Source organism: Eurosta solidaginis, chromosome 2, assembly GCF_040869045.1.
Source record: "Eurosta solidaginis isolate ZX-2024a chromosome 2, ASM4086904v1, whole genome shotgun sequence".
NCBI classification, from domain to species: Eukaryota; Metazoa; Arthropoda; class Insecta; order Diptera; family Tephritidae; genus Eurosta; species Eurosta solidaginis.
The window spans coordinates 194,782,356-194,926,534 of record NC_090320.1 but is presented as its reverse complement, the minus strand read 5'-3'; the positions used below and the strand labels follow the sequence as shown (position 1 = coordinate 194,926,534).

The 144,179-nt window shown below is 39.1% G+C and overlaps 2 protein-coding genes across 5 annotated transcripts; both read right to left on the bottom strand.

The window, feature by feature from the left end:
- Positions 1-6,688: 6,688 nt before the first annotated feature.
- LOC137242527 (protein FAM98B) lies at positions 6,689-8,603 on the bottom strand. The gene is made up of 2 exons (XM_067769808.1): positions 7,272-8,603; positions 6,689-7,195 (listed from the first exon to the last, which is right to left on the bottom strand). The coding sequence occupies exons 1-2, from the start codon at positions 8,514-8,516 to the stop codon at positions 7,013-7,015; spliced, it is 1,428 nt and encodes a 475-aa protein (XP_067625909.1). The 5' UTR covers positions 8,517-8,603; the 3' UTR covers positions 6,689-7,012.
- A 29,323-nt stretch (positions 8,604-37,926) lies between these two features.
- Positions 37,927-107,354, bottom strand: LOC137242526 (lipase member H-A). 4 transcript variants are annotated; one of them, XM_067769803.1, is made up of 8 exons: positions 107,202-107,354; positions 106,990-107,128; positions 44,484-44,632; positions 44,302-44,417; positions 38,757-38,883; positions 38,486-38,677; positions 38,225-38,426; positions 37,927-38,141 (listed from the first exon to the last, which is right to left on the bottom strand). In XM_067769803.1, the coding sequence occupies exons 1-8, from the start codon at positions 107,263-107,265 to the stop codon at positions 38,075-38,077; spliced, it is 1,056 nt and encodes a 351-aa protein (XP_067625904.1). In that variant the 5' UTR covers positions 107,266-107,354; the 3' UTR covers positions 37,927-38,074. The 4 variants fall into 4 exon arrangements, with proteins under 4 accessions (XP_067625904.1, XP_067625906.1, XP_067625905.1 ...); XM_067769805.1 differs by lacking the exon at positions 107,202-107,354 and adding an exon at positions 100,031-100,172 and having other exon boundaries at positions 106,990-107,124; XM_067769804.1 differs by lacking the exons at positions 106,990-107,128; positions 107,202-107,354 and adding exons at positions 100,031-100,172; positions 100,258-100,600.
- Between the last annotated feature and the right edge of the window lie 36,825 nt (positions 107,355-144,179).

Genomic DNA, 144,179 nt, shown 5'->3' with positions numbered 1-144,179 from the left:
TCCAATGGAGTTCACCTTGTGGCCCGTATAGCTTGTAAACCGTCGATCTGTCTTTAACAACCTAAAATTTGGTTTAATCGAACGCAACATTTTGCAATTCATTACTGCACATGGTGCACCCGTATCTAATTCCATCTGAATTTGTTTCCCATCTATATAGTTTTTGAACTGATTCACATTCATCCTCTGAAATCTTATCTAATTTGGTCTTACACACTTTGGCGATGTGGCCCACTCTTCCACATGCAAAGCATTTGTAATTGTTAAATTTGCAGTCTTTTCTAAGGTGCTGCCCCCCACATCCGTAACAATTGGACCCCTTCTCTTTTGCCCTTTGCATCGGTTCTTCGCCGCTCGGGTTTTTCGAATTTGTGTTTCTTTATGTTTTAACTGGTGCGTATCCCAGTTTATATGTTGGCTCGCTTGTTTGTATCACTTCTGTGCACTTTAGGTCTGTTGTGGCGTTTTGTGTTAATTCGATTGTATGCGCAATTTCGTATGCTTCAGCAAAATTTTTTGGTTTCTTTGCAATAACTTCATTACACATTACTCGTGATTCTACGCCATACAACAATTGCTCTAGTAGCATTCAATCTAAGAATTCTCCATACTCACAGTGTACAGCCGCTTGTCTTAACCGAAGTGCGAACTTGCAAATCGGCTCTCCCTTTTCTTGTTTGTTTTGCCGGAACTTGATACTTTCTGCATACTTGTTCCTACAGCCATCAAAATGGCGAATCAAGATATTTTTTATTTCGCTGTAGTTGAGCGAGTCTGGTGTTTTTGGGCTAACAAGAATTTTTAGCGCTGTATTAAGCTCTGTCTCCATGTGCACACGTACGAACTTGTGCTGTTCCGCTTCTGAAACCTTGCTCAACTGTAATGCCCAATCTACACGTGTGAAATAATCCTGTACTGGGGATTTATCTTCCGATTTGTATTCCGTAATACTAAACGGTGGTGGTTTGGGTGACAACGAACGATTTACATTTGTATTTGCTGCAGAATTCTGTGCAGCCTCCTCCACAGCTCCTCGGATTGCTCCTGCTACGCATGCAACACTGTTTTTAAATCCTCCGGTGTAAGGCTCATTTTTAAATACACTTCTGACACCACTTTTGTATATGAGTTAATTGTTACATTTTAAAATTAATGCGTAAAAGTATATCAATTGAAAGATAAAAAAGTAATAAAGAAGAAGATAAAGAATATTCTGGCAACACAGTTGCCAGATGTATATATAAACAATTTATTGTCGTGGCGCTGCCATCTCGTTTCATACATAACACAGATACGATAAAGCAATTAATTCGAAAGGGTTTCAGGAAAGAGATTTGGTGCTGTTTTACAACCCACAACGAAAAAAGGTTTGTCCCCGAAATTGCAGTGTAATTGGGAAGGCCCATACAAAGTTATAAAACGGATCAACGATGTAGCTTACCGCATACAAACCATTGGCAAACCACGAACCAAAATGAAAGTGGTTCACTTGGAGAGGCTAGCAGCGTTTGGATCGAGAGATTTGTCTGATCGGGACGATCAGACTTAAGTAGAGGGCAGTGTGACGAATATTAGCAACACTAAGGTATACTATCATCTCTAAGCCGATGCTAAGCAGTGACTTGTATGCACATCAATAGATCAATCATTATGTCTACACATATGTACGTACACGCAGTGGAGAAGAGACGCACATTAAAAAAAAAAATACTTAGGAAAGGTTTTGTTTGTATGTATTTAAGGAAATTAACATTTTGGAAAGATCCTAGGTTTTTGCCCCAAAATCGCGCAGATCGTTCAAAAATTTTCAGGAGTAGCTCTTTGCGGAGGGATTGTCCCTCGTTCACCTACTCCAGAGACGCTTCGAACCTAACCCCGGTCTTTGGAATTGGTACTGCTGCGTCTGCTGAAGAGAAATGGAGATACATAAAATGGTCACACTTTTGTCTGTATATCTGGTGCAAAGCGTAGTTTCACCTGGGGTTAACTCCTAATAATCGTCGCAAACACAATTTCTTCAAATCATTTGTGGCTCCTTGGCGGTCACGCACAAAGGCGACTTACGGTTGCTATTAATGGTCTATTAATACTCAGGACTCTCGTGGCACATTGCGCCTCCAGTTTTTCGGCTGTTTTTAAGAGCTACAATTCCCGATGTGCGAACAGTAGCAATCACGACCCCACCATATGCCAGCACAGAAGCTATAGGACTGCGACTTCGAACTCATACCTTCGTCGACGTCACTTTCCTAGAAGCTCTAGGTGTAGCTCCGAAGACTTTATAACGAATGTTTTTGTCCCGCTATGCTGCCTAGCTACAACAGAGAAACACCTTGAAACGTTAGGGAGTGACTTCGGCCATGGATGCCGCCCTCGAAATCATAAGCAGTCTAAGTGGATGTCATTGTGTAACTCATGGGTGAAAATCGTATAATCCTCGGCGAATCTATATAATTAAAATTTTACAAGGACCCTGGATAAAATTTTTAAAATGTAGACCAAAGTTTGCAGACGTTTGTGTCCACACCATTAATTTCGATAGTCTTCGTTAAATCAAAACGATATTTAAGAATGAAAGTCGACCGATTTTAAGTTGAAAGATGTTAACTGCTGTTTTCGGGCCTTATGATATAAAAGCTCATTATGGATGACTTGTTCGACTGTCCACTTCGTTAGGGTAGTAGCACACACGGTCATTAGTTCGACTGTCTTGGGAAAGCTTTTGTTTCACCCCTTTGAGTGTTCTTGCGAAGAACAAAGCCTCACCTGGTAAATATATGTATGTGCCTACGTATTCACATTTGTAAAAGAAGCCGTAACGTGTAGGTCATATTTAAACTTGGTTGATAGGCCATAATCAATGTGATTCACTCCAAGAGACTAGTTTTGGATAGGGATTTTGCCTCACTGATTTAGCTTATTCTTTCAGCCAATCGCAATATAAAATTCTTTAAAAATCGGCACCTTTTTTGGGTAATTTGGTTTTTTTAACAACCTGAGAACAATTTGAACACATGTTCGCCTTACGTCATTTTATTTGAATTCATTATTCATTATTAATTTTTTGAAAAAAAAATATGCAAACTGAGCATATAAATTCATTATATAACTTTTCTTTTGGTGTTTTGTTTTAATAACTTGGTGAATTGGGTGATGCAAAGGCGGTGTTAAGCTGACATCGAAAGCGCCTGAGCACTGTGCACGCAAGGGGCAGCAGGTGGCAGGAGGGATGTAGATGTTGATGATTTTAAGGTTTAAATCGCCTAACCGGACAGATAAGCCATGACGTTCCAGGACATTGTCCCTGCGGCCGATGTCGGGATCAAATATATGATATGTCAGTTCGTCGTTGAGCTTACTTCTGGTAACACTCTAGTCGATGTGAGGTCATCACCGACCGGCCAATTCAACACAACCTAACCTGGCATTTTTTTTGTGCATGGGTAATAGTTTACGAGAGGGGTTGACTGCTAGCTAACGTCCAAAATCGTTGGGTGTCATATTGGACATATGTTAGCAGTCTTTTCCTTCTTCTAACGTTGGGTCATCCCATCTAATAATTGGACCAATATATCAATTCTCTGAGAGTACTTTTCCTATATGTCTATATGATAGGCATCATATACCGATAGTTATTCATCTACATAACTTTGATGCTATCCCTACGTCACCTGCTTTAGATAATTACTTTTTCAACTTTCGATCTACTGCTTTCGGCGAGCTGAACAATGTATTATTTGAAATTAACTGGGAAAACATATTTCCTTCTAATGACGTCAGTGTTTGTTATGATATTTCCTTATCGAATTGGACTGAAACATTTCAAAGTATAGTGCCTCGTTTTGGGCCCAGGTTTCATAAATGACCATGGTATAATAAAACTCTTAAGAGGTTAAAAAATAAGCGCAACAAACTCAATAACTTATTTAAGGCAGATTCAGATAATATCCTTCTCAGAGAACAGTTCACTACCAGTGTGCGTCAATTTAATGTCCTTGACAAATTCCTTTATAATCGCTGTATGGATAGGCTCGAAAATAAGCTTAAAGAAAATCCTAAAGCCTTTCGGAACTTTATTCGCTCCAAACGTGGTTCGACGAATATCCCGATCTGCATGAGCTTTAATGGAGTAAGCTCCCAGTCCCTACCTGAAACAGTTGAGCTGTTTGCTGATTTTTTGAAATCAAACTTTGATGATGCTACTGTAGGTCTGAATGACTCTTTTTCGCGATCCGGGCTCTATGATCGTCTAGATTCTGGCTCCCTCGTGATCTCCGGCGATGACGTCAGCAATGCTATGTACTCCCTTAAACCCTAATTAAAATGTGACAGTGACGGCCTCTGTGCCTTTGTCCTGAAGTTCTGTAGTTTATCTTTGTGCGTACCTCTTCGGCATATATTCAATTTACCCCTGTCTTCTGGAACTTTTATCGATAGGTGGAAGAAATTTCCATTTGTCCAATCTTTAAAGCTGACAATAAAAATGTTGCTCCCTGAAGGCTTTGGGGAGTGTTATCGATGTGATGGTCCTTTGCAGGCTACAAATTCGGTACGCTCCGGTACCATAGCACCATTAGTGTGCTATCCCGACCATCTCGGGAACGATTTATGTGGCCACATTAAACCTTCAGGCCATTCCCTCCCTCCCTACCCCCAAGTTCCATGAGGAGCTCGGGGTCGCCAGAGCCTCGTCTGTTAGTGAAACAGGATTCGCCGCGGATAGGTGAGGTTGAACATTGGGTTTGGAGAAGCTATATATTGCGCTGGCAACCTGAAGGGTTGCGCTACACAGCCCCTTGAATCTGGTATTTTAGTCGCCTCTTAAGACAGGCGTACCTACCGCGGGTATATTCTGATCCCCTAACCCGCTGGGGGTATACAACAACAACATGTCTTTAATTATAGGCCTATCGGCAAACTAACAGTTTACTCGAAGCTTTTTGGAAAAATTATAAAAGAGAAGCTAACTTTTGCCGTCAAAAGCGTCATTGAGCCGTGCCAACATGGGTTTGTAGCTGGCCGCTAGACTGTTACGAACCTAGTGTCGTTTTCTGATTTCTGCATCTGCATTTCAGGACGGTTGCCATGTAGATACTGTATACACTGATTTCACAAAGGCGTTCGATAAAGTTTCTCATAAAATCTTATTATTTAAACTGGAATGCATTGGATTTCATTCTGTTTTCCTATCATGGTTAAAATCTTATTTGTCGATTAGGTCTTTGTGCGTTGAAAATGAAGACTGAAGTCCCAACCTTTCTTGGCAACGTCCGGGGTACCTCAGAGTAGCATTCTTCGTCCTCTTCTATTTGTGCTCTTTATTAATGACATTGGTTCCTGCTTTAATTCGTCTGATTTCCTTTTATATGCAGACGATCTTAAGATTTTTCGTAGAATTAATGGTCCGTCAGATGCAGTGCTCCTACAAAATGATCTAAATAACCTTGTTGCCAATAATCTCTACTTAAATGGCAAAATATGCTTTCAAATGTCTTTTTCTAAGTCGTCTACCCTACATACCACGCCCTATGGTATTTCACTGGCTTCTGTCAAAGAATTTATTGATCTAGGTGTTGTCTTCGACACCTCTTTCTCCTTCGTTAGTCATATCTGTTATGTCCTTCCGAAGGCTTACAGAAACCTTGACTTCCTTCGCAGATATGCAAAAGACTTTAAGGATTCCTTTACCAGGAAGGCACTTTTTATCTCTTTAGTACGCTTAAAATTAGAATACGCCTCAGTTGTCTGGAATCCTATCTAAAGTGGCCACTCTGCCAGAATAGATAGGGTTCAAAGAAAATTCATTAGATTTTGCTTATTTTCTATTAACTTTGACGATCCAAACCCATCCTATTAGTTGCGCTGCATACTTATCAATCTCCAGTCTCTTGAAACCCGGAGAGCTGTGCATCTACTAATGTTTGTTTATGATCTCATTACTGGCTCCCCTAGCTCAAGTTAATTTTAATGTACCTAATAGGTGCCTTCGTACTTTCTTGCCATTTTACTTGCGTGTCGGTAGAGCTAACTATTGCATGTTCGACCCGATTTTCCGCACACTTACTGAATTTAATACTCTCAGGGAGTTTCTTTCTTGATTTCCCTTTGTCGAGAAGTACGTTCAAGTCTTCTCTGGAATTGTGCCTATAATTTATTTTTACATATTTATTTAACTTAATGTTTTTTTTTTTATTTATTATTTGCACGTTAATTACATTTATAAGTTTGACTATTTAGTTTTAATATCTTCTAATTCATTTGTACCTAGTCTGTAACATTCTTTTTGATCATAACTTAATAAACTAAAAACTGTCATCAATACCCTCTAACGAAAGTTCAAGTCAACTGCCTTGTTGTTGTTTTAGCGTTGGTTTCACATTGCAATTTAAAAGATGATTGGTGTCATATGGAAACACATTACGCGAGGGACAAGCATTGCGGATGTCGGGGCTGATTCTGGATAAGTTACACATATTAGCCTATCCATATTAGTGTGGTAGATTGAAGCACGTCTCCTTGGAGAGTTTCTTTTCCTCAACTGTGATTTGCAGGTATTGGATTCTGAGAACGGGGTTCGCCGGGCTTATATAAGGCTGACATTTTTTTATAGGAGGCTTTCAACATCAGAAAATTCTGTGAATCGGTTTGGCACGAAATCGCAGTTCATTAAGAGAAAACATACTTTGGCTTTGCAATTTTAATAATTATTTATTATTAATTAATACATCTCAGATTTTATTGTAAACAGATGCAATTTAGAATTTAATTAATTGGAAAACACAAATTTTATTTTGTCTTAACCTCTTGTCCATTGGAATATTTAATTTATGTCAGCATAATCTCACAAGACAGATATTTTAGAGTATGATGATCAGATCAGGAAACCAGACAATTTGGATTTACATTTGTTTACAATAAAAAAAGAGAAATTAGTGAGTTATATTTTTTTGTGTTTTAATAACTATGTATAATTAAATTGTGTATTTGGATTCAGACTGTGAGCGGTTCAATTTTAACGACGATTTCCACCTCCACCGCCACCACGATTATAATTAGAGCGGCCACGATAAGAGTTATCGCCTCCGCCACCACCACGTCCACCACTACCCTGATAGCTACCACCATTGCTACTGGACTGTGTCCAGCCGCTTCCTTGCACACGCCCACTACCGCTTACCCAATTCTGGTTCCGATTCTGCAAAAAAAAAGTTTAAAAATATTACAAAAAGAACAAGACCTTTCATAGCTTTTAAATACTACAATGTACATACCTGATCCGATGATTGGCGTTGTTGTTGAGGAGAGGTTGAATACTGCTGCCAGTGGCCGTTTCCACCTCCACCACCGCCTCCGCGCCCTCCTCCTCCCCCACTGCCACCACCACCATAACCACCGCCCCCACCTCCATAACCACCACTGCCACCTCCAAAGCCCCCGCCACTACCACCACCAAAACTACCGCCGCCCCCTCCAAATCCTCCACCACCACCACCTCTACCTCCGCGGAAATTACCACCGCCAGGTCCAGAAGAGCGCTGCTGTTGCCAAGAAGGCATTTCTGGAGGTGGTGGCGCATGTTCGTGAGCTCGGCCACCACGGTCTGGTACACTTCCAATAACATGTTTTTGTATTTTGCAATTTGTATTTTTACGAACATTTGCTGAACTGGTTTTCTCTATTATAGCTAAATCAGCACGTGCTGCTAATAGCGCTACAATAGTGGTATCTTGAGTTCCGTATCGTAGTGGATCAAGCTCATGCAACTTCTTTTGATATCGATTCACAATTTCATTTTCACGCTTTCTCATTTTATCAGACCATTGAAAACTTTGTATGGTAACTTCAAGTCGGGTTAACAACATTTGTCGTCGCATATTATATTCGGCATCCAACCCAGCCTGTATCGCATCTAATTTTTTCCACTGCGCGTCCGTTAAAGGCTTCTTCAATCGTAACAATGGTTCACTCAATACACCAGGTTTAGATTGTCTTGCTAGTTCCTCCACTTTAAAATTGAGTTTATCGAAAAAAGCTTTGGACGATACGTTCTCTGGGGGTTTACCTAAACCAACTTCACGTGATATTTGCTCCATTATACGCGCTGTACTTGACTCAGTTTTTGGAATAATTAGGTCCTTTTGCACAGGTCGTAGTTTATATACCATCTTTATAGCCATTAATTCAGTTATGAGGTAATCAAGTAGCTGAGCACATATCTCGCGAGTCTGAAACCGCTCCGAAAGTGGTCCAGTCACAAAACTGTCATATGGGCAACCTAATTCTTTCAGCATTGCTGACAGTTCCATTGCAAATTCACTTGGGTCTGTAGTCTCGGCCACATGTTCATCGGTTTTCCGCAAAACATGCAGTTCCTCTGTCAACCAACCAACAAGATCACGAAAATCTTCATCTTTTGGGCCACCTTCTAGCACTTTTATCAGTCCTTCAGTTTTTAGACAGGGCCCCTCGTATGCCAGCGCCGTTAAAGAGTCAATCAATTCTATTTCTGAATCCATGTTTTCTTGTTAAATAAATAATTTGCTATTTTAGTACCGGCCCTAAGAACGCTTCCAGGTTGCGAATACATACACAAAAAAAGAATGTCAAAATGAGACACCGAGAATTAACGAAGATGTGTTTAATATACAAAAGCTTTGTTTCAATTGTGCTTCATGGGTCATACTAGCACAGCGTTTAAGACCGCGGCACAATGAAATTTTTCATAGTTGCTATCATCCGGTGGCAAAAGCCTGAGCCAGATAAATAATTTTGCTTGTAAATGCAACAACAACGATTTGAGCCAGATAAATCCAGATGGAAGTCTGGTTCAATTTGTGAGCCAGATAAAATGTTAATTACTTGTCTTTAGTTTGGCAACGCTGCCTTTAATAAACCTACTTTTTCAAAAATAGATGTCGCTGCTTAGCTTTTTGCCGCATGAGTTAAATGAAAAACAGCGGCGACATCTGTCTATCATTATTCACGTGTCACATTTCACGTGTGCGAAAATATCACGACATCTGCTTCTCAAGTCTCTCAATGATCCAGAGCATTCCCGTGGGAATTGAGCGTGAGCCGGAGCTGTAAAACTCACTGGAAGTCGGCAATTAATGCGTTTAACACAAGCTTATGCATTTCAATAACATTGCTGCGATAATCAAGCAAGATGTTGCGATTGTAAATATGAAGGAACTTCAGACTTGGCAATTGAAGTTTAATACGCCTTGCCCATTCACATACAAAATTTCGCCAAGAACTGTTATAAACATTCTCCCTATACAAAAAAAAACTTGCTAACATATTTTATGTCGTATTCGATTGTTAAGCTGGAGACATTGGTGCTTTATCGGTAACCGTATCGGTAACCTTATAACAGCTGATTCGACCAACCTTATGAGAATCAATGCAATCATTTATTGGTGCCGCTAAGGTCGTAACCGTATCGTAGCCAACCAATTGGGTTTTGGTTTACCGTCGTAACGATAAACAGCTGATTACGTTAGGGATACGGATACAGCGATACGACATACGGCACCAAGGACTACGGCTTTATATTGCAGTTTTTAGGCTGGGTGCGAGTTCGTCTAACTTTTGGGTACCTAAACTAATATTCCACTGGCACTTTCCAGCAACGCAATAATTTAGGAAAAAGCTGTCAAAACTGTGCGAGTTGATTTGAAAACCTAAATTGTTTATTTCATTCCGTTTTCGTCATTGTGGATATTGTACACAATGGTTTTCTTCTTTTCGGCTGTGTGGACATGCAGTGTCATCCTCGGTTCAACTGCAATAATTTTGGACTTTTTCGGTTGAGCTGAAAATTAAAATAGGCCTAAAGGTTGGCTTATATGCTCCATGCTGGCGTTTTGGCGGAGTTGGAAGATGCAAGGCTTCCCTGACCTGGAGTTGGGTGGTTTTTTCCACTCCTAACAGGAATCAGTGAAAATTAAAATCTGGCGAGGTGCCAAATAAAGACCGAGCGTTTCTTATATACGTAACGTAAAAGTTCTAAACAAGTGGAATTAACCCATTTTGGTGCAATCCATACTCATGTTGAAATATAATAAAAAAAAAAATAAATGTAAGGCGCGATAACCTCCGAAGAGATCTAAGGCCGAGCTTCTCTTCCAATTTGCGTCGTGCTCCTCTTAATTTTTCCCTACAAATTGGCCGGACGGGACCTATATGTTTTATGCCGACTCCGAACGGCATCTGCAAGGCAGATGAGTTTTCACTGAGAGCTTTTCATGGCAGAAATACAATCGGAGCGCTTGCCAGACACTGCCGAGGGGCGACCCCGCTTAGAAAAATTTTCTTCTAATTGAAAAATCTTATTTCTAAAATGTTGATGTTGCTTTGCCCGGGAGTTGAACCCAGGGCATACGGTGTGATAGGCGGAGCACGCTACCATCACACCACGGTGGCCGCCTGTTTAAATATAACTTTCATGAAAATTTAATGATATATTAAGTCTGTCACGAATTTCAAAATTACAAGTCATGAAAGGAGAATAGATAGACCCACCAATAAGTATACCTAATTTATTAGTTTGACACCTTGGTTATATTACGCCATATCCGTCTGTCTCTTTGAACGCAAACTTGTCCCTGAATTTTGGAGATATCTTGATAAAATTGTTGAGTGGGTATATATTTTGGTGGCCGATTAGACACTTGTCGGAACCAGCTGAATAGGACCACTATAGCATATCGTTAGCTTAATGTGAAATTGTGCTAAGTCGCTTTTTTTTGAAAAATTGTATTTTAATGCAGTTTTAAAACTTAATTCAAAATACAACGATCACAAAAAAAAATTTTAATTTTTACATGCTGTGGGCAATGATATGTAAATGTGCTCAGTCGTCAGCTGTTCAAGAAAAATGTGCTAAGTCAACCAGTCAATAATATCAATCTGAATTACCAGTCATTTCTTTGTGCGCGCATTTTTTTTACTTATTTAATTCATTCAGTCTAAAAGTACATGCTTTGTTGTTGTTGTTGTATTAACGATAGAAACAATCCCCGAAGGCTTTTGGCCGATGTTGATGGTCTTTTGCCGGATATGATCCGGTACGTTCCGGTAACAAAGCACTATTAAGGTACTAGCCCGACCATCTCGGGAACGATTTATATGACCACATTAAACCTTCCAGGCCATCCCGTCCTCCTCACCCCCTGGCTCCATGAGGAACTTGGGGTCGCCAGAGCCAATGAAGCATGATTCGCCACAGGTAGGTGAGGTTGACAATTGGGTTGGAGAAGCTATATATTGCGCTAGCAACCCCTTGAAATTGGATTCACCCAATTGAGAAATGCCTTTGGTGTTTGATAAATGCTTTGCGCTGACTTTTATCTACTTCAATTTTTACATGTCGATAACTACATGCTTTCTTACATACTAGTTAAAAATAGAAAACAATTCAAGCTTAAACTTATACAAGCTGTTATTAAAATTAATAGCACTACTGAATCTATTTGCTATGTAGATGTATAGTCCTAGTTAAAGGTTCTTTCATAGCATAATTCGTTTTATGAGTTATTTCGATAAATAACACAGGTCGACAAAATTCAGCCATTATTCAGACCCAGAAACCAGACTGTATATTTCCGAAGGTTTATGATGCGCTGAATCCAAATCTGGCCTTGCTCTATCAGCTCTGGTTTTTGGGATATCCTAAACTAAAAGTGCAAAAAACACCGTTTTTGTCTATATTTGAGGTTATGTAGCCTTGTAGACGTTTTCTTTCACCAAAATTAAAGGATGGCATCTTTGAATACAAGTCTTATTCTTTCAAATGGCGTTGAGTTTGCTCGAATGCCATTTTCTTTCGCTGAGAAACCAGAGCTGATAAAGCAATTTTGTGGCCAGATTTCGATTCATCGCATCAAAATCCTTCGAAAATATATAGTCCGATTCCTGGGTCTGAGATGCTGTCGGCCTGTGTAATCTATTATGCCGAAGATCACGCAGTGGAATATATGGAACGAACAAATTAGATAAATCAGAGCAATTCGTGCTAAAGTTTATTACATTATAGGCAAGCATGAGTGAGATAAAAGTTCTTCTGCCATGCAAAGCCTGAATCCCGAGCAATTTGCGCCTGCTAGTATGTGATGGGAGGCCGTCTGGCCAGTGAAGCATACGTAAAGCAATATTTGTAAAAAAAATTTTGAACTCCCTCAATTTTATAGGAGTTAGATTCATAGAAAGGATTCCATATTATTGAGCAATATTCAAGACCACTTCTGACAAAGGATATATAAAGTGCCTTCAACGTCATAGGGTCCTTAAAGTCACTGGTGTTACGTCTACTGAACCCAACCATTGCAACAAATTTTGAAACAACGAAGTCAATGTGACTAGAAAAAGAGAGTTTGGAGTCAGAAATTACAACCAAGGTTTACTCTCTTGATAACGATTAAGAGATTAAGCATTTAGTTTGTAGATAAAGTATGTGGCAGCTTTTTTTTTGAATTTAAAAATAAATTGTCTGCGCACCATCCGCCAAAAGAGTCCAAATCAGAACCGTTAGAAGTAGTTTGTCAAATAAATAGTATTTTTTTGTGAAATATATAGTTTTAGTGTTATATTTCAATCATTAAAGGGAAGGAGTGATGGGAAAAAATATTGAGTAAAAGGTGCTAAGTCAGGAGAAAAAATTTGTTTTTAGTGCGGAAATTGTGCTAAGTCATTAAATAGCTGCTGGGTTGGCATACATGATTTTTATTTATCTTTTTTAAAGCTTCTACACTCAAAAGCATTGCAATTAAGGTATCCTCATTCACAGCTTTGAAAAAAGAAAGGTATTTAAAAAATTATACAGTTTTTTTCATCTCCTGTAAAATTCGTAAAAGTTGACTCAGCACATTTTTACACTAAGCTAACGATATATCTCCCATACAGCCATCAGGTACATAACTCTCTTGTTTTTGACTATAAATACGTTCTATAATTAATATTGTAACGAATTTTGGGGAATTCCGCTTATTCCAAACCTTCTGCTAACGTTCGAATCGCTAAACTGTTGAATAAATAAGTCTAATATTCAATAATGCAAAATGGTCTTTATTAGACTTCTTTGAGAGTAATAACACTTATACTTCACAACCAATAGCGTGCTTAAATCAAAACTGATTATTGACTCCTCAGCTTGCGCTGCTTTTATAGTCTCAGCTTTCTCGTTCATCCATTTCTCCTAAGGTTTAGTCATTTACCGAAACTGTATTCCAATTGTAACCCTTGCTTGGTTATTAGCTATATATATACATGTATACCTATTTGTAGTTTATGTTTCTCTTATAGCCATATTCGTGCGTATGGGTGGGTAACTATTTCTGCTGATGACTACATGTGTGTGCGTGAGTAATCTCTTCGTCGACTTCTATATATGTGTGTAAATGACGATTAATGTGTTTATGTAGCTTGCTTTAATGTTTTTGTTGTTGTGCATTTACTTAATCCTCGTGTTCCAATGGTACAATGTGAACCATATGGATCACATTGTTGTTCATTTGCATGTTAAATCTTTATCCGTATCTGGTCCATGTTCCATTGGAACACGAGGAATAACTGCTTAGTGATGTTAAAATTCGCCACACTGCCCTCCACCTAAGTCGGATCGTCCCGATCGGACAAATTTCCTGATCTAAACGCTGCCAGCCTTTCCAAATGAACCAATTTCATTTTGGTTCGTGGTTTGCCAATGGTTTGTATTCGGTAAACTACATCGTTGATCCGTTTTACAACTTTGTATGGGCCTTCCCAACTACACTGCAATTTCGGGGACAAAACTTTTTTTCGTTGTGGGTTGTATAACAGTACCAAATCTCCTTTCTGAAAACCTTCCGAATTAATTGCTTTATCGTACCTGGTTTTCATCTTGTCACTCATAATCTTTAGTTATCATCAGGTGGCAAAATCCTGAGCCAGATAAATAATTTTGCATGTAAATGCAACAACAACGATTTGAGCCAGATAAATCCAGATAGAAATCTGGTTCAATTTGTGAGTCATATAATTTGTTAATTTCTTCTTTTTAGTTTGGCAACGCTGCCTTTAATAAACCTACTTTTTCAAAAATAGATGTCGCTGCTTAGCCTTGCGCCGTATGAGTTAAATGAAAAACAGCGGCGACATCTGCCTATCACATTTCATGTGTGCGAAAATTACACGACATCTGCTTCTCAAGTCTCTCAATGATCCAGAGCTTTCCCTTGAGAATTGAGCGTGAGCCGGAGTAAAACTCACTGGATGACTGCATTTGTTCGTTGCTGTTATGTATTCATGTAGGGTTAAGTAATTATAACATTTCGGTAAAGCGCCAAATACACGACACGAACATTTCCGCGAACATTCCGCAATCTTGTTCGCAGCTTTGGCCATACACCATACGAACTTTTGGCCGAATATTAGTTCTCTTTCAGACAGCGATGAATACGGACAACAATTGTGCTGCAGCAATGTTGCTCGCTGTATTGCGGTATTGCGCCCGCAAACTACTTATTTTTTTTATAACTGTATCCTTTGTGGCATCAGGATCTACTTCTTTTAATTTTTCGATTAAAGTCGCATAATCATTATTCTTTTTAATTCTATTACAATAATCTTTGCTCTTTACTTGCCACAATGATGGCAAAATTTATACATTTCAATAAATTCACTCAGAAATTTTTTATTGTCAATTTTACTTTTCCGCGCACGTCTGTTCCGTTCAGAAATTACAACGATTATGAGCTATTTCGCCATACACGCACGAACAGTTCGCGCAAATGTTCGCCAAAAATTAAAATATTTTGATTTTTGGCGAACATTTGCGCGAACTGGCAAACACCACCATACACGACAGAAAAGGTCGCAGAAACATGACATAACGGGAATGTTCGCGGAAATGTTCGTGTCGTGTATTTGGCGCTTAACTTTGTTACCCAACTTTATTATCGATAAATCTATATCATATCTTGTAGTCACATTATATAATTCTTACATTAAAGAATTATAGAACATAACAGTGGTGTCAGAAGTGGGCATTATGAGCGTCGACAACCAGCAACTAACCACAATTATGAATGCGCTGACGGCAGCCATTAGTCGAGCGGTGGAACAAGCTTCCCAACAGACTGGAGCAGCTGCTGCAACAAATTCTTCATCCCCACGAGTACCGCCATTTGCAATGACTGGCTTCAAAAGCGGCGAAGGGGCAACAGTACACGAGTATTTCACTCGTTTTGAGTGGGAACTGCAATTAAGTAAAATTCCAACTACGGAGTAACCAAACTATGCCCGAGTACACATGGGCACGGAACTGAATACAGCACTTCGCATTTTAATAAGCCCAAAGCAACCTGAAGAATTACAATACAACGAAATTGAAGAGGTGCTAATTAAACATTTCGACGGCAAAATAAATATATACGCTGAAAGCTTCAAATTCCGCAAATTAAAGCAGGAAGCAGGAGAATCGATATCCACGTATGCACTACGATTGAAGCAAGCAGCAAACTTTTGCGATTATGGCGCGTTCCTAGATAGGATGCTTACAGAGCAAATGCTTTTCGTATGGAGTCACGCAGTATCTGTGATGAAATTATCACAAAACAACCGAAAAATTTCTCAGAGGCGTATGACATTGCATATTCAAAAGAACTGACCCAACTAGCCACGGATATGGTAAACGCGACTGAAGGACTGGAAACAGAACCGACACACAAAGCGGGACTGACGTCTATTAAAAAGAAGTCTAACAAGAATACAAGCTCGTCATTAACCGGGACTTGCTTTGGATGTGGAGATCAACACTTACGCAAAGAATGCAAATTCAAAAATGCCAAATGTTTTACATGCGGAAAAACGGGCCATATAAGCAAAGTATGCCGGTCGAGTGGTAAACAGATATCTGAACTCGAAGAGACAAATGAATGTGAACCAGTACAAATTTTACGTGAAGAGGGTAGCGTCAATGCTATGAATACTTTCGGTAGAAAAATTATTACAATGCTAATTGACGGAAAGCAAATATAGTTGGAGTTAGATACGGGTGCTCCATGCAGCATAATAAACACGAAATTATTCCGCAAGTTGAAGCTGACAGCAAGGTTGAAGCCAACGGTCCGCCAGATTTCAAGTTACACGGGACATACAGTTAATTGCATTGCACGTGCAGTTGTCAACGTAACATACGGGAAAACCACACGCAAACTAAATATATATGTTGTTGAGGGTAATTTCGAGACGTTGTGTGGACGAGAGTGGATTTCACATTTCATGCATGAAATCAATTTCACTGAAATGTTCGCATCAGATACAACAACAAACCCTACAGGCACACCTTTTCAAAAAAAAAAAGTTCAATGAAAACAATTTCAGTGCAAACAACTAACCTCGCTGGAAATGAAAGACTACGCTTGCAACAGTTGGTTCGGTAGCAGGAACTTTTGAGGGCCCTGCAGCAAAGGAGTACCTTAAACCAGATGCTATACCCGTATTTGCACGAGCGAGAGAAGTTCCATTCGCATTACGAGATGCATATGCTAAGGAAATTGACGCAAAAATCGCTGCAGGTTTCTACGAACGGGTCGAGTATTCTGAGTGGGCATCTACTACACATGTAGTTACAAAGAAAAATGGTGGAATACGTATAGCTGAGAATTACAAGCCAACTGTCAATCCGCAGATGATATTTTTAACCAAATGAAGGCGCCAACACGTGCAGTTTATGGTGCTGCTAACATACCTGCAATTTGACAGCGCACGATGGAAACGACATTACAAGATATACCAATCGTTAGTAGTTTTTTCGACGATATCATCATATACGCCAAAAATATCGTAACGAATTTACTTGCAAATCCTCTTATTTGCAACCCTCGGCTAAGTTCGAATCACTAAACCAGAGCCGGTCAAAAGGTGCACATCGTGCAATTTGAGTTCGTATTTTCACACAGACACTAACGATGTGCGATCACGATCGTTTGCTTTCGCTTGTCACTCACTAAAATCAACAGTGAATGCAAAAGGAAAAGTCCATGCTACTTTTTGGCACATAATAAAAACAATATGCTGCAAGGTTAAAGTGACTTTTAATACGTTGTAGTTAGTATTATTAAGTTCCTTTGAACACACATATTAATATTGACAACTTAGATATTAATAATTAATTAATTATTAATAAATATTGACAATTTTATATAAGTAACTTTTTATACGTTCTACTTAGTTTTATTAATTTGTATAAATTTTTTTTTTATTGAATAACTTTATGGTTAGAAAATATATAATTCTATTTTTACATTTACTTTCTTTTATAATTCTTTCTTAATGAAAAAGTGATTTTTTAAGTAAACTTTGTATTGAAGAAACACCATAAAAAGTTTTATCTGGTTAGCTCGACCTCCGTGTTCTTAGTTATATGAATATAAGAAAATATTGTTAGGATTAGCTTGAAATCAAATAACCAGAGTCCTTTTTAATTTCGAACTTCACAGTCCACATTTTCTTTTAGCACACTGTGGGGAGTTGTCACTCAATTTTTACACACACTTTTGCAATTATTTTAGTATTTGTGTGGCCGGCTCTGCACTAAACTGTTGAATAAATAACTCCAATATTTAATAATGCAAAATGGCCTTTATTAAAGTACTTCACAATAACTTTGCTACGAATAGCTTGCTTAATAACCAAACTGATTGATAGCTCAAATGAAACTCTCTTCGCCGCTACTGTCGCGCCTTTTATACTTTTTGATTTCTCATTGCTTACAAGCCAACCTAATATAAACGCACGCAAAAACCTAACTCGATTTCCAATTTTTGTTCTGCGTGACATTTAGATTTGACGTTTGCACACATGCTTTACATTGTCGCAACGCATGCTTAGTTAGGGCAAAAAACGCCGGTTGTTTGCGTGCGCTAAAAAAACGCAGTGCGGTTTTATTAGGTTGGCTTGTTACTTCCATGCTTTTCCATTCCAGAACTTACTAGTTAGTTTCAGCTACAAAATCGCCAGCCACAACTACGTTTATAACTTCTCATTTGAATAATACTTTCACAAATTATTGCCCTCTCTTGTGAGCAATTCAGATAAGATATATGCATGTGTTTGTGCATTGACTCTCCGCTGCTTGTATTCGTACATGGTACATATGTGTAGACGCAATTATTGTTTCGTTTATGAAGATACATAATGATTGAATTATTGATGTGAATTCACGTCACTGTTTAGCATCGGCTTAGAGATAACAGCACACCTTAGTTTTGCTAATATTCGCAACACTGCCCTCCACCTAAGTCTGATCGTCCCGATCAGACAAATCTCCCGATCTAAACGCCGCTAGCATCTCCAGATGTACCACTCTTCTACTCCGTGGTTTCCCAGTGGTTTGTATGCGGTAGATAGTATCACTGATCTTCTTCACAACTTTGTACGGGCCTTCCCAACTGCACCGAAATTTGGCTGGAACACCTTTCCGCCGGTGAGGGTTGTATAGCAGTACCAAATCTCCCTCCAAGAAACCTTTCGAATTAAAGTTCTTGTCATGCCATTGTCTGATCTTACTACTCATTACCCTGGGCCGTTCCCTCACACCTTGTTGTTTGTCCAATGAACTACTTCGTAGAGCTTGCGCTTGACGGATTGGCTTCGCATAATCAGTATCGTTCCCACGTTTCACAACAGTAGTGCGCTCTGGCTTGAAACTACACACGCATTTTTTCTGGGAAATTCGTTGCTTCGTTTTCCTGCGTCTCGTATGCCATTTATAAAACTCTGGATTTTTATCCTCTCGGTGTATTCCACGGGTGCGTCCGCATTTGCAAATGTGCCAACCTTTCAACATCCGAGGCAAACTCCTGCAAAGTCTCATTCGCTCTTTGGTGGCGGTTTTGCAACTCAATTTGGAATATTTGTTTTCTATGCTCGCTTCCATAACGTCTCTCGACAGCGGCCATCAATGCTTCATAGCTGTTCCGTTCGTACTCTGGAATAGTCTGTAAGTTTTCGGCAGATGGTCCTTTCAATGCTGCGAAGAGAGCAGCAAATTTATCTTCAGCATTCCAGTTGTTCACTATTGCGGTCTTCTCAAACTGGTGCTTAAAGACCTGGAAAGGAACCGAACCGTCAAAGGATGGTGTTTTTACCTTTGGATTACTCGTTGAAACTGCTGGGCGATTCAGTTGCAACTGCTCGATACATCCTCTCAAAGCATCCACTTCGGCCTCGATTTTTTCCTCAAACTGTAAAATTTTTGTATCCTGGGCCTCCAGCTTCGATGTTACCTTTATCTCCTGTGCCTCCAGCTGCGAGGTTATGCGGGCCTCCTGTGCTTTCAACTGCTCAGCCAACTGAGATGTCATATATGTCTTTTGCTCTTCCAGTTGTGTTTCCAACTTGGATGTAATCTGCGTCGACATTTCTGACATACGAGTTTCTTGTGCTTCAATCTTCGATGTTATTTCTGACGACATTTCTTTTACTGTCGATACTTTGCTACGAATATCTTGCTTAATAACCAAACTGATTGATAGCTCAAATGAAACTCTCTCTTCGCCTCTACTGTCGCGCCTTTTATACTTTTTGATTTCTCATTGCATACTTCCATGCTTTTCCATTCCAGAACTTACTAGTTAGTTTCAGCTACAAAATCGCCAGCCACAACTACGTTTATAACTTCTCATTTGAGTAATACTTGCACAAATTATTGCCCTCTCTTGTGAGCAATTCAGATAAGATATATGCATGTGTTTGTGCATTGACTCTCCGCTGCTCGTATACGTACATGGTACATATGTGTAGACGCAATTATTGTTTCGTTTATGTAGATACATAATGATTGAATTATTGATGTGAATTCACGTCACTGTTTAGCATCGGCTTAGAGATAGCAGCACACCTTAGTTTTGCTAATATTCGTAACAATATCAATGAACTACTAACAACGTTGGATCGGACATTAGATAAACTCACAAAACTCGGTTTCAAATTAAATAAATCCAAATGTGTATTTGCTGCATCTGCAATCGAGTTCTTAGAGCACAGGATCGATGCCCAAGGCATACACAAATCAACCATGCATATGCACTATACTACATGCACCGAGACCCACAACAATCGAGCAATTACAACTATTCCTAGGTAAGGCAACGTACTATTCTAATTTTAAACCGAATTTAGCAACACTAGAAAGACCATTACGTGATATTATTAAAAAAGGGAAGTTTTATTGGCCACGGGCCGCCGAATCGGCGTATAAGACGTTTCACCACAAGTGCTAATGCCGTATGACCCAGCACTCCCACTAGTATTAGCATCGGATGCGAGTAAAACAGGCTTAGGTGCGGTGTTGTTGCACCGCGTAGACAACAACACGGAACGACCAATTGCATACACGAGTCGTACCATGAGTCAAACAGAACAACGCTACTCCCAAATTGACAAAGAGGCACGTGCAATTGTATGAGCCGTGCAAAAGGTTTTCATATACTTATATGTGAGACATTTTACATTGATAACAGACAGATATTACATCCAACGAAATCCCTGCCGGTATTATGTATATCCCTTATGGCAAACTACGCTGATTTCCTGAGCAACTTTAACTTCGATGTCTCTATAAAAAAATCTAAGGAAAATGGTAAATCAGATTACCTCTCCCGCTTACCGGGTTCAACAAATAAGCTAAAGCAACACAGCACTACCAGTTACAGCTCCACTTATCGCCCAAGAAATCCGTAGGGATCAAAGTTTGGGAAAATACTTCAAATACTAGAAAAAGGTCAATGCCTCACCAGAGCGGGGTACAAAACTCCAGAATGCCAGTACCAAGTATCATTTGGCTGCCTTACATTCGAGCATCGGGTCGTTATTCCTATGAAACTTCGAAAGTTATTACTTCAAGAATTACACAAGGCACACCTGGGTGTTGTTAAAATTAAAAACATCGCACGTTCTTTTATATACTGGCCAGGTATCGATAAGGACATCGCGAATTCGGCTAAATCATGCGAATGTTGGGCAAAAAATGCGAATAAACCACCGAAGATCACCAACCATCATTGGGAGTACCCAAAAGGCCCATGGGAACGAATTCACATTGACTACGCAGGACCTGTCGAAGGTATGATGCTGCTCATTATCACCGACGCTTACTCGAAGTCAAGACTACCAAAATAATGACCTCAACCACTACAATTGCTCTGCTGGATGACGTATTTGCTGCGTATGGGGTGCCGGAAGAACAAGTTTCTGACAACGGAACGAATTTCAAGTCTGCGGAGTTCAAAGAATTCTTAAGCCAGGTACGCGTCAAATACCACAAAACTACGGCCCCTTATCACCCAGCTACAAACGGTCAAGCGGAACGCAATGTGCGAACGGTGAAAAATGCCTTAAAAGCGATGGGGACCACAACGAGAACGATAAAACAAAATATAAATGAGTTCTTACGACAATACAAAAATGCTCCACACAGTACAACAGGCGAATCCCCAGCAAAACTGTTCTTATGGCGAAGACTACGCCCGCGCCTAGATTTGATTCGACCCGAAAACGTAAACGAGCGAGTGTCAGCAAAACAGTTCATCCAACATTAAGACGGGTGTCGCGAATTCGCAACTGGCGTATCGGTGTATTTCCTTTCGGGACATCCACAGCAGAACAAGTGGCTGCGCGGTAAGATAATAAGGCGTATGGGTGATCTGCACTACGAGACCTTATTCAACAACAAGTGCTACAAGAGGCATGTAAACCAAATACGGGCTGCCGGCGCACCAAGCACCCAACAATCAAGTCACAGAGAGGACGAAGGGAACTACATGCAAAGCACCAACACGAAGGAAACTACATGAAAGGCAACAACGGCTACACTAGAGGAAATGAATGAAAAAACGGAGCCAAGCCACACTCCGTGGAGCGAAGACAGTAAACCAAATATAGCTATTCCGAGCATAGAGATTACGAACACAGAAAATGATATCCGCAAAGCAAGTAGAGCTTCACCTAATAGAAATGAGTCAAACGATCGGCACCTTCACAACCTGATGACCCAGTAATAGTTCCACCAGAGGTAGAAGCCGAACAAACACCACGGCGATCAACGAGAGTACGGAAGCCGAAAACTATATTTTCACCAACAACTTAGAAGGGGGAAAAATGTTATGTATTCATGTAGGGTTAAGTAATTATAACATCTCGGTAACTCTGTTACCCAACTTTATTATCGATAAATCTATATCATATCTTGTAGTCACATTATATAATTCTTACAATAAAGACTTATAGAACATAACAGTTGCCTTACAAGATCGCGTATTTGTCTCATCTCTTTTTCCAAGACACTAGTGAATTTCGTGGCATTTCTCCCAGCATTTGCATCTATCCCAAACTTCAAATCAGCTGGCAGTCGAGGTCATAGCCAAAAATTACCTTTGCGGGAGTTTGGCCCGTTGTCGCATGCACTGCCGATCGGTAAGCCATCAAGAATAATGATATATGTGTATCCCACTCTTTATGGAACTTGTCGACTACTTCCCTTAAGTGCTCCTCCAAGGTTGTATTGAAACGTTCAACCATACCATAGGACTGAGGATGCAATGCAGTTGCCCTGTTTTTCGAATGCCCAATTTCTTACACATTTCCGCAGTTGGTAGTAGGAAATGGACATGCGACATCCACAGCGATCCTTTCTGCTGCAAACCTCGCAGTTGGCAATCCACTCAGTGACCGACTGACGGCAACCAACCCAATAGAACCTCTGCTTAATTTTCTCGAGCGTCTTCGTGATTCCCAGATGACCTCCACTTGGATCATTATGTAGCTCGAGAACGTCAGGAATCCTTTTCCGGGAACAACTGTCAGTTTCCTCTTACATTGACCATCTTCGCATACTCGATGCAAGCAACCGGATATCAATTCTAAACTGTTCCACTGTGCCCAATATGATTTCGCGTTAGGGCTTTCTGCTGACATCTCTCTATTTGGTTTTCCGTTTCGTTGGAGCCCTTGCATAACATGTGACAGATCTGTATCTTCTAGCTCACACTTCCTTAATTGTTCCTTGTCCCATTTATCCGTACGCTTTATAGACATTAGCCGAACATCTATAATGTCTTCCTTAGCCTCAGCTCTTGAACAGTGCTTGCATTCCAAACTAAATGGTATTCGTGACATTGCATCGGCATTCCCATGGGTACTAACTTTCCGATGTTCAATGGAAAAGTCATAGCTTTTTAGCCGCTCGATCCACCGTGCCAATTGAACTTCTGGATTACGGAACTGCAGGAGCCATTTCAACGCTGCGTGATCTGTTCTGACGCGGAATCGCTGCCCGTAGAGGTATTTGTGAAAATGTGTAAGCATTCTACCTGAAGCGCTAAATGTAGTCTTTCACTTGACGCCTCTATAAGTCTTAGTGCAGGGATTAGCCGCTAGAGGAGCTCTTCGACTAAGAAACGTGTGGAAAACAGCTAAGCACGGACACGCGACGATTCTGGACGATATGACGAAGGGGCAATTAAACGGTATAATAACCGACCTAACATCCAAAACAGACCACATCACAAGGGTTTTGGACTTCCGGGTTCAGAACTTACGATATCCTTCAAGGGAGGAATGGGAAGTAGGCCTAGACAATGGCAGGGGCATCACAATATACACCGGCGGCTCGAAAATGGAAAAGGGAACTGGAGCTGGGATGTACTCAACACATCTACAGCTAAGCAAATCATTCCGACTTCCTGACGCATGCAGTGTATTCCAAGTCGAGGTCTATGCCACAGAGAGAGCGGCAAAGCTGCTCCAAGATAGTGCGGTCTCCAACACCGACGTAACAATCTTTGTTGACAGCCAAGCCGCCTTAAGGGCATTAGAGTCCAACATGATAAAATCGGACATCCTGCGAGGTGTTGAGCCTCTCTGGCTTCTATAAGTCATCTCAATGTGAGGTGGACAACTCCGTCTGACCGCCGCTGAGTTATCTCCTAGGGAGAATCGACGAATATGAGAACAGGGCAACGGACTTGTTATGGACGAATAGGGTTGACTGCGAAGTCTCAAGGTCCTTATGGCCATGCTTGGATAGGAAAGGAACCAGCTTCCTTCTCAAACTGAACAAATCTGCGGTGAGGGTACTTACGGGTGTCATCACAGGTCATTGTGCTATCGCACCAATGCTCCGACGGTGGCGAATACCAACAAGCTCCCTCTGCAGAAGCTGTTAGGATGAGGAGGAAGAGGAGTCGATCTACCACTTTCTCTCCCGATACCCGGCGCTTCAAAGAAGAAGGCTCAGATTTCTGGGCTCACGCTTCTTCGACAACCTGGCAGAGGGAAGGTGGACGTCTCGCTTCTTCTTGGGTTCATCAGGGAAAGCAAGTGGTCCCTTGAGGGCCACTAAGGGTAATGGGGCTAAACGAATTTGCCGCCACCCTGTAGTTACTGAGGGCACTCACAATGGATAAAAATGTCTCCGAGTGGAAGTGGGGGTAACATCTACGCACGCCCACTTAACCTAACCTACCAATGCCAACAGCTCTCTCCGTGTAACGAAATAGTTCCTCTCTGGTTTTCCAATTGATTGGCTGTAATATGCAACTACCTTCTCCTGTCCATCGACCACTTGTGATAAAACGCCTCCTATATCATATCCACTCGCATCTGTATCTAGAATAAATGTTGCTGCTGAAATCGGATATGCCAATATTGGGGCAATGCACAAACACTCTTTCAATGTTTGGAAAGCCACTTCTTGCTCCTTCTTCCATTGATAAGCTTTATTTTTCCTTGTCAGCTCGTCGAGGCTATGGGCTACGCTGGAAAAGGGCGGTAATATGTGCACAGCCCAAGGAAACTTCTGAATTCATGTAGGTTCTGTGGTCTTGGCTAATCCTTTATAGCCTCTGTATTTTCATTCGTAGTGCAGATGCCCTCTGTCGTTACCTTGCGACCGAAATAATTTACTTCCCTTTTAAACAGCGCACACTTTTTCGGACTAAGCTTCAGAGCAGCGCCAGCTTTTCTCTGGAAAACTTCCTCCAAGTTTTTAAAGTTCTCGCCCAATACGATGATGTCTTCCAGGTACACCAAGCATGTTTTCTGATGTAGTCCTTTCAGTACCTGGTCCATGAGTCTCTCAAAAGTAGCTGGTGCATTACAAAGTCCAAAAGGCATCACTGTAAATTGCCAAAGACCATCACCGACACTGAAGGTTGTTTTCTCTTTGTCTTCCTCCTTCACTTCCACTTGCCAGTAGCCGCTTTTCAAGTCCAGTGTGGAAAACCATTTTGTACCAGATAGCGAATCCAGAGTGTCGTCAATTCTTGGCAATGGGAAGCCATTCTTATTCGTGACGTCGTTCAACTTGCGGTAGTCCACGCAAAACCTAATTTTTCCATCCTTCTTCTTTAAAAGTACTACCGGTAAGCTCCATGGACTAGCTGATGGTCGCTCATTCCTTGTATGACTTGACTCACAACTTCACGCTTTGCCAGTGGAACACTACGTGGAGCTTGATGGATCGGCCTCGCATCTCTAGAGTCAATTTGATGTTTCGCAACGTTGGCACGGCCCAAATATGTTTGCGAACTTTAGGAGCAGTTGTTTTGCCTTACTCTGATAGTCTTCTTCCATGCTGTGATCTCATTTGAAAGATCAGTATTACTAGTTGAAACGTGTTCCTGGAGCTGTTCACAGTTAATAACTACTTCAGCCTCTTGGGATCTTCCCAATATAGCTCTTTTGGTCATTTTGAGTGGTGATTTGAACTCATTGAGTACTCTTACCGGAATACGTCATTTTGTTTGGTCATAGCCAGGGTTTTTCCTACAAGTACGTTCGGTGTTGATTTGTTTGCTGCTTCGAGAACCCACAATTTGTTTCTCCCACAATCTCCATCAACCTTTGCCCAGATGACTGCTCCTGATTTTGGTGGTATTTGCTGACTCTCTTCCACTAGCACTCCTTTACTGCTATAGCCTCTCTCGTAGCTGAATTTAAGTGGCACATCCATGTTCTTATATCGCATCGTCTTACTTTGCATATCCATTTTGATGCCTTGATCGATTAAGAAGTCCACTCCAATTATGATTTCATCAACAATCTCTGCCACTATAAAATTGTGTAGTATCGTGACGTTCCCAATTGCTACTTCACATGCTACTTCTCCAATTACCTGGGTGTCCTGTTTTTGTTCTTTTAGCGATAAGATTACTCCCCGAAGACTTTGGGGAGTGTTATCGATATGACGGTCATTTTCCGGATACAGATCCGGTACGCTCCGGTAACACAGCACCATTAAGGCCATCCCTCCCTCCCCACCCCAAGTTCCTTGATGAGCTAGGGGTCGCCAGAACCTCGTTTGTTAGTAAAACGGGATTCGAGGTGAGGTTGACAATTTGGTGGGAGAAGTTATTTATTGCGCTACACAACACCTGGGTGTCCTCTCCCGTGGCTGTACGTAATCTTGCTCCAAGCAATGGTCTTATCTTTTTGTTGGCTAAATCTGATCGAATGATGGAATGAGATGACAGTCAGTAAACGTTGCTTTCCATCCACATTTCCTCCGACAGTAAGATTGCTTGACCTTCTTCCAATTTGCGAGATAGAGATTATGGGGCATTCAATTCTGAGAGCCAGCTGTCGCCCCTTGAGGCTGACTCGCTTTAATTTAACGATTGAATAGATTTGGAGATTTGCTCATTTCCTTCAGCTCTGCGTTTATGGCCACCCACATTGTTGGAACCATTAGGGTTGGTACTGTAATAACGTGCAATGTGCCTGGCTTTCCACACTTAAAGCATTTGATGGCACTATGATGGGTACACACAATTTTGGAAGGAACGCAGCAGGAGTTCCTTCCAAAATTGTGTGTACCCAGTCTGGCCTTTCCACTTCCACGCGATGAGCATTGTATGCGGGCTGACTCAAAAGTGACGCTGTTTCCTGGGTCAGTGCATGGGATACCGTTTCAGAAAATATTAGCTTTGGGTTTGCGTATGTAGCCCGCTTCGTTTCGACGTCCCGTATGCCATTTATAAAACTCTGAATCTTTACCCTTTCAGTGTATTCCAAGGTGCGTCTGCATTTGCAAGATGTACTAATCTTTCAATGTCTAAGGCAAACTCCTGCAAAGTCTCGTTAAAATTTTGGTAGCGGTTTTGCAATTCTATTTGGTAGATTTGTTTCCTGTATTCGCATCCGTAACGTCGTTCTACACCCGCCATCAATGCTTCATAGTTGTTCCGCTCTCCTTCGGGAATCGTCTGTAGGATTTCGACTGCTGGTCCCTTCAATGCTACGAATAGAGCTGCAACTTCATCTGCAGCATTCCTGTTGTTCACTGCTGCGGTCTTCTCAAACTGTAGCTTAAAGACCTGGAAAGGAACGGAACCGTCAAAGGATGGTGTCTTTACCTTTGGATTACTCGCTGAAACTGTTGGGCGATTTAGTTGTAACTGCTCCAACTGTTCATCGACTTCTGCCTGAAATTGAGCGATTTTTGCATCCTGCGCTTCCAGCTTTGATGTTACACTTGCTCCCTGTGCTTCTAACTGCGAAGACATTTGTGCCACCTGCAATGATAACCGCTCCTCTTGTGCTTCCATCTTGGATGTTATGCGTGTCTCCTGTGATTCCATCTTGGATGTAATCTGTGTCGGCATTTCTGAAAGACGCGTTTCTTGTGCTTCAATCTTAAGTGTTATGCGTGTCTCTTGGGATTCCATGTTGGATGTTAAACGTGTCTCCTGCGATTCCAGTTGAGATGCCACTGTGGACGTTTGTGCAGATATTGCAGCCAATATCATACTCAAGTCTGTGTTCGCCAATGTCTGTGGTGTTTCGTTTTTCTCCTCCACTTCTGTTGTTGTCTTGTCGCTATCAAGATGAAAGACATACTCTTCAACATTAATTCATTCCGATTCGATTGCCTGTCATAGTCGTGTTTGTAGTTCGGATTTATTTCCAGTAGTATTTAATCCACGGGCTTCCAACTCATTTCTCAGTTGCTGAATTTTCAATTCACTCAACTTGGCCATGTCTTTGTTGTCCTCTGGGATTTATTCAACAATTTCTCTTCTGACACCAATTGTAACAAATTTTGGGGAATTCCGCTTATTCCAAACCTGTTGCTAACGTTTGAATCGCTAAAATGTTGAATAAATAACTCCAATATTCAATAATGCAAAATGGTCTTTATTAGACTACTTTGAGAGTAATAACACTTATACTTCACAACCAATAGCGTGCTTAAATCAAAACTGATTACTGATTCTTCCGCTTGTGCTGCTTTTATACTCTCAGTTTTCTTGTTCATCCACTTCTCCTAAGGTCTAGTCATTTCGCGAAACTGTATTCTAGAAAAATTGTATCCCTTGCTTGGTTATTAGCTATATATATGTGTACCTATTTGTAGTTTATATTTCTCTAATAGCCATATGCGCGTGTATGGGTAAGTAACTACTTCTGCTGATGACTACATGTGTGTGCGTGAGTAATCTCTTCATCGACTTCTATATATGTGTGTAAATGATGATTAATGTTTTTATGTAGCTTGCTTTAATGTTTTTGTTGTTGTGCATTTACTTAATAACAGCTTAGTGATGTTAAAATTCGCCACAATATTAAACTATTGTTGTCTTTATTTTTAAATACATATCAGCTTTAGTTAGCTAAATACCTTTGCGAATTAAAAATGATTTATTTGATATATGTTGTAATGAGTTTTGGGGGATTCCTGATTATTTTGTAGCTTCCGTTAACGTTAGCATTTCTGAACTGTCGAATAAATAATTGAAATATTCAGTATAGCAAAATGTTCTTTGTTTACACTACTTTGGTAGTAGAACTTCACAATTGCAATACTCGCGCTACTTTGTTATTCTCCGTTGCCTCGTTTGGCTATTTCTCCTAGGATCTCAACTTTTCACGAACAGCCTCCCCGAACAGTTGCTTATTCCATAGTTATTTAGCTATATACACGTATATCTGTGAGAAATGTGATCTTCGCTCTTAGCTAATGACTACATATATGCATGTAAAATATTCTCTTTGTTGTTAGCTTCGAGGTTTACATATATATATGTGTGGCTGCTTACTTCGATGTTTACATGTACATATGTGTGGCTGCTTGCTTTGCCGTTTTGCACTTAATTACTAGCAGCATAGTGATGTATCGAAGTGCTAATATTCGCCACAATAATTTGATAATTAATGTTAGTGTTATCACAGCTGCGCTCCTTATTAGTTAAAAGTTTGGTGGGAAAAGCCCAAACGCAACACTGATTATACGGTGTAATTTTATTTTTTTTTTAAGAAAGAAATTATTGTATAAATATAAAACACGCCCACACGAATTCCCAAATATATTAAATTTGAGAATAAATAGACAATAACAAGGAATCGAGGAAATGTGACGAAGTATGTACATTTATAATGCTAATGTATGTACATTTATAATGCTAATGCTAAAATAGGTCGCATTTCACAGTAAATATTTTGATGAAACATGTTTACACAAACGCCGCATTTTGAGCAAAATGTTCCATGCGGGCTGGGCATGAACAGCCTCATCTCTTTACCAGCGTAATCCTAAGGGTTTTCTTGTGTCTGATATATTTGTTATTACTCGGCTTTTCGGAACAATTTATACATCAAATTATGGATAAATTATAAATTATCTTTAGAAATGCTCTATTTTAAAACAGTGAATATACATTAGCCTGCCAATTTTTGTAAAGTCACTAGATATCAAGGAGCGCCGGGTTGAAAGAGTTTCTATTTAGCATTAAAAATATCCCTGGAAAATTTTACGCCCATCTGGCAGTTTTTAATGGACCCAAATGTTGACTAAAGTTGAACTAAGGCATTTGTATGGATATTTAAAACCCTTTACTTATTTTTAAAAAAGAAGGTGCACAATTGATCAATGATCAATCAATGCAGATTTTGTATGATGGAAACCTTTTCGATATGAGTCAACAACTTGCAATATAAACTGAGCCTCTTCTTCGTCGTGTGTTAAAATACGACTGTACTCCTTCATAAACTTGACGCCACGCTCTGCAGTGTCATTTACGAGGAATAAATTTTCAAAGATTTCCAAAGCTGACTGATATTCCTCATTGTCTTTCCATACGGCGGGATCCAGCTCAAGAAAATCACATTGAAGCTCGAAACTAGAAAACAAAAATTTTGTCTTATAAGTACAAAATCAGATAAATCATATTCCAACAAATGTTGCGCATTTGGAAACATGCGATATTTAACCAAAGCTACAATATGATCCGTTTCTTTTAAACGATTCCTCATTTTTCGTTTAATTTCGAGTGAGACGTTGGGATCAAAAACAGAAAGCCCCACCGTTTGTGGAGTTAGATACCACAAATGATCCTTAATCTTATCAATTACCGCTTCAGATACAGTCTTATCGATTTCTGAATACTTGAAAGCATCGCGCAAAACGCAAAAAGCTCAAATCTTGAACGGGGCATTCAATAGAATTAGTGCGACTATACCATACTTTGATGTAAAGTTTAAGAATTAAGACTGACATATGTATGTCGAATACAATTAAGTTCTCTTGCAGTCATATTAAACTGATCGCGAAACAGAAAACATTTTAGACAATATATTGCTTTCGGCATAAATCTTGTATGAGATGTCGCGCCACATGTACGAAAGACAGCGCCGTCGTCACAAAGGAACGTCATAGAGAGCTCTAAATGTTCCTTATAATCACCGCGTATTTGAGTATTTTTGAGCTGATGTCGACAAAACTGTTTTATTTGCTCTATTTCTTCCTTGCTAACTTTGGAACCAACAATCTGGTTATTTATACCAAAACTGTGTTGGTCGTGTTTTATATTCTGCCATATATCAGCGAATCTAATAAAAATTAGAGTTTCCGGCGCATTACTTTTACCGCACTTCTTTTCAAAAACGTTAGCACAATCTCATAAATGTGATGACGGCATGCAAGATTGATAAGTTTCCGACCGAGAAGTTCATCAAAAAGCATACAGGCACCACGTGTAAGGCCAGTGTATGAAGTGGTTGTATCGAAGCTTGAAGCTACTACTTTTTCAGAAATCCTCTACTCGACTAGAAGTTTAGGAACAGCTTGGGCGATGTTTTTTCCGTTACCCGACTCGATTTTGGGAGCTCCTAAAAGCTTTGCCGTTCCATTGTAGCTTACCAGAACTGCTATTTGTTCTACATTTGATCCGCCGACTAAATCTGCCAAAATCTTCCCTTCCCAGTGAACGTCGTTGGTACTTAACTATTTTATAATTCATAGCCAAACTTAAATATACAAAATATGTTTATTTATGCATAATACCCACGTTTTTAATGAACTCAGACTTTGTTTCATTGAATTAAGAGTGTCGATTGTTTTCACGCAATTGTTGTAGTGAAGTACGATTCAGGACCAGATTATTTGCAGAAATCTCCAAAGCCTCTTCTGTTGCCATTAATATTTGCATAGCCTGCCGATCTGATACCTAAAGTCGTAATAAATATTAATTTTGAGTGAGTATAATTTAAAATTTTTTTTTTTTTTTTTGCAACCTTTGCTTTATCAAAGAAATTAAAATTATAAGAAGGTTGAACTCGCTGCTTCAAAATTCAGCGAGAAAACAAAAATTTTCTGAAAGAGCAGGTTAGTGGAGTTCACCATACTCTTTGGCTCGTCTTTCGCACCGCGCGGCGAAAACGAATTCTAATTGAATTTTCGTGATTTTCGTGAAGTTTTGTGTTGATGTCAAGCAGTGTCGGTCGCGTAATTTTGTTTTCGTTTCAGTGATAAAAATGTTTGATAATTGAATGAAATTTAACGTATTAAAGTGTTTTTCAATAAATTAATGTGCGGGAAGTGATAGAAAACTTAAATTTGTAGTTTAAAAGTGATACAAAGAAATTGTGAAGTGCTTGGAAGAAGTGGAAGTATCAAAACAAAAATATGGAAGAAGATATGTAAACAAGGAAAAAGTGTGAGTTTTGTGTTTTAATGTTGTTAAAAGTTGCCAAAATAAGTGTTTATATTATATTTATGTTGCATAAGTTGTATTTGAAAGCTGTGCAACAATATATAAATAAGCAAATATTTTTGTTTCCATCAAATCAAAACAAAGGTGAAGCTAGTGAACTGTGTACATATGTATGTACATATATAATGAAGCAGTGTGTGAGAAAATTAAAAAGTAAACAAAGATATCAAAACAAGGACAAGTTTTTGGTGTTTGAAAACTAATAGCAATTGCCAAAACAAGTGTTTAATTATACTTTGTTTGCATTAGTTGCATATGAAAGCTGTGCAAAAATATATAAATAAGCAAATGTTTTGGTTGCATCAATCAATGGGTTTTTGTAATTTGTTTGGAGATCAGATGAAGGCGGGAACGAAAGATTTTTTCTATTTCTAAAGTGCGAAATATGAGATGGCTATACTCACCCCCATGCGTAAAATTCTTTGCGTAAAAGGAGTTGCATACATGTGTCCATACGAACACCAAAAATTCCTTTCATATTTTTGACGGACACGCGCTAATTTTTATGAGCGCCTGGTGAAGTAAAAATTTCTCAACAAATAATTCTTCTTCCTTAAAACTTTATGGATGAAGTAAGTATAAGATAGGATTTTTTCTACAAAATCTCTGGCAAAATAAATAAGAGAAATTTGCGTTAATATGAGAAGTAGGAGGGAATGGAAGGTTTCCTCACGTAAGTTATAAGATTGTGTTAGTTTTGGCCTATACGTACGTGGCCAGACGAAAAGTGTGTATGTATTAGTAGCAAGAATCGAAATAAAATCAAATTTTAAATTTTGTCTGACTACTCTACCATCGATTTTTGTTCTTCCCTTTATGGCTGAAGATCAGACGTAGGCGGGAATGTCAGATTTCCTCGCCAAAATCTAAAGTTGTAGTAGTTTTGGCCTATATGTACGAGGCCGGACGAAAGGTTTGAATGTGTTGATAATAAGAATCGACACAAAATAAAAATTTAGGATTTTGTGTCTGGTTTGATTTTTGTGCTTGTGAATGAGGAGAAAGCGGGTATGGAAGTTAGGAAAAATGTTTGCATATTTTTAGCGACATTTGCTATTTTATATGGTCGCCTATTGCCATGCCAGCTTTCGATCTTGAAATGGCCCTTTTTTCCTTTGATAACAATTGAAAGTAATTCAACAGGTGTTTGAATTTGACTAACTTTTTTAATTTTATCAAATGGTTTTAGCACATTTATTTATATTCTTGCAAAAAATGTTGCCGTGATATTGTAAGAAAACGCCTTATCGGCAAAATTTTGCTATTTTGGCGCATTTTTATAAGTTCAGCTAAAAAAAAAAAAATAAAGAAGAGATACAACTTTACCGGGCTTTGAACCCACGAAAACCTACAACAATCCAGTAGTCTAGACAGCCATGCCACATTAGCTTATCAATATTAATAGCCTAACAGCCAGTTATATGCATGGTGCAAGAGTTTCAGTGTAGTGAGTGGTGAGTGAATGCGTGGGACATACATACTAAGTAGCGGTAATTTCTTACTTCTAAACATATTTATATGTTGTACAAAGAAGATAGCTCTATTATACTTTGGTTTGTTTTCCTTTGCAGCATTCATTTATGGATGAGTATTTTAACTTATATTTTTCTAACATACTCAATAACCCTACATATTTTTCTGATGGCCTGGTGTATTGGGCTCTTTCATGCATTTTCGGGCTTCCTCTGTGGCCTGTGAAACAACTTTTATGATTTTGGTTTTTTTGGTTGATTGATTGATTTTGATGATTTAAAGAAGAAAATATATAAAAATAAATAAAATGTTGATATTCGAACCCGAAGAATCATCAAAAGTTGCAGGCGCAGCGGGGCGAGGACATTATGAATTATGAATGAAAGTTTGTTAATTGCCTCACACCTAAGGATTTAAAGGCTGCCGCGGTTAAAATCAATTGGTGGAAGTGAACAAGTACAATAATTGTTTGCCAAAAAGCACCCCAATTTCGGCATAGAGTTTACCCAAAGAGAAACAAAGTAGACAAGATCTTAGACAAGATCAATTTTATTCATTCTATTTGTTTGTATTTTTGACATTTCTCATATTTCACGCGGCGAAAATATGCTCGCCGCGGCTTGCATTTGGTGAATTTGGCAAACACGAAAAATAGTGTGTGGCATGTGGTGAACTCCACTAATTTGTTCTTCTGGACTCAACTCGCCAAAAAAACTCGTATACTGGCGTGTTCAACCTTCTTATAATTTCAATTTCTTTGGCTTTATCAAGTGCAGCGCATAAACGTGGCATACTCCAATTTCTTTTTATAACAGAACTCGTATTTTGTTATATGAGTTCATTAGCATCATCAACAAAACTATTTGTAGATATACTCAGATTCAATTTTGGTTTCACTTTCGGAGTAGACTTGAGTGAGAAAACGATTTTATTTCAATTGGAACTAATACATATATAATTATAGTCCACAAAAGTAACTATTAAATTAACACATGCTTTGATATCCATGCTTCTTCCTTTTCTCTTCCCAATTCCCACCTGTTTTCTGTGGATGCCAATTTTTTGTAAGTCCCCAGCATTGAACCTGGTCATACTTTCTGCCGCTGCTTTTCCAAAAACACTTTGTCCTGTTCGTTCCTCATCATTGTCAATACATCGCAAGCCGCAATATCAAAAAGACCACGTACAACGCTTATGAAAAAATTAAACTTCTTCTTCATTCCCGCTGCCATCTTTTCCACCTTCACTTTGTTTAAATTTTTCAAATCTTCGTAAATTTGTATAAGTTTGCCAGATTATTTATGTTGTTCTCGGATTGGCATACGCGCTTGTTGCCAAAATATCGACACACCATCAATCGCTAACCTTGCACTTTCTTTTGCATTTAGTTTCACAAAACGCATATTGTAGAAAAATTTAAATAAGTAAAATGAAAATAAAGGAACGCCGATGTTTAGCGTTTGAACATAATTGACTTTATTGGAGAAATGTATTTCCTGTTATACAAAATTTCTTACTTTACATATACGTAGTTACACTAATACTTCCATACTAAAAAGTACACGATTTCACAATAAACAAGTCCTTGTCAGCATATTATTGTTGTGACCTACATATTAGCCATGTTTTTTAACACGCGTATATCCGTTTACGCTTAAGCTTTATATGGACTGCCAAGAGACAAACTTTAAATACACCTCTGAAATTGCTGCGCATAAATTTTGTTCTACTAAATTTCAATATGCATTATACTCAGATGTAACTGAAATATGTGTCTTTGTTTCACCCTCTACACTAATTCTATGTATTCTATGTGTGTCCACAATTCATCGCAACTGATTCAGCTATATGTTATACCCTATGGCCATCAGAGCGTTGCGCCTTCACTTTTCGGTACACCCTGTTGCTGTAGCTAGTTGTTTAACCACAGCCGCTAGATGGGTCTCCTAAGCATGATCTAAGCGAGGATAGACGTTTTTTTACACGCGCAAACGAAACGTATACGCGCGTGTTAAAAAACACGGCTATTGTCAATATGACCCACACATATGTCGGTTGGTGTGACTAATCGATATATGTGTACGGTCGTAAACAAACTCATGCTGATTTCAATTGTTTATCTAGGTCAGTAAAATATGAGATCTTGTGTGGCTGATATTCGTGTATGTATATTTGTATCATTAGAGTGAGGTGCATTCGAAGTACACTTCAAAACACTTCTAACACTTGTCTGTTTGAAGGCAATTTGGTGTGAAACATGTCCAATCAATGCATTTTTTCGTTGTTGCTCATCACTTTTGGTTGTTTTAACCGATGAAAGTCTCGAATCCAACGATTTTGCCATTTTTATCTTAAATATTACACGATTATTTGTAACACTCGAAAGTAACACTTGAAATTAGCACGTAAACAAATAGTTCGGCAAAAACACATTGCAATTCATAACGGTTTCAGTGCATGCGCAGGGTCGTATTTTTTTTTTATGCATACAGCGTATCGTGCACAGTTTTCGGACTTTGATTAGTGATAGATTTGCAAAAAATATGGTATATTTCGGTTGTCTTAAATATCTTTTAGCAATCAATATTAACCACTTCTTTTCTCATAGATGTGTATGTATGTAGTTAGACGTGGCAATCAAGTACTAAAAGACCCAAAGACAAACCAACTTTTGGGTCCATTAATTATTTTCTGAGAGGTTTCAAATTTTTCGTGTGCTTTCTTTAGGTAAAATAGAAACTTTTTCAGCCCGGCGCTCATCGATACTACCATCTTTAAAAATTTCTTTGCTTATTGCGGCCACTGCATACATATAACATTAGCTCACAGTCAAATGTGTGACATAGTGTACAAGTACAAGTGTGTTGACTTATCTGTCAAGCATTCTGACAGGCACTCGCTGGATTCGGAATGAAAGCGAATTCAAAATGGATACCATTACCGAATGCGCCGAATGATTGAAAAATTGAAAAAGTCGAGACGATTGGTAGACAAAAATGTTGTCGTTGAGACCAAAAATGCGACTCTAGACCTGAGATTTCCATCAGGTGAGCGAGGCTGTTTGTAGTTTTGACGTTTATCGCTTAGTGAACACACTTGTATAGGTACACTATGATGTGTGAGTTCGTTGTGCCAGCTCATACGAAAATCGAACCGAATCGGCAAACTGAAGCGGTAGTCATTGGTGCCGTATGTCGTATCGCTGTAGTCGTATCCCTAACGTAATCAGCTGTTTATCGTTACGACGGTAAACCAAAAACAAATTGGTTGGCTACGATACGGTTACGACCTTAGCGGCACCAATAATCGATTGCATTGATTCCCATAAGGTTGGTCGAATCAGCTGTTATAAGGTTACCGATACGGTTACCGATAAAGCACCAATGTCTGGAGCTTAAATCCTAGATTTTGTTGGAAGCCGACTCAATTGGCATCAGGGCTTGAACGTGCAAACACAAAAAATCAGATCAGACATCTCCATGAAAAATTTCAACAAGAAAACAAATTACGGTTGAATAAAAAAAAGTAGAATAATCGCGCTGTTTGGCCTCCTCCAACAACTTTGCCTTTGCCACTATGTCTTCAGTTTTAGCTAATCCGCTTTCGTGGGCCAAAACTTTCGAAGTGCTTTCCGATTTTCCGTCAATATATATGAGTTCTGACGCTACAACAGGTTCAACGCATCCTCCGACTGCACTACGCATTCAATCCATGCCTAGGCTTTTGGTATCATGGGGTTAAGCTCTCTATCCACCACCTCGAATCGCGAGGTTTTACCTTGATCTTCAACCACTTCCATTGAGAAGCTTCCTTTCTGCAGATGCCCCCCTTTCGGTAAACTCCTATAGGGACTGGAGGCTCATCGTCACTTGCCTTTCGTCTATGAACCACTTCATCTCTTCTTGGCATAAAATCACTCCTTCTCCACTGCTTTTAAACTTTCGAAGTACATGATTCCTCATTATTGCGAGTTCGTCCCTCGCTCTGTTTTGCAGCTTTAGAGGTTTAAGCCTCGTTATCGCGATAAGTTGGGTCAACTTTGGCTCCCGAGCGCTCGATCATTTCCCAACTCGATTTTGCTGTCCATGCCCGAATTATGCCATAGCGCTTTATTCCACCCCGGATTGTGACGATATTAGCCTTCTCTCATCCTCGTGTAAAGTTTTTGAGGTAATCATCTTGGTCGTACAACCACGTGCCCGACAAGGCGGTTCAGTGGCCTAGTATTAAATATGCAGAAGTTGGTCACGACCCGAATAGTACTCTTAGTTCTTGGTCACTAATATCTCGTCGCCCATATTCACGATCTATTGCTTTTTCAGTCGTAAAAAAGATTTACTAAAATTGTATACAACTTTTCTAAAATTCTAAGAAAAAATTGTCTCACTCATTAAAATATTTCACAAAAACATGTACATACATCTTTGGTTCAGTGTAAGTATATGTATTGAAATTAATAAAAATAAAACAATGATTTAATTAATTATTTACAAAATAAATTGAACTACTCTTAATTATTTCTTAAAACTATAATAAACTATGTATTTGCATATAAAATTAAATTTATTGTCTCAAGTTTGATCATTAAATGGACAATGTTTTACATAAGGCACATCGATACAATAACAACCCCTGGCGCTATAGGAATACACAAAATAAATAACATATCATCAATATTTAAAATACGTTTTTATAAAAGCTCCAAAGCTAGCAATACTCACTCATCTGACGCATCGTTTCCAATATGATATTCTTTTATTTGCGTAGCAATCCCAAAAGGATTCTTTGTGCTCACCGGCAAACGTTTTGGCCCACTCAATTCAACACAACCGTTTGGACAGGAAACGCCTAAAAACTTTTTGTGTTTGAACATCGCGCTGGCCAAATAACAAATGCTTAAGAAATGCGAACATCGGGATCGTCCTTAAATTGAATTAGAAAATAACGAACAAGTGGTAAAAACAAGTTTTAAGCTCTCTTACTAATTGGATTTCCTTTACAAAATGGCTGAAACTTGCCGCCATTTACACAAAAGTTTAAATGTCCGGTATTCTCCTCCTGCCCCAAGAAGCCAGCATTTGTATGTACAACCTGTATAACGGTTGCATCATCTAGAGATAATCGAAAGACATCGTCTTTTTTCCGCTCAATTAGTGGTCGTGCCGGATCAAGACCTATTCGTGTTTAGTGTTTGTCAAAAGTAGAACACGAACTTCGTGGTAATATGTTAGATCACGGGTTATAGAGACTTACCAATAATGCGATGTTGCTTTATCGATAAATGATTGGACATCATGCCACAAATATGCGCACCAAGTGAATGACCGATACAGGTGATTTTTTCCCTTACAGCACCATGATGCGTTAGAAAGGAGTAAACCTGTGAAATGATAAGAATACTGATTGATGAAAAAGCGTCGCCGCACCTCCCTTCTCTCTTTGTCACTCTTTCCCCCTCGCTCCACCCCCATCTCCACCTCCACCTCCACCTCCACCTCCACCTCTCCCTATTTTTCCCCTTTTCCCTCCTCCACACCATTTATGCTATTAGGGTTTAACAAATTAAATCTCTCTCCCGTTAAGAGAATAAGAAACAAATGCTATATAGTTGGATCAAATTACTAGCAGAAATAGAGAAAATCTAGCATGAAATACTTATTTATCCAACATCAGTTTAGTAAGGGTTCGAGGTACCTTTTCCCACATTACTTACTTAATTGGCGCTTAACCGTTTAAACGGTTATGGTCGTCCAACATGCCCGCCCAGTCGCTTCTTCTCTCTGCCAACGGGAGCCAATTGGTCAAACCAAGGGAGTTTAAATCGTTTTCCACCTGGTCCTTCCAGCAAAGTGGGGGCCGCCCTCTATCTCTGCTTCCATAGGTGGGTTCCGATAGAAACACTTTCTTCGCCGGAGCGTCATCTTTTATTCGCATAACATGGCCTAGTCAGCGCATCAGCTGCGTTTTAATTCGCTCGTACTGCTCATCGTTAAATCTTCTCCGATACTCGCCATCGCCAACGCGTAGAGGTCCATACATCTTTCGAAGAACTTTTCTCTCGAACACTCCCAGAGCAGCTTCGTCTGATGTTGTCATGTTCCATGCTTCTGCAGCATATAGCAGGACGGGTACAATAAGTGACTAGTAGATTATGATTTCCGTTTCCCGAGAGAGGACTTTACTTTTCAATTGCCTACCTAGTCCAAAGTAGCATATATTGGCAAAAGTGATTCTTCGCTGTATTTTAGAGCTGATGTTGTTGTTAGTGTTGATGCTGGTTCCCAAATAAACGAAGACTTTTACTATTTGGAAATTATGGCTGCCAACAGTAGCGTGGTTCACAAGGTCCATATGCGCTGACTCTTTGCTCGATGACAGCAGGTATTTCGTTTTGTCCTCGTTTACCATCAAACCTTTTCCGACATACTTCCGACATATTTACGAAAAAACTTCTGCGGAATATTTATAATGGTGTCAGCGAAAGCGCGCCGCGGCGTGGACTGAAGGATGTTTAGTGAAGAGCTGTGCGAGCCAAACGCTGTTATGGCCTTGTTGGTTTTAGGATTATTTTCAGAAGATATCGGTGATGTATTTGAGGCATCTTTGGGACTATTTTATATTTATTTTGGAATTAGTTCAGAATAACTATAAACCTATTTTTTAAGAATAATTTCTATACTTTTTCCACACTATCTTCGAACGATTTTGAATTGCGTTCCAGAAATATTCCGATAAACTTTGTGGACCACTTCGAGATCATTTCTGAACTATTTTGAGATGATTCTTTATGTTATCATTTAGGTATTATTTTAAGGATCAACTTGGGATTATTTTGGAATCCTTAAGGTTTACAGCATCATATCTCAAATTCTGAGGTAAAACTTTTTAATGACTTAGCCCTCTATGAAACTACTAAAGTTTTTAATTAACAAGTAAGGAAGGCTAAGTTCGGGTGTAACCGAACATTACATACTCAGTTGAGAGCTATGGAGACAAAATAAGGGAAATCACCATGTAGGAAAATGGACCTAGGGTAACCCTGGAATGTGGTTGTATGACATGTGTATCAAATGGAAGGTATTAAAGAGTATTTTAAGAGAGAGTAGGCCATAGTTCTATTGATGGACGCCATTTAGGGATAACGCCATAAAGGTGGACCAGGGCTGACTCTAGAATTTGTTTGTACGATATGGGTATCAAATGAAAGGTGTTACTGAGCATTTTAATAGGGAGTGGGCCTTAGGTCTATCGGTGGACGCCTTTTCGAGATATCGCTATTAAGGTGGACTAGGGGTGACTCTAGAATGTGTTTGTACGATATGGGTATCAAATGAAAGGTGGTAATGAGTATTTTAAAAGGGAATGGGCTTTAGTTCTATAGGTGAACGCCTTTTCGAGAAATCGCCATAAAGGTGGACCAGGGGTGACTCTAGAATATGTTTGTATGATATGGGTATCAAATGAAAGCTGTTAATGAGTATTTTGAAAAGGAGTGATCCTTAGTTCCATAGGTCGACGCCGTTTCGAGATATCGCCATAAAGGTGGACCAGGGGTGTCTCTAGAATGTGTTTGTACGATATGGGAATCAAATGAAAGGTGTTACTGAGCATTTTAAGAGGGAGTGGGCATTAGGTCTATAGGTGGACGCCTTTTCGAGATATCGCCACTAGGGTGGGCCAGGGGTGACTCTAGAATGTTTGTACGATATGGGTATCAAACGAAAAGTGTTACTGAGCATTTTAAGAGGGAGTGGGCATTAGGTCTATAGGTGGACGCCTTTTCGAAATGTCGCAATTAGGGTGGGCCAGGGGTGACTCTAGAATGTGTTTGTATGATATGGGTATCAAATGAAAGATGGTAATGAGTATTTTAAAAGGGAGTAATCCTTAGTTCAATAGGTGGACGCCTTTCCGAGATATCGCCATAAAGGTGGACCAGGGGTGACTCTAGAATTTGTTTGTACGATATAGGTATCAAATGAAAGGTGTTAATGAGTATTTTAAAAGGGCGTTTTTATCGAACAGGCATATATAATAAGGGTAATGTTCCTGCCAAATTTCATCATGATATCTTTAACGACTGCCAAATTACAGCTTGCAAAACTTCTAAATTACCTTCATTTAAAACTGGGCGGTGCCACGCCCAATGGCCAAAATTTTACTAGTTTTCTATTCTGCGTCATAGGCTCAACTCACCTACCAAGTTTCATCGCTTAATGCGTATTTGGTAATGAATTATCGCACTTTTTTGATTTTTCGAAATTTTCGATATCGAAAAATTGGGCGTGGCTATTGTCCGATATTGTTCATTTTAAATAGCGATCTGAGATGAGTGCCCAGGAACATATGTACCAAATCTCATGAAGATACCTCGAAATTTACTCAAGTTATCGTGTTAACGGACAGACGGACGGACGGACGGACGACTGTGTATAAAAACTGGGCGTGGCATCAACCGATTTCGCCCATTTTCACAGAAAACAGTTAACGTCGTAAAATCTACTCCCCTACCAAATTTCAAAAGGATTGGTTAATTTTTGTTCGACTTATGGCGTTAAAAGTATCCTAGACAAATTAAATGAAAAAGGGCGGAGCCACGCCCATTTTGAAATTTTCTTTTATTTTTGTATTTTGTTGCACCATATCATTACTGGAGTTAAATGTTGACATAATTTACTTATATACTGTAAAGATATTAAATTTTTTGTAAAAATTTTACTTTAAAAAAAATTTTTTTTAAAAGTGGGCGTGGTCCTTCCCCGATTTTGCTAATTTTTATTAAGCGTACATATAGTAATAGTAGTAACGTTCCTGACAAATTTCATCATGATATCTTCAACGACTGCCAAATTACATCTTGCAAAAGTTTTAAATTACCTTCTTTTAAAAGTGGGCGGTGCCAAGCCCATTGTCCAAAATTTTACTAATTTTCTATTCTGCGTCATAAGTTCAACTCATCTACCAAGTTTCGTCGCTTTATCGGTCTTTTGTAATGAATTATCGCACTTTTTCGGTTTTTCGAAATTTTCGATATCGAAAAAGTGGGCGTGGTTATAGTCCGATATCGTTCATTTTAAATAGCGATCTGAGATGAGTGCTCAGGAACCTACATACCAAATTTCATCAAGATACCTCAAAATTTACTCAAGTTATCGTGTTAACGGACGGACGGACGGACGGACATGGCTCAATCAAATTTTTTTTCGATCCTGATTATTTTGATATATGGAAGTCTATATCTATCTCGATTCCTTTATATATGTACAACCAACCGTTATCCAATCAAACTTAATATACTCTGTGAGCTCTGCTCAACTGAGTATAAAAATGTTAACCAGCTAAGCTTAACACGGTGGAAAGATTGGAAAATCAAAGCCAAAGTGTTTTGTGAACAAAAGACTTAAGCAACGAACTTGTTGCTTTTAAGGAAATATTAATTTGTCTTAATTTTAATTTTATTCGCATTAGTTGAACGCAACAATATTAGTTAAGCAATAGTGAGCAATATTGCAGGCTTTCGTGCAAAGTTATGCAAAAATAAAAATAGAAATATGTAATGATTACCGATTTATTAGCTCCCTTCTCATTTATATTGCATGTTTGCGGACGGTTTGTTTTAATATGGGTGCTACCGGCATTTAATTTTACAAAAGTTATTTAGCGGAAATGCAGATGATACCCATAAACCCGTACTTATGTACCCGGATATTCGCTTATAAAGAAAAAAAAAAAAGAAATAGGTAGGCTAGGCTGCATAGCATGTTCGCCTCCGTTAGGTACACATGGCGGGCGCCTTTAGAATCTGTTTGGAATGCTGCCCATAGCACTGCTCACCTTCTTGGGGGGGCCAGCCGAAAACTGACTGTATGTAGACGAACTGGGTGGAAGGGGTGAAAATTGTTTCTGCAATGACAGTGACTTAGTAAAAAAGAGAAAAATTCGACCGAAAAATACAGCCCTTTAGGGACTGTAACTCTAAAATAGCGCCGAGGTGCTATGTTAACCGAAGGCCCTGAAGAGAGGATTTTAGAGATGGTTAAGAGCAATACCTACATATATAGCTTCACAACTTCTCCAAAGTGATAATCTATGTATGTTGATGACCCCATTATCCTTTTTAATTAGCAGATAAACGAGCTTCTCTGAACAGAAATCTTTCGACTTGGCCGCATTTGCTAAGCATTATGTGATATACGACGGTTGTTAAGCCTCGAGGTTGACGTGCTCAACATGAAATTGGGAATGACCAAAATAGGCACTACTCAGTTAATACAATATATCCAACCAGACAACAAATCTATTTTAATATTTTAAGTTTAAATTTAAACAAAATCACCAATCCAGATGAGCCACCTCTCTGGAAGAATTGATCACGTTCTCAGTACATGTCTTGGTATAACGGACGTACATAAGTCATGGCTTTCTACAAGAATTTCTCCTTAAATCACGAAAAGGACAGAACAATGTAGATTTAACGTTAGACGTCCCAAATAAATTATGGGAGATAAAAGAAGCAAGAGTGGAACCAAGCCGGAAACACCTTATACTTAGACCGCATGTGCAAGGTCATGTGCAAATCATTTTAGGCGCATGGTGGCGTTTTTAAAGCACTGAATTTCTGCATTAAATACACAAAAAAAGGTTTCACTCAGGAAGCAGCAGCATTGCAACTTTTCTAACGTGGTGCCTGGCTTTTTTGTTTCTCAATTTGGTCGTCGAGCTAACATCTGGTCAAACAGTAAAGATTTTTAAGTCTATGTGAGGTCCTTTTTAGATCGACTCGGTTAACCTAACCTACCTGTGCTGTACATTGCGCTGTCAAACGCGTATTGATCAAAGCATGCAAATAACAGGGATATCGTGTTAGAGTCCTCCAATCGACAGTGATGACATTGTAGTCACGTGATAAATAAGCTAATCATAATAAAGAAAGTAGAAATAAGTTGCCTAACTATATTAATAGTAGAAAAATTAGCTCACCATCTCTTAAAAACTGTAAATGCTTATCTATGGCGGTACCATTGAAACCATGTACGATGAATGCAGTATCGCGATGTCGGCTAAAACCACCCTTGAATAAAGATAATGGATTGTTTACGTTTAGTGCAACACCATTACGTGATGACTTCCTATAAACAAAATAAAAAACAAAAAACCTAATAAATAAAATTAGTAGCAAAAAGGAATGAGGTAAAAAATATTGTAAAAAATTGAATGCCTGTGTGCGTGCATTTTATAGGCGTCCAAAATTTCCAACCGATTTTTATTAATAGCTGTGAGAGTGTCTGAATTATATTTTATACTATTCAAATAACGAGTAAACTTGAAATTTTTTCGAATTTGCTATATTTATGCCAGCTACAACCGGATAGGTGGCATTTACATCCATGGTAGGTAAATACTTAGTAGATAGAACACAAGAAAATTTTTTTACGTCTTAGTGGTGAGGTGTTTCCACCATGGTGGTGATGCTCTATAATATGATTAGCACTCGGCATCTCAACTATGTATGTATAACTCACTAACACTGTAGGTCCACATGGAGGGAAATTATGTATAGATTATGATGGGCACTTGATCTTCATGCTGCCGTCTTATGAAATCAAAATCTACAAGAAATGATTTGGAGACACCGCCAACAGCTCCACACTATATTAAAAACATAGTCACAAAACCAAACACAGCAGCAGCCATCGCCCACTGATCATTACAATACATGCATGCATTTCATATGCGCAAACAAAACAAAAATTAAAGAAAAAATCGTGTCAAGTTTTTTTTTTCAAATTTGACGTTTAAATTTGGGTTGAAAACTTGATAATCTCAATTTTCGTACTTAACTCCTTAACTCGGTAATTAAATAACTAGATTTCCCATACAAATTATTCCATTCGATAATCGGTATTTATGAACAAATTTAAGAGATGGCGATTTTTTTCCTAGTTTAGGGTGTCATCTTTAAAGGGAATCACGAAATAAAAGAAAAAAATGAAAATTTGTGCCTCAGGATGGGTCATATGTGAACGGCTGGATTAGGAAAGGTTGAACTGGCTGGTCCATGAAGACCTCACATAGACTGAATGAGTCCGTGTGTTACCAGAAGTTTGTTTAACGACTAACTGAAAATCCTATCAAAAGCCAGGACTCATATTATAAAATGACTCCGTCCTCTTGGCCAATAGTAGACGCTTTCTAGGACCTGTGCCACTTGCTGCTTCCAGATTTGACAGCTGTATCACTCCTAAAAGTCTTAGCCTAGCAAGAGCAAGGCATGAGCACAAAACATGCTCGATCGTTTCCTCCTGCAATCCGCACTTCCTACATCTGCTATCACTGACCAAGCGTTATTTAAAGGCATGTAACGCCAAAAGGCAGTGTCCAGTCAGAATACCCATCATGAGTCTACAGTCCTCTCTTTTTAATGGTAGGAGCAACATTGTTAGTCTAAGGTCGTAAGACCTACATATAATCTTCTACACTTTACACAACGCTTTTACCCACGCCTTTCCCGCTTGGTCGATCATGTGCAATTCTCGCTTTCTCTTAATCTTGTCCAATCTGATTGGGACATCTGTGGAGTAAGCTTCAAGGGATACGCCCTTTTTACCTAGTTCATCCGCTTTTTCATTCCCATCTAATCCCATATCCCCTGGGACTCAATATAGATGTGTGTTTCTCCCTGTCCCGATTCTTTCCAGGGATTGCTTACATTGAAACATACTTTTAGATGCTGTGTCATGCGAGATTATTGTCTTAATTGCTGCGTGGCTGTCAGTCTAAAAGTTGACACGGCTGCAGCTTAAGCTTTTTTCTTCCAGTATTTCCACTGCGTTGGTTACGGCTAATACTTCTGCCTCAAAAACGCTACAGTGATCTGGCAGCTAGCAGGATCTGTTAATTTCCGGATCCGCACAGTATACCGCAGACCCTGCTACTTTCCCTACTTTGGAACCACCGGTGTACACATGTATCGCCTCATCCGCCATTTGTGCACCTTTGTGCCAACCATCCACCTCTAGTGTGGTTTTAAAAGCCCCTTCGAAGCGCAGATGGGGAATCAAGTAGTCTGTTCGTACTAAACTTGATGAATCTATACTACTATGGCCGTATGGCCTGCGCTCAAGATGCCCGAAGCATTGAGCCTCGTTGCAGTTCTTTACATTGTGTTCTTTCCTACCAGGTATACAGGTGGAACGTGTAGAACGGCACATGAACATGGAATGGCTAGATTAACTATTGTTGATTAGTGAATGTGTAAACGGGGTCTTAGCTTCTGTAGAAAACGGGATTAAAAGGTAAATTTTAACACACGGAAGGTAAATTTTGAAAAATGTCATGATCATATTTATCACGTCCTATACTTAACTATTTTTAATTTCCTTATAGATAGTGCGTATATGTCGAGTAAGGCATCACTATAAGGCGTATAGTATACTATGTTAACCTTGTTATAAGTTTTGTTTGACTAGTATTCCTTATTGCTTACAACCGCTGATACTAGTTTTTGCTGGGTATGGTCAATAAAAATTCATCTTTTGTCTTTACAAAATCTCTGCCTTTATCATCGCGGAGCATGCGTGGAAAATTACTATGTGAGGTAATTGGTTCAGTTGGTATAAAACATTAAGCAAAGCCGCTAAAACTGTAAAATGATAAGCTTAATATGCTTGTATGTATGTATGTTAATCAAATTAATAATTCTTTATTCTCAATACTCTGCTAAAGGAGATCTTAGCTTCAGAAGGTTATAACCAAGTATATAATGGACGGCAGTATCTAACCCAAACAACATTGTTCAAGACCAAATTAGTTCATCTCAGTACCAAAATTCAAAAAAGGAAAAGATAGATATATGTATATATGTATATATACATATACATAAGGCCGGGTCGATTTGTGGGGAGGCAAAAAAAAAATGCCCATTCCTCTGTGAAAATCATATTCTAGGGATCAAAATAAGAAACTTTGCCGAAGGAACCATATCTCTAAAACGAATTCTGATGTCCCCCCTTTGGGTCGTAGGGGCAAATTTTGAAAAATCCCACTTTGAAATGCCTATGTTTTTTCTTTTTTGAGTTTATTTTTCTCTTTAGAAATTTATTTAGTCAGAACAAATGTAAATGAGAAAATGAATTTAACTTACTAATAGAAAAAAATTAAAAAAAAATTATTAGAAATTAGCGTTTTTATAACCCCTTTTTAAAACCAAGGCATCACTGTGATGCCTTTGCATGTCGTAAACATAGTTGTGTGGGTTTTTTATTCAACCGTTTTAAAAAATGAAGGTATCACTGTGACACAATTGCCGATCGTAAAATTGCTTGTGTTGTTTTTTTTAAGCCACCACAAGACACAGCAGGTAGAATTGAAATTGCTTCTACCCAAAAGTTCGACCCTAACGATTCGATAACTAACTAGTAAGTTTTGGAATGGAAAAGCTTAGAAGTATGCAACGAGGAAACCTGACAGTATAAAAGGCGACAACAGTAGAGGCGCCCGAATCAGTTTGAGTTAAGCAAGCTATCAGTAAGCGAAGTATAAGTGTTATTGTGAAGTACTTTAATAAAGGCCATTTTGCATTATTGAAGAGTGGAGTTATTTATTCAACAGCATAGTGATTCGAACTTAAGAAGGTTGCAAATAGGAGGATTTGCAGTAAATTCGTTACAATTGGTGTCAGAAGAGGAATTGTTGAATAAATTCCGAATACTTCGAATACAACTTGGACATGGCAAAATGGAGTGAACTGAAGATCCAGCAACTGAAGAAGGAGTTGGAGAGCCGTGGATTGAATACAACCGGCAATAAATTCGAACTTCAGGCACGACTACGAAAGGCAATGGAACTAGAGGGAATTAACGTGGAGGAGTGTGTCTTTCCTCTTGTTGGCGAGGAGACAACAAAAATTGGAACATCGCAGACAGTTACGAGCACAGACCTGAACACGATTTTGGCTCCAATATCTGCTCAAACATCAACAGTAACATCCAAGATGGAGCACAGGAGGCACGCATTTCAGAAATGTCGTCACAAATATCAACCGATATGTCAACATAGCTTGAAGTACAAAAGAAAGATATAACATCTCAACTGTCATATCAACTGGAAGAACAGGAGACAGGAATAACATCAATGATTGAAGCGCAAGAAACGCGTATTTCAGAAATGTCGACACAGATTACATCAAAGGTGGAAACACGACTGAAAGAGCAAGAGGGCATAACAGTACAACTCGCAGCGCAAGAGGCGCGTATATCATCAAAACTCGAAGCGCGTATGGACGAGAAAATTACGCAGTTTGAGCAAAAATCGAAGCCGAGGTGGATGCTTTGAGAGGTCGTATATAGGAGTTGCAATTAAATGGCCCAGCTGCTTCAGCGAGTAATACGAAGGTAAAAACTCCATTTCTTGACGGTTCTGTTCCTTTCCAGGTCTTCAAACTACGATTTGAGAAGACCGCAGCAGTGAACAACTGGAATGCGGAAGACAAAGTTGCTGCACTGTTCGTGGCATTGAAAGGGCCTGCAGAGGAAATCTTACAGACGATTCCAGAGTATGAACGGAACAGTTATGAAACACTGATGGCCGCTGTCGCGAGACGTTATGGAAGCGAGCACAGAAAACAGATATACCAAATTGAGTTGTAAAACCGTTACCAAAAAGCAAATGAGACAGGGAGACAGGAGTTTGCTTCAGATATTGAAAGATTGGCTCATCTTGCAAATGCGGACGCCCCCGTGAAATACACTGAACGGGTAAAAATCCAGAGCTTCATAAATAGCATACGAGATATGGAAACGAAGCGAGCGAATCCAAAAATAACATTCGCTGAAACGGTATCGCATGCACTGACTCAGGAAACAGCCTCACTTTTGAGTAAGCCAGCGTACAAAGCTCATCGCGTGGAAGTGGAAAGCCCAGACTGGGTAGACACGATTTTGGAAGCATTAAGAGGAACGCAGCAGAAAAACGATGGTGGTGTCAATTGCTTTAAATGTGAAAAGTCAGGGCACATTGCACATTATTGCAGTACCAATCCTAACAATTCCAACAATGTGGGTGGCCGTAAACGTACAGCTGGAGGAGATAAGCAAGAGCGAGTCAGATGCAAAGTTCGAAAACTTGCCCCATCTATTAAATGTCCTGTGATATCTGTGTCGCAAATTGGAAGGAAATCAAGCAGTCTTACCGTCAGAGGGAATGTGAATGGCACAGAATGTGTAATGACTGTAGATACGGGCGCATCTCATTCCTTGATCCGATCTGATTTGGTCAACAGGAGAGTAAAACCATTACCTGGAGCAAGGTTGCGTACGGTCACTGGGGAGTATAATCAAGTCCAGGAAGAAGTGATATGTGAAGTTTTAATTGGAAATTAAATTCGTTGTGGCGGAGATCGTTGATGAAGTCATATTGGGAGTGGACTTCTAGGTTGACCATGACATCAATATCGATATGCAGAGAAGGCGTTATGAGAACCAGGATGTGCCACTTAACTTCAGTTTGGAAAAAGGGCTCAGCAGTAATCGAGTACTGGTGGAGAAGAGTCGATAATGCCCACGAAAGTCAAAGGTAAAGGTTGATGGAACGAATGGGCCAAACAAAGCAAAATCGAAAGTACCTGCGAGAAAAACACTGGCATTGACAAACCCTAAGGGACGCACGAAAACGAAGGAAAGAATTTCCCAGAAGGAATGCGAGGGTAGTTTCAAGCCAGGGCGCACTACTGTTGTGAAATGTGGGAACGATACTGACTATGCGAAGCCAATCCGTCAAGTGCAAGATATACGAAGTAGTTCATTGGCCAAAGAACAGAGTGTGAGGGAACGGCCCAGGGTATTGAGTAGTAAGATGAAACACAGGTGCGCCAAGAAAAATGATCGGAGGGTTTCTTGGAGGGAGATTTGGTACTGTTATACAACCCTCACCGGCGGAAAGGTGTTCCATCCAAAATTCGGTGCAGTTGGAAAGGCCCGTACAAAGTTGTGAAGAAGATCAGTGATACCATGTACTGCATACAAACCATTGGGAAACCCCGAAATAGAAGAGTGGTGCAGCGGAGAAGCAACGCACAAACACATGCATATATCTTATCTGAGGTGCTCACAAGAGAGGGCAATAAGCTATAAAAGTAATTGTGGCTGGTAATTTTGTAACTGATAACTAACTAATAAGTTCTGGAATGGAAAAGCCTAGAAGTATGCAACGAGGAAACCAGACAGTATAAAAGGCGACAACAGTAGACGCGCGATAATCAGTTTGAGTTAAGCAAGCTATCAGAAAGCGAAGTATAAGTGTTATTGTGAAGCACTTTAATAAATGCCATTTTGTATTATTGAAGAGTGGAGTCATTTATTCAACAGTTTAGTGATTCGAACTTAGCAGAAGGTTGCAAATAAGAGGATTTGCAGTGAATTCGTTACAATATGCTATTGTTCGTCGCTTTTCACGATATTTATACACAGTTCACGTTTTCTGATGAACGCGTAAGAATGGTTCGAGAGCTGTGTTTTGGTTTCTGAGTATATGAGAAAACAAAAAAAAAAAACGGGTCAAACCACTTCGTGGGATTTATGTATTTTGCTAGAGCCTTGACTTCATAGCTAGATACCCCAGTAAGGTCATGTAGAAAAGGTTTACCAAGGATGGGCTGTCTATGTCTACTAAGCGCTGGACAATTACAGAAGGTGCTGAACACTCTCCTCCTCTTCTGTACACCTGCATCTGCGACAGTAGTCGAACCCCATTCTAGCACCATGCGTGCCTATTAAACAATTCCCTGTTAGAACCCTTATCAGGGACTATCGAACTGATTTGTTTAAAATCAGAAGCGCTCTTGTGCGCCCCTTGTCATATGAGGGCCTGGTTAGCCTGGATGTCTCACACGATGATATGGCTGACCATAGTCTATTTGCAATTCTTATAGTGCTTGTGTTCACACGAAGCCCGAAATTGGCCATGGGTATACCTACCGAATCATTTTCCGGAAGGATATGGTTGGTGGTGCCACTTCTGGCCAGCTCGTCTGCTCTGCAGTTGCCTTCAATATCGCTGTGCCCAAGTATCCATATAAGGCTGATACTGAACTGCTGAGCCATCTCGTTAAGAGATCTGCGGCATTCAGTGACAGACTTTGCGTTGTTGACGAATGGGTCCCGGGCTTTTAATGCGGCCTGGATGTCTGAGAAAATAAACACCCGTTTACCATCCCTAGGCATAGACCCGAGATGATTCACAGCCCTGTGTATTGCCAACATTTCCGCTTGGTAAACACTACAGTGATCTGGTAGCGAAAAGAGACCTCTAGACCCAGATCCGGTGAAAAGAGGCCTGCTCCCACCTTCCTGTAAAGCTTAGAACCATCCGTGAATATGTTGATGGCACCCGGTACCGTATGTTGACTGGTATTCCATTTTTGCCTTGGTAACCATAGAAACAACATAAATCATAATCATTGTGAATACACAATAGTAAACAGCTTGGATCACCTGTTGAATCGCTGTTCGATCACTTAAATCATTTGCTCAATAGTGCTTTTCAAACATTTTTGCAGAGGACTGGTACATTCCGCTACTCACATATTTTAAATTTTTTGCATAACTGGATGCTCATAAGGGTGGGGCCGTGTGTAGAAGTCCACGAAAGTGGGGAAAGCTTCTGACCGCCATTCACCTGGGAATGGCCAGTGCGATTCTTTTGCATGCGGTTCAAGCAGCTCACTACTGCCGGTCGCTTGCGGCCAAGTATCCTCTGGGTAGCCGCTAAACACCCGTTTAGCGGTGAGCTAATGTGAGAAGGCGACAACCTGGCTAGGCCACTCTGACATAATCGGTTTAAGGGCTAGCCGGGGGAGATTTCATCGGCAGCGTCTGTACACCTCTAGGTGCGGCTGCAAGCGGGCGTCTGTCTTGGAGCAAGCGGCTCGCTATATAAACGTGCTAAGTAATATTTTCACCCCCGCTGAGCGGGTTGTGCGCTGGGCTTGGGACCCGCCACGTAAAACCATACTCCAATGAAATATAACAACAAGCCTCGGATAAATACACTCTCTATTGATGACGACCATGGCAAACGTTTGAAGGACAATGAATTGAGGGCATGCACCTGGAACGTCCGCTCCCTGAATGGGATTGGTGCAGATGCCCGGCTGGTTGATGTCCTCGTCAAAGCAAAATCTGACATCACCGCCATCCAAGAAATGCGTTGGACGAAGCAAGGAAGAAAGAAGATCAAAAATTGTGACATATATTGGAGTGGCCATGCGAATAAGCGCAGTTTCGGCGTCGTTTTCGTGGTGGGAGAGAGACTTTGTCGCCAAGTGCTGGCGTTCACGCCTGTGGACGAGCGTCTCGCCGCTATTCGAATAAAAGCAAAATTTTTTAATATATCATTCATCTGCGCCCATGCGCCGACAGAGGAGAAAGACGATGAGGTGAAAGACACTTTTTATGAACAATTAGAACGCACATACGAGCGCTGCCCCCGTCATGATATAAAAGTCGTGCTTGGAGATTTTAACGCCAGGGTGGGCAAAGAAGGTGTTTTTGGCCCTACAGTCGGAAAGTTCAGCCTACACAATGAAACTTCTCCTAACGGACTGAGGCTGATTGACTTTGCCGGTGCTCGAAACATGGTCATATCAAGCACGAGGTTCATGCATAAAAAGATACATCAAGCTACATGGCTGTCTCCTGATCGAAATACTCGCAATCAGATCGATCACGTTGTGATAGACGGACGGCATGCCTCCAGTGTTTTAGATGTGCGAACGATCCGAGGACCTAACATCGATTCGGACCATTATCTCGTTGCAGCCAAAATACGCACCCGCCTCAACGCGGCTAAAAACAAGGAACAAAAAACACAAGGAAAGCTAGACGTCGAAAAGCTTCAATCACAACTGACTGCCAATGATTTCGCAACTCGACTCTCACACCTGCTCTCTGAGGGCACAACTCATCCTGAAGGAATACAGGAGCAGTGGGAGCATATCTCCAAAGCACAACATACTGCCGCCGAGGAAAAAATTGGTTACCGGCGGCCACGAAAAAACAACTGGTATGATGAAGAATGCCGCGTTGCAACCGAAAGAAAGGACGCTGCCTACAGGGCTACGTTAAAAGCGAGCGCGACAAGAGGAGTGTGTGAACGCTATCGTGAGTTGAAAAGGGAAGCGAGACGCCTTTTCAGGAAGAAAAAAGCAGAAGCAGAAAGGCGTGAGTGCGAGGAGCTTGAGCTGCTAGCCACCAGGAATAACGCCCGAAAATTCTACCAAAAAATACGGCGACAGACGGAAGGTTTTAAGATCGGGGCAAACTCCTGTAGGAATGAAAACGGCGACCTTGTAACTGATGTCCAGAGAGTGCTTAGATTATGGAGGGAACACTTCTCTGCTCTCCTAAATGGAGGCAGCAATTCACCGCGCAGAGATGAAGAACCCGATCCCGCAATCGATGATGATGGAATATATGTCCCCCCGCCCGATTATGACGAAGTTAGAATAGCAATAACCAGATTGAAAAACAACAAGGCCGTGGGCGCTGATGGATTTCCTGCGGAGCTATTCAAGTTCGGCGGCGAGGAGTTGGTAAGGCGCTTGCAGCAGCTTCTTAGCAAAATATGGGCGGACGAAAGCATGCCCGACGGTTGGAATCTAAGTGTTCTTTGCCCAGTCCACAAGAAGGGGGATACTGCAAAATGCACCAACTATCGTGGAATCAGCCTTCTTAATATCGCATATAAGGTCCTTTCAAGTGTATTGTGCGAAAGATTGAAGCCCACCGTGAACCGGCTGATTGGACCTTATCAGTGCGGCTTCAGACCTGGTAAATCTACCATCGACCAGATTTTCACAATGCGCCAAATCTTGGAAAAAACCCGTGAAAAGAGAATCGACACACACCACCTCTTCGTCGACTTTAAAGCCGCCTTCGACAGCACGAAAAGGAGCTGCCTATATGCCGCTATGTCTGAATTTGGTTTCCTCGCAAAACTTATACGGCTGTGTAAAATGACGTTGAGCAACACCATCAGTTCAGTCAGAATTGGGAAGGACCTCTCCGAGCCGTTCGAAACTAAACGAGGTTTCAGACAGGGTGACCCCCTATCGTGCGATTTCTTTAATTTGATGCTGGAGAAAATTATACTAGCTGCAGAACTTAACCGCACTGGAACAATATACTATAAAAGCGTGCAATTACTGGCATATGCTGATGACATTGATATCATCGGCCTAAACACCCGCGCTGTTAGTTCTGCTTACTCCAAGCTGGAAAAAGAAGCGGTAAAGATGGGTTTGTTGGTGAATGAGGACAAAACGAAGTACCTGCTGTCATCGAGCAAAGAGTCAGCGCATATGCGCCTTGGCAACCACGCTACTGTTGGCAGCCATAATTTCGAAATAGTAAAAGACTTCGTTTATTTGGGAACCAGCATCAACATTAGCAACAACATCAGCACTGAAATCCAGCGAAGAATCAATCTTGCCAATAAATGCTACTTTGGACTAGGTAGGCAATTGAAAAGTAAAGTCCTCTCTCGGCGAACGAAAATCATACTCTACAAGTCACTTATCGTACCCGTCCTGCTATATGGGGCAGAAGCATGGACCATGACAACAGCAGATGAAGCGGCTTTGGGAGTGTTCGAGAGAAAAGTTCTTCGAAAGATTTATGGACCTCTACGCGTTGGCGATGGCGAGTACCGAAGAAGATTTAATGATGAGCTGTACGAGCTATACGCAGACATCAACATAGTCCAGCGAATTAAAACGCAGCGGCTGCGCTGGCTAGGCCATGTTATGCGAATGAAAGATGATGCTCCGGCCAAGAAAGTGTTTCTATCGGAACCCGCCTATGGAAGCAGAGGTAGAGGGCGGCCCCCACTCCGTTGGAAGGACCAGGTGGAAAACGATTTAAACTCCCTTGGTGTGACCAATTGGCGCCGGTTGGCGGAGCGAAGGAGCGACTGGCGCGCCTTGTTGGACGGCCATAACCGTTTAGACGGTTAAGCGCCAATTAAGTAAGTAAGTAAGGATGCTCATAATTACTCTATTAACTAGATTTTACAAATCAATATTAATTTTGAGTCAAATTTTTTGTAGACTCATATAAAAGAAATTTTGTTTGAAACATGAATGGGCAATTCATGGCACATTAATTTATTAATCGCGAGCCCCCGAGCAAAAAATAAACCTTTCGTCCATTCGCGACAGCCGTTCTCCCTGTCGGCAATTATTTTACAGGTAGGTATGACAATGGAGTAATAGAAAGATTTTTCACTTGTATGAATTCACAATGATCATAATACTTTGTATCAATACAAGACTATCGTGAATAGCCCATATGAAATTTCAGATAAGAAAAATTGACAATTTCAAGAGAGCAGGCGATATATATATTGTTACGAATATTAGCAAAACTAAGTGGTGCTGCTATCTCTAAGCCGATGCTAAGCAGTGACGTGAATTCACATCAATAATTCAATCATTATGTACCTACATAAACGAAACAATAATTGCGCCTACACATATGTACTATGTACGTATACGAGCAGCGAAGAATCAATGCACAAACACATGCATACATCTGAGATACTCCTGAAAGTATGTAATGGGAGAAGCTATAAAATCGTGCAATTGTAGTTACAGCTGAGAACTTTGAGAGCTGATGGCAACCAGTAGATTCTGGAAGTGCCTAGAAGATGCGAACGTTGAAATCAGAGAGTATAAAAGGCAGCAAATGTAGATGTGCTGGAATTCAGTTTGAGTTGAGCTATCAAGCAGTTATTGATTAAGCACGCAATCTGGCGGGCAACAGTAGAGTTTGATTTAAACACGCTAACAGTTGTGAAATATAAGTGTTATTCAAAGTAGTCTAATAAAGACCGTTTTGCATTATTAAATATTTGATTTATTTATTCGACAATTTAGCGATACGAACGTGAGAAGCAAGTTGAAAATAAGTGGAGTTACAGTAAATTCGTTACAATATTTATGTGAAGGCATCTGCTAAATACAATAGCCTCCTGAGAGCAAAACATCTGGTTTTTTGAATTTCGTAACGCAATTTCAATAGTATACTACTTAAAGATTATTTATTATGGAAATAATAATAAATAATAAATAAAAATTAAAAATTTGGAAAAGGAGTTTTTTGCTACGTCCTACATGAAGGACATGGGAACTAAATCAACACATCATTTATTAGCTCTATATTGTTGGTTTTATTTAATTTTTTTAAATTAACAAAAAACAAGTAAGGAAGGCTAAGTTCGGGTGTAACCGAACATTACATACTCAGTTGAGAGCTGTGGAGACAAAGCAAGGGAAAATCACCATGTTGTAAAAAGAACCTAGGGTAACCCTGGGATGTGTTTGTATGACATGTGTATCAAATGGAAGGTATTAAAGAGTATTTTAAGAGGAAGTGGACCATAGTTCTATAGATGGACGCCATTTAGGGATATCGCCATAAAGGTGGACCAAGCCTGACTCTAGAATTTGTTTGTACGATATGGGTATCAAATGAAATGTGTTAATGATAATTTTAAAAGGGAGTGGGCTTAAGTTCTATAGGTGGACGCCTTTTCGAGATATCGCCATAAAGGTGGACCAGGGGTGACTCTAGAATTTATTTTGTACGATATGGGTATCAAATGGAAGGTATTAATGAGTATTTTAAAAGTGCGCGGGCCTAAGTTCTATAGATGGACGCCGTTTCGAGATATCGCCATAAAGGTGGACCAGGGGTGGCTCTAGAATTTATTTTGTACGATATGGGTATCAAATGAAAGGTATTAATGAGTATTTTAAAAGGGCGTGGGCCTAAGTTCTATAGATGGACCCCGTTTCGAGATATCGCCATAAAGATGGATCAGGGGTGACTCTAGAATTTGTTTGTACGATATGAGTATCAAATGAAAGGTGTTAATGAGTATTTTAAGATGGCGTGGGCCTTAGTTCTATATGTGGACACCTTTTCGAGATATCGCCATAAAGGTGGACCAGGGGTGACGCTAGAATTTGTTTGTACTATATGGGTATCAAATGAAAGGTGTTAATGAGTATTTTGAAAGGGAGTGGGCCTTAGTTCTATAGGTGGACGCCTTTTCGGAATATCGCCATAAAGGTGGACCAGGGGTGACTCTAGAATTTGTTTGCACGATATGGGTATCAAATGAAAGGTGTTAATGAGTATTTTAAAATGGCGTGGGCCTTAGTTCTATTGGTGGACGCCTTTTCGAAATATCGCCATAAAGGTGGACCAGGGGTGACTCTAGAAGTTGTTTGTACGATATGGGTATCAAATGAAAGGTGTTAATAAGTGTTTTAAAAAGGAGCGGGCCTTAGTTCTATATGTGAACGCCTTTTCGAGATATCGCCATAAACGTGGACCAGGGGTGACTCTAGAATTTGTTTGTACTATATGGGTATCAAATGAAAGGTGCTAATGAGTATTTTAAAAGGGCGTGGGCCTTGGTTCTATAGGTGGATGCCTTTTCGAGATATCGCCATAAACGTGGACCAGGGGTGACTCTAGAATTTGTTTGTACGATATGGGTATCAAATGAAAGGTGTTAATGAGTATTTTAAAAGGGCGTGGGCCTTAGTTCTTAAGGTGGACGCCTTTTCGAAATATCGCCATAAAGGTGGACCAGGGGCGACTCTAGAATTTGTTTGTACGATATGGGTATCAAATAAAAGGTGTTAATGAGTATTTTAAAAAGGAGTGGGCCTTAGTTCTATATGTGGACGCCTTTTCGAGATATCGCCATAAACGTGGACCAGGGGTGACTCTATAATGTGTTTGTACGATATGGGTATCAAATTAAAGGTATTAATGAGGGTTTTAAAAGGGGAGTAGTTGTATATGTGAAGGCGTTTTCGAGATATCGACCAAAATGTGGACCAGGGTGATCCAGAACATCATCTGTCGGGTACCGCTAATTTATTTATATATGTAATACCACGAACAGTATTCCTTCCAAGATTCCAAGGGCTTTTGATTTCGCCCTGCAAAACTTTTTCATTTTCTTCTACTTAATATGGTAGGTGTCACACCCATTTTACCAAGTTTTTTTCTTAAGTTATATTTTGCGTCAATAGACCAATACAACTACCATGTTTCATCCCTTTTTACGTATTTGGTACATAATTATGGCATTTTTTTCATTTTTCGTAATTTTCGATATCGAAAAAGTGAGCGTGGTCATAGTCGGATTTCGGCCATTTTTTACGCCAATACAAAGTGAGTTCAGATAAGAACGTGAACTGAGTTTAGTAAAGATATATCTATTTTTGCTCAAGTTATCGTGTTAACGGCCGAGCGGAAGGACAGACGGTCGACTGTGTCTAAAAACTGGGCGTGGCTTCAACCGATTTCGCCCTTTTTCACAGAAAACAGTTATCGTCCTAGAATCTAAGCCTCTACCAAATTTTACAAGGATTGGTAAATTTTTGTTCGACTTATGCCATTAAAAGTATCCCAGACAAATTAAATGAAAAAGGGCGGAGCCACGCCCATTTTGAAATTTTCTTTTATTTTTGTATTTTGTTGCACCATATCATTACTGGAGTTGAATGTTGACTTAATTTACTTATATACTGTAAAGATATTAACTTTTCTTTTAAAATTTGAATTTAAAAAAAAAATTTTTTAAAAAGTGGGCGTGGTCGTTCTCCGATTTTGCTAATTTTTATCGAACAGGCATATATAATAAGTGTAACGTTCCTGCCAAATTTCATCATGATATCTTCAACGACTGCCAAATTACAGCTTGCAAAACTTCTAAATTACCTTCTTTTAAAAGTGGGCGGTGCCACGCCCATTGTCCAAAATTTTACTAGTTTTCTATTCTGCGTCATAAGTTCAACTCACCTACCAAGTTTCGTCGCTTTATCCGTATTTGGTAAAGAAAGAAAGTGCGATACACTTTTTCGATTTTTCGATATTTTCGATATCGAAAAAGTGGGCGTGGTTATTGTCCGATATCGTTCATTTTAAATAGCGATCTGAGATGAGTGCCCAGGAACCTACATACCAAATTTCATCAAGATACCTCAAAATTTACTCAAGTTATCGTGTTAACGGACAGACGGACGGACGGACATGGCTCAATCGAATTTTTTTTCGATACTGATGATTTTGATATATGGAAGTCTATATCTATCTCGATTCCTTTATACCTGTACAACCAACCGTTATCCAATCAAAGTTAATATACTCTGTGAGCTCTGCTCAACTGAGTATAATAAATAGTTTTTCTTCACTGCAACATAACAAAATTTTACATTTATTTAGTAGTTATAATATAGTAATAAGAATCATGTAAAAATATTTAATATTTCACTTAAGAATCTTCATGAAAATTTGAAAAACAGTTTTGAATAGGAGTGAAGCACAGGTAAATTGGTACCACTCCCATTCTTCAGTATTTTTCAGAACGTAAGACGGTTGTCTTACGTTATTAATTTCTGGTACCAGTGTGTCCCTATCCCAAGTGTCCCGAATGTCAGAATCATTTTGTTGGATGGTTATCTGACGGCTAGATAATGAGTGCCGTTCGTCACCTTGACTACGGCCACGTATTCCACGAGATGAATTTGTTATACGTCTCCTTCCCCGTATCATAGAAGATGATGACGGCAAATCATCTAATGCTGATGGGGAAGCCAATGGAGTGAACACCGTCCTGTTCTCCTCATCCGAGCTACTGGTATCACTTCCGTAGTGGTCACTTTTCCTTTGACTCAATTCTTGGGGAATAAAGTCCGGGTCTTTATCTGAATCATTTCCAGAAAAATCAAAATCAGAACTCTCTAAAGCTGCCATGATCTCGTCATCAGTGATAGCAGCAACATTTGCATAAAAATTAAAGAAAAAAATGTATGTTCTTTAGGTAGTACATGGGAAGTCAATATTTGTAAACATTAATTAAATGCCCTTGTGATCCATAAAGGACATATAAATAAATGTCATTATCAGAAGTTCGCTATTTGATATTTCAATAAAATAATAAATTAAAACCTTAGATTACAGTAGTGTAATATTAGTTACCAGAAATAAATACAGATAAACGAAATAAGTCACTCGATGCATGAAGATTAACTTACTTCTGCGCTGACGCTTATTAGCATGTTGTTTCGACGACATTGATTGATATTTGACGTTTTCATTTTTTTCATTAGCTAAGATGCCAATGCGCGTCAAAATAAAATTAATTTAGTGCTGCCAATTAGAACGAAGGTGTCAGATGTTTTTATTTCCAATGTTCTATGTGTAGGGCAAATGTACGCAGGAGGATAGGGCTGATCACATTCAACATAGTGTCCACAGACCACAACCACAAGAAACCAAAACTTGACGACAATCATAGCCAACCATTCGCTACGTGATTACTTTGAACGCGGCAGCCACAAATATAAGTTATAGTAAACAGTAGTGAAAAATTTACAAACAATTTTAATAATGTGTTAAAAACACCCAAAAAGAATGGTTTTATGATTTTATTATGTGTTATTCACTTTTCTTTACGTTTTTATTGATAAAATAATAACGACGCGACTCACTGTCGCTTCCCAAAAATATCATAAGGTTTACAGTCTCATTCTGTTTGGCAAACGAGACGCTTAACGAACGCTACCAGCGTTGGCGATATCATCTACAGATGGTACTTGGAAGCTTACGTTTTCGTTTATCGTCTACCTTTACGTTATTCGTCAACTGAAGCAAAGCAATTATCAAATTTGTTTTCGTCCTTTGCTTCTGACACTTCGTTTTCGCTTTTACAGCAGATGCCTGTGATAGAGAATTCCCAGATAACGAAAAATTCGGCTGTGTCTTGATTATCGTTTTGCCTCTCGTATCGCTAGTAGTGCTACAAACAGACGAATTACGATCGGTTTGGACACGATTGCCTCGAAGGTAATGAGACTATGAATATGGCTACAAAGCCATTCGTAATCGATTTTCGCACTGGTCTGTAGCGCCGAAAATAACGACCCTCATAAGAACATGTTTAAATATTATTTGACAAATGTCGCTTTGTAGCTGTGGTTGTGAATGTAATCAGGTATAATATTTTATATATGGCTTCAAACCATAGATGTTAAGTAATGATTAGATAATGCTAATGATTGCTAATTAACCTTCTTTTGCGAAATTCATTAAATAATTATAATTAGTTCAACTAATTCCCATTAGATAATTGAAATTTTTATTCTAATGGTAAATCTAATTTCAATTAGTTGCCATTAGCAAAAAAAATTGGTTTACCTTTAGAAATTGTATTTGACTTCTGCTACCGCAATTAGATATTCAATTAACTCGAATTAGAATCAATTATTTTGGTAAAAATAAATTTTTTTCAAAGAACTATTGAAGTGAACGAATAATGATGTAAATAAATATACATAATTGATTCTAATTCGAGCTAATTATCTATAATAATTATTATAATATCTATACGATAGTATATAGAAAACTTTTTAATGCACTACCTGCCGAAATTCGTGCCTTACGAAATTTACAACAATTCATGAAAAACGTGAAATCCTTTCTTTTGGGCCTTTCGAATAACGAAATCGAAGTTTTGCTGCGGACCAATTCATAAACAGTTTTTAATTAACTCATTTTCTTATATTCATTGCTTTCCTTTGTATTACATTTATCTTTACAAAAGCTCTATTAAATGCGTTAGTTACATAAATAGATTTATTTATACCTATTTTCAACACATATTTAATGTTTAACTTCAATATTTAACAGTCAACCCCACTGTATATCCAATAAAGATGACATTTGCCACTATGTTAAATATAATATATTGTAACGAATTTACTGCAAATCCTCTTATTTGCAACCTTCTGCTAAGTTCGAATCACTAAATTGTTGAATAAATAACTCCAATATTTAATAATGCAAAATGTACTTTATTCAAGTACTTTCAAAATAACACTTCTATTGCTCGACAGATAGCGTGCTTAATCAAAACTGATTGTAGCCTCTACTGTTGCTGTCTTTATACTCTTTGTTTCCCTTTTCTAGGCGCTTCTGTTTTAGAACCTACTAGTTGGTTATCTGTTATAATTATAACTACAGATGTGCGTGTATAGCTCTCATATGCGCGTTTGTTTGTGAGCGACATTTCCACAATTATAATTGCATATCTCATATAAGATATCTGCATGTGTTTGTGCGTTGCTTCTCCGCTGCATGTACGTACATATGTGTAGACATAATGATTGAATTATTGATGTGCATTCACGTCAGTGCTTAGCATTGGCTTAGAGATGACAGTACCCCTTAGTGTTGCTAATATTCGTTACACTGCCCTCCACCTAAGTCTAATCGTCCGGATCAGACAAATCTCTCGATCTAAACGCTGCCAGCCTTTCCAAATAAACCACTTTCATTTTTGTTCGTAGTTTGCCAACGGTTTGTATGCGGTACACTACATCGTTGATCCGTTTTACAACTTTGTATGGGCCTTCCCACTTACACTGCAATTTCGGGGACAAACCCTTTTTTCATTGTGGGTTGTATAACAGCACCAAATCTCCTTCCTGAAACCCTTCCGAATTAATTGCTTTATCGTACCTCGCTTTCATCTTGTCACTCATAATCTTTGATCGTTGCCTTACAAGATCGTGTATTCTCTCAGCTCTTCTTCCAAGACACCAGTGGATTTCTTGACATTTCTCTCTGCATCGGGATCCATCCCAAACTTCAAATCAGCTGGCAGTCGAAGGTCATTGCCAAAAATTACCTTTGAGGGAGTTTGGCCCCTTGTATCATGCACTGCCGATCGGTAAGCCATCAAGAATAATGATATATGATATATATACCAATGCCAACAGTTCTCTCAGTGTAACGCAATAGTTCCTCTCTGGTTTTCCAATCGAATGGCTGTAGTATGCAACTACTTTCTCCTGTCCATCGACCAGTTGTGATAAAACGCCTCCTATAGCATATATAATCGGATATGCCAACATTGGGGCAATGCACAAACGCTCTTTCATTGTTTGGAAAGCCACTTCTTGCTCCTTCTTCCATTCAAAAGCTTTATTTTTTCTTGTAATCTTATGGAGGCTATGGGCTACGCTGGAAAAGTCTGTTACAAATCGCCGGTAATATGTGCACAGTCCCAGGAAACTTCTTAATACATGCAAGTTCTGTGGTCTTGGCCAATCCTTTACTGCCTCTACCTTTTCATTCGCTGTACGGATACCTTCTGTCGTTACCTTGTGACCCAAATAATTTACTTCCTTTTTAAATGGCGCACACTTTTTGGGGCTTAGTTTAAAACCAGCGCCAGCTATTCTCTGGAAAACTTCCTCCAAGTTTTTAAGATGTTCATCGAAGTTCTTGCACAATACGATGATGTCGTCCAGGTATACCAAGCATGTTTTCCAATGCAGTCCTTTCAATACCTGATCCATGAGTCTCTCAAAAGTAGCTGGTGCATTACAAAGTCCAAAAGGCATTAATGTAAATTGCCAAAGACCATCTCCGAAGCTAAAGGCTGTTTTTTCTTTGTCTTCCTCCTTCACCTCCACTTGCCAGTAGCCACTTTTCAAGTCTAGTGTGGAAAACCATTTCGTACCAGAGAGCGAGTCCAGAGTGTTGTCAATTCTTGGCAATGGGTAGCTATCCTTTTTCGTTACGTCGTTCAACTTGCGCAAAAGCTCATTTTCCCATCCTTCTTCTTCACAAGTACCACAGGTGAGCTCCTTAGACTAGCTGATGGTTCGATGACGCCGCTGTCGCTCATTTCTTGTATGATTTGACTCACAACTTTCCGCTTCGCCAGTGGAACACTACGTGGAGCTTGACGGATCGGCCTCACATCTTCAGTGCCAATTTGATGTTTCACAACGTTGGTGCGGCCTGGTTTGGAGCCATATTGGTCAAATATGTTCCCGTACTTTAGGAGCAGTTGCTTTGCCTTACTCTGATAGTCTTCCTCTAGTCCCTCTGTCCATGCCATGATGTCATCTGAAAGATCAATATTGCTAGTTGAAACCCCTTGCTGGAGCTATTCACAATTGATTATTACTTCAGCCTCTTGGCATCTTCCCAAAATAGCTCCTCTGATCAGTTTGAGTGGTGACTTGAACTCATTGAGTACTCTTACCGGGATACGTCCATCCCGTTTTTTTATAGCCAGGGTTTTTCCTACAAGTACGTTCAGTGTTGATTTGTTTGCTGCTTCGACAACACACAATATGTTTGTCCCACAATCTCCATCAACTGACTCTCTTCCACCAGCACTCGCTTACTGCTGTAGTCTCTCTCGTAGCCGAAATTAAGTAGCACATCTATGTTCTTATATCGCATCGTCTTGCTTTGCATATCGATCTTGATGCCTTGGTCGATTAAGAAGTCCACTCCAATTATGATTTCATCAAAAATATCTGCCACTATAAAATTGTGTACTACGGTGACGTTCCCAATTGCGACTTCACATGCTACTTCACATAGAACCGTGGTTTCTTCTCCAGTGGCTGTACACAATCTTGCCCCATGCAATGGTCCTATCTTCTTGTTGACTAAATCCGCTCGAATGATGGAATGAGATGCACCCGAATCTACAGTCAGTAAACGTTCCTTTCCATCCACATGCCCTCCGAAAGTAAGATTGCTTGACCTTCTTCCAGTTTGCGAGATAGGGATTAAGGGGCGGGCATTCAATTGAGGAAGCCAGCTGTCGCCCCTTGCGGCTGAATCGTTTTAGTTTAACGATTGGGTGGATTTGGAGATTTGCTCATCTTTTTCAGCTCTGCGTTTATGGCCACCTACATTGCTGGAACCGTTAGGATTCGTACTGCAATAACGAGCAATGTGCCCTGGCTTTCCACATTTAAAGCATTTGGCGCCACCATGGTTTTTCTGCTGTGTTCCTTTTAATGCTTCCAAAATTGTGTCTACCCAGTCTGTCCTTTCCACTTCCACGCGATGAGCTTTGTATGCGGGCTTACTCAAAAGCTTTGGGCTTGCGTATGTAGCTCGCTTTGTTTCGACGTCCCGTATGCCATTTATAAAACTCTGAATCTTTACCCTTTCAGTGTATTCCACAGGTGCGTCCGCATTTGCAAGATGAGCCAGTCCTTCAATGTCTGAAGCAAACTCCTGCAAAGTCTCGTTAGATTTTTGGCAGCGGTTTTGCAATTCTATTTGGTAGATTTGTTTCCTGCGTTCGCTTCCGTAATGTCGTTCTATAGCAGCCATCAATGCGGCATAACTGTTCCGTTCGTACTATGGAATAGTCTGTAAGATTTCGGCAGCTGGTCCTTTCAAAGCAACGAAGAGTGCAGCGACTTTATCTTCAGCATTCCAGTTGTTCACTGTTGCGGTCTTCTCAAATTGTAGCTTAAAGACCTGGAAAGGAACAGAACCGTCAAATGATGGGATTTTTACCTTTGGATTACTTTGGACAACTCCTGTATACGATCTTTCAAAGCATCCATTTCGGCCTCCATTTTATCTTGTCGTTCACTAAAAGCCTCCAGCTGCGATGAGACTTTTGTTTCCTGTTCCTCCAGCTTCGTTGAGATACGCTCTTCCTGTGCTTCGAGTTGTAATGTTATGCGTGCCTCTTGCTCTTTTAATTGCTCTGCAATTTGTGACGCCATGTATGTTTTCTGTTCATCCGATTGTGCTTCAATTTCAATGTGATGCGAGTCTCCTGCGATTCCAGTTGGGATGACTTTTGTGACGACATTTCTGAAATGAGTGCCTCCTGTACTTCCAATTGTGATGCTATATATGTTTTATATCCTTCCAGTTGCGTTTCCATCTTGGATGTAATCTGTGTCAACATTTCTGACATTTGCGACGACATAGATGTTACTGTCGATGTTTGTGCAGATATTGCAGCCAAAATCATGTTCAAGTCTGTGCTCGTAACTGTCTGCGATGTTTCGTTTTTCTCTTCAATTTTTGTTGTTGTCTCGTCCCCATCAGGATAAAAGACATAATCGTCCACACAATTCCTTGCGATTCCATTACCTCTCGTAGCCGTGCTTGATGTGCGATCTTATTGCCGGTTGTATTCAATCCACGGTTCTCCAACTCCTTTTTCAGTTGCTGGATCCTCAATTCACTCAACTTTGCCATGTCCAAGTTGTATTCACAATCTTCGGAATTTATTCAACAATTCCTCTTCTGACACGAATTGTAACGAATTTACTGCAAATCCCCTTATTTGCAACCTTCTGCTAAGTTCGAATCACTAAACTCTTGAATAGATAACTCCAATATTTAATAATGCAAAATGGCCTTTATTCAAATAATTTCAAAATAACACTTCTATTGCTCTACAGATAGCGTGCTTAATCGAAACTGATAATAGCGCCTCTACTGTTGCTGCCTTTTATAATCTTTGGTTTCCTAGTTGCATCTTCTAGGCGCTTCTGTTCTAGAATCTACTAGCTCGTTATATGTTATAATTATAACTACAGATGTACGTGTATAGCTCTCATATGCGCGTGGATTTGTGATCGACACTTCCACAATTATAATTGCATATCTCAGATAAGATATCTGCAGTTGTTTGTGCGTTGCTTCTCCGCTGTGTGTACGTACATATGTGTAGACATAATGATTGAATTATTGATGTGCATTCACGTCACTGCTTAGCATCGGCTTAGAGATGACAGTACCCCTTAATGTTGCTAATATTCGTTACAATATAAAATGTCTTACCTTTTCTTATATCTAGATGTAAATATCTATAAGCTGTAAGATTTTTTGTTTAAACTTTGTGTTGCTTGGTTTGTAATATTGCGAAACTTTTACATAAATAGATATAAGTAAAATGCTTAATAAAAATGCATGAAATGAACGCAATGACACATGGACATACTAGCAGCAGAGAGATACGTACAAACACATGCATATATCAGAGATACTCACAAAAGTATGCAATCATCGGTGGAAGTATTACTCACATATACACGCGCATATGGCTATGCGATAGGCTATAAATGTGCATCTGTACTTTATAGCTGGTAAGCTTATAGCTGGTAAACAAGTAGTAAAGTCTAGAAGAAGAAACGCCTAGAAGTATGTGAACGAGACAGCAGAGAGTATAAAAGGAGCGAAAGCTGAGTAAGCAGAATCAGTTTGATTTAAGTACGCTATTGGTTGTGAAGTTAAGTGTTATTGTGAAGTACTTTCAAAGTAGTCTAATAAAGGCCTTTATTGCACTATTGAATATTGGAGTTATTTATTCAACAGTTTAGCGATTCGAACGTTAGCAGAAGATTTGGAAAAAGCGGAATTTCTCAAAATTCATTACAATGATTTATTTTGTATAAAACTTTTAATCGGTCGATATTTCGACTCCAATCTGAGGTCGCCCTCAAGAATGCATGATTTATCATTTATCAACATATCGTATCAAGGCAAGTAAAGACCCAAACACATTTGTCTTTCGCGTTGTCAACAGCTGACTTGGAACACACACGTTTTAATTGCCATGTTCTCAATCCAAAGGCAACGCAAAGCAGCAAAAAAAAGAAATCAAAAGAACACAACATCGACGTCAAATTCATAGTGAAGTATGTTGACGACATCTTTGCTATTGTGAGACGGAATGGCGTTAACACCATTCTGAATGTTTTTAACCAATATCACAATAAGCTGCAATTTACTTTAGAAAAGGAAAAGAACGACAGAATCCCATTTTTCGACGTCGAGATACATAGGAAAAACAACAAAATAGTACTTGATTGGTACTCAAAACCGATTTCCCCGGGTAGTCTGAATAATTTTCTATCCGCCCAACCCCTTAAATATAAAATAAATACATCGAAGAGCCTAATAATGAAAGTTTTAACTAAAAGCCACCACCAATTTTTGGAGAAAAACCAACAAAAAAATATACAAAATTCTGCGAAACCCACATAATCTTGCGAGCACCCTAATGGAAAAAATGATATTGGATATTAACAACAAACATAAGAAAGAGCCTCTTATAACAACAGATATAGAGAACAAACAATATCACACTTTAACATATATACCTAAACTCACGGATAAATTCAGGAGCGACATTAACAACATCAAACTAGCATAAAAACCGAGTCGTACTTTGTCTACTATCTTCACAAAAACAAAAAGCCCAATTGAGCCACAACAACAAAACAACGTGGCATACGAAATTGCATGCAAGGGCAATGAGAAGGGATACTGCAACAACATTTACATAGACAACGAAAAGAGCTTTAGGATTAGGATTTCGATTATCGGAACATGAAACAGACATAAAAAAGAAAAACAACAACACAGCGTTAGCACAACATATTACCAGCAGCTGGCATACAGCTGATATTAGCCGTGTTTTTTTTACACGCGTATACGTTTACGTTTTTTCTTTAGACGTTTACGTTTGCGCGTAAAAAAAAACGCTTATCTTCGCTTAGATAATGCGTAGGAGACCCATCTAGCGGCAGTGGTTAAATAACTAGCTACAGAACAGGGTGTACCTAAAATCGGAGACACAAACCTCTGGTGGCCATATCAAAAAATCATAAAATTTTTGTTTACACAGCTATAACTCATAAACGGATGGATGGATTTAAAAAATTCTACCTTTCAGTAAAACTTTGAAATATTTACCTTCGATCTGCATCAAAAAAAAAAAATACGTGATTCTTTTCTTATATCAGCCAAATTGTTTAAACAAAAGTAACATTTTTATCAAAAAATGCGTATGTGTGTTTGTTCGCTGTGAACTGTCGGCGCTAATTGCTTTTGAGTGAGCCATTATGCGACACATACATACATATGTACATAGCATTCGCTGCGTTATTTAATTTCATATCACATCAGCTTGACATATGTTTGTACATACATATTAATGCAACATAAATGGTTAAGAATGCATACATCTATTGAAAAATACTCTTTCGTTAAAAATATTAAACATTTCCTTAAAATTCTTCAAAAAAGTTTTATTTTTTGGTAGTTTTGCATGTTACACTATCACTACATATTATAAAACAAAGTCGCTTTTTCTGTCCCATGTCCCTTTGAATGCTTAAACCTTTAAAACTACGCAACGGATTTTCATGCGCTTTTTTTAATAGATACGAGTGATGGAAGTTTGTAGATTGTATAATAACATCCATTAAATAGTGGAGAAATACTGTTATTTTTGAAGTTTCTAATGTGATGTATATCTATATCTATAAATCTTATAAAATAAAGTCGCTAAATGCTATGTATGCACATAACTTCACACAGAATACTCCGATTTTAAAACGGTTTCTTGCATTTGAAAGCTTGGCTACGTGAGATAGTACAGTTAATATAATTTGAAGATATATATTATAGGGGCGTGGCAAATTGCCAAAATGTAGCAAAAAATCATAAAATTTTTGTTTACACAGCCATAACTCATAAACGGATGGATGGATTTCAAAAATTCTACTTTTCAGTAAAACTTTGAAATATTTACCTTCGATCTGCATCAAAAAAATACTTGATTCCATTCTTATATCAGCCAAAATGTTTAAACAAAAGTAACATTTTTATCAAAAAATGCGTATGTGTGTTTGTTCGCTGTGAACTGTCCGCGCTAATTGCTTTTGAGTGAGGCTTGATGCGACACATACATACGTACATATATAGCATTCACTGCGTTATTTAACTTCGGGCGTAGGTTTATAGGTATAGGATAGGAGTTTATAGGATGTACATCACTGCATAGTATAAAACAAAGTCGCTTTGTTTAAACCAGAGCCGGCCACACAAATACTAAAACAATTGCATAAGTGTGTTTAAAAATTGAGTGAGAACTCCCCACAGTGTGCTAAAAGAAAATGTGGACTGTGAAGTTCGAAATGAAAAAGGACTCTGGTTATTTGATTTCAAGATAATCCTAACAATATTTTCTTATATTCATATAACTAAGAACGCGGAGGTCGAGCTAGCCAGATAAAACTTTTTATAAAAGAAGGTATGGTGTTTCTTCAATGCAAAATTTACTTAAAAAATCACCTTTTCATTAAGAAAGAACTATAAAAGAAAGTAAATGTAAAGATAGAATTATATATTTTCAAACCATAAAGTTATTCAATAAAAAAAATGTATACAAATTAATAAAACTAAGTAGAACGTATAAAAAGTTACTTATATTAATTATTAATATCTAAATTGTCAATACTAATATGTATGTTCAAAGGAACTTAACTACAACGTATTAAAAGTCACTTTAACCTTGCAGGATATTGTTTTTATTATGTGCCCAAAAAGTAGCATGGACTTTTCCTTTTGCATTCACTGTTGATTTTAGTGAGTGACAAGCGAAAGCAAACGATCGTGATCGCACATCGTTAGTGTTTGTGTGAAAATACGAACTCAAATTGCACAATGTGCAACTTTTGGCCGGCTCTGGTTTAAACCCTTAAAAATACGCAACGGATTTTGATGCGCTTTTTTTAATAGATAAGAGTGATTGAAGAGGAAGGAACGGATGAACATATTTGGCGGAAAATTGGTGGAGGGGTAGCTTAGAACCAGGAGACAGACATAGGATAATTTTTATCCCGTTCTGGCTAGGGTCTTGAGATAAAAACGTGGTTGGGTAATCCTGGGATTTGTTTGTACAATATGAGTATCAAATGGAAGCTGTTTATGAATACTTTGATACTTTGATTTTTCGTACCCGCGGGTCTCGAGATATAAGCGAAAACGTGGCCGCGGGTACCCCTAGAATGTGTTTATAGAATATGGATAACAAATGAAAGCTGTTGATGAGTGCTTTAGTATAGGGTAATTTGCATACCCCTGGGTGACTAGGGTCTCGATATATAGGCCAAACCGTGGGCCCGTGTACCCCTAGACGGAGTTTATACAATATGGGTATCAAATGAAATCTGTTGATGAGTGCTTTCGTAAAGGGTAGTTTTCATATCTTTTGGTGACTAGGGTCTCGAGATATAGGCCAAAACGTGGATCAGGGTAACACTGGGATGTGTTTTTACATTATGAGTATCAAATTGAAGCTGTTGATGTGTGCTTTAGTACAGGGTAGTTTTCATACCTACTGGTGACTTTTGTGTCGATATATAGGCCAAAACGCGGACCTGGATACCCCTAGAATGTGTGTCTAATATGGATATCAAACGAAAGCTGTTGCTGAGAGTTTTAAAGTTATTTTCATTGTGATATTCGATTTAGTCGCATCAACCTGGCAATACTGATAAATATGCATGAGAAGCCGAAATTTGGTATATAAATTTACCTATATTAGTATTTACGATCTATTTTCCGGGAAGTAGACCAGAGACGGACTGGGACTGAACTCGGAGTGGGACTGGGACTCGGAATGCGACTGGAACAAAATAGATACCACCCTCTTGGACTGGCAATAAATGATGAAGAAGAATGAGAAAAATTTGAGATAAGAAAAAAGAGGGAAGGAGAAGGGGACTGAGAAAGAGATAGAGTGAGACGAAATAGAGATAGATGAAGCGAAAAAGACGGAGGGAGGAGTGAATAAAAGGATTAAGAAAAAGTGAAGAGGGGGAGAACAGAGTTAGACGAAAAAAGCTTATTAAAATGTATGCAGATAGACCAAATTTAGGGCAGAACAATGTCTGCCGGGTCTGCTAGCACATATATAGGAGAAAGTGGTGTTAGTTACACTATTTATAACTCAAGAACGGATGAACAGATTTGGCTGAATTTGGTGGAGGGTAGCTTAGAAGCAGGAGACAGACATAGGATACTTTTTATCCCTTTCTGGAATAGGGTCTTGAGATCAAAACGTGGACCTGGGTAATCCTGGGATATGTTTGTACAATGTGGGTATCAAATGGAAGCTGTTTATGAGTACTTTCATACGGGGTATTTTTCATACCCGTGGGTGACTAGGGTCTCGAGATATAGGCCAAAACGTGGACCCGGGTAACACTACGATGTGTTTTTACATCATGGGTATCAAATTGAAGCTGTTGATGTGTGCTTTAGTACACAGTAATTTATACCGATATATTATTTACCATCCTTTTTTGGGGGAAGTACACCAGAGACATGCTGGGAATGAGGTTAGGACTAGGATTGTGACTGGGACTCGGAGTGGGACTGGAACTCGGAATGGGACTGGAACAAAATACATACCACCCTCTGGGACTGGCAATAAGAGATGAAGAAGAATGGGAAAAACTTGAGAGAAGAGAAAAGAGGGAAGGAGACTGAGAAAGAGCTAGAGTGAGACGAAAATGGAGATAGATGAAGCGAAAAAGACGGAGGGAGGAGTGCATAAAATGATTAAGAAGAAGTGAAGAGGGGGAGGGCAGAGTTAGAAGGAAAAAGCTTATTAAACTGTATGCAGATAGACAAAATTTAGGGCAGAACAACGTCTGACGGGTCTGCTAGTAAATCTTATAAAATAAAGTCGCTAAATGCCATGTATGCACATAACTTCACACAGAATGCTCCGATTTTAAAACGGTTTTTGCATTTGAAAGCTTAGCTACGTGAGATGGTACAGTTAATATAATTTGAAGGTATATATTATAGGGCGTGGCAAATTGCCAAAATGTAGTAAAAAATCATAAAATTTTTGTTTACACAGCCATAACTCATAAACGGATGGATGGATTTAAAAAATTCTACTTTTCAGTAAAACTTTGAAATATTTACCTTCGATCTGCATCAAAAAAATACTTGATTCCATTCTTATATCAGCCAAAATGTTTAAACAAAAGTAACATTTTTATCAAAAAATGCGTATGTGTGTTTGTTCGCTGTGAACTGTCCGCGCTAATTGCTTTTGAGTGAGGCTTGATGCGACACATGCATACGTACATATATAGCATTCACTGCGTTATTTAACTTCGGCGTAGGTTTATAGGTATAGGATAGGAGTTTATAGGATGTACACCACTACATAGTATAAAACAAAGTCGCTTTTTCTGTCCCTATGTCCCTTTGAATGCTTAAACCTTTAAAAATACGCAACGGATTTTGATGCGCTTTTTAATAAAGAGTGATTGAAGAGGAAGTAACGGATGAACATATTTGGCTGAAAATTGGTGGAGGGGTAGCTTAGAACCAGGAGACAGACATAGGCTAATTGTATCCCCTTCTGGATAGGGTCTTGAGATCAAAACGTGGACCTGGGTAATCGTGGGATATGTTTGTACAATATGGGTATCGAATATAAGCTGTTTATGAGTACTTTGATAAGGGGTATTTTTCGTACCCGCGTGTAACTAAGGTCTCGAGATATAAGCGAAAACGTGGATGCGGGTACCCCTAGAATGTGTTTATAGAATATGGATAACGAATGAAAGCTGTTGATGAGTGCTTTAGTACAGGGTAGTTTTCATACCTATTTGTGAAGGGTCTCGAGATATAGGCCAAAACGTGCATCAGGGTAACACTAGGATGTGTTTTTACATTATGGGTATCAAATTGAAGCTGTTGATGAGTGCTTTAGTACAGAGTAATTTTTATACCGCTGGGTGACTAGGGTTTCAAGATATGGGCAAAACCTGGACCCGGATACCCCTAGAATGTGTGTGTAATATAGATATCAAATGAAAGGTGTTGCTGAGAGCTTTAAAGTAATTTTCATTGTGATATTCGATTTAGTTGCATTAACCTTGCAAAACTGATAAATGTGCATGCGAAGCCGAAATAAAGACATGAATTAATAATACCCACATAACTATTTACATACGTCCTTTTCGATTTGCCTGGCAATATGGGATGAAGAAGAATGGGAAAAACTTTAGAGAAAGAAAAGAGAGAAGGAGACTGAGAAAGAGATAGATTGAGACGAAAATAGAGATAGATGAAGCGAAAATACGGAGGGAGGAGTGAATAAAAGGATTAAGAAAAATTGTGGAGGGAGGGGGGGGGGGCAGAGTTAGATGGAAAAGGCTTATTAAAATGTATGGAGATAGACCAAATTTAGGGCAGAACAACGTCTGACGGGTCTGCTAGTGTATAACATATAGCTGAATCGGTTGCCATGAATAGTGGATACACACAATTTTTAGAGGTGAAACATAGACACATATTTCAGTTACATCTGAGTATAATGCGTATTGAAATTCAGTAGGACAAATTTTATGCGCAGCAATTTCAGAGGTGTATATAAAGTTTGACGCTTAGCTGTCCATATAAAGTTTAAGTGTAAACGTCTATAGATGAAAAAAATGCAGATATTGACAATACAAAAATTATAGACGTGGAAAGAAGAGATACGATACACAATAGAGAGCCTGCTCATATTACAAAAAAGAGATAAACAAAAAGGAAATACAAAAGAGATCTACTTTGCTTAAAAGAAGTGCAAGATTAATATGACGAATGTACCTAAAGGCCGCGGTACAATGACATTTTTCATATAGATGCATTTAACACAAGCTTATGCATTCCAATAACATCGCCACAATCAACCAAGATGTTGCGTTTGTAAATATGAAAGAACTTCAGACTTGGCAATTGAAGTTTATTACGCCTTGCCCACTCACATACAAAATCTCGCGAGGCACTGTTGTAAGCATTCTCCCTATACAGAAAAAATACTTGCTAGCATATTTTGTGTAGTATTCGATTGTTATATTGCAGTCTTTAATTGTGGAAAATGTTGCAAAATTTACCAACCAGGGGGAAAAATAATTTCACTTATTACGTGTGCCAACACCCTTAGCCAAAGCAAATGTCAAATTCTTCTTCTTATGATTTGCTTGGAACAAAATCGTTGGCTACTTTTCAATATCAGATGGCGCCAGTGTCGCTCATTCTACCGTTCTCCGTAAAAATACGTGCAATCTACTCATAATGCATAAGCATTTGTTAAACACATCTATATGAAAAACTGCTTATGTGTCGGACCTATAACGTGATCGGTACAAATGTTTCCTTTTCGTTTTTGTTTTGCTTAAGTTTTTATCAGTACGATTTCCTAATCTGTTATTTTAACATATATACATAATTTAAGTGCATAGCCCCACCAACACAGGTGTGTACACAGTTTTTGTGCATTATTGTATGTAAAATAGTTGTAACTGTCTTCAAATTTTAAATTTAAATTTATTTTCTTTTTAGTTATTTTCAATAAATTTTGGTTTTGTCCCTGAAGAAGCTAAGGAATTTAGCGAAACGTAGGACGATTGAGTGAAGGAGAAACGATGTAGTTTTTTACTTGCACTTTTGCACCTATTACATCCAATAGCCTACATATTGTAACGAATTCACGGAAACTCCTTTTATTTGCAACCTTCCACTAATGTTAGACTACTTGAAAATAACACTTACAATTCGCAACTGATAGCTTGCTTAAACGAAACTGATTGTCGTGCCTCTACTGTTGCTGCCTTTTATACTGTCTGGTTTCCTCGTTGCATACATCTAGGCTTTTCTATTCAAGAATTTACTAGTTAGTTACCAGCTACAAAATCAGAACCCACAACTACGTTTATAGCTTCTCATATGCGCGTGTATACGTGAGTAATACTTGCCCAAATTATTGCCTTCTTTTGTGAGCATCTCAGATAAGATATATGCATGTGTTTGTGCGTCTCTTCTCCGCTGCTCGTATGGACATATGGGTAGACATAATGATTGATTTAGTGATGTGCATACAAGTCACTGCTTAGCATCGGCTTAGAGATGATAGTATCCCTTAGTGTTGCTAATATTCGTCACAATAGAATCACTAATATTAAAAGTAATTAAAAGTAAGCCTTACGTTTTCGAGTAAAGTTGTCAATCAGTTTTTTCCAATTTTCCAAAATAAATAAAAAACCCTAAAATTCTTATTATTGTATTTCTTATTTTGAAAATGTTTTTCATTTTCTTGGGAAAAAATTTGTTTATTTAAAAATTTAATCATCAGCAACAAATAAAAATTTGAGTTTTCTTGCGTTTATTGTGGCTGGCAACGTAGGCCTTAAGCCAAAAATATAAGTGGAGAATTGCTGCGCTGATAGATTTTAAACACACTGACTTAAACTACGTAAAATACATGTACATTACACACATCGACATTACACACGAACTGAAGGCTGCCCCACCTATCGAAAATGTTATAATGTTTGTACAAATGATTGGAAATATATTAGACCTTATTACCGTATAACGAGACTATCCTCATTTTCGTACTTAACTCCTTATGTTTATTTAAATAACAAGGTTTCCCATATACATTTTTCCCTTCGATAATCGGTAATTATTAACAAAGATTGGAGATGCCGATTCTACAGTGCTATCTCTAATTGGAAGCACGATATCAAGAGAACCGTGAAAATTTGACAGCTAACAAGTAAGGAAGGCTAAGTTCGGGTGTAACCGAACATTACATATTCAGCTGAGAGCTTTGGAGACAAAATAAGGGAAAATCACAATGTAGGAAAATGAACCTAGGGTAAACCTGGAATGTGTTTGTGTGACATGGGTATCAAATGGGTATCAAAGGTGGACCAGGGGTGACTCTAGAATGCGTTTGTACGGTATGAGTATGAAATGAAAGGTGTTTATAAGTATTTTCAAAGGGACTGGGCCTTAGTTGTATAGGTGGACGCCTTTTCGAGATATCGCCATAAAGGTTGACCAGGGGTGACTCTAGAATATGTTTTTACGATATGGGTATCAAATTAAAGGTATTATTGAGGGTTTTAAAAGGGAGCGGCCCTTAGTTGTATATGTGAAGGCGTTTTCGAGATATTGAACAAAATGTGGACCAGGGTGACCCAGAACATCATCTGTCCGGTACCGCTAATTTATTTATATATATCATACCACGAACAATATTCGTGCCAAGATTCCAAGGGCTTTTGATTTCGCCCTCCAGAACTTTTTCATTTTATCCTACTTACTATGGTAGGTGTCACACCCATTTACAAAGTTTTTTCTAAAGTTATATTTTGCGTCAATAAACCAATCCAATTACCATGTTTCATCTCTTTTTTCATATTTGGTATAGAATTATGGCATTTCTTTCATTTTTCGTAATTTTCGATATCGAAAAGGTGGGCGTAGTCATAGTCGGATTTCGACCATTTTTTATACCAAGATAAAGTGAGTTCAGATAAGTACGTGAACTAAGGTTAGTAAAGATATATCGATTTTTGCTCTAGTTATCGTGTTAACGGCCGAGCGGAAGGACAGACGGTCGACTGTGTATAAAACTGGGCTTGGCTTCAATAGATTTCGCCCTTTTTGACAGAAAACAATTATCGTCCTAGAATCTAAGCCCCTACCAAATTTCACAAGGATTGGTAAATTTTTGTTCGACTTATGGCCTTAAAAGTATTCTAGATGAATTAAATGAATGAAGGGCGGAGCCACGCCCATTTAATATTTTTTTTTGTATTTTGTTGCACCATATCATTACTGGAATTGAATGTTGACATAATTTACTTATATACTGTAAAATATTAAATTTTTTGTTAAAATTCGACTTAAGAAAATTTTTTTTAAAGTGGGCGTCTTCGTTATCCGATTTTTCTAATTTTTTATCTAGAACATATATAGTAATTGGAGGAACGTGCCTGCCAAATTTCATCATGATATCTTTAACGATTGCGAAATTACAGCTTGCGAAACTTTTAAATTACCCTCTTTTAAAAATGGGCGGTGCCAGGCCCATTGTCCAAAATTTTACTAATTTTCTATTTTGCGTCATAAGGTCAACGCTCTACCAAGTTTCATCGCTATATCCCTTTTTGGTGATGAATTATCTCGCTTTTTCGGTTCTTCGAAATTTTCGATATCGAAAAAGTGGTCGTGGTTGTAGTCCGATTTCACTCATTTTAAATAGCGATCTGAGATGAGCGCCCAGAAACCTACATACCAAATTTCATCAAGATACCTCAAAATTTACTCAAGTTATCGTGTTTACGGACGGAAGGACATGGCTAAATGAATTTCTTTTTTTTCCCAGATCATTTTGATATGTAGAACTTTATATCTATCTCGATTAGTTTATGCCGTTTCGGATTACCGTTATGCGAACAAACTTAATATACTCTGTGAGCTCTGCTTAGCTGAGTATAAAAATCTAGTTCCTAGGGATGGAACATTTATGAAGGCGTAGATTATCTATTGAGGGGTTTTTTTTGTAGATTTGAGCATGTGCAAACGTGGTCTTAAAGATTTAACTTTAATCTACTGCGTTTCGAGATTTAATTTTGTATGCTAAAATTTTCAATATTTAATGGCAAATCTCTTCCCGAAGATAACTTTCGGAGGGGAAATATAGTATAAGACCTAGTTTACATATAGCGGGACTATCTTCATTCCCGTACTTTGTTCCTTATCGTTAATTTCATAACTAGATTTCCCATATACATGTTTACCTTCGATAATCAGTAATTATCAACAAATCTTAGAGATTCCGATATTTTTTCATAGAAGAAATACCACCTATAGAGTGAATCTTTAATTGGAAACGCGAAATAAAAGAAAAACGTGAAAATTTTACAGATAATAATGTTGTTATCAGGGATGGAGCATATGTAAACAAGTTGATTATCTGTTGAGGATGTATTGTAGATTCATGCATATGTAAAATCTCTAAGAAATATTCTGCAAGCCAATTTGAAACGTATTCGAAGAAAAAAATGTTTTAAGTTAAACGGTTCTTTTGAAAACAATACTTACATTAAGTAACAATAATAATAAAAGCTAAAAAATAATTAAGTAGGTCCTAGGTACTAGTTATCACACTCCTCATCAATTTAGGACGTTGATCAGACAATTTAATAAAAGCGTTGGGCGCGTGAAATTTCTAAAAATGTGAGGCGTAGCATAACCTGATTGAAGGGCCCATTACTGATACTTAGCATAGACTTGACTTTTTTTTTTTTTTTTTTTTTTTTTTTTTTGCGGGGAGGCTGAAAAATGCCTAATGCACCATAATTGCTGCCGTCGCAGCAACCGTGTGTCCGTAGACTAAAAAACAGCCCCGTTCTGGAACCGTCGCCCACCCCGGCACCACTTTCGCATTACTTCAGGGTGGCGTTCCATATTTCTCATTTTTTAAGAGCCTACTGTTGTCCCTGCGTCCAGGTTCCCGCTATTTGCTCTGAGTGTCCATTTAATCACCACTGCTTCGCATGCGCATTTCTCTGCGCTCCCTCTCAGCATCCATCAGGCGTGTCATTACTATAAATGCCATTTTGCTCACTGCAGTCCAGCATTCTTTCCTGCTGCACATATGTGAAACTAAATTTCTCCATGCAAGGTGAGTCTTTCTTCGTGGAAACGGGGGCAGTAGAACATGACGTGTTCTGCGTTTTCTAACTCTGTGGTACACATTGGGCAATGAGGATCTTCCTCTATCCTACGCTTCCATAAATACTCTTTGAAACCGCCATGTCCACTCATTATTTGCGTGAGATGGTAGTTCAGTTCGCCGTGCTTCCGCTCATTCCATTGAGCTACGTTCCAAACTAGTCCTGAAAGTCCAACGCCCTTTACTCGAGGCCTCCCACCGTTCTTGCCACTTAGCTATTGTTGTGTAATAGCTTCTCTAGCTATATTGACGACTGTTTGTATTGCATCTACGGTGGATCTTGATTTGCGAAATCCATATTGACTATTCGATAAGCCACCTGGTCTTTCTAGAGTCAGCTGTAGGCGCTCACTAATTATACGCTCGAAAATCTTCCCTAGGGAATCCAGCATACAAAGTGGCCTATATGAGGATGGTTGGTCCGGCTGTTTACCACGTTTCAGCAATAGGACAAGTCTTTGTCGTTTTCACGGGCGAGGGAACACGCCTTCTTGCATACAGGCATTAAAAAGATCAGTAAATAATGTAGCCCTAGTTGTAATCGCGGCTTTAAGGGCTATGTTTGGTACTTCGTCGGGTCCTGGGGATTTGTTATCAGCAACTCTTTTTGCAGCGTCCAGCACCTCTTGCTCTGTAATTTGCGGAATTTCCGTACTTTCTAGATCCTCGCTTGGATAAGTCCAGCGACCTTGCGCCGGGAAAAGTGTTTCAACAATAATATTCATCAGTATCGGGCACGTAGGTTGCTGTGATATCGGTCCTTTAACTTTGGCCATCACAGTTCTGTAGGCTGATCCCCAAGGATCTAGGTCGACATTATCCAGCAGTTCCCTAAAGCATAACTTCTTGCTCTTTTTTATGGCATTTTTAAGTGCCTTTCTTTGTGCGACATAGGTGCTGTGTAGCTCTGCATATCGTGGTGATGAGCGTGCCCTCTGCGCTATTCTTCGTGCTTTGTGGCATTTTCTACGCTCTTCCGCAATTTCGTCATTCCACCAATATACCGGAGTTCGCTGTGCTTTTCCGCGACTTCTGGGCATGGCAGCATCACATGCCATACATAGCAACTTAGTGATTTGAACCGACTGGTCTTCCGCATGCGATTCTCGTACTATGGCGTCCTTCCAGATAATGTCAAATATTTGTGGGTCGAAAAGGTGCTGTTTCCATTTCCTACTTTGTCGATGTCTTGCTGCTACCGTTCGTGGAGTTTCGAGCAGCTCTACGCTAATAGCTTTATGGTCGCTGTGTGTGTAGACGTTGCTTATGGACCATTTTGCTCGTCTTGCTATTTCGCTGCTAGCGAAGGTGAGATCTATAATGGATCGTCTGGTACCTGTATCGAAGGTATATATCCCTGGTTCATTTAGGAGTTCTAGCCTCAAAGAAGTAAGACTTTCGAGGAGAACTCTCCCTCTTTCGTTGGTTCGTCTACTTCCCCACACAGATGACCATGCATTGAAGTCTCCACACACTAAAAGCGGGTGTTTACCTCGTGCATAGACTTGACTTGACTTGAGAACTGTCACTTACAGTTCTGTTAAATGAAAACTGCATGCTACTGATTACTCAAAACTTAGAAACACTTAACTTGACTTAGATGTCTGTTGAATTTTGATTTTCTATGTAAGTTCTAAGTGACGTTTACATTTTGAGATGCCATTTGTTAGTTTCCAATTCATTTTGACATTTTGTCATACAAATTATGATGCCAGATTGTATGCGCTAAGTGGAGTATAATCGTGGCTAAGTTGCGAAGTTTACGCCAAGTCAAGTCAAGTCTATGCTAAGTATCAGTAATGGGCCCTTAAGGTTCAGTTGGGCTTACTTATGACTATCAATAGAAATTTGAAGCGTCCAATGCTTTTATTTAATTGTCTGATTAGCGCCCTAGATTGATGAGGAGTGTGATGACTAGTACCTAGGACCTACCTAATTATTTTCTAGCTTTTAGTATTATTATTACTTAATGTAAGTACTGTTTTCAATAAAACCGTTTAACTTAAAAATTTTTTTTTAATTATTTTATTTTCAAGTTTTAGCCTTTATTTAATTGCCTATTATTTCTCATTATATTTAGTTCATTTAGTGACAATCTAGGTCACATAATCCTTCCAAAGACTCTACTCTACTCGCCGCCACGTATGCTTGTCCCTCCTCGAACTCCAAAATATTTTGATGTCACTTCTACCGGACTGTATGGAATATCTGTTCCAAATGTGAGCCAAAACGGACCACAAATACGAGTATTTTTAATACCTCGAACATTGGTACACATAGCGGGATTTTTTTTCATGAAGTGATTTCTATTTCTGTATGTAATATGTGTTCCAAATATTAGCCAAATCGGACCAAAAATACATTTTTATAAATATCCCGATTCTTGCGCCACCTAGTGGCGATTTTTTTTCATATGGCGCTTTCTATTCATGTATGTAATATGTGTTCCAAATATGAGCCTAATCGAAATACGATTTTTTTGAACATCTCGATCCTTGCGCCACCTGGGGGCGATTTTTTATATGCGTCGCTTTCTGTTCACGTATGTAATAACTGTTCCAAATATGATCCTAATCGGACCACAACTACGCGTTTTTGAATATCTCACCTTGCGTCACCTGGCGACGATTTTTTTCATATGTCGCTTTCTATATATGTATGTATTATGTGTTCCAAATATGAGCCGAATCGGACCACAAATACAATTTTTTGAAATATTTCGATCCATGCGCCACCTATCGGAGTTTTTTTTTCATATTATTATTGCATTGTCATCGGGTTCTGAACTATATTCCAAGTTTCAAGCTTGTAGCTTATCGGAAAGTTACTTAAATTTTAATTACAAAATTAGTTCACAACGGCCGTGCGGCCGGCCTGTCAAGTCAAGCTAAATAAAACCGTTTAAAAATAACAGACAATTCATGCAAAATGCCTTAAAGCGCTGTGAGCTAATACCTCGACAAAATGTTTAATGCCAAAATATAACAAAAATCGACCAATTTTAATTAAATTTCGTAAGAAAATAGTTTTTAAAACAAAATGTGGCTTTTACGAAAGGCAATATAAACACATGTATGAGGTTAATATTTCAGCTTTTATATTATTTTGTGTTCGTGACATATCTGTATAAATTTCTACTAAATGCCTGAGAGTAATAACACAGCTGGGTATGAATTTCGGCTTTGCCCGAACTAAGCTTTCCTTACATGGTTTTATTGATCCTTAAAAGGAAAAACCTGGGTGACTGGCTATAGCTAAGATCTTTCAGTAGATAACCATTTGTTAGTAATCTTGTTCTTTTCTCTGTTAAAATTTGAATTTTTCGTGCTCTCTATTGTATTTCCACCATATTACTCCAAGTAAATGTAATAATAAAATAATCACAAGTGTCTATGACTAAATAATCGAGCCAAAACAAACTAACGGTTATGTAAATAAAAAAGAAGGTGAGTTAAATTTAAACTGAAGCAGAGAAAAAATATACGCCAATTATGGCGAGCGTGAAATTACCACAACTGAAACCAGAGCAACTAAATATACGTAAATGGTGATGTTAAACAGCAACAACACCGTATGTTATGAAAAGCGAACGAAAATAAATGGAACCATAAAAATATAGTGGAAAAGCGATGGAAAAGCAATGTTTGAATTTATTTTTATTACAACACTGACATTGACTTTTACATTGAATCTTGCATAAGATTTTAAGGCGAAGAAATTACACTAACTCGTTAACTAATGACTATTGGAAAATCAGTTTTATATAGCTTTTCGCTAATGCGCTTGACATATATACATATGTATAAATTGAGTTAATAACAAATATGGGGAAAACGTGCATACGGTTGTGTAATTAGAGTATTAATTAAGTACGTAGCTCAGTAATTAGTTAATCATCCTTGTTTACATATTTTCATTAAGTAGTTCTTTGTGAATGCGTTTAATAATAGCTTCGTTATTCAGAGTTTTTTGCAGCAAACATATAAGGCCTTATGATTATAGCTATTGTGTGTTAATTTCATGACGAAAGAGATAAAAGAAGGTGTTGTCTTTCTTGGACCCCCTAGAAATGACAGGCATTTTTTTTCTGCGCGGGTGCCCATTTAATCGATATTTTGACCTGTATCTTTCGATATCGTACGTTTGTCACTTAAGGGCCCATTACTGATACTTAGCATAGACTTGACTTGACTTGAGAACTGTCACTCACAGTTCAGTTAAATGTTACTCATTACTCAAAACTTAGCAACACTTAACTTGCTTAGAAGTCTGTTGAATTTTGATTTTCTATGTAAGTTCTAAGTGACGTTTAAATTTTGAGATGCCATTTGTTTGTTTCCATTTCATTTTGAAATTTTGTCATACAAATTGAAATTTACTGATTATGATGTCAGATTGTATGCGCTAAGTGGAGTATAATCGTGGCTAAGTTGCCAAGTTTACGCCAAGTCAAATCAAGTCTACGCTAAGTATCAGTATTGGGCGCTTTACACCTAGTTTACATATAACGAGACTATCCCCGTTTTCGTAATTTAGTCCTACAGCTGATTGCGTCTTCTTGATTATTTTCATACAACGCCTAGGCAAAACAAGATGTTAGTTAATCGAAATTGATACAAACTCTCTTTTGATTTGACATTCTTCTGTACCGCGAAAACTTACCTGTACCTGAAAGTGACGCCAGCGCGTTTTTGGCCCTTAACGTTAGGTTGAACTAGCCTGTCAGTGAAGACCTCACATAGACTGAATGTGTCCATAGTGTTACCAGAATTTGTTTGACCACCAAATGGAAGGCACCCCTATTAAGTACCAGGACTTATGTTAAAGAAAAATCCGTCGTCTTGGCAAATATTAGAGGCTTTCTACGGCCTACCTTAATTGCTGCCTCGAGATCTGGCAACTCTGCCGTCCCTAATAGCTGCAGCATTGACTTGGCGAGCGCAGAACATGAACACAGAATGTGCTCAACCTTTTCTTCCTGCAGCTCCCACATTCTCTATCTGCTGTTACTGACGAGGCCTAACTTATGAGCATGCGACAACAGAAGGCAGTATCTAGCCAGTATGCCCGTTGTGAATCTTAAGTTTTCTATCTTCAGATATATGAGCTACTCATGATTTGCACATGATCTTAGAAATTGCAGCCCAACGCTTTTCCTAAACGGACTGGGACGTCTACCGTCGTTTCAGCGAGTGCTGCGTCCTTCCTTTCCAGCATAGACGTATGGCCCGGCCTGAGCGAAGTTTTTCCAATGCTTCTTTGCTTCCTTCAGATTTTCTGCTGATTTCTTCATGGCTAAAATTTCCGCCTGAAAGACGCTGCAGTATTCTGGCAGCTTGTAGGATCTACTTATTTCTGGATCGACACAGTATACAGCAGACCCAAACCCTTTGGTTAATTTAAAATAAAAAATAAATGTAAGGCGCGATAACCTCCGAAGAGATCTAAGGCCGAGCTTCTCTTCCAATTTGCGTCGTGCTCCTTGATTTTTCCCTTCAAATTGGCCGGACGGGACCTACATGTTTTATGCCGACTCCGAACGGCATCTGCAAGGCAGATGAGTTTTCACTGAGAGCTTTTCATGGCAGAAATATAATCGGAGCGCTTGCCAGACACTGCCGAGGGGCGACCCCGCTTAGAAAAATTTTCTTCTAATTGAAAAATCTTATTTCTAAAATTTTTGATGTTGCTTTGCCCGGGAGTTGAACCCAGGGCATACGGCGTGATAGGCGGAGCATGCTACCATCACACCACGGTGGCCGCTCTTTGGTTAATTTAGCTTTATATTTGTTAAAAATAATTGAGGTAACCCCTTAAAAGATGCTAGCACTAAGTTAAAAAGATAACTGGCCATCCTGCAAATGGGCTTTACATATTAAAATAATTAATTTTTTCATGCTTAGCTGTTTATAAAAAATCGAAAAGTGTTTATATATATCGGTATTTCATTGTATACCTTAACTGCATCACATAACAAACTACCGAGACATGTCAAAATAACTACATGTCAAAAATCCTTAAAGGAAATAAAGGAAATAAATAAATAAAAGCGTTGGGCGCGTGAAATTTCTAAAAATGAGAGGCGTAGCATAATCTGATTAAGGTTTAGTTGGTCTTACTTATGACTATCAATAGAAATTTGACGCGTCCAACGCTGTTATTTAATTGTCTGATCAACCCCTAGATTGATGAAGAGTGTAATACTGTTTTCACACAGACGGCTTATTGAATAATAAAGGCAGTTTTCTACATTAAGACGCTTATTGAGCTCAATCTTCCCTACAAAATTCGAATCTATAATTATTTCATTAGTAGCTAATCGAATGCCTAATGAAGTCAAAAGCACAATGCATCTCTATTGGCAGCGTTCCACTTCTTAGTTTTTGGTGTGTTCAGTGCTTAAATGTCATTTGTCAAAGTAAATGTCATTGTCTACATGGCAGAACGATACAAGGTGGCCGCATCGAACAGCTGATTATAATCTTTTTTATTTGATTTGATACATCAACTACCGGCGCAGTACGATTTTGACATTTGTCCATCGAATTTAAAAGTACATGGAATTTTTTTTATGTTTGTAGGTATGTCACCATGCTGCCACCTTGTATCGTTCCGCCATGATTGTCTGTCATATAGGATTGTCATTTTATTCGTTTGACATTTCATCCTTCATACTAATCGAGCAGTTACTTCTGTGTGAAAGCAAAAAAATTACGATTTCATTAGAAGGTGAAATGAGATCATTAAGTTTCTGTGTGAAAACAGTATAATGACTAGTACCTAGGACCTATCAAATTATTTTCTAAGCTTTTAGCATTATTATTACTTCATGTAAGTATTGTTTTCAATAAAACCGTTTAACTTAAACTTTTTTTTTTAATTATTTTATTTTCAAGTTTTTAGTCTTTATTTAATTGTCTATTATTTCTCATTCTATTTAGTTCATTTAGTGACTCATTATTACAAGCACTCTTTCCTGACAATTTGTTACAATCTAAGTCCTCAATACATAATCCTTCCAAAGACTTTACTCGACTTTGCGCCACGTATGCTTTTCCCTCTTCAAACTCCAAAATATTTTGATGTCACTTCTACCGGACTGTGTGTAATATTTGTTCCAAATATGAGCCAAATCGGACCACAAATACGATTTTTTTGAATATCTTTATCTTTGCGCCACCTAGCGGTGATATTTTTCACAGGTCTCTTTCTATTCTTGTATGTATTATGTGTTACAAATATGAGGCAAATCGGACCACAAATACGATTTTTTTTAATATCTCGTTCCTTGCCCCACCTAGCGGCGATTTTTTCATAGGTCTCTTTCTATTCTTGTATGTATTATGTGTTCCAAATATGAGCCAAATTGGACCAGAAATACTATTTTTTTAATATCTCGATCCTTGCGCCACCTTGCGGCGATATGTCTTGCAGTTTTCCTGAAGTATGTACTGAATTACTGTTATTTCTTACGATTTCTGTGACTACAGCTAGCGATCAGAGCTGGGTTGAAATGATTACTTTAGGTATTCAATTACCTTCGATTTCCCATTACATGTACTTGAGGAATGTAATCAATTCCCTTCCCCCATAGCAAAGGAATTGATAAAATTTCAATTCCTCAAACAAAAAAAAAAAAAAGATTTTTATTTGCAATTGAAAGCAATTACTATGCTCAAATGTAACTTCTGCCCGAGTACTTTTGAAAGGGATTGAAAATTTTCCAATTAGATTACAAGGAATGCGAAAAGTAATTATCAATTTCCCATTCCTCAAAGGAATTGCAAAAGTAATTGAAAAATTCTTAGTGTAAACATTTTTTTGCGATTCAAGCGGTGATTTTATGAGGCCATAGTAACTCTTTGGCCCATAAGAAAATTTTTGCAAAACACAAGCACTGTCTTCTATGACCGGCAATTCATTTCTCTTTGCCATATATGAGGAAGGGTATGGTAAGATTGTATAACCGTAGTTTAGACTTGCTGGCCAATTGCTACTGCAAGCGACTTGAGGATTTTGTTGGGGCTTTGTACTTTAGATGCAACTTCGATGGCATACCCCTTGAAGGTGAGAGTGTGACCGAATGTTACCCCTAAGATCTTTGGATGACTGACAATCGGTATCGCAACACCATCGACGAACGTCCAATATTCCACGTCGCAAAACACAGTGGCCACGGATTTGGTCGGCTAGGTTCAGATAATTTGCAGTCTATTTTTATACAAAGGGGAAAGGGTGGTGTAGAGTGCCGTGGTTGACTGTGTCTAAAGCTTTTGACAGCGCTAGTAGTGATATGCATCTTGCGGAAACCATGCTGATGAGTGGCTAGGCGAAGATTCGCAGTAAACAGATGGAGCAGGAAGGTTTCCAATGTCTTCGCTACTACCGAACGGAGTGATACCGGTCGTTATGACTTACCTTCGTTAGACGGTCTCCCAGGCTTGAAACATGCGTGAAGATGTTTTAGCATTGGCATGGCTAGTCCATCTGGACCTATTGATTTAGAAGGTTTGGCTTTTTTCATGGCTTCTTCAACTTCTGTGGGGTGATGGAATGGGTCACACGTCGTGTTTGTGTTTATGTTCCCTCTGTTTGCACGTCATCTGGTATCGTCTACTCAAGGACGCATTAGAAATTGCCGGCAAACACCGCTCACGTATGTCTTCGAATCCGCAGAGTTTTATCGCCAAAGGAGATGGATATATTATCATTGTGTTTTTTCGGGTTAGGCAAGGATTTGGCGATTGACCAAGGCTTATCGACACCTCAGAGAGGTTGCAGTTATTTAGACGCTCTTCCCAATTGCTCGTTTGTGTTAATTTACCAGCTTCATATTATTCTAGTTGAGATTCCTAATATGAGTCAAGTTGTATCGCTAGGTCACGTTAGCACCTCGCGGATTTTTTTTAGAGAATCTTTTAATTAATTTCTAAACATATATCAGGTGAGCTAGAATTATAGCCCTGCACATGGTGATAACGCAATACAATAGAAATACATGTATAGATCCCAATGTCCAATTCTGTGCCAATATATTCGGGGCTTACTTGGTTGTTCCCGCATAATCTTAAGCATTAAGCTAATAGCTCCCTTTCTACACATCTCCACCTCACAGTAGTCATCTGTCCGAAAGGATTGATGCGATCAACCAGTGCCAGAGTCAGTGACGGCTTTGCCACTTTACCCATCTTCTCGGGAAAAGCCGGAGTCTTAGCATTATCTCCCTTTGGCTTACCATCTTATTTCCATAGTTGGAACTTCGCCACTTTTGATGTTCTCACTCTGACTTGCAGCTTTCGAGGTAGTTGCTACCTCGCTATTGAGGCCATCTGTCCTACGACTTTAGGCCTATTTGTCTTGTCTATGCGGCTGCCCTGCCTCGCGGCTCTGGGATTGGGTCCTTTCTTCCTCTTGAAAGCAGACTTCTCGCCTTCCGCCGAATGTTGCCTTTTCATTCTGCCATTTGACGCTTCTTCTTCCTCGTTTCGATGGCAATACCGAGGGTTTCTCGCTTCACTTCTGTTGGGTCGACCACTGCTCCCAGTCTTTGGACAATTCTTAGTGCTGCACGGTACTGCAAGAGAGTTTCCTTCTTCCTCTGCTCCGTATCTTTCTCCACCCTACCACTCTGTTTCATTTGTATGCTTTCCAACACGGAGTTCATTGAATCAGCACTACTCTCGCTCCCCCAGTCCGACGCATCGCTTTACGCGATTTTGTCGTCCTTGGCTTGCGACTTAGTCCTCCCCTTATCATCGTCCTTACTAAAATTAGATAACGAGTTGTTTTTCTTGGTTATACGACCACCTGGCCGACAGCCGGGCTCAGCAGTCCAGTATTATATACGGGGAAAGAACCATCCGCCACAGCAGCGCCCCTTACTGTGGTAAGGCCATCAATACTTCCCGTTATCGGGAAGGCTCTATTCGAATACAGCCGAGTTAATCCCCTGGCTGCAAATCGTCCAACGGTCCGCATAGAACCCCGGATTAGGGGATTGGCAGTTCTTGGTCACCGACATCCCGCCGCCCTCCTATGAGGCGAACTGGCGTAGATGCCAGTCCTAAACTGCTTAAAAGAGGCGACTATAGATGGATCAAAAGACAAAGAATACGAGAAAAAGTGTTCTGGAACATTAATTGTATTTACGTTATGCCAGCTGATTGTATCAAAGAAAATTAAAAACTAAGCTGCTTTCCTATAGCCACCACCCTTTGAAAGCGGAGGACGGAAAGGAGATGCCGTTACATAGCTGGGAACTTTAAGATGATAATTATTTGACATTCATTTGTGTTTCAAAATGCCTTCAGTTACCACTCACAAGATAACTCTGATGAAATAATGACAAGTGTGACCCGAAAAGTCACCCACATCAACCGGAGTAAGTTCTTAAAAATAGATTCACTTATAGTTTTTCAATTACTTTCGCAATTCTTTTGAGGAATGGAATGGGAAGTTCGAAAGTACTTTGTCCATTCCTTGTAATATAATTGAAAGAAATTTCGACTACAATTGCACAGTATTTTTTTTTTTTTCAATTACAAACAATTTTTTGTACTCGAGCCTCAAAAAACGAAATTACTTTTGGTATTTTTTTGAGGAATTGAAATCTAATCAATTCCTTTGCTGTGGAGGAAAGGAATTGAGTTCTTTTTCAAATGACTGACGAATGTAATGGAACTGAATTTACCAGCTCTCCTAGTATAGACACTTTTGCGGAACAGAAATATCGAAAACAAGATTTTTTTAAATAAATATCTTGTTGAAATTCTTGGTTTTATTTCATTGTAAATGAGTTCAAGTTTCCGCATTGGACTAGCATGGTCTATATACCATTCTCCCTTGCCTGGGACATATTCAAGGTGTAATTGAGTACGCTGAAAAACTTGAAGTTTATTAAAATTAAACTGAGTACAACGGGACAATTTTTATTGACAGGGTCCCATAAAAAGGATTTGCCACGGGCCCCAGATGGTATAGTTACACCACTGTCTACGCAGCAATTTTTTTAAGCACAAGCCATAATTCAATACCTTTTTTGGTTTGGTAAGTTGTTCCTATCTCTAAAAGAAGTAGGCTTGAAGCTGATAAGCTGATAATTGCAGGACACTTCCTCCTAGCTTTGTCAGTGACAGTAGATGTAAGATATGCTGCGGTTAAGTACGTTCTGTTTTTGGTGTCTGCGTTCGAAAGACTCAACTGCTGGAGCCGGTAAATTTGTCAGATCTCAAAGCAGGAACTTTTTCTTCTAGGTGAGTGGCTCGAACTAGTGAACCGAATCTCATCAACATTGGTTTATTTGTAACTTGATCTGCACAAATGCAATGCAATAAAGTTAAACAGCTGATGAGACAATAAAATCACACTCAGTGGACACAATGATTAGACATAAAATGTTTATATGTAAAAAAAAAAATAATAAAAAGTTATGAATAGAAGAAACCAGGAGCAGTAGTCGTTCGTTTTCCTCTCAGACGTCAGCGCGACAATGAAGTTGTTAAGCCGTCACAGTTTTTTGAATTGGCGTTTTATGAGCACCCGAGAGCACGCGATTCACTTTGCATGAAAACACATATTGAAAAGTCTGGAAAAGTGAAATGTTAGACGCAATCGGATCACATTAATATGTTTACATGTATATATGTATGTATGCACATTTAAATGTGTGCAGATATGTGTTGTACCTGAAACATGTACTACAACAGCGTGATTACAGTAATTATTCAATGCACAAATTGTAAGAGTTGTTAAGTAATAAAATTTCATCGACGTAATCATAAAATCATAAAGTAAATAATTAAATGAATTATAAAGTAAAAGGGTGGACAAATGTTTTTAAATACTAGACGAAGTGGTGGCTAAAAGAATAAACTCAGAGAAATAAAAGGATATTAGATCTAGTTTACATATAACGAGATTATCCTCCTTTTCGTACTTAAGTCCTAATCGTTAATTTGATAATTAGATTTCCCATATAAATTTATAATACTAGAAGCATTACAGGACTTATGCCACTTGCTCCCTTCTAGATATAACAGCTGTATCACTCCTTATAGCATGAGTCTTAGCCTGGCAAGCGCAGGGCACGAGCACAAAACGTCAGACGCCAGAAGGCAGTGTCCAGTCAGAATACCCGTCATGAGTCTACATTCCTCTCTTTTTAATGATAGAAGCAATTTTGTGAGTCTAAGGTTGTAAGATCTACACATAAGCTTCGACAGTTTACAGCCCCGTGTTTGGATCGACGCCTTTCCCGCTTGGTCGATCAGGTGCACCTCTCGCCTTCTTTTAATCTTGCCCAATCAAATTGGGACGTCTATGGAGCAAGCTTCAAGGGATGCGCCCTTTTTAGCTAGTTCATCTGCTTTTTCATTCCCATTTATTCCCATATGCCCTGGGACCCAATATATATGTATGCTTTTTCCCGTCCCGATTCTTTCCAGGGATTGCTTACGCTCTAATACACTTTTAGATGCTGTGCTATGCTGGATTATTGCCTTAATTGTTGCTTTGGCAGTGAATATAAAAGTTTACACGGTTGCCGTTTAAGCTATTCTCTTCCAGTGTGTCTACTGCTTTGGTTACGGCTAATACTTCCGCTTGGAAAACGCTACAGTGGTCTGTCAGCTTGTAGGATCTGTTTATTTTCGGATCAGCGCAGTATACCGCAGACTCTACTCCTTCCGCCAAAACTGAGGTAGAATCTGAAAGAATGATAATGACGTCTTTTTCACTTATGTATAGAGTGCGCTTGACTTTTGGAGGGAGCACTTCACCTCCATGGTAGATAGCGACAAGGAGACGATATTGATTCTCAAATTGCTGATGGCGGAATAATTGTTCTGTTATCCGACTATGACAAATCGAGAGTGACAATATCCTGACTAAAGAACTACAAGGCCGCGGACCACCCGCCTATCATTCGAAAATGGAGGCGAAGAGCCGGTAAAGAGAAAACACCTATTATCTTATGCAAACTATGCGTCTAGATTGAAACATAAGTCTGCTTTGCCTAATCCACAAAAAGGATGCTCTCGCAAGTTGCGCTAATTACCAAGAACTATTCTGCTTAATATCACGCCTAAGGTTATATATAGAGCGGGGTGCGCAAGACTGAAGCTGAAATTGATTTGATTTTATCTATCAACCAGATCTTTACTATGCACCAAATCTTTGAGCAGGCTCACGAAAAGAAGTTGGTTGTATGCTACTATATTTGAATTCAAGTTCATCAATGAAGTGTACCTACATTTCCTTCTTGAATTCAAATTCTGAAATTATTCAGCGTTCCATATTCTTTGCACTATGAGTTTTTGGCGCATCGCCATTAAAGTAGGTTGTTGCCAGCCACCTGAATCTTATCCGCACATGTTTCCTAGCACAGCGTGACAAGCCGGTTAAAAATAACAAGTAAGGAAGGTTAAGTTCGGGTGTAACCGAACATTACATACTCAGTTGAGAGCTATGGTGACAACATAAGGGAAAATAACCATGTAGGAAAATGAACCGAGGGAAACCCTGGAATGTGTTTGTATGACATGTGTATCAAATGAAAGGCATTAAAGAGTATTTTATGAGGGAGTGGGCCATAGTTCTATAGGTGGACGCCATTTAGGGATATAGCCATAAAGGTGGATCAGGGTTGACTCTAGAATGCGTTTGTACGATATGGGTATCAAATGAAAGGTATTAATGAGTATTTTCAAAGGGCGTGGACCTAAGTTCTATAGATGGTCGCCTTTTCTAGATATCGCCGTAAAGATTGACCAGGGGTCACTCTAGAATGCGTTTGTACGATATGGGTATCAAACGAAAGGTGTTAATGAGTATTTTAAAAGGGAGTGGGCCTTAGTTCCATAGGTGGACGCCGTTTCGAGATATCGCCATAAAGGTGGACCAGGGGTGACCCTAGAATTTCTTTGCACAATATGGGCATCAAACGAAAGGTGTTAATGAGTATTTTAAAAGGGAGTGGGCCTTAGTTCTATAGGTGGACGCCGTTTCGAGATATCGCCATAAAGGTGGGCCAGGGGTGACTCTAGAATTCGTTTGTGCAATATGGGTATCAAACGAAAGGAGTTAATGAGTATTTTAAGAGGGAGTGGGCCTTAGTTCTATAGGTGGACGCATTTTCGAGGTATCGCAATAAAGGTGGACCAGGGGTGACTCTAGACTTTGTTTGTACGATATGGGTATCAAATCAAAGGTGTTAATGAGTATTTTAAAAGGGAGTGGGCCTTAGTTCTATAGGTGGACGCCGTTTCGAGATATCGCCATAAAGGTGGGCCAGGGGTGACTCTAGAATTCGTTTGTGCAATATGGGTATCAAACGAAAGGAGTTAATGAGTATTTTAAGAGGGAGCGGGCCTTAGTTCTATAGGTGGACGCATTTTCGAGGTATCGCCATAAAGCTGGACCAGGGGTGACTCTAGAATGAGTTTGTACGATATGGGTATCAAATTAAAGGTATTAATGAGAGTTTTAGAAGGGAGTGGTGGTAGTTGTATATGTGAAGGCGTTTTCCAGATATCGACCAAAATGTGGACCAGGGTGACCCAGAACATCATCTGTTGGATACCGCTAATTTATTTATATATGTAATACCTGTCAAGATTTTAAGGGTTTTTATTTCGCCCTGCAGAACTTTTTCATTTTCTTCTACTTAATATGGTAGGTGTCACAACCATTTTATAAAGTTTTTTGTAAAGTTATATTTCGCGTCAATAAAACAATCCAATTACCTTACCATATTTCATCCCTTTTTTCGTATTTGGTATAGAATTATGGCATTTTTTTCATTTTTCGTAATTTTCGATATCGAAAAAGTGGGCGTGGTCATAGTCGGATTTCGTTCATTTTTCATACCAAGATAAAGTGAGTTCAGATAAGTACGTGAACTGAGTTTAGTAAAGATATATAGATTTTTGCTCAAGTTATCGTGTTAACGGCAAGAACAGACGGACGACTGTGTATAAAAACTGGGCGTGACATCAACCGATTTCGCCCATTTTCACAGAAAACAGTTAACGCCATAAAATCTATGCCCCTACCAAATTTCAAAAGGATTGGTTAATTTTTGTTCGACTTATGGCGTTAAAAGTATCCTAGACAAATTAAATGAAAAAGGGCGGAGCCACGCCAATTTTTAAATTTTCTTTTATTTTTGTATTTTGTTGCACCATATCATTACTGGAGTTGAATCTTGACATAATTTACTTATATACTGTAAAGATATTAAATTTTTTGTTAAAATTTTACTTAAAAAAAATTTTTTTTAAAAGTGGGCGTGGTCCTTCTCCGATTTTGCTAATTTTTATTAAGCGTGCATATAGTAATAAGAGTAACGTTCCTGCCAAATTTCATCATGATATCTTCAACGACTGCCAAATTACAGCTTGCAAAAGTTTTAAATTACCTTCTTTTAAAAGTTGGCGGTGCCACGCCCATTGTCCAAAATTTTACTAATTTTCTATTTTGCGTCATAAGTTCAACTCATCTACCAAGTTTCGTCGCTTTATCGGTCTTTTGTAATGAATTATCGCACTTTTTCGGTTTTTCGAAATTTTCGATATCGAAAAAGTGGGCGTGGTTATAGTCCGATATCGTTCATTTTAAATAGCGATCTGAGATGAGTGCTCAGGAACCTACATACCAAATTTCATCAAGATACCTCAAAATTTACTCAAGTTATCGTGTTAACGGACGGACGGACGGACGGACGGACATGGCTCAATCAAATTTTTTTTCGATCCTGATTATTTTGATATATGGAAGTCTATATCTATCTCGATTCCTTTATATATGTACAACCAACCGTTATCCAATCAAACTTAATATACTCTGTGAGCTTTGCTCAACTGAGTATAAAAACAATAATATTTTATCTTGCCTTTTATATGTAGCTTTCATATGTAGCTTTTTTGGTGTTAATATTTAACACAGAAAAAGATTAAATGCATCTATAACATAGCAAACAAACAAGGCAAATTACATGCATACATACACGTTTGGAACGAAAGATTTCAATTACATATCTGCAAATTGATTAACATACTCATAATCGTAAGCAAAGTTGACTCACTTGATTAAATATTTACTTACAGTTGACTGCACTTGAACTCAGTAACCAGTATAAAAAACATACCAATTCCAACCGCCCAACCGATTGAATAGGTGAACCAGAAACACAGGCAGACAAACATGGGGAAGTGAATGTTTGGTGAAATGCTTTGAGTCGTTCTGCGATGAATAATTCTTTCACCATCACCAACTTTTTTTTTCTAATCGTTTGCAAAGCGGTCGGCGTATTCCAGCTTCTTACCAGTTTTTAAAGCTAATAATAGTATATTATGTATAATGCTATATATTTGAAGTTTTCAGTATTTTCGTAATGCGTTAAAATCGAAGCTTACTACCGTTGTCAACAGTGGTGAAACCGGTCATGGCCTCTTTCAATTTAGTGCTACAACAGCGATCCTTTTCAAATGCAATGTTGATTTTATTTGTTGTAATTTTTGTTTTTGTTTTGACGTTCAAGGCAAGTTTTTCGCACGTCTCATGACATACTGACACTGTTAACCATATAATAAAAGTATATACATTTTTGCTATAGAAACGATTTGATATGTGTTGAGTGAAAGATTTTTACTGGTAATGCATTGCTGTTTGACTTTCAGACAACATCTTTTTGCAAGCCTAGGGGTACAAAACGGATTTGGAAAGGGATTGTGAGATGGAAACCATAATTTCTGGTGGACGTGACACTCATTTGAGCTTATCGAAAAAATTAGTATCTAGCCACGCCCACCTTTTATATATCAAATGTTTCCTGTATAAGAACATTTTTCTTTGTTATCTCTAAACTAAATATAGCAAAGTTGTACCTTCAAGAGAAGCTCACCCTAAAATCTCTTCGGAGGTTATCGCGCCTTACATTTTTATACTCAGCTAAGCAGAGCTCACAGAGTATATTAAGTTTGTTTGCATAACGGTACCCCGTAACGGCATAAACTAATCGAGATAGATATAGACTTCTATATATCAAAATGATCTGGCGAAAAAAGAAATTAATTTAGCCGTCCGTCCGTCTGTCTTTAACACGATAGCTTTAGTAAGTTTTGAGGAATCTTGATGAAATTTGGTACGTAGGTTCCTGGGCACTCATCCCAGATCGCTATTTAAAATGAACGAAATCGGATTATAACCACGCCCACTTTTTCGATATCGAAAATTTCGAAAAACCGAAAAAATGCGATGATTCATTACCAAAGACGGATAAAGCGATGAAACTTGGTGGTGGGTTGACCTTATGACGCATAATAGAAAATTAGTAAAATTTGGGACAGTGGGCCTGGCACCGCCCAGTTTTAAAAGAAGGTAATGTAAAAGTTTGGCAAGCTGTAATTTGGCAGTCGTTGAAGATATCACGATGAAATTTGGCAGGAACGTTACTCCTATTGCTATATATGTTCTAGATAAAAATTAGAAAAATCGGATTACGAACACGCCCATTTAAAAAAAAAAAAATGTTTAAGTAAAATTTTTACAAAAAATTGAATATCTTTACAGTATATAAGTAAATTATGTCAACACTCAACTCCAGTAATGATATGGTGCAAACAAATACAAAAATAAAAGAAAATTTCGAAATGGGCATGGCTACGCCCTTTCTCATTTAATTTATCTAGAATACTTTTAATGCCATAAGTCGAACAAAAATTTACCAATCCATGTGAAATTTGGTAAGGGAATAGCTTCTATGATGGTAACTGTTTTCTGTGAAAATGGGTGAAATCGGTTGAAGCCAAGTACTGCAGGGCGAAATCAAAAGCCCTTGGAATCATGGCAGGAATACTGTTCGTGGTTTTACATATATAAATAAATTAGCGGTACTTAACATATGATGTTCTGGGTCACCCTGGTCCACATTTTGGTCGATATCTCGAAAACGCTTTCGCTTTTTAAAACCGTCATTAATACCTTTAATTTGATACCCATATCGTACAAACACATTATAGAGTCACCCCTGCTCCATGGCGATATCTCGAAAAGGCGTCCACCTATAGAACTAAGGCCCATTTCCTTTTCAAATACTCATTGCCCTGATCCACCTTTATGGTGATATTTCGAAAACGCGTCCACCTATAGAACTAAGGCCCACTCCCTTTTAAAATACTCTTTAATACCTTCCATTTGATACCCATGTCATACAAACAAATTCCAGGGTTACCCTGCATTGCGATTTACCCTTATTTTGTCACAAAAGCTCTCAGCTGAGTATGTAATGTTCGGTTACATCCGAACTTAGCCTTCCTTTCTTGTTTTTATTTATTACCTTCAAACTCAGATTGTAGCTCGTATACAAAGAGCTTAACCAATATTCATTAAAAATTTTGACACCCGTCATGGTAATATATTAAAAGCGCACTTTGTCAGATTTCTGTAACGATTCCTTGTTAGACGCTTAAGAATAAAAAAGCGGGAATAGGAAATATGTTGCTAGGGTGAATAACCCTTTCAGATTAATGACAGCAACTTTTGTATTTACCAACCGATTATAAACCTTTTACCAGTTTTGAATAGAAAATACTTAATTTTTAAAAAAGTGCAAAATACCAACAAACCAAATTTTTTCATTAATCAGTTTGTTTGGTAAATATACTCAAATTTCCAAATATATCCTGAAATTTATGTAGAAAATGTGTTTATTTAAACATGGTAAAAGGTATATTTTGGTTGATAACTGCAAAAACTTAAGTCATATAAGTGATTCTAAACTTGGAAAATAATGGGCCTAGTACATATTTTTTCTTTTGATACAATTAAATTTTTTTTTAATTTTTTTTATTAAAACTATAAAAACTCAGTCAGTTTTGAACACGTCTAAATAAATAAATATTTATGGAAATCAAAATCAATTCTTATAAATTAGTGCGTACAGATAGCACCAAAGTTGACAAAGCCCGAAAGAAGTGAAAACAAGTTGTTCATTAGTAAAGTTTTCATAGTTATGTTTTCCTAGTTGACATTTATATCGTCAGAAAGTTCTAACTCTCTTCTTATATAATACGGAAAGAAGCTGACATCGGTTTTTAGCCAACAAAGTTATGGCCTTACAAAGGCCCAAAGGTAGGAAAAACCGTAACTCACAATTTGGGGGTGTCCGGGAAAATCTCGTACGCAAACATTCTTAGATCTTCAAGATCAACTTAAAATGGTATGAATTGTCAGATATTTGGTGTCACAAAGTGTAATCGAATATCGGTTCAACAGGTTTTCCGTTTCCGTTTACGTTTTTCCAAACGTTCTCCACTTGTATGAATTTACAATGATATAGACATTAAAACCTGTTTTTAGAAAAGGTAATTTTGCATTCATTACCGTATTTGAATTGTTAAAAACAAACCAAAATTTTTTTTCTAAACATTTAATCGTACTATATAATTTGAATTACTGAAAGGAATGTATAAACTTCAAAGATCGCCAAAATTCCATTGAAAGGTGTTCAGTGCATTTTATATGAGATAGCATTTAACACGAACTAACTAAAAATTTTAAGGAATTCTCGCTCATATAAATTGCACCAAAAACAATGGCATACACTTTGTTGGTACTTTTCGGAGAAGTTATTGTTTCAACAGAATTTTGTATGAAATACGATTTGGAGTTTATAAAAATTATTTGTATTCTATTTAACAATTAAAAACTGTTAAAAATTTAAAAATAATGGTTTCAAACACGATTTTTATTACTAAATATTGAAACTTTCAGACTTTAAGATAGTGTTTAAAAATCCTTTGAACTTGTTAGTTGATTTGTAGCTATATATATATAACAATAGCTTGAACTTTATTCGTATTCAAAGTGAATATTTTTGTTTGAAAATACACTCGCTATTAGCGCCTCCAAATACTTAGACGTCTAAATGGATTTCCGAAGGATGTTGTTTGTATATAGGTAAGCCAAGTAACCTCCTACCTGTCCGAGATATGACTTCTTTACAATTTTTCCTTTAACAAAATTTTAACTTGTGGTCGTATAATAAGATTAGGTCAATTCATATGTGTGTATTTAATGTTAATGCACAAGTTTACATTTTTTGCAGCATATTCGCTTCTTTGTTTTATACACAGATCAGTATTTTATTATAGGTGTTTAAGTGCACGATAATAACGATGTTCTTCGAGTCCTCGAAACGTAAAACTTCCACATTCAAGTTTGCACAAAAAATAGGGATAAGTAAAACAATCTATATGTTCAAAACTTACGGTACGTATAATCGATACATTATATATGCGCTTGGGCAGATATTTTTATCATGAAAAAAGCACCGTAAAACATTCAAATCCAGAACGCCACTATTAAAAAGATTTTTCACATCCATTTGACTAAAAAGTAAAGCAGGAGTCTCTGCAAATGTATACAAGGACTTAAGTTAGAATTTAAACAGAAAAAAATATAATTAAACACAAAAGGATTTTTTATACCACAATACCTTTATAAACAAAGCAAACAATTAAAAAAAGGCTAAATAAAACTTTCATTTCTTGGACGGTTTTTCAATTAAATTTTTTATGTTTTAATTATTATTTGAGTGCTTTTTCTTATTTTTGCTGATTTTTTTTTTTTACTAAAGCAACACTACATATCAAATTTAATACTTTAAACTATCAGCAACACATTCATTATTTTAAGACACATTTAGTTGTAATCCTCTTTGCAGACGCTTCAACTTTCATTTGGTGCAAAAATTAAATTCCGTTTCATGTTCCACATTGGAAAAGCGAGTTCTTTCCGTCTGTTAGCTTGTGTTACGATTAAAAGCGCGCCGTTGAATGATTTCGAATTCATTTTTATTGCAACGCTGCAACAATACTTGAATGGTGAAACAATATTTCTCATTCATTATTCGCTATCACTTGCTCATTGGAAAGTTTAGACTGTCTTTTTGTGCGTTACACATGGCTTCCTGCGCTCTTGAGTAGCTACAATGTTACTTTTGCAATACATTTTAAATTGGCGCTCAAAACCGCTCATGCACTTGAGTGGAGGACATGTGCAACTACTTGAGTGTTGGAAGCAAGTTTATGTGCATGCGTTATGCTTTTGTGGGTGACACTTTTTAGTAAAGCGGCCAAGTTCACGGTGAGTTGCTAAACACAAACGCAAAATTTTTACACTCAAAATTTACTTGTTTACATTGCTTTTATATACTTGCACTTTCAACTGGAAGGAATTGAATGCAAAATAAAATTTGTTAAAACAATGTGAGTTGATCATAATTTTGCACTTTCTTTCGCATTGTTATTTATATGCAAGTTTGTGTCTTAAGTCTTTCGTTAATAATTGTACGCGTGACTGCAAACTTTTTGCGTTCCTCGGTAAACACGTGCACTTGAATTCGTTTGCTTTCAACAATACAGCTTGTTAGGGCATACGAATGGGCGTGTATGCGTTTATTTTGAAAGTGGTTTAAGTCCATTTTTTCTTATATTGAGATATTTAAGGGTGTTTCAGAACCTAAAATGGATTTAAACCACTTTCAAAATTAATAAAATGAATTATTGGTTTGTGAAAAGGAATAAGTCCACTTATTTTTAAGAAATTAAGTAAGAGAAATTGTGAATATTTTATCCTTGATATAGATGAATGTAATAGCTTTAAAATAAATAGGGAAGTTTTCAAGTTAGATATAGATTTTTATTTATGTAATTAAAAAAATATTTTTAAAAATAAATATTAATTCATTTATTAAAAAATTTAATTTACACTCATTTATTTATTAAAGATATTATTTAAGATTTTGATATATTATTTCTCCCCATTTAGATTATGTGTGAGGTTGTTAAAATATGCATGATGCATAGGTTGTATATACCTTAGTAACTCCATCGTATCCTTATACTTAGGAGTTGAAATGGGACATCTTTGTATAATGGTGTTAATTTTATTTTGAAGTTCCTTGGCCTCCCCCCACATTGTAATAAATCAGGTTTTTTGATCTCTTTATCCACTTCCAAAGATTCTTTATAAAGCATTTTATAGGGTGCATTTTTTTAAATCGCATCCAACATACCCTTAGCCAATTTACAGGTTCGCCACTAGAGTTTTTTAATCTTTTATGAATTGCTTCTTCATGATAATAATTAATAATAATACATTTTAAATAAATATTAAATAATAACTTTTATTTCAGTGGACTTAAACCAATTTCAAAATATTTTTTTTTTGGATTTGGTTAGCTAAGTAATTTTCAAGTCCCCAAAATCATAGCGATTTTAATGATACTAGACTTAAATTGTTAAAAAAAAAAAAATATTATATAGGAATGTGATTATTGTTATCATTAACTCCGGTTTTTTTTAAAATAAACGATTCGTATGTACGTACATACTATATAAGAAGAAAAGATACGTGAATTATACTGGTTAGTCGCTTAGCTTAATTTATTTCTTTATATCACTTGAAATGAAAATGAAAAATCCCATGTATTTTGAAACTTATTTGTCATGTCGTCTCCGCGACAAGTAATTCCAATTGGGGAAAAAGAGTGCAGCATAATTATTTTTAACCTAGATGAACTAATTTCTGAGTAAAGCGGGTAAATTTTCATTAAATGTCCTTCGACGTCAATTATAGTTGTATAAACATACGGAGGTGCCTTAAGTTCTATCTTTTATCAATTACTTATATTATACTGGCAATGCTCTTGATTCTATGCGGAATATCAGGACGAGGCTGGAGACTTATAAAATAAGCGGTTCATTTGTTGACAAGGATGGTCTTGTAGATACTTTCTAAGCTGCAACGCTTTTTGATAAATAAACTTTGGTGTAGCATACCAATGCTACATTGTGACAATTTTGCCTTTGATAACAGCAAGTAATTTGTTGTGTTTATGTTAACAGCCAGAGTCCAAGTTAAGGCTAACAATATCAGTAACATTGGCGTAGGTAAGTTCGTCGCTCGAGCTGTTTTATGTAGCATTAATTTAAAGAAATCTCACTATAGGGTGTCGCCTTGCCGGCCTTTTTTCAAAACGGCCCGAATAAGTTGTTCCCAAATGGAGCAGTGAGTGTTGCCTCTGTCGAACTTCACCACTTTTATGCATACAGCCCAGTACCACAGTTTCAATGATTTAAGGCACGCGTTGATCTAATCCGCATTGGTTGATAGTGGTATTACTGGTAGTGTTTGCCAAAAATCAGCTGATTATAAAAGTAATGCACTTCCCAAATATCTTGAGTAATTTCGCAGATATTTCATAGTGAAATTCAAAGCTTTTAACGCATATTTAAGTGATACTCGGCAGTCGTCCCAAATAATGATTTTACATCCTATCCAAACTTTGGCCATCGCTGAATTTTTGGCTATGCTAATCGCTTCAAGATTTGGTGGAAACTTTAATGCCGAATGAGCAGTTCGACAACCTTCTTGCATCATTACCGCTATTTTAAAAGAAAAAGCTGCTACACCAATTTGTGACCTGGCACGAACTGGAGCCAAAATTAGTGATATGAGGAATAGTTTGCAATGATACCAGGCGCATCAAGGAAAAACATGTAAACATTTCTATCATCTACTGAAATTCATCGTACATTTCTTTTTATTGGGGATTCAACAAAAGTACATGCGTTTGAATGAATTGCCTTCAAGTAGTTATGTCTTATTCACGTACACGCTGTAATTTGTGTTGGAAAGCGTCATTTGTTCCACGATTTAGCGATGGAGTTTATCACCTGGCTAGCAAACTGCCGAATATGAAGTAACATATGTTTTCAATGAAGGATTCTCTGAAAGGACCCGAATTCGATGCAAAATATCTTCCGATATGTCGCTCTTGTACTTGTCGCACAAATTACATGGATTCGACGGCGATGCGGAAACAGTTGCTTCAGCGATTGCCGCGTCCTAATTGTTTTTAAGCAAAATGAGCTCCTGAAAGCAGCACGAAATCTCATCAGAAATAGTCGCAGATAAAGTCAGTCATCATTTTGAGGATGAACTGTATAAGCTGTGCCGAAAGCACATCTGGATGCTTAGAAACTACGGGCCTTTCTTTTGGCTTTGACATTTCTTCGGTGAAGCATTCCAAGTGCAATAACGCGAAATATTAAGGAAAAACTGGTTAATGTTGTTGCTGGAGGTTTTTTAGTACGTTAAGCGTTGTGAGAACACCTGCGCAGAAATACTGTGGATCACATAGCCTGTTTGTGATCGGAAAGATGTCCATATATTTTGTGACATCATGTGAGATATTCCAATTTACATGCGGCCGGTATTTTTGTCGGGATTTGTCGCATTTGTTGGAATGGGTGGAATTTGTACGCGGCGGGACTGTGAGTGGTGATTATGTGTCGGGGTTATGTGTTTCGGTATTCTACATTTCGGGATTTTTTAAGTTGTGATTATGTTATACACCCTTGCAATGCATCGTGTGAACGATGTGTTTAATATATTTGTAGCAATCGGCCAGAGCGCCGACGCGTAATTTCAATATCTTATGATTCTAGATTTTCGACAAAACTGCAAACTAATCCATTGTTATAGTGTAAGTTTAACGTTGGTGTGTTTGTGACCTGCTCTTTTGTCCACTCTGACCACGTCTTCTTAGTCATCATTTGTTATGCGATCCAACGAAGATTTTAGTAACTGAACCAATGCAAGATGCACATGAAATAGCTGGTGCAGATCTCGGAGAATTCTTCTTCCCATTACTGATTGTTTCCCCATTGCCCATGAAGTAGGGAATTTATGTTGTGCGTCTTCAAGCGATATTAATGATCCAGTTCGATAGGGAATTTGGCTTGTATCGATAACTAGGTTAAAAGCACTGATTATCGGAGGTGCTAATGATAATGGTGGCAATTCCACTGCCACTGTCACAGCATAATCCAGGCGTTTATGTAGTGAAATTCAATATGCCAAATGACTATACCGTCTAAAAGACACTGCCGGGATGTGGCAGCTTGGCCCCTTTCGTCAATTTGACACCTCCCTTACATGTATATGTGTATAGCTATTTCTGAACCCCTTTATCGAATATCGCTCCATCGATGTTTGGAAAAGAGATCATTTAGCCTCTCTGCCTTGTGGTAATGATGCTTTACTATTAAGGCTACACGCTCCATATTCAAGATGCCCCAAATCTATCCGGAAGCTATTCTATTGAGCTACATCCACGTACGTTTTCAACGATGAGATGAAAGATCCCAACGAATAACTATCATAAATCAATATGTTACAGTCCTAAACGTATGAGCGCTGGTCATGTCTTGCTGATGCTCAAAAGCAAAGGGACTAGCACAGAAAAAGTGCTCTATTGAGACTGTTTTATATGTTAACATTTGGCACGACATTCTTCAAAAATTTGATTCGACCGTTGAATGTGTTCAAAATCCTGCGAACTGCTGTTAACACTCTGACTTATCTGCTAGCATTTGTAAAAATCAAAAATAAGCATTAGATATAGCGACTAAGAGTCTGTATGAGTTCGATCAGCAAATGTTCGCTTGCAACCCCTTGCTTCTAAATCAACGGCAGTAAAACTTTCAGTTAGAGACAAATTCCGCATAAAAGCTTTTCTTCCTGTTACATTTTGCAAATGCATACATCTCCTGAAAAATTCCCTTTCGTTAAAAATTTTGAACGTTTCGTTAAAGTTCTTAAACAAAAATTTTATTTTTTGGTATGATTGTATTAATGTATGTTTATATATGCTAATATTTGCGCATTAAGAAGATTTAATCTATCTACATATATATATAGAGACGGATGTTCATTAAGGCGGGTCGATTTAAAAATCGCTCATTGCTCTGTGAAAATCGTATTCTAGGGATCAAAGAAGATAAGAAAATTTGCCGAAGGAACCATACCTCTAAAACGAATTCTGATGTCCCCCCTTTGGATCGTAGGGGCAAATTTTGAAAAATCCCACTTTGAAATGCCTATGTTTTATCTTTTTGGAGTTTATTTTTTTCTTTAGAAATTTATTTAGTCAGAACATATGTAAATGAAAAAATGAATTTAACTTAGTAATACAAAAGAAATTAAAAAAAATTATTAGAAATAGAGGTATGGTTCCTTCGGCAAAGTTTCTTATTTTGATCCCTAGAATATCATTTTCACAGAGCAATGGGCGATTTTTTTGCCTCCCCACAAATCGACCCGACCTAATGTGCATATGTTTGTATGATAGGATAGCTTCACAGAACCCGGAGAGTGTTTCTGTGAAGGTTATTATTATTATTATTAGTAGGCCTGGAAGCACTGCGACCTTTGTGCAGATCTATTGTGCATGACTTTTCCGCCTAATTTTGCATGTGGAGGATATTGATGTATCTAAGTACCTCTTCAGGCTTTTTACTCCATATCACATAGGGATTAGGAGTCACAGCACCTATATGGTAGTGTCTCTGCCATGCCAGAGTGACGCATTCGGAGAGAATGTGAACCGGCGTTTCATCCTCCAGCTCACAGAAACGACAAATTTGAGTATCGGATAGATTTAAATTACTTAGGTGATGTCGCAGACCACAGTGTCCCGTATAGTACCCAGTGAGAGATCTTAGGTCCTCCTTGCTTAAATTAATGAGTTTGGCTGATACTTTCATTGCCGGAAGTATAAACAGTTTGGCCTATCTTTTCCCTGGGCAGTCAATCCAGTGACGTTTGAATTGTTTGTTGCCCTGTGCAGTTTCTTTCCGGGGAGTGGTTCAGAGACAGATCTATTCTAATAAATTCTATTCGCTGTTCGATTTTCCAAAAATTTGGTACACCTTTGGCTAGATGGGTATTTACCATACTTTATAATGATGCCTAAGAACTTCTCACTGCTTGCATAAGTACACGAGCCCATTTTTTGTTTTGAATAAAATTAAAGGGTTTTAAAAATTGGCTGCTTATACAGAATAGTAACTTAATTGATAGGCACAAAAATAATATAAATATTGATTGTTTTTCACTTGCACTTACATACCTTACATCAGTTGATGCAATCGTTTTATTATTAAATTTTGTTAAAACATATACAATTTTTCGCTGCATTCAATTGCAAGTTTTTTTGAAAAAAAAAAAAAAAATAAGTAGCAGTTAGTGGTTGGTCTACCCCAAAAACAAGTTTGTTTGCTTAAGTTTTCCTTTCAGTTCAACTTCTATCACAGTTTATATGCGTGTTATATAATACTTATAAGCACAACAACTATTGCAAAATTTTTTCTTCACTTACTCGGTATACAAACGAAATCCCAAGTATTTATGTGGACAGACATCCGTACGCAGTAAACGACAATGTAATGGATTTATATCAAAATTACCATTTCGTATTAGAAACTTAATGGTTTCTTGCTCAAAAAACCAAAGTTTTGCTAAAATTTAAAGAAAATGCAAACTATAATTTTATTATTTCCACGCACTGATTTTACTTAATTTTATAACAACCTTTGCTTAGCAAAAAATAATTAGAACACAATAAAAATATCATATAAAAGAATGGATAACGCATTATTGATTTAAATTCTCGTTTAACATGAATTTTATTTTAATTATTAGTCACCGTTAGTCACTTCTAGAACCGTACAATTTGCACGCTCGTATCACTATTAAATGCACTTATTCGATTGAAATCATTTTCAGCACAAAATTTTCCACAACTTGTCACAAAGTTGCAGGCGTGCTTTTTCAATAACAACAATAACAACTTGCACGAACACATACGCGCTAATATTTTCGGCTATTTTAGTAGATTAATAATGAAGCCGGTCTGTTAAGGCGTTAGCCAAATTGTCACAGCAACTAAAGTTGAGAACGCTGTTAACATGATTGCGATTGTGTGAATGATTTTCCACTAACTGAAATGCGTAGTGTCTGCGGAAGGTGGTTTTTAAACTTTGGCCAAACAACTAACATGTGTATTGCAGAAAATTGCAAAGCCAGTTCCAAATTACTATACTTGAAACAAATGAAAAGCCATTTGGTAAATCAATCGTTAAATAATGTAATTTAATGCTGAGAAAAGCACATAAGAAAATTTTATAAATAAACATTTGGAGCGATTTACTTCCGAAGAGATCTAGGCCAAGCTTCTCTTCCACCGTCCTCCTTTTAAATTTTTCCTACAAATCGGCGAGACTTGTGCCGACTGCGAACGGAAGTATTTGTCCAACCACTGCAGAGGGCAACGCCGCTTAGAAAAACCTTATTTCAAAATTTTTGATAATGCTTTGCTCAGAACTTGAACCTTGGTCCTTCGGTGTGGTAGGCGAAGCACGCTATCACCACACCATGGCAGCCGCCGTTATGCTTATATAAAAACGTCTACATTTTATATGTATACTCATTCTTATATACGTGTGAGTGGAAGTTGCTATTCATCATACAAGGAAATATTTAAAAATATTTCAATTGCAATAATTTTGCAAATTTAAGCACAATTATTTCGCGCTAAAAGTTTGCCGTGACATTGCTTTAAAAAAAAAAAATTATAATAAATTTAAGAGTCATTGTTAAATCGTTAAGTTTAATGATTAATGCTTTAGTTCGAAAGCATTGTAAAGCATATCAGTTATCTGTTGCTGGATGAGGTGGAGCCGACAATTGTTAACTGCGTTTTGTTGCACCCAATCGGAGAAAAAAAGAGCATGATGATGTGATAGTGTGAGATCAAGATATGATAGCACGACATGATATGATATTATATGAAATGAGCTGTGATAAGATGATGTTGATATGAAATACGATGTGATGTCATATTAAAAACAATTATCATGTTAGAAAAAATAAAAGTTCTTATGCCAGAAACCTTGATGTGAAAGCTGATTAACAACGCTTGTACGAGAAGGAAAGTTTTGAAATTTGTTAAGTAGAAGTTTCGCTTTAACTCTTTTTAAATGCGCGATGTGATATGCAGCAGAAGGGTATATAAGATATGACAAACTGAAATAATGGTTTAGTGGGTAGTATACATCTTTCTTACGAGTTATGGGTTGGACTTTCAGAACAAGGAGCTTAAAACATTAAAAAAATACTGTGGCAAACAAATTTCAATGAACAGAGAAAATATCATGATAGTTAAGAAAATGTTTAATATATGCCGGTTTTTGTCTAGCGAACCCTAAGTTTTTAGCTCATTTTACGGGGTTTTTCAATTTAGAGCAATTTAGTGCGCATAAAAACATGGATTCATTAGAAAGTTCATATATGCTATTTGATAAAAAAATGGTTGAGCTTTTAGATACGAAAAATCATATCGATTTTCGTTATTCATCAATTGTTGTAAAGTTATTTCAATAAAAATATATTTGTTTAAATTTGTTAAAAAGTTGCTGCGTTAATTTTATGACTGCGTTTGGGATCATACCAGACAAGTTCGGATAATTTCATGAGAATCTCCAGATTGTTTAGAGACTAATTCTGAAGATGTCGGTACTGTCTTCAAATAATCTAGGTATAGATTTTGGAACATTTCGGGATTGAGATAATTTCACGACTATTTCCGGATAATTTCGGGTATATTTCGGAATTGTTTTGGGCTCACTTCGCAATCTTTTCGGAAAATCTAGGGATTTCGAACCGAAATATGTATTGCTTTCGAAAACATTGCGGGATTAAAATAATTTCACGACTATTTCCGGATAATTTCATGTATATTTCAGAATTGTTTTGGGCTCACTCATTACTTTTAGATCATTGTGAGATCATTTCGGAATTATTTCGAGTGGAGTTACATCCGGAATTGTTTTTATAATTATTATATTATTATAATTATTTCTGTTATTTCGGGCTTTTTTGCCACCATTTATGGATTATCTCCATACTATCGTTGAATTATTTCGGGATTGTTTGACTAGTCAGAATGGTTACGGAACTGTTTTTGGATTGTATGCGTAAATGTGTTAACATGATAAGCGAAATACTAACTATACAACAATGGCCACCTGGTATAGAAAAAAAGGTCCTCAGTTCAAGTTGAGATAAAAAAGAAGTTGGAGCAGTTCCTATCCGGAGTGCTCTTCAGGATTGGTTTCGAGGCCTCTCCGAGAATATTTCTGCCAGGAAAACTTCTCAGAAAAATATTATTTTCCTTAGAAGCTGCCGATCGGAATCTGCATATAATATGTAGATACCACTTATCTGAAGAGAAACAATCGAAAGAGAAGCTTGGTATCAATCTCATTCGATATATATCGTGCCAAAAAGTATTAGTCTTCTTATTATGTATCATTGCAATAGTATAACCACCCCCGTAACTTCATCTGCACCCCAAAACCATGCTATTATACAGCGGCCTGCCCAAAATAGGACAGCTTAGCAACAGGCAGCGAATGTAAATTCGGTATAGTGACAAATAAACAACTCGCTTCTCTACAAAAAGGGAAGGTAAAAGGAGTTCGCTGTTTGCACTTAGGAAGGCTGCTCGCAGGAATCGGTTTCCTAGTTTAAGGTAAAGAAGGGGCGCTTTCATTTCGGTTATCTTGCCCGTCATCCAAGCTAAGTGAAGGCGGGTCGCTGCCTCATCCCCCTGAGGACTCGTCGGTTCCGGACCGACGGCGCCCTTTGTGTGCAGTTTCTTGCCATGCAGGACTCGAATCGACCATTGCAGAGTTGGACACCCTCCCGCCATATGTAAGTGTGCTAACACGGCGAATGAGCTAATTCTATATTCCGCCGTTAGCTGTCTGAATGGACCTCAACTTTTCGAGTATATATATCGACGTAAGCTTAGGCGAGGGGTGCTCGCTGTCGTATGACTACATAACCCCTTTTCCTCCGGCCCTTGACGAATGAGCCATAAGGGGCTACTGCTGTGGTTAAAGAAGCATTTTATCATCAGCCCACGAAATACCAGCTGGTACAACTCAGCCCTTCACCCTGTCACCTTTTTTATAGCGCATATACATGGATGTCTTGTTTTTCAACGAATGAGTACTCGTCCAAGTCCCCAGAGTTCTCATTATAGAAGGCGGCATTGCCGGGCGAGGACCACGGCAGACTGAGAAGATAAATATCATACTCCATAGCCCCTGCATCATTAATGTCTCCCTCTCTTCGGCTCCGATATTGGCATGCGCTCGCTCGTCTGTTAGTAGCCCGTTATACTACTGCTACTGCACGCCATTATACCGCTGTCAACCATTTCCGTTCTTATACCCCCGCCGCTTCCATGATTGTTGGGCACCCGGTATAATACCGCCGTACAGCTGCTGTCGTCCCTATACTCGCGGTTGCCAAAACGAACACTGCAGTTTATCAAGGTCGTTAGCAACCACAGTTATCTATAACCACAGTTATACTACCGAGAATTATTCGGCACCTCCCGCTCACAACTACTCTGCTGCCCTACAAATATACTGTGTTTTTATTCAGTCGGGGTCTTCTAGACGTATACTTGACCCTTGATTGCCTGAGGAATAACTAAGCTTTCCGCAAACTCCATTTCATAATACTTATAACTAGTAAATTTATAACTGGGTATATATTACTTATTACTGTAGTGCAACAACAATTGCATGGAAATCTCCTCACGTGCTTGTTCAGCAACAGTTTTTTCTATTTAAATTCCGTTATATAAAAGTTCATGTTGTTACATATCTGGAAGCCGGCATACCCATGAGGCAAACGTACATACATACATAAATACTAAATAAATTTTCTTCATTATTATTTTGTGTTTTTTTTTTTTGTTCGTTTTCGCTTTTACTTCGCTGTTATGCATTTTTTTTTACATGTTTGCTATTGATTTTTCTCTCGGTTGTAGTAAATTCGTTTAGAAAAATTCAATTTTATTAGATTTGCAAGAAGTGAGAAAAAAAAATTATTACAAAGAAATGTTGTTTGATAAATTAAGGTTAATATAATTTCAACTATGTGCAAATTGCATTATAATTTGAAAAATATTTACATAATTTAGATTTTTTTATTGTTTTACATTCATCTAATCTAATATATATTATAAATGGGAAAGTTTGGATGTTAAGATGTTTGGATGTTTAGATGTTTGGATGTTTGTCCAGACGTTTGTCTTTGTGACTCAATAACGCAAGAACGGCTGGACCGATTTGGATGAAATTTTGCACACATATAGCCAATAGTCTAGAAGGATCTACTAGCTATATATTTTTCAAAAGGGGCGTGGTCCCCGCCCCCTAGGAACAGTTATAATTTAATTATTATATTTTTTCGTCTTTGCGACTGAATCACGCCAGAATGGCTACACGGATTTTGATGAAATTTGGGACACAGACAGTAGTGTACGGGCGAAATTTTTTTCGAACATGGAAAGAGGGGTGGGGGTCCCACGACCCTTCGAGAAATTATTTTTCATAATTTTTACACATTATAACTTTACGTATACTGGCCTTCACCAATATCACAGACTCAAGGGGTCAAATAAGTCGAGGGCTTACAAAGTAAGCAGTGACACCCTCCGCCCGCCCCCCTTTATCTCCCCCTCTGGTGTAAAATCCATAAAATGTTATAACTCAATCTAAATTTTCTCCTAAATCAATAGTTTTTGGTATCTGGTACATACAGAACAAGATCTAGACAATTTTGGAGGAACGATCAGTGGTCCTCTCCTCTACTCCCGCCATCCGCCCTCCATCAATTGTTTTTATTAGCACGCTTTTATTAGCTTTACCTGTATGTTTCTATCTAACTTTTTATTCGCTCCAATGCGCCTGCTGCCTTATTAACATGGTTTTATAATTAGCTTCACCTTATTTGTAATCCCGTAAGGGTCATATCGAGACCCTTCCGGGATCATTTCTGGATGGTTTTCGGGATCGGTCCGGGATTACGCCGGGGTAATTTCGGGACTTTTTCGGGACTATTTCGGGATCATTTTGGGACCCTTCCGGGATCATTTCTGTATAGTTTACGGGATCCGACCGGGATCCCGTCGGGGTTATTTTGGAACATTTTCGGGACTATTCCGGAATCATTTCGGGACTATTTCGCGATCATTTGGGGACCCTTCCGGCATCATTTCTGGATGGTTTTCGGGATCCGTGCGGGATCTCGTCGGGGTCATATGGGGACTTTTTCGGGATCATTTGAGGGCTCTTCCGGCATCATTTCTGGATGGTTTTCGGGATCCGTCCGGGATATCGTCGGGGTCATTTGGGGACTTTTTCGGGATCATTTGGGGGCTCTTCCGGCATCATTTCTGGATGGTTTTCGGGATCCGTCCGGGATCTCGTCGGGGTCATTTGGGGACTTTTTCGGGATCATTTTGGGGCTCATCCGGCATCATTTCTGGATGGTTTTCGGGATCCGTCCGGGATCCCGTCGGGGTCATTTCGGGACTTTTTCGCGACTAATACGGGATCATTTGGGAACCCTTTCGGCATCATTTCTGGATGGTTTTCGGGATCCGTCCGGGATCCCGTCGGGGTCATTTCGGGACTTTCTCGCGACTAATACGGGATCATTTGGGAACCCTTTCGGCATCATTTCTGGATGGTTTTCGGGATCCGTCCGGGATCCCATTAGGGTAATTTCGGGACTATTAGGGGATCATTTGGGAACCTTTCCGGCATCATTTCTGGATAATTTTCGGGATCCGTCCGGGATGCCGACGAGGTCATTTCGGGACTATTTCGGGATTATTTGGGATACCTACCGGCATCATTTCTGGATGGTTTTTGGGATTCGTCCGGGATCCCGTCGTGGTCCTTTCGGGACTTTTTTTCGACTAATACGGGATCATTTGCGGACCCTTTCGGCATCATTTCTGGATAGTTGTCGGGATCCCGTCACGGTCATTTCGGGACTATTAGGGGATCATTTGAGGACCTTTCCGGCATCATTTCTGTATTGTTTTCGGAATCCTTTCGGGATCCCGTCAGGGTCATTTTGGGACTTTTTTGGGGCTAATACGGGATCATTTGGGGATCCTCTAGGGGTCGTTTCGTGACTTTTTCTGTTTTATTTCGGGATCATTTGGGGACCCTTCCGGCATAATTTCTTGATGGTTTGCCGGATCCATCAGGGTCATTTCGGGACCATTTTGGGATCATTTGGGGATCCTTCCGAGATCATTTCTGGATCCGTCCGGGATGCCGTAGGAGCCATTTCGGGATTTTTTGTTACTTTTCCGGGATAGTTTTTGGACCCTTCCGGGATCATTTCTGGATCTGTGCGGGATCCCAACTGGGTCATTTCCGGACTATTTCGGGATCATTTTGGGATCCTTCCGGAATCATTTCTGTATGGTTTTCGCGATCCGTCGTTGATTCCCTCGGAGCCATTTCGGAACCTTTTCTGGAGTATGTCGGGGTCATTTGGGGACTTTTTCGGGATCATTTGGGGCTCTTCCGGCATCATTTCTGGATGGTTTTCGGGATCCGTGCGGGATCTCGTCGGGGTCATTTGGGGACTTTTTCGGAATCATTTGGGGGCTCTTCCGGCATCATTTCTGAATGGTTTTCGGGATCCGTCCGGGATATCGTCGGGGTCATTTGGGGACTTTTTCGGGATCATTTGGGGGCTCTTCCGGCATCATTTCTGGATGGTTTTCGGGATCCGTGCGGGATCCCATCAGGGTAATTTCGGGACTATTAGGGGATCATTTGTGGACCTTTCCGGCATCATTTCTGGATAATTTTCGGTATCCGTCCGGGATGCCGACGAGGTCATTTCGGGATTATTTCGGGATCATTTGGGATACCTACCGGCATCATTTCTGGATGGTTTTTGGGATTCGTCCGGGATCCCGTCGGGGTCATTTCGGGACTTTTTCTCGACTAATACGGGATCATTTGCGGACCCTTTCCGCATAATTTCTGGATAGTTGTCGGGATCCGTTCGGGATCCCGTCAGGGTCATTTCGGGGCTTTTTCGGGATCATTTAAGGATGGCTTTCAGGATTCGTCCGGGAACCCGTCAGGGTAATTTCTGGACTTTTCCGAGACTATTTCGGGATCATTTTGGGACCTTCCCAAGATCATTTCTGGATGGATTTCGGGATTTGTCCGGGATGCCCTCAGGGTCATTTTGGGACTATTAGGTGAGCATTTGAGGACCGTTCCGGCATCACTTCTGGATGGTTTTCGGTATCCGTTCAGATTCCCGTCGGAATAATTGCGGGACTTTTTCGGGATCATTGCGGTCCCTTCCAAAATCATTTCTGGATGGTTTTTGGGATTCGTCCGGCATCCCGTCGGGGTCATTTCGGGACTTTTTCTCGACTAATACGGGATCATTTGCGGGCCTTTTCGGTATCATTTCTGGATAGTTGTCGGGATCCGTTCGGGATCCCGTCAGGGTATTTTCGGAACTATTGGGAGATCATTTGAGGACCTTTCCGGCATCATTTCTGGTTAGTTTTCGGGATCCTTTCCGGGTCCCATCAGGGTAATTTCGGGACTTTTTCGGCATCATTTAAGATTGGTTTTCAGGATTCGTCCGGTATCCGTCAGGGTAATTTCTGGACTTTTCCCAGACTATTTCGGGATAATTTTGGGACCCTCCCAAGATCATTTCTGGATGGATTTCGGGATCTGTCCGGGATGCCGTCAGGGTCATTTTGGGACTATTAGGTGATCATTTGAGGACCTTTTCGGCATCACTTCTGGATGGTTTTCGGTATCCGCTCAGGATCCCGTCGGAATCATTGCGGGACTTTTTCGGGATCATTTGGGATTCCTTCCGGCATCATTTCTGGATGGTTTTCGGGATTTGTCCGGGATCCCGTCGGGGTTATTTCGGGACCTTTTCGGGGCTAATACGGGATCATTTGGGGATCCTCTAGGGGTCGTGTCGTGACTTTTTCTGTATTATTTCGGGATCATTTTGGGACCCTTTCGGCATCATTTCTAGATAGTTGTCGGGATCCGTTCGGGATCCCGTCAGGGTATTTTCGGAACTATTAAGTGATCATTTGAGGACATTTCCGGCATCATTTCTGGATAGTTTTCGGGATCCTTTCGGGGTCCAGTCAGGGTCATTTCGGGACTTTTTCGGGATCATTTAGAGATGGCTTTCAGGATTCGTCCGGGAACCCGTCAGGGTAATTTCTGAACTTTTCCGAAACTATTTCGGGATAATTTTGGGACTTTCCCAAGATCATTTCTGGATGGATTTTGGGATCAGTCCGGGATGCCGTCAGGGTCATTTTGGTATTAGGTGATCATTTGAGGACCTTTCCGGCATCACTTCTGGATGGTTATCGGTATCCGATCAGGATCCCCTCGGAATCATTGCGGGACTTTTTCGGGATCATTTGGGGTCCCTTCCAAGATCATTTCTGGATGGATTACGGGATCTGTCCGGGATCCCGTCAGGGTCATTTAGGGGTGCGTTCGAGATCCCGTCAGGGTCATTTCGGGACTTCTTCGGGAATATATCGGGATCATTTCTGGATGGTTTATGGGATCCGTCCATGACCCCTTAAGGGTCATTTCTGGACTATTAGGTGATCTTTTGAGGACCTTTCCGGCATCACTTCTGGATGATTTTCGGTATCCGTTCGGGATCCCGTCGGAATCAATGCGGGACTTTTACGGAATCATTTGGGATTCCTTCCGGCATCATTTCTGGATGGTTTTCGGGATTTGTCCGGGATCCCGTCGGGGTTATTTCGGGACCTTTTCGGGGCTAATACGGGATCATTTGGGGATCCTCTAGGGGTCGTGTCGTGACTTTTTCTGTATTATTTCGGGATCATTTTGGGACCCTTTCGGCATCATTTCTAGATAGTTGTCGGGATCCGTTCGGGATCCCGTCAGGGTATTTTCGGAACTATTAGGTGATCATTTGAGGACATTTCCGGCATCATTTCTGGATAGTTTTCGGGATCCGTTCGGGAACCCGTCGGAATCAATGCGGGACTTTTACGGAATCATTTGGGATTCCTTCCGGCATCATTTCTGGATGGTTTTCGGGATTTGTCCGGGATCCCGTCGGGGTTATTTCGGGACCTTTTCGGGGCTAATACGGGATCATTTGGGGATCCTCTAGGGGTCGTGTCGTGACTTTTTCTGTATTATTTCGGGATCATTTTGGGACCCTTTCGGCATCATTTCTAGATAGTTGTCGGGATCCGTTCGGGATCCCGTCAGGGTATTTTCGGAACTATTAAGTGATCATTTGAGGACATTTCCGGCATCATTTCTGGATAGTTTTCGGGATCCTTTCGGGGTCCAGTCAGGGTCATTTCGGGACTTTTTCGGGATCATTTAGAGATGGCTTTCAGGATTCGTCCGGGAACCCGTCAGGGTAATTTCTGAACTTTTCCGAGACTATTTCGGGATAATTTTGGGACCTTCCCAAGATCATTTCTGGATGGATTTTGGGATCAGTCCGGGATGCCGTCAGGGTCATTTTGGTATTAGGTGATCATTTGAGGACCTTTCCGGCATCACTTCTGGATGGTTATCGGTATCCGATCAGGATCCCCTCGGAATCATTGCGGGACTTTTTCGGGATCATTTGGGGTCCCTCCCAAGATCATTTCTGGATGGATTACGGGATCTGTCCGGGATCCCGTCAGGGTCATTTAGGGGTGCGTTCGAGATCCCGTCAGGGTCATTTCGGGACTTCTTCGGGAATATATCGGGATCATTTCTGGATGGTTTATGGGATCCGTCCATGACCCCTTAAGGGTCATTTCTGGACTATTAGGTGATCATTTGAGGACCTTTCCGGCATCACTTCTGGATGATTTTCGGTATCCGTTCGGGATCCCGTCGGAATCAATGCGGGACTTTTACGGAATCATTTGGGATACCTTCCGGCATCATTTCTGGATGGTTTTCGGGATTTGTCCGGGATCCCGTCGGGGTTATTTCGGGACCTTTTCGGGGCTAATACGGGATCATTTGGGGATCCTCTAGGGGTCGTGTCGTGACTTTTTCTGTATTATTTCGGGATCATTTTGGGACTCTTTCGGCATAATTTCTTGATGGTTTGCCGGATCCATCAGGTGCATTTCGGGACCATTTTGGGATCATTTGGGGACCCTTCCGAGATCATTTCTGGATCCGTCCGGGATGCCGTAGGAGCCGTTTCGGGATTTTTTGTTACTTTTCTGGGATAGTTTTTGCACCCTTCCGGGATCATTTCTGGATCTGTGCGGGATCCCATCTGGGTCAATTCCGGACTATTTCGGGATCATTTTGGAATCCTTCCGGAATCATTTCTGTATGGTTTTCGCGATCCTTCGTGGATCCCTCGGAGCCATTTCGGAACTTTTTCTGGAGTTAGTCGGGATAATTTAGGGACCCTTCCTGGATATTTTTTGGATGGTTTCTGAGATCCGTCCGGGAGCCCGTCAGGGTAATTTCGGAACTTTTTCGGGACTATTTCGGGATCAATTTTGTACCCTTCAGGCATCATTTCTGTGTGGTTATCTGGATAAGTCTAGAATCGTGTCGTTGTCACTTCGGGTTTTTTTGGGACTACTTCGGGAACTCTTGGAAACACTTCCGGAGCGTTTCTGGATGGTTTTCGGGATCCGTCCGCGATAGCGTCGGGGTCATTTCGTGGCTTTTTCTGGATAATTTCGTTATCATTTTGGGATCCTATCAGGTTATCAGCTCATAAAGTTCTTTTTTTTACTCAATTACAAAAATAAAATGCATTAGACAGAAAAAAAGTTTAAACAGATAACTTTATAAGCAGGCTAACGTGAATAGCCCACATATTTCATTTTCTCCTTGCGGACGGGGCCGCGGCTAAAGGCTAGTACTAACATAATTTACAATTTTATTGGCCGCAATTGTTGTTGTTCGTTGCATCAATTGCATTGCTCTTCAGAAATCTGTTTTCTGCATTCAAATGTTTCTCAACTTGTTACCACTTTTTGCGGTTTGTTTGTTGTTGCTTATGTCATTGTTATGTTATTGTTGCAATGCGTCAGTTGTGCTACCGGTGCATTTAACAAATGCAACAAATAACAAGAAAAGAGCTCAAACATATGGCTGATACAGATAAGTTTCCACTTAGTTGACTTTCGATTATACCGCCAAGTGCAGTATAATTAGACGGCGGGGTGGTTGTACTTTAATTTAATTACACACTTAATTTATTGTGGGAGAAATGTGAGTTTGAATGAACGTACTTAAGTTTTGTAAGTTGTTGAAGCTTAAAAATATTATATTCATCTTAACTGTCTAGCCAGCTTAGTGTTCATTGATTTTTGCAGTAAAGGTCGTACGGTTTTAAGTTCATCTGCTTGTAGGAAGTTTTATCTATGAATTTAAATGAGAAATGAGATCGCGGCTGCATACGCTCTGGATTTGGTAAGGGTAGTGCAATAAGGTGGATGCAATTCCATCTCATTATTAATTAGCAACATGCTCGTGGCCTACGATCAAAACTCGTCGATTTTTTCCTTAATAGCTTCACTTTTACGACATAAGTAGTCGCTGTTACGTAGACGTAGCTAAAGCCTGATAATTTTAATTCTGAGTTATTTTCAAATACATACGTTGTTTATCGGCGTGACCCCATCTCTAGGGCGGGAGGTGGTCTTATTGCCGTTGATTCGAACCTTTCATCACAGCTGATTTCGTTGAATGATATCTCTGATATCGAACTCATAGCAGTCAGACTTTCATTTTATGTCTTTCGCGTAACTGTTTGCTGTTCTTATATACCATCCCGCTCGGATTTGCATGTGTATTCTATTCATAGCTTGGCCATTCGCGACTTGCATTCTTAGTTGGGAAGTAATGATCGACTTGTTGGGGATTTTAATTTGCCAACAGTTAATTGGGTTTATGTTAGTGATTCAAACTTTTTAACATGTACTATTGAACACGATTTTCTCAATTACCTGTTGGATTCATCCCTTCCTCAAATTAATAATGTAACAAATAATAGATATAAGACGCTGGATTTAGTATTTGTTGGCTGTTCGGTTGGTACTGCCCTCACTCGAATTCCACCATTATCCCTTCCTGAAGTATCTCTACATCCTACGCTCGAGATAGCACTCGTATGATCCAAGCAATTCTTCGACCCAGCCCCAGATGCTTCTAAAAAACTGATGTCGATTCAGCAATATCTATATTTTACAGTACACTTGACGGCTTCTTTCATAACTGTGTTCCTATTCGTTGTACCTTGTGTGCGAATAAACCGCCTTGGTTTTCAAGGTAACTTATTAGACTTAATAACATTAAATCAAGGCTTTTTAAAAGGCTTTATCAAGGCTTCTGCAGACTTTTCAAAATATGTAGTAGCTCGTTCTATCTTTTTCGTCTAAATCAGCTTTGTTATAAAGATTACCTAAGTTGTTGTAAAGCTCAATTTTTTAAAAACCAAAAAAGTTTTACAGTTTTGTAAGTTCCAAGCGGAAAATTTCTGGGTATCCTTCCTCATTTAATTTTGGGTGTAACAAAGCTAGCACTAATGACGACGTTTTTAATGAACGTTGTGACAGCGCACTGTCCTCAAGTGGTCCAATGAAACCAGGCTAATCCTGTTCATGCAGAGTCGTTGTAAGGCAGTGGTTCGTTAACCGTCGAAATCATTAGTTAAGTAAAATAAATGCCATATTAGTAATTAATATACATACATATAATGGATATAATTACTAAAACTTGAATTCAATATGTTAATGAATATAGTCAGTTACTATTAGAGAGGAAAGAATAGATTTGTTAATGCAAAAAAGTGAGTCCGAAATATCAAATGTGCTAGAGTGGGAGTTGTAATTCTGAAACAAACAGCGGAAGGGCTCATTTAAATCAAAATTTGTACGACAATGTTTTAGGTGGAGACGTTTAAAATGTATTGAAGGCCGGGAAGGGACATTAAAGTATACTTCGCTCAACAGTAATGAGATAGAGACCGAACCATTTAGTAATTTAATCATAAATGCAATTCCAAGTATTTCCCTACGATTAGCAAGGGTGGGAAAATTAATAAGTTTCAGGCAATTAGTATAAGGTGGCAGGTTATGCGTAGAATCACAATGGAAATCTTTTAAGGAGAAGAGCAAGAATTATTTTTGGACTGATTTTAGCCGATCAATATGCACTTGGTAGCTCGGGTTCCAAATTATTGCACCATATTCTAATATCAGCCTGACTAATGTTGTATAAAGAGCTTTAGTAAAGTACGGGTCGCTAAATTCTTTTGACTATAGCTTTAAAAACGCCAGAACACTTCTAGCCTTATCAACAGTTGCAGTAATATGAAGGTTGAAGTTAAGTTTACTGTCCATATTGTAACGAATATTAGCAGCACTAAGGGATACTATCATCTCTAAGCCGATGCTAAGCAGTATCTTGTATGCACACCAATGATTCAATCATTATGTCTACACATATGTACGTACACGCAGCGGAGAAGCAACGCACAACCACATGCATAAATCTGAGATACTCCCGAAAGTATGCAATGGTTGTGCAAGTGTCGCTCACACATGCAAGCGCATGGGGTTTGAGAGAAGCTATAAAATCATGCATCTGTAGTTACAGCTGAGTAATTTTATAGCTGATAACTAACTAATAAGTTCTAGAAATAGAAAAGCCTAGAAATATGCAACGAGGAAATCAGACAGTATAAAAGGCAGCAACAGTAAAGGCACGACAATCAGTTTGATTTAAGACGCTTTCTGGCGAGCAATAGTAGTGTTATTGTGAAGAACTTTAATAAAGGCCATTTTGCATTATTGAAAAGTGGAGTTATTTATTCAATATTTAGTGATTCGAACGTTAGCATAAGGTTGCAAATAAGAGGAATTCCAGCAAATTCGTTACAATATTAAGACCAAGGTATATAAAACTGTATACCTGTTCAAGATTATAATTGTTAAAGGATGTAGGAAGCTGGCTGAAGTAATCTATAAGAAAAGTAAATAAATTTGCATTTTTTCAGATTAAGTGGCATTTTTTAAGATGGTGCACCAATTGTGCAATGCGTCCAGATCTGATTGTAAAAGAGACCTTTCTCCGCAAGACGCATAGAATAACAAAATGTTTACATCATCAGCGTACATCACAATTTTAGAACATTTTATTGTGCATATTTTATCTATTGACAGCAAAGCGTTCCGCGTGCTTGGATTTGTTAAAAGGTAGGCTAAAGAGTTTGTTGACCCGTACCTCATTAAGACTCTCTGCACATCGCTGGTCCGTCCAGTACATGAGTATGCTCGTATGTTTGGTGCCCTGTATCTCAAAATCATATAAAGCATATTGAGTCTGTACAAAAGCAATTTCTGATATTTGCATTACGTGGTCTTATTTGGGACTCAAATCTTCACCTACCACCATACAGAAGTAGGCTTCTTCTTATTAGCTTACTCACTCTAGAAAATTAGAAAAATTTACTTGCGGTATTGTATATCCATGAGCTCATTATTGGAAAAATTGCCTCTACCGACCTTCCATGCCAATTGAATTTTGATGTCCCTCCTGGAGTATCCAGACTCTATGTACCTTTTTATTTATCCCTTTTTCGTCGAAACTTTGCTAAAAATAATCTTCTGCTTAACTGATGTTCGCTCTGCAATGACTTGTATCGCTGTATAAGTCTTGAATGTACTTTTGCCACGTTACATAATGCAATACTCGCCTAACCTAAGAGGTAGCATATAATTTATTTTTTAACATGCCGGCATTATTTGTTCCGTAAAAACCCAGATACGATATCGATTGATTGGACACATTGACTCTTCAACCTAGAACATTAAAAAAGAAACAAGACAGTACTGTATTGATTGGAATCTGGTGCATTACAAAAATGTAAAAAACATGCTTTCTAACGAGATACTGTCGGAATCGTATGAATTCCGGTAGTGTAATTTTATGGGCCAAGCATCGAGTTGATCGTAGTTCCGTCGCATTCCAACGACATACTGATTGGACATGAGTACCAAGTCTCGTAAAGTGCGATGGTGCACGTCTAAGAAACTATTTTTTTAACCACAGCTCGCCCAGGGGTTGAAGTAAAACCACAACAGAGGTAACTTTATCACAAACAAATAGCTTCGAAATCTTTACATGCCAACCTAATAAAACCGCACTGCGTTTTTTTAGCGCACGCAAACAACCGGCGTTTTTTGCCCTAACCCAAATGAGCATGCCTTGCGACAATGTAAAGCATGTGTGCAAACGTCAAATCTAAATGTCACGCAGAACAAAAATTGCAAATCGAGTTAGGTTTTCACGCAGCAAATTCAATTTGGGTTGCTCTCATACAAGTTGTATGTGCATGAGACATTTGTGACAGAAAATGACTTGCGTGCGTTTATATTAGGTTGGCATTTTAAGGAGAGCTACGTCGGATTTTTATCGGTAACAACCGATACCGAAAAGTTATTGTATTCCTTTTTCAAGGCCACAACTGTTACTAATACAGAACGATTATTAAAGCACGCTTTGTCTTTTTGGAAATTCTCTCGCGACAATATTTAATCAACTCACAAAACAATATGAAACTGCTATAAACTGATGTTCTTTTTGCAATTTCAGCAAACGTTGGGAAAAGACATGAGAATATTTTGCACTGAAACGCAGAATAACTAAAACTTACTTACTTACTTAATTGGCGCTTAACCGTCTAAACGGTTATGGCCGTCCAACAAGGCGCGCCAGTCGCTCCTTCGCTCCGCCAACCGGCGCCAATTGGTCACACCAAGGGAGTTTAAATCGTTTTCTACCTGGTCTTTCCAACGGAGTGGGGCCGCCCTCTACCTCTGTTTCCATAGGCGGGTTCTGATAGAAACACTTTCTTGGCATCATCTTTCATTCGCATAACATGGCGTAGCCAGCGCAGCCGCTGCGTTTTAATTCGCTGAACTATGTTGATGTCTGCGTATAGCTCGTACAGTTCATCATTAAATCTTCTTCGGTACTCGCCATCGCCAACGCGTAGAGGTCCACAAATCTTTCGAAGAAATTTTCTCTCGAACACTCCCAAAGCCGCTTCATCTGCTGTTGTCATGGTCCATGCTTCTGCCCCATATAGCAGGACGGGTACGATAAGTGACTTGTAGAGTATGATTTTCGTTCGCCGATAGAGGACCTTACTTTTCAATTGCCTACCTAGTCCAAAGTAGCATTTATTGGCAAGATTGATTCTTCGCTGGATTTCAGTGCTGATGTTGTTGCTAGTGTTGATGCTGGTTCCCAAATACACGAAGTCTTTTACTGTTTCGAAATTATGACTGCCAACAGTAGCGTGGTTGCCAAGGCGCGTATGCGCTGACTCTTTGCTCTATGACAGCAGGTACTTCGTTTTGTCCTCATTTACCATCAAACCCATTTTTACCGCTTCTTTTTCCAGTTTGGAGTAAGCAGAGCTAACAGCGCGGGTGTTTAGGCCGATGATATCAATGTCATAAGCATATGCCAGTAATTGCACGCTTTTATACTATATTGTTCCAGTGCGGTTAAGTTCTGCAGCTAGTATAATTTTCTCCAGCATCAAATTAAAGAAATCGCATGATAGGGGGTCACCCTGTCTGAAACCTCGTTTAGTTTCGAACGGCTCGGAGAGGTCCTTTCCAATTCTGACTGAGCTGATGGTGCTGCTCAACGTTATTTTGCACAGCCGTATAAGTTTTGCGTGGAAACCAAATTCAAACATAGCAGCATATAGGCAGCTCCTTTTCACGCTGTCGAAGGCGGCTTTAAAGTCGACGAAGAGGTGATGTGTGTCGATTCTCTTTTCACGGGTTTTTACCAAGATTTGGCGCGTTGTGAAAATCTGGTCGATGGTAGATTTACCAGGTCTGAAGACGCATTGATAAGGTTCAATCAGCCGGTTCACGGTGGGCTTCAATCTTTCGCACAATACACTTGAAAGGACTATATATGCGATATTGAGAATCCTGATTCCACGATAGTTGGTGCATTTTGCAGTATCCCCCTTCTTGTGGACTGGGCAAAGAACACTTAGATTCCAACCGTCGGACATGCACTCTTCCACCCGTATTTTGCTAAGAAGCTGCTGCATGCGCCTTACCAACTCCTCGCCGCCGTACTTGAATAGCTCGGCAGGAAATCCATCACCGCCCACGGCGCCACGGCGGTCATAATCGGGCGGGGGGACATATATTCCATCATCATCGATTGCGGGATCGGGTTCTTCATCTCTGCGCGGTGAATTTCTGCCTTCATTTAGGAGAACAGAGAAGTGTTCCCTCGATAATCTAAGCACTTTCTGGACATCAGTTACAAGGTCGCCGTTTTCGTTCCTACAGGAGTTTGCCCCGGTCTTAAAACATTCCGCCTATCGCCGTATTTTTTGGTAAAATTTTCGGGCGTTATTCCTGGTGGGTAGCAGCTCAAGCTCCTCGCACTCACGCCTTTCTGTTTCAGCTGTTTTCTTTTCCTGAAGAGGCGTCTCGCTTCCTTTTTCAACTCACGATAGCGTTCACACACTCCTCTTGTCGCGCTCGCTTTTTTGTAAGCAGCGTCTTTTCTTTCAATTGCAACGCGGCATTCTTCATCGTACCAGTTGTTTTTACGTGGTCGCCGGTAACCAATTTTTTCCTCGGCGGCAGTACGAAGTGTTTTGGAAATATGCTCCCACTGCTCCTGTATTCCTTCAGGATGAGTTGTGCTCTCAGAGAGCAGGTGTGAGAGTCGAGTTGCGAAATAATTGGCAGTCTGTTGTGATTGAAGCTTTTCGACGTCTAGCTTTCCTTGTGTTTTTTGTTCCTTGGTTTTAGCCGCGTTGAGGCGGTTCGTATTTTGGCTGCAACGAGATAATGGTCCTAGTCGATGTTAGGTCCTTGGATCTTTCAATTGATTTTCGATTTGTTCGCAATACTAAAAATGACGCAAAAGAGAATTTCTAAAAGTGCATTGTTGTTTGAAAAAATGGTCTTTCATTGAAAAAAGAAGACATTTACTTTAAGTTTCTTTTAAATATTTCATTGTATCAAAGTAAAAGTAAATAATAGTTTTTATTTTTTTTTACACCAGGAAACAGCAAAAGTCAACGGTCAATGCAACAATCCAAAGTAATTAATTACGCACTTGAGACTCAACACTTCATGTGAAAAAGTAAATAAATACACAATGTGAAATCATCCCCCTGCGAGCAGCAAGGAGAAAAGCGTAAATAGAAAATAAAACTTGCCACTCATATTTGCCACCTCTGCTCCCCTTAGAATGATGGTTACCGACCAATACATTCCACTCATCATCCGCATTGCACATTTTGTGAAAATAAACTATTTTCGTACTTAATTAACAGAGTAATTTTATGTGTAAAAAAAGTTGGACAAAAAACCAGGCAAACAATTAAAATTATATACCCAGTGTTGCGAAAGAGCAAAGTAATATAACAACTTTTCGAAACTGGGCCTGCGCACGCATACGCGGTGCGAAGGCACGCTACCAAAGCTCTGTGATCACCCTCATGGTAAGGGGCTTGAGAGCCATTTTCTCGTTTTGTGAGAAATACATGCTTTACGCATTTTCTAATAGCACCCCATATATAAAATAAATCATACTGCTACGTAATAGGTAGGCAAGTGGATCTTCAACTGCCCAACTTCATTCAGCGCATTCGAGAATTGTGTGGTGTACACTGTCCAAGCCTCTGCAACATAGACAGTTCGAAGATTCAACCTTTTCTATTCTGAGAAGACATTTTCTGGAGTAACCATGCCAAGAAAAGAATTGGGTCAGGTAGAAGTTAACCTCTCCATGTGAACGCTTGAGTCATGGGTCCCGTTGAGAATTAGTTCCCTGGCCCACACTCCTGTCTTATTGCTGTCCCACTGCTCTTTACAGCGTCGGATCGACGAAAATATCTTTTTTGATCTTTGTTGATTTTTGCGCCGATGTCATAAATTTGTTCTGCCAAATCCGTGAGGCTACTTTTTTGAAAATACCATATCAAATGCCACTAAAATGGTGTGCAGAGTCATTGCAGGAACTAAGGATGTAGCCCCTAGCTCCTAGGATGGATGCATATCGTGGTAGTGAGACTAATCATAGTACATGGAGCGGTTACGTGGGCATCTAGAGTTACTCTACTGACTGTACAAAAATCATTCTCCAATCTGCATTGCTGATCGAACTAACGCCGCTAAAAATCAAAGTTTAGCAGGTGACCAGGCGCATGCTGCTGAACATAGCCAAGGAGCGCTTCGGCCAAAATAAGCCAGTGCCGAAATAGGGCAATAACAAAATAATAAATCCCATTCATTCAGCATCGCAGAATCTGTAAGATCATCATGTTTAAAAAGCGAAATAAAATGGAGTTTGAAGACAAAGGGCGTGAGATATTTCCAGAGTCGAAACGCTTCCCCAGGCTCACATTCGCATATCATACACCGACGGTTTGAACACACCGAAGTGCACTAGAGCACAGATATTCGGGCACAGTACCAACATGTCCATATCACTAAGGAAATGCCCGAGCATTTTCCAGGCGCAGTTTTTGTCAAAAGCTTGTTGAGATTCGATTATCAAGAGCCCTCTAGGGTGTTGAGAGGTTAAACAATTTAGGATTTAGTAACGCCATCCATTAAATATCGGTCTCGGCCCACAGAGAGGTGGGTGAGAACGAACAAGCGGAAAGGTAGCGGCCGAGAGTCTCAACAACCAACCACACAGGTGTGAAAGCACTGAACTGCGTCATGCAAATACTCTACTCGTAGATACAACACAAAGCGATTTAAAGCCATAATTAGTCTACCAAAAATCAGCTCGAAAATAAGAAAGTAGGAGCATACACTCCCTGAAGTTGTGGATCATTATGGACTTTTTAATTGAGCTTGGTGTGGACGATTTGCTGTCAAGAGACTAAGGGCAAAATAAGTGGCAGTGCATAATCTCACCGAAAATCTCTCTATCCAACTGTGGTGAAAGCTGTTCGGCGCTTCTGGCATTTCCTTGCGTACTCTCAACTTTCAGTATCACTCAAGAGTAAATAATCTGAGGTTGCTATTGGAAAATTCTATGTTTTAAACTTTGAGACGCCTATATTAAACATTAGTCCTCAGTACTCCCCTCAACCTTTCTGGAGGCTTCTGCGACTACAGCAAAGACAGCGAGAACAACATTAAGTCGATTCAGATTAGATATAGTGCACGCTCCTCGAATGTGCTCCGAAAACATAACTTCGTTTCTGGGTCCCCATTGTAATTTTAATGATAACGCACGCTTTTGGGATACATGGATTTAATGAGTGTTAGGAAAAATTGAGCGTGAAATAATAACGGTTAAGTTTTCCATATTATTGCTTGCATTCCATTTTGAAAGCCAGAAAAATTAGCACTTTATTGGATCTCTTCAAGAGCAGGCAATATACAAATCGAAGGTTGCTAACGTTTTGGTAGTTTCTCCTGTAATAAACCTGCGGTCACTGACTACTGTTCAATGAGTCCAAGAAAATGCTCTCAGTCAACATTTTCGCTCAAACATCTCTGTATTATTGGGCCACGTTGAACGTTCTGGGTCATTCAACCCCCAACACCACACCACCTAATTCCATGAGGAGCATGGGGTCGTCACAGCCTCGCCGTCTAAATATGTGTGTGATACATTCATATTATTTACAGGATTTGCCTCGAGTAGATACAGTTGATAATTGTACTGGGGAGCCTGTGAAGGAGAAAAGCTTTTTATGGCGCTTAGCAACCCCAGTTGTGTTGATCTTCGACTCGCAGAGTCGGTTTGTCAAAGACCTTCCATGTGACCAAAGATTTAATACATTTGAATTTTCAAGTTTTGAGTGGAGGGATAGCCCCTATATTCAGACATTTTATTTAAGCTTTTATGGAAACTTGTTTGGAGGTACGAGATAGAGGTATATTATGGCGTTACCGCTACATTGGACAAAATCTTCGCTGTGAGGAATACTGGGTATAATAAAATTCAGAAAAGGTAAGCAAATCAAACAGGACGGACGACACATAACAGAAAAGTAAAATGAAGTAAAGGAAAGGGAAGCTAATTCAGCGGAGGTAAGCAAGCTTTTAGTTCGCTAGGGGTATTTTTGCCTTATTTTGACTGAGCAAACATTTTGAGAAAGTATATAGTGCATATAATCTCGAACATTTTTAAAATAACAAGAAGTAATGATTTAAAGGATTTCATGATTGGGATCATGGAAAATCGTGTACTGCAAAATTTCCTGGGATGTCAGGAGTGAAGCTAAAGAAATACTCAGCCGCAGTGCGAATTGTTTAAGGAGGTATCATCTTTATAAAAATTAATCAAATTCTAGTTTAAATGAGCCCCTTAAGCTGTAATCCCCTGAATTTGAACACATATTTTTTTCGGAATTTCGGGATTAAGTACCCTAGTGTGTGTATCGCTTTAGATAAAGAATTTGAGAAGTTAAGCAGAATAGTAAATTTCGTAAAGCTCAGTTGGCAGATGTTCATAATTAAAGCGATGGTTTAAACATTTACATGTGACTAAATGCTTTATAAACAACAAGTATCCATGTTGCTACCAGAAGTTTGCTCAATTACCAAGCTGAAAAACCGTAAAAAAATCAAGGCCCAGCTCTCAGAAGCTTTTTACGGTCTATATTACTTGCTGCATCTAAAACTGATAGCTGTGGCCAGCGGAGGGCACGAGAACGAAACGTGCTCGATCGTCTCCCTCTCTAAGCAACACTTTTTAAATCTGCTTTCACTGACTAGGCCTAATTTAATAGGATATGACGACAGAAGGCAGTGTTCAGTGAGAATACTATTCACAAGCCTACAGGCGTCTCGTTTTAGTGATAAGAGTTACTTTGTTAGTCATAGGTTGTAAGGCCTGCACATTATCGCCGACACTTTGCAGCGATGCCTTTGTTCCATTGGTCGATATTTTAATTTCCCCCAATCTGATTTTTTTTTTTATTTCATACGCTTTTTCATTTCTGCTTGTTCCCATATGCCCTGGGACTCAATGTAGATGTATATATTCCCAAATCCCGAGTTTAGCTTTCACTCAATTATGTCGTGTTATGCGAGATTATTGTTCTATTTCTGCTAATATAAAACATTGATAAGCAGTTTAATCTATTTTCCTTATTTTCCGGAATAAGGTAGTAATTTAGTCCAGTATTTGCTGGCGCTATACTAATATGGTCGTGTGGCCTGCGCTCAACTTGCCCGAACCGTAACCAAGCATACAGGTGGAATATGCAGAAGAACATACAGTGCATCAGATTTGTTGTCAAGGCTTCCGTTGTGTTAAGCAATAATTGCCTAAATACCTCCTCTAGTGATTTGAGGCAGGTTCTCTTATGTGTGTCTGTCCACCAAACAAGGACTCCTAGTATAGGAAAGGTTTTACAATCGCTGTTCGCTGTGTTTCTTCGGTTATACAAGTTTGTACCGTTGCCTCGACCAGTATCGTTGTCAGTATGATTAGGCGAGAAACGCCACGAAAGAAGAGATCCTAGGGCACTACGATCGAATGAACCGGGATTATAAACCTTCGAAAGTGGAAGGACCAGTATGATGATTAGGTTCAGGAAAGGGACGCCTTATCGAACGAGAAGTTTAGAGATATTGCTAGAAATACAAGCCCCATCACTAAGGAAACTCCTGTGGCGCAGAGGAGATGGTGCAATTACCAGCGGGTTAAGCGTTAGGCATGGTTGTAAGAGGTGACTAAAATTCACAGATCCGAAGGTTCGAGGGTATAAAAAATCCCACCCGACGCAGTGGAGCATCTGTTGTTGTTGCTGTAGGAGGCCTAGGGAGTGTTATCGATGTAGATGGTCCTTTGCCGGATGCAGATCCGTTCCGTTACATTCCGGTAACGAGCACCATTAAGGTACAAGCCCGACCATCTCGGGAACGGGGTGGAGCATCTTTTGGTGGGACCTGCCATATTGACTGCTCAGAAACGCGGTCATCACTATAGTTAAAGAGGTTTGGTAGAGGCAAGACTCAAGACCATGGACATGAGAAGTCTCCCCCTGTGAAGAATGGATCGTGTGTGGTTACCTACCGGGCGGTCCCAACTGGAGTCATGCCTCGAGCTCTTACTGTACTACAACCGTTGTTGTTGTTGTAGCGATAAGGTTGCTCCCCGAAGGCTTTGGGGTGTTATCGATGTGGTGGTCCTTTGCCGGATTCAGATCCGGTACGCTCCGATACCACAGCACCATTAAGGTGCTAGCCCGACCATCTCGGGAACGATTTATGTGGCCACATTAAACCTGAAGGCCATTCCCTCCCTCCCCACTCCCAAGTTCCATGAGGAGCTTGGGGTCGCCAAAGCCTCGTCTGTTAGTGAAACAGGATTCGCCGCGGATAGGTGAGGTTGACAATTGGGTTTGGAGAAGTTATATATTTCGCTGGCAACCTGAAGGATTGCGCTACACAGCCCCTTGAATCTGGTGTTTTAGACGCCTCTTACGACAGACATACCTACCGCGGGTATATTCTGATCCCCTAACCCGCTGGGGTATACTGGGGTAGTGCAACCGTCGTCTCCAGACATATAACTTCTTCATAAAGTGGTTTACGCCGGAATGTGCGGATTCTGCATGGTTATTATTATTATTACTCTGGGCGCATGCTTGTTTGGGTGTTGTGCTATCCAGTGTGCTCCAGTTGCTATCTAAGTTCATATGGGAACAAAAATACTCCCCTGAAGACTAATGAGAAAGTATGTGGTTGGTTAAGCCATTTACTCACGGGAGTTCGCAGTTTAAAAAAATTTTTACAAAAAAAAAAAAGAGTGGGTAACTATGCCTGGGAGCCTTTTCAACGGAATTTATCTTATAATAAAATAATAAAACCCAATGGATTTCCCAAAATATCCCGCACAAATTAACCTAAATTAATCTGATTCAACAAAGCCAAATTGTGAATTATTATTTAGTAAATAAGAAAATTTGGACAAAGCAACAACCACTACCGCTTAACGCAGCCCTTTACAGCCCAACTCAAAAATTATAACTAAATAACTCCATTAAGTAAACTGTTAAGTACATTCTTTACATTCATAAAGCTTTTAAGCCGTAAGAGATACGTAAACAAAAAGAAAAAGGAATTCATTAACAGCAAATACTAAATATACACACATAGAAAAGCTTTGGCAGTTGGGAGTAATATGACACTTAAGCGGAAGCGTAATGAAAATAAACACAACGCAGACTCCAGCTTATACATGGGATGTATGTACAGCTGCGGCCAAAATCTCAGTAGTGGACAAAAAATCATGGATTAAAAAAGGACAAGTACCTGTAATCGCTTAAATCTAATAAATCAAATCATAAAACTACTTCAACCTATATCTTATATTAATAAAATAAATAAATTAAAAAAAAAAAAAATTGCACCGAATTTTGCGCGGTCAAAAACTTAGTGGTGTAACAAATTGTAAGTAAAATTTTAACAAACATTTTCTATAATGGTGGTCTGCTATTTTTTTTTTTATATCCGTGTTGGCTAATATTTAAACAAGTATTAAGTTACATGACCCTTATTCTTTATAATTGCAGCACAGCGATGTGGCATTGAGTCAACTAGTTTTTGGCATCTTGCAATCGAAATTGACTTCCATGCGCTTTTTACAGCCTTCCATAGTTGCGTATTGGGCTATTGCCTGGTAGACAACAACCCGCACATTTTAAATGGGGTTTATGTCTGTGGTGGCCATTCCATAACGCTGAGCTGGGTTTGCTCAAATCTTCTTTTAGCTACATCTTTAGCTACATTGCTCGTATATTTCCGGTCGTTATCTTGCGGGAAGGTCCAAACATGTGGCATTTGGCAGCATGATGTCCTTTAGTATATCAACATAGCACCGGTCATAATATCCCCAACCCAATGAATAGGCCTAACGCCTAGCTAAGAAAAGCATGCCCAGACCACTATACTGGAACATCCATGCTTTACAGTTTTTGTTTTATACTTCGGATGTTATTCGGTATTAGCTGGGCATCTTACATACTGGCGTTATCGTTTTCCACCATAAATGAAAATATTCGATTCGTCCAACCATATAATGTTGCGCCATTTAGCCGAAGGCCAATTCAAATGTTCTTTGGCTAATCGAAATTTCTTTTATACACTCGTGTGACTCAACAACGGTACTTTTCTTGGACAGAGGGCACCCAGGTCGTGCTCACGCAAAATGCCGACGTTTAAAGACACTTTTAAAGTATAATTGGTCTCAGTAGCAGCCGAAAATGGACACTGCTTTGAGTATGTGACGACGGACTTAACTTCTCTTACCGACATTTCTGGCTTTCTTCCGCGCTTTTTTCCAACCAAGTGATACTTGATGACATTACATATCATTGTTGGTGAGGAACCAATGATATTTTGCCTCTCCACATAATTTTTGCCATTAGCAATACATTTTTTTATAAGAGCGCGCTATTCAGGTGTGCACTTCATCTTTCTTGACATTAATGGGTATGAAGTAATAAAATTTGACCCATTAGTTATAGAATATTTTTTAAATAAACCAACCCCATTGTTCCTTTTAAACTTTTCACAAATATAGTGGCGAAAATATTAATTTTTTATACACTTCTTCAACTAAAATTTCATACAAACTTAACAAAACAAATAGGTTAATCCTAATAAATGATTGCATGTTTTCAAGCAGACTTCTTAGCCAAATGGTTTTCACAAAATTTTTGTGATAAAAAAACTAGGCCGCTCAAATAAAATGATCAATAAGCACTACTAAGATTTTAACCGCAACTGTATGTAGGCAATAATATAATTATATCTACGTTATACGTTGCGAAATGTGTAATGCGACTCATGCACTATAATATACTTAGACAGTAATTGTTAGAAGGAATACCAAAGGGCTTAACAAATATTTACGTTAGCTGTTCTGATTATGTTGGGTGAAGTAAACTTTGAAAATATAAGAGAAATCGGCGCGTTTAAAGGTAAAAGCTCAAATAAGTACGATACTGGATAAAACGATTGAGCTTTTCAGTTGATATTGACTTTGGTACTATGGCTATGCAAGGGTGGCTGAGACGTTGTAATAAATTTGTGTTTCAATTTCAGGTTGGAATCCCTTGAAATGGGTCGTCTGTCTTTCTCGTAGTATACGAATTCCTTGAAATATGAGTTGACAGTTAGATGCCATGTGTATAAGACCGTGGAAGTAAGAAAAGCTTGTGGTCGCCTATCACCACTTCATTCATCTACTAAGTTTTTTTTTAGTCTTTTCAGCGGAGCGGAGGCCATCATCTTCCTCTGCTTCGGTATGCGGGTTCCGATAAGAATATTTGTTTGGCCAGAGCATCAGCTTCCATTCGCTTAATATGGCCTAGCCAGCGTAGCCGCTGTGTTTAAACTCTCTTTAATGTATTGATGTTTACGAAAAGGTCGTAGAGCTCATCATTAAATCTTATTCAGTACTCGATTTCGCAAACACGTAGAGGTCCGTAAATTGTTCGAAGAGCTTTTCTCTCGAACACTCCCAGAGCCACCTCAATAGATGTTGTCGGCATTCATGAGATCCATGTACCACATAGCAGGATGGGTGCGATAAGTGACTTGTAGATTTCTAAGCTAACTTTTTTTTTATGTTAATGCCAACAGTGACGTGGTTGCCAAGGTGCAAATGCTTATTCCTTGCTTGATGAAAGCTGATACTTTTAATTTGTCGCCATTCGTCATCAAACCGTTCATTTCCGCTTCTTCCGCTGGGTGTTCAGCCCGATGATATTGATATGGTCCGCATACGCTAGTAACTGCACCCTTTTATAGATTATTGTTCCAAGGCGGCTAAGTTTGCAGCTTGTATTATTTTCTTCAGCATCCTGTCTGAAATCCCGTTTAGTTTCGAATGCCTCAGTTAGGTCCCTTTAAATTATGGCTGATCTGAGGTTGTTGTTTTGTTAAACTGCTTCGCCCGATTCAATTCAATGGGTGCGACCACTCACAAATTGTTATCAAAATGCTCTAACCACAGGCCAAAGCAACTAACTGCTTGAACAGGGATGGACCATTGGGAAGTTGGTGTTAGAGGCGTTGGTTCCACAGCTGATTCTTGAGAAGTAAGAGATTAATCTGTTACAGTATCCAAAACGAAGCTGGGCCATTGTGACTCGTATCTCCCTTGGAAGCGTTCTTTATTATTCTGCAAGGTTAGAGTAGTGTGTATTGATAACAGGATTTACCGGGCGTGTTCTTCAAAGGCGCTTACTGGTTCTGTGTAGGTTTTGCTAAGTGTCTCCTTATGCTTGTCTGGAGCAATGGTTCTGTTGGGAAGTGTCGGATCTCATCATAATACTGTTCCCTTTATCGTCTGGTAGGCGTAGCTAGATCAAGCAGTTGTATGCTCGGGTCTCCAGGTTTGGGACAATTAAGCAAACCCTGTTTAATGTCTTGGCTGAGCAGATGGTATTGCTTAACGTCATATTACATAGTTGTATAAGTTTTGCGGGGAAATAAGAAAATTCAGGCTTAGCGGCACATCCGGCGGCTTGAAAATCGGGCGATGTGTGTCAATTATGAGTTTGTTTTTTGAGCGGAGTTTGTCCAAGATTTAGCGCATATTTAAATCTGGTCGATGGAAGATTTACTACGTCTAACTCCGCAGTGATAAGGTTCAATCAGCCGATTTATGGCAAAATACGCTTGACAAAACATTATATGCGATATTAAAAAGGCTGATTCCGTGAAAACTGGCACAGCTCCTTGCCGCCAAGTTTGAATAGCTCCCTCATAATGCCCGCAGTCTCGTTGGCTTTTACTCTGATTATTGCTTTTCTGAATTTCTCATATTTGGGTGTGGAACACAAATTCCATTATCATCGATTGCGGGCTCAGCCTCATCATCTTCCCTGGGCGCTACATGAAATGGTCCCTCCATAGTCAAGGTCCTTTCTTAGGATCGGTTACCAGGCCGCTGTTTTCTTTCACACAGGAGTTTTACCCTAGCTTATTGCTGGTGGCTAGCATCTTAAGCCCTTTGTGCACTAAAGTCTCCGAATCTACCTTAAAGCCTCACTGTAGAAAACTAAAAGCTAACATTAAACTAAAATTTCCATCTATTTACATTCCTAATGACGTTGGTGCATTACTTTGCTACTTTCTTTTACTTTTCGCATAACTTGTGACAGGTAATTTATTTCAAATAAAAGTAAACAAGTCATTTAAAAAGAGGCGAATAAGAGAAAATTTCGCTTATCCTTTCAAAGCTTTGCATGCATAAGGCGTCCATGATAGCAAGGATATGTAGGGTTTCAGACAAACTTTGGGTGTGTGAGGGGAGTATTTAATTGTAGGATTGTTTGCTGTGACCTTATTGTTGTTACTGTCGTTTGCGTAAATAGCACTTTATGCCACAATATCCAATAAATCTTTAAATACGATACGATTTCGACCCAAGCTTTAGCGATACCAACACTATGATGTCTGTCGAAGCAGCAGTTAAGATTGTGTTGAATTCAAAATGTGAACCCTTTCAGAGGAGAAAAATAACCAACCAACTGAAACAACTGAATGTGCAGACACAAAGTTAGATTAAAAGAAGAACATACATAATTCGTGCTCACTCTACATTGGAAAGAATTTATATAGGTATGAGTAAATGAGAAACGGATCTCACATAACAATCTCTTTTGAAAGCATTATTTGCAAAAGTGTTAATTAACTTTTTAACAAGAACATTTGTAATAATGTAAACAGGCTTTCAAACGTTTATCCTCATGGGAAATGACATTCATACACACAAATATATTTTTATCAAAGATTCTGGAGAGATATGTAGAATTTATCTGTTTTGGGGGCGTTAAGCATGTTTGTGACAATCACGCATCCTCTTTCGTACTTATGTGATACACAAGTGAGCAAATAAGTCAGTGGTGGGCTTATTGTGCTTAGTAAAGGGATCTGAGCTGTGTGAAAATCGATCTAAGTGCAGGAACAGGCGGGAATGAGAGACCGGCAATGCTCCATAACATTTTCTCGCAGAGCCTTTTCTTTTCCAATAAAAAAACCATATGTCCATACGAGGCATAATTTATATGACTCTATTGATTTGCCCGCCACTGGAGCAAATACATGTCTGCACAGAGGAAAAGTTACTACTCTACAAACACACAAAAGCGAGGATGATATCGCTTATAATTCTTCGAATAAAATACCCAAGGCTTAGCTGGCTAGATCGTGCCTTGCGAATGGACGAAGACGGTCCGACCAAAAAAGTTTTTCTATGGATAACCGTATTTGGAAGAAGAGAAGGGAGAAAACCTCCACAGAGTTAGGAAAGGCAGGTGGATGAAGACTTGAACTTCCTTTGTGCTTCCAATTGCTGCCAGTTACCGCAAAATATGGATAGCTAGCGTGACGAAACGGCCACAAGCGCCTAGGCAGTTAAGCGGCAATTAATGATGGTGATGTTGTTGATAAGTTAATTGTCTTTAAATTCGGATTCCCCGATCTATCTTCTCGTAGTATCGCTACGCAATTATTTTTAGAGAAAAGAGTCCTTCCCACATTCAAGACAAACACCTTCGGTTTATTGGGTTATATAATTGCCTCTGAGAGATGCTGGTGGGGACTGGTCGTTGAGCAGCGAGGAGTCCCTAAGGCTTTTGCTGGATAATCATTTTCCCGATGTCCCAATTGCGCAGGGATCTTCTCCTGCATGGTCGGCGGTCGTTGGCCATGCAGAAGTGGTTGCCATTCCAATACGGGAAAGTTAAATAACCTGGGGTATAGGCTAGTTTAAGCCCTATAAGTCTCCGGGCCCGGATGGAATCAACCTTGCGCAACTTCAAAAATCTTTGGGGATTTCCTGCCACTGGTTGGTCATCATCTACACTAACTGCCTAAGGCTTAACTATATCCCGAAATCTTGGAACACGGTTAGGGGTATTTTCATTCCGAAGGCCGGCAGTAGCTCTCATGTATCACCTAAGGTATTCAGACCAACCAGTCTCTCGTCGTTTCTTCTTAAGACGTTTGAGCGGTTGATTGACCTGTACCTACGGGAAAGGATACCTCGGGGGTTACTGTCGGCTTCACAGCATGCGTACTGCAAGGCAGATCGACGGAAACGGCCCTCCATTCGATTGTAAAGCAAATAGAGGGATCCCTAGAACACAAAAAGTATACTCTGGGTGCCTTTCTAGACATCGAGGGGGCTTTTAACAACGTCTTACCGGGGGCAATCGAAAGAGCTCTGGTGGGTTTAGGAGTCGAGGCGGCTCTGGTTGAATTTATTAGCAAACTTCTATGCGGCAGAATTGTCGCAGCGGAGTGAGGAGGGGCCATAATTAAGAGGAAGGTGTGCAGGGGCACGCCACAGGGGGGTGTCCTATCTCCTCCGCTCTGGGTTGTGGTAGTCAACGAGCTTCTTATGGAGCTGGAAGCCAATGGTTGTCGGGTGGTTGCCTATGCAGATGACCTCGCTATCCTAATCAGAGGCAAATTTATGGGCACCCTGCGCGATGTTCTGCAGGGCTACCTGGATACTGTGGTTAGGATTGGCGGTCAACCCGGGAAAACCGGAATTGATTCTTTTTAAAAGGAGATCTAAGATGCCCGATTTCATAACTCCCCCGATTGGAGGGGTACCATTGGTAATTTCTGATAGGGTTAAATATTTGGGGATTGTTTTGGACAAGAAACTGTCCTGGAGACCCAATGTGAAAGATAGGACCAGGAATGCCGCCGCTGCCTTATACTGCTGCAGAGGGGCTATCGGAAAGAGATGGGGACTCTCGCCAGGAGTAGTACACTGACTTTATGAGATGGTGGTCAAACCGACTCTGCTATATGGGGTGCTGGTCTGGTGGAAAGCACTGGACACGGCGAGCACCTCCAAAATGTTAATGTCCGTGCAACGGATGGCGCTGATCGGTATCAGTAGCGGTGCAGTGCTATAAAGTCATAGGAAATAAAGCCATATGGCCTTATATCTCAATGAAACGAGAAATTAAACCATATGGTTTTATTGCATACACCCAAGTGCAATATCACCATAATCGTTGAGGGACCAAAATGGAAATAACGCCATAACGAGCTGATATTACCTCATAACTCTTATGTTTATTGTTATGTTAGCCGATCCAACACCGGCTGCGCCATGCACAGTAATTCTGCGTACAACACCTTTCTGCATAGGCGGCCTTCGGCCGCGCTTATAAAAAATAACCCTGGGCTACGCCATGCCAAGTCCGGGTGTAGAAGGGTGTACTAAGCAGAAAGACATCATCGTGGCGGTAGCCACGGTTATACCACACACCCGGACTTGGCATGGCGTAGCCCAGGGTTATTTTTTATAAGCGGAAGGCCGCCTATGCAGAAAGGGAAAGGCAAATACGGTTTGATCCATACAAACATTTCACACTTTGTCAACCATGTTACCAACAACTAAAAGAAAGTGCTGAGAAAAAGGGAACACAAACATTGTGCCGAATTTGTCGTGCCATTATCAAGAATGACACATTTATATATTGTTAATTATTAAAACTGAACTAAACTTTATAAATTGCAAATAAAAGAAATCAAATAAATATGAATTATTTCAAAAAAAATTTTAATGTGAAATAACACCGTAATGGCCTTATTTCACTCCTTACATGGAAATAAAACCATATGGCCTTTTTTCACACTCCATTGAGAGATAAGGCCAAATGGCTTTATTGCCTATGGCTTTATAACACTGCACCATCAGTGGCACTTTCAGAACAACACCTACCTTAGCACTGAATGTCATGCTGAACATATACCCAGTAGATATTGCGGGAAAGGCGCCCGCGACAAGGTCGTTGGCCAGGCTCCGTGATATGGGCTATGGCTTTCTGACTGCGGACACTCTAGCCTTCTTACCAGTTTCGACTTTATCCCGGACAGAACGAACTATTGTATGCCGATAACTGCTCCCTATATAACCTTCACCCCAGTCATTCCACCAAGAGAGGAGTGGGGAAGAGGAATTATCTGGGGCATGGGACCGGTTAACTTGTTCACGGATGGGTCGAAGCTGGACGGAAAGTTTGGGGGGGGGGGGGTCTTTTGTGAAGAGCTAAATTTAAGCCGCAAGGTTAAGTTGGCTGATCACTGCAGTGTATTCCAAGCGGAAGTTGCTGCGATTAAGGATACGGTGGATGGAATGCTATCCAGTGCTACTACGGTTAGGGAATTTAACATCTACTCTGATAGCCAAGCTGCTATCAAGGCGTTGGGCTCAACTACAGTGCGATCGAGGGTGGTATGGGAGTGCCTGACCTCGCTTGGGATTGCATCAAATTATTTTACAATTAAGATTATCTGGGTCCCGGGCCATAGTGATATCCCGGGTAACTGTCAAGCGGATATCTTAGCCCGCATCGGTATAACTGAATTGGATGAAGATGGCTGTAGGAATTTCGGGATTCCGCTGGCCACCTGAGGATTGCTCCTCCATAGCTGAGCCTCGAGTCAGCTCAGCAAACATTGGGCGGACACCACGTTTGCAGGGTAGCAAGATCTTTCTGGCCGAAAGTGGATGGCAGGAGGTCGGCTGAAATAATGGGGTTCACTAAGGCTCACCTATCAATGGTCATTGGGGTTTTGACAGGGCACTGTCCCATGGGTGTCCATGCGGTACGTCTCAATATACTGGAAACTCCATCCTGCTGCAACTGTATGGAGGATGATGAGGTGGAATCACCAAATCACTTTATGCTTGATTGCCAAGCTTTTGCCAGAACGAGGCGAAAGTATTTCAGTCGAGACTCACTTGGATCTCCAGATGATTTACCCAAAGTTGAGATCGGTATCATTCGGAGCTTTATCGTTGTTACCCAACGATTCTCTAAGTAGCTAGGTCTAAGTCGCCGTTATTTTTGGTGTATGTGGTATCACAACGGACCTTCGTGTAGTCCAAGTCAGGGCTGTCCTTATCAGGGCAGCTACCACCTAACATAACCTAACCTAACCTATATAATTGCCTAAAAAAAAGTTAGAATCGCATAAATATTTTTAATGTCACCATAGAAGTGTTTACAACTACATTTTTTATATGGGGGAGGTGGGAGGGGGGGGGGGGGGAAAGGGAAATTCCATGTTGAGCTCTTGTTTTCTTACTTTTAGTATTTTATTCTTCATTCCTAGTTTATATTTCAGCTGCTTGAGTGTATTATTCACTAACTCTTTTTATATTTATAAATACGAAAATGCGTCACTCCGAGACCAGGCGGACCAAAATGCAGTTCTGTAGGCTGGGTGCTCTCTTTTCAAGGGAGCGCGTAGTATTAGTTTCTTCTCCAACATTGCTGACATCCTATTCTGTTAAAAGGAGCGTGCGCATTTTTTTACTGTCTTTTTTATTTTTGGCTGCCTTATGATGATGAATTGATATGGGAAAACTGAAGAGCATGCATATTTGTGACGCTTGAGTTAAGTGTGCTCCCGAATATGCTCAGTTTTGTCTCGGATATTTTGATTAGAAGGCATTTTGACACAGATGTTGCAGCCGATAGTTTCAAACTATTACCAATATGTCGATATAAAATTTGTCTTTATTTAGCAACAAAGATCGCTTTTTCTTTGCCTAATTAAAACTTATTTAGGCCCAAATTTTGTTCGACATATCCTAAACGAACATCATAATCACACCTACTTTTTTATATGGAAAAATGAAAAAATGAGATAGTTAATTACAAAAATCCCAAAATTGATAAAATCTCATGCGTGAGTTGGCCTTATGACGCAATATAGCAATTTGGTAAATTTTTGAAAAATGAGAGTGGCACCGGCTACACTGAAATGGAAAAGGTTCAAAAGTTTTGCAAGCCGAAAATAAAATTCGTTAAGGATATCTTGTTGGTAATAGGGTTTTCCATGTTCCTTTATATACACAATGTTAATGTTAACAAAAAATTTAATAACTTTGTGGTTTATAACTAAATTAGTGAGATATTTCACCCCAGAAGTGATATGATGGAGTAAAAGACTCAAATTGTAAAATTTTGATAATGGGCCGGGCCCCGTTTTTTTTTTATGTGAGTCTCTCTATGGTAATATAAATCTAACAAAAATCGATTAATACTAATGAATATTGGTGAGACATAGTTTTTATGTCAATAAATATTTCCACGCCCGTCCTTTAATTCCATTAAAAATTAGAAAAAATTGAAGTTCAGTATGCGATCTTACCTGATTTCAAAATATATATTTCTTGAAAATGATCGAAATTTGATTATAACCACGCCCACTTTTTAAATATTGAAAAAATTAAAAATTCATATACATAGATTGATGAAACTTGGCAAGGGAAATAATTTAGATTTAACTTTCATTTATAGAAGAGCACACGAACTGAACTTCCTTACTTGTTTAAGTGAGTACATATTAGCATACAAATGAATCTTACTTTCCATCAAACTTTGAAATTTTCTAATATCATTATCTGAATGTGTATATTAGGTGGGAATGCGTTCTTTGTGTGCCAGGCAATAATTCAGTCAAGCGAAAAATAGCTCAATTTATAACTCAACCAATTTATGGAATCCCACTCACTGAATAATTTGGCTGTTGGATGTTTCTACGAATTTTTTTTCATTTTAGCAACTTATGAAAAATGCACATTTTCAAATGCCATTAAATTCTGCGCATAATTTCGCTGATCACAGCAGATTCTTACACACAGACACACAAATGTGCACACCCGCTTCGAAGTAGTTATTAGTTGTTGGCATTCAAAGTTTGAAGGAAACCAATATGTATTACATCCATACATATGTATGTACATACTAACATGTATTCATAGAGTGGATACCTTTTTATGAGGATTGAAATTACATTCTTCTGCTGCTGATTTTGGAAAACGCAATGAGAACGTAAGCACAGCGATTTGTTAAAAAAGTTTGCTTGCTTCCACTGCAAAAAATGAAAAAATCAGAAAAACAAAAATTTATTTATGCGATTTTGTAATGCAATTCATTTTCGAAAAGCGTTTCTGCGTTACGATGAGCAAACCAAGTAAGCTTAGCATGCTCGCAATTCATTTTTAGTGCACCTCATACTTTTTGTTATGAATTTCTATTCGCATAAATTATGCAATAAGTATGCGTCCAATGCAACGCTGTGTTTTGTGTGCAATGGACCAACAGTTATCTATGTTCTCCAAATAGGCGGCGAGACAATGAGCTGCATATTTAGATAACGAATTGCCCGCAGGGATACGAGTAGATATTATAACTTTTTTGCTTTCAAATACGGAGGTGTTTACGTGGCAAGTTATGTGGGCGAAGCAATCATAAATGATGTATGAGAACTTATTAATAATATCCGAGCGAATTTATGCAAAGATTTATGTTAAATGGTGGATGGCCACTGAGTTTGCAACAAACATCAATTGGGGAAGGAAGCTTTAAGTATCGGAAAATATTTTGAATAATTTTAAATCAATGTTTATGAGTTATACCCCAGCCAGCATTTTTTGAAAATTTTGATTAAAAAATATGTAAATATCATACCCCAAGATGATTGAAAACGTTCAAATTTAAAAGCATTTTCTGTTCGAAAATTAATGTATCGTCGGGAGAAAAATGTACCATAAATGTGATTATTCTTGAATAATCATTTATGATTCTTATTTCGAAACGCTTTTTATTCATATTTGATATCATTGTAAAATTGAGCTTTAATAGTTTTAGAGTAATATTTGGCTGCTTTTCACAGTCATTTTCTGATCATATTCGTGAATATATTTCAATCGTTTTGGTTGAGATTTTTGAATCATTTTTGAATGCCATTATAATGCATTTATTCTTCATATCTCATTCAAAATAGGATACTACATAATAATCTTATTTCATCAGGGGAAGAAAGCATGCGAAAGTAAGCTATTCGAACCACAGCTAACTCGCAAACAAACTTGACCGATATACACCTGCGAATACAACATCCAACATCAGCATTATTGTCTGCATCTTAAAACGCAGATACGACACGGGATGTTGTCGTATCCAGGTATGTCAAGATAGTTTCACTTACCTGGGGTTCAAATAGCTCACAACCTATGTATTGTCCAATTATTATGTATTTTCTGGGGGGAGAGATGGTTGGGGAAATCTTCGTTCACGAGCAGCATTACATTATTTTTGTGTTGAAGAATATCTTTTGCATAAATAATAAAATTTTTATATATTTTTTCTTAGCTTCATGATTGAAAAAATATGTGTATGTGAAAAAAATAAAATTTTTAATGAAAAGTAAATTTTCAACAAGTAAAAAAAAAAAATAAATGTAAGGCGCGATAACCTCCGAAGAGATCTAAGGCCGAGCTTCTCTTCCAATTTGCGTCGTGCTCCTCTTGATTTTTCCCTACAAATTGAGTTTTCACTGAGAGCTTTTCATGGCAGAAATACACTCGGAGCGCTTGCTAGACACTTCCGAGGGGCGACCCCGCTTAGAAAAATTTTCTTCTAATTGAAAAACCTTATTTCTAAAATTTTGACGTTGCTTTGCCCGGGAGTTGGAACCCAGGCCATACGGTGTGATAGGCGGAGCACGCTACCATCACACCACGGTGGACAAGTATAAAATTTATTATTCAGTCAACAAAT

Bases quoted from the DNA above. Each gene is read 5' to 3' on its own strand.
- LOC137242527 (XM_067769808.1), bottom strand. From the start codon at position 8,516: ATGGATTCAGAAATAGAATTGATTGACTCTTTAACGGCGCTGGCATAC. The intron at 7,196-7,271 runs GTATGTACATTG...TTTTTTTTGCAG, and splicing joins AACGCCAATCATCGGATCAG to AATCGGAACCAGAATTGGGT.
- LOC137242526 (XM_067769803.1), bottom strand. From the start codon at position 107,265: ATGCGTTATCCATTCTTTTATATGATATTTTTATTGTGTTCTAATTAT. The intron at 44,418-44,483 runs GTGAGCTAATTT...TATTATGATTAG, and splicing joins TTTACAGTTTTTAAGAGATG to CTTATTTATCACGTGACTAC. The intron at 38,142-38,224 runs GTGAGTATTGCT...GTATTCCTATAG, and splicing joins GGAAACGATGCGTCAGATGA to CGCCAGGGGTTGTTATTGTA.